This window comes from Aedes albopictus, chromosome 1 (genome assembly GCF_035046485.1).
Source record: "Aedes albopictus strain Foshan chromosome 1, AalbF5, whole genome shotgun sequence".
Taxonomy (NCBI): Eukaryota; Metazoa; Arthropoda; class Insecta; order Diptera; family Culicidae; genus Aedes; species Aedes albopictus.
The window spans coordinates 125,232,523-125,354,418 of record NC_085136.1 but is presented as its reverse complement, the minus strand read 5'-3'; the positions used below and the strand labels follow the sequence as shown (position 1 = coordinate 125,354,418).

The following is a 121,896-nucleotide window of genomic DNA, read 5'->3' as shown; positions in this document are numbered from 1 at the left end:
CCCGGACTCAACTGCACCCACAGGGCAGCGCACCTCACCCACACCGCACTCATTCATGCATCACTGTCCGAGCCGCACGGTCACCTGGGTTGAGTCTATCTGCATGACCTCGCCCAACCCGTAACGCAGAGTTTAAGTCCCTCTCTTGCATTACAAAGTACTCCCTCTTCCCAAAAATCAGTGCGTGGTATAAATGAGATCTTAAGGCTGAAGAAATCGTCACCAATACAACCGCCAACACTGAGCACTCAATGATGTCGGCCTTATCAACGACGACCCCCTCAGTCCCAAACCCAATTATCCCACACTACCCAAGTAACCACCCTGCTGAAGCCGTAAGCACCACACGCACAAAGCACACACACACCGACACGCACCACCCCACACAAACCACCAAGGCCGAACAAAAGCGGAAAGCGGTGCCACCACTGCTGAATCACGAGTTTTTCAGTATAATTCAGCAATCGTAGATCCATTCTTCGACCCTACTCAGCCCTAACGGTCCATAGCAATGCCTGTCAATATATGCGCCTCACACATGCAACCCCTACACCCTAACAGTATGGTCACTTGGGTATCCCTGGGTTTTGACATGATGGTCAGGGATCACAGCCATCAAAACGTTCCACACTTTATCAGGGCTTACGACCTGTAGACATGATGATTTCTCAATAGTTTCAAGCTCTTTCGGACCTTCCGCTATTGGAGACCATCATGGCTAGCGGTGTTGAATTTTACGCAGTCTATATATATATATATATATATATATTGTCGCGCTTATCTTAGATTCTCAGCAAGCTGCGTTCGAAACGCGCAACCTCAGATCGCGCCAGACCGCGCACGTATGATTTGTACACGGTGTGCACCTTGGCTAAAACTGTTTTGCAGCCGCCGGGTGGAGTTGTAAGCCGCCGTGTACAAACCAAACGGGCGCAATCTCATGGCGGCTGACTCAGATCAGCAGGATCTGAGTGATTAAGCTAGGATGCACAATAAATGCAGTCGCATATGTGGGACCGCGCATAACTTCCGAACTGAAGGACCGCTTTTGGTTGTCTTAGTTTTGTTCTGTTAGTTTCACCCAAGGAAGGTTTATGAGGCATAAAACATGGAAAAATTGAGAGTTTTTGAAAATCTATCTTCCATACATTTTGACCGGGAAATTGGTCTTGGCTAGAAACTTGAAACGTCAAAAAACGCAGTAGGCAAGACAAATATGGTCTTCTACAAAGTTGTTCCTAAAAATAAGGCCCTCTTTTCAATATATTGTGGATTTACCGGCTACTTGTATTCTACCGGTCGCTTTAGTATGGCCTCAAAAGTAGCCGTTTTGTATTGTGCATCCTAGCTTAATCACTCAGATCCTGCTGATCTGAGTCAGCCACCATAAGATTGCGCCCTTTTGATTTGTACACGGCGGCTGACAGCTCCACCCGGCGGCTGCAAAACAGTTTTAGCCAAGGTGCACACCGTGTACAAATCATACGTGCGCGGTCTGGCGCGATCTGAGGCTGCGCGTTTCGAACGCAACTTGCTGAGAATCTAAGATAAGCGCGACAATAAAAAGAGTAACTTAAAAATTATTTTAAACATTTTTATTGTATGCGCTGTTTCTCCTTGCCACTAGCTACTCAGCGACATTCATTTTTTGACAATCAAGTTGATTTTTATATGAAAACGGCTACTTTGTAACGGCTACCCAAGTAACCGGTAAAATACAAATAGCCGGTAAGTCCACAATACATGAAAATTAGGGTGGTCCATATTTTCAAAGAAATTAAGAACCAAACTTTTTTATTTGCAAGAATAACTATATACAATCTTCGGAATAGTTGTAGATCAATCAATTTTGAGCAAGTTTGCTGAAGACACTTTTTATGTAGCTTTAAAATTTACCGATCTAGAGGTATTTTTCTGAATAAGCTTAGGGTGGTTCAAGAAAAAACGGTTTGCTGGCGTTTTTTCAGTTTCGATTTTTCACCAAAGTCGCCCAAGAAACACTTGTAGAGCACTTAAAGACGCGTCGTCGTGCGCTGATATGGTCGTTATCGTTTTTGGTTCAAAAGTTACAGGCATTTTTCTTTAAAAAAAATCATAGTTTTTTAAAAAGGTGTTATGACGGGTTGGGACAAAAATATCTTTTGCCCGCATTCAAAAGAAGAAATGTTGTTGCCCTTTTCTGCTGTTTCGAGAATTGAACCAAGATTCATGTTGCTGACCATGATTAAAGCCAGACGCGCCAACACTGTGCTACGATCGCCATGGATGTTTATCGGGAAAAATATGCAACTTAAAGCATCGTATCATCGTATTCTCAACTCAGCGTACATCTCACGGAGTTGTGTTTCTAATAGTTATAAAAAGAGTGGATGATTTTGTTTTGTTGGACCAGTAATGTAAAAAGGGTCCATATAGCCGAGGCGGTAAACGCACGGGTATTCAGCATGACCATGCTGAGGGTGACGGGTTCGATTCCCGGTCGGCCCAGGATCTTTTCGTAAAGGAAATTTCCTTGACTTCCTTGGGCATAGAGTATCTTCGTGCCTGCCACACGATATACACATGCAAAATGGTCATTGGCAGAGGAAGCTCTCAGTTAATAACTGTGGAAGTGCTCATAGAACACTAAGCTGAGAAGCAGGCTTTGTCCCAGTGAGGATGTTACGCCAAGAAGAAGAAGAAGAAGAAGAAGAGAGAGAGAGAATGTAAAAAATTGGTTACAGTAGGTAGTTGACTAGACAACTAGAGATTGAACGGCCACATCTATTCAGTAAAGTCATAGTTCATAGCTATTAATTTTCAATCTTAACCGCAAGACCATCTGTGAAAAAATCTAGTTGCAATTCCTGAAAATTTATGGGTTTCTATACAAAAGTATATTTCTTCTTCCAAAATGGCCCTACACTCTTTCTGTGAACTGTAGGTTTCTTTTTGTTTACAATGCAACAAAAACGGCGCATCCTTTAGTGATGGTGTATATAGAGCAATAAATACTTGCATTACTGTTTGCTGTGAAGCATTTATCTAGATAATGCAATGAAGCATTAAGAAACGGCCCTTTGAGACTATAATGAATTGTCAAAACCCCCTAATGCTTCAATGCATTCAAAATGTAGGTTAAATGCTTTATCGCCTAGAACATAGGTTCCCAAACTTTCAGGAGCGCGACCCCCTTGAGCCAGCAGACGTACTCTTCGCGACCCCCTATAGAAATTTTCTCATTTGTTGTCCGTTACAGAAAAGATATTCGACTGTCCCTCGCGACCCCCTGGATGAAGGCCGGCGACCCCCATGGGGGTCGCGACCCACAGTTTGGGAAACCATGGCCTAGAAGATGTTGAATAAAGGTAATCTTGCATTAGCTATACTTATATACGGTTGAATTAGTGCAATGATATAATGCTTGTGGTTACTTGGGATGCCTTAAATCTACAACTGGATAAAATCTGGTGCAGTTCACTGGTTCTTTTTTTCTTTCTATTTTTCCACTCCTAGAAAAAAACGAAGACTACTTTATCAAGAAGACATGCGACTCTGTTGTTTTCCCATACTAACGGCATGCGACACCGACGGCACCGCCGCCTGTTGAGCTAAGGTGGTACCTTTGTATAAAAGTGTAAGAGTGTATTGGTGCGAGTATGAAGATTTACACACACTACCATAAATGCTTCCACCTTAATCCGTGATGGCGCTGCTAACAGTGACCCCCGATTTTGAGCAGTGCTGCAAGTCTTCTTGATAAAGTGGTCTTTGAAAAAAGCAGGAAAATTCAGAAAATTGAATTTCATCTCATGAGTAGACACCCTTAAGCTTAGATTTACATGACCTGGAATTTTCAGTGAAAGTGACTGGAAAGTCAAGGATTTTCAAAATTGCAGGGCTGTTACAAAAGTATTGATTTGAAAACCGCAAAATCCGCGCCAAGCCATTTGAAATCCGCGCCAGTACAAAACATATGGCTTTGATGACTCAAACTTATTAAAAGCCAAATTTTTTAAGAGAAAATCAATTGATCAATTAATAAGTTGATTTTTAATTACTAATCCATGACTTTGTATAAACACTTCTACTTCAATCAAAAGTTTAAACATGTTGCAAACAGGCTTGTGGTTTCAATTGCAATAATAAGTTTTGGATCAATAATTGCTCGATTGCTTATCAATCAGTGCTGCAGCAACTATTTTACGAAAAAAGACAGCAGTTTGATAAAACTTTTGAAATAATTTATAATCAACCTTATGGGTGAAATCCTGAAATCCCAAAAGATCATTTGAGAATTTCCAAAAACTTTTTGAGAAATTCATGGATTACTTTTTGCAGAAACAAATGGAGTAATACTAGTGAAATTTTTGATTGAATCACCACTAAGTTTTATTCCTTAGGGCGATATTTATAAAATGTTCTGAACAATAAGCAAGAGATACTTGAAAAAGTATAGATTCATTGGATCATTTATGATAAGAGTTTCTGGTCAAACCACACCCTTGGAAATTAGGATTGGAAGGATATTTCAGAAAAATGTTCTTATAAAGATTATAAAGATTTGTAAAGATTTCTAAGCTTCAACATTTTTTTCGAGTATTTTGCAAAAAAAATCAACCAAGAAACCCTTTAATAACTGTACCTCTCACATCGGGTGCTCCGATCGGAAAACATAGTTTTGGCAAAACAAATTGTTTCGCAAGTAGTAATAACTGATTCAGGAATTTCGCCAACCTCGTCATTCTGAAACTCATCCATAATAAATCAAGAAATTCTTGCAAGTTTAAAAAATCGCTAGAAATTTCTAATCCAGAGTTTTTAAAGTTGATTGATTGATTGATTGATTTGTCTTTATTAAAGAGACTTTCAGCCCTTTTTAAAGTCTTTTTCATGGAATTATCTAAGAATATAATCATGAAAAGCTCCTGGACGTCTCACCTGTATTTTTTGTCTGTATTAACGAGATTTTTAACCCTATGCTAGTTCATCTCGGGACCCACGTTTTTACTTCCCTTCCGAAGGAAGAACCCACATTTTAGTGAGTATGTCGGGAGTGGGATTCGATCCCAGGTCCTCGGCGTGATAGTCAAGTGTTTCAACCACCACACCAGGTCCGCTCCACTTACCTGTATCTTTTTTATTTTGATTTCTTACGACACGCACAGTCTACCAAACCAATGATTTTCTTTACAAGATTCTGTTAAATTTAACTACAATATTCAACAAAATGTTTCTCTAAAATTGCAAATCCCATAAAAAAGATTTCAGAATCATCAAGAAACAACTATATCAAAAATCTTGCCATTCTATCCAAAATTTTAGGGTTAAGGAGAAACTTCAGAGAACACAAACATGGCTGCCACAATGGCCGACTTGGTCCCCTACTCACGTTTTCAAGAGCACCAATCTTAAAAATTCGTAAACAAATACTCTCGATTTGGAAAAGCTGCCTCTTTTTGCAAGTGAGCAAAGCCAGGATTAACAAACACGGCTTGGTTTGATGCTTCGTTCGTCAGTTTTGTGCCTCTAAAGTTTGTATGCAGAATTGCAACGGGATTTCTTGATGTTTCACCTTAAGACAGAAATAACTTCCAATAATTTGACTAAGAAATTCAGAAGAGGATCTTCTCAGTTTAACAAATGGGTATAGTGCAGTGTAACTTTAGCACTCCAAGCTAGGGACTATTAACATTGATTTTAATTAAGCACAACATTCAATAACACTAATTTTAAAACGTTCTTTTTCTGGTTTCGTTGAGCTACATGTCTAAATGTTTGATGTAAGTGCATTTGAAAACCATTTCCACAAAATCCGCGCCGAATTTAGCAAAAACGCGCGAAACGCAAAAACCGCGAAAAACGCAAAATCCGCGCTATCTGTAACAGCCCTGAAATTGAGTCGACACCCTCAGTTTTTCATATTTTTCTTGAAAGTTGCTTATTTAGCCCAAAGGGGTCGTTAAGCACGTTGTATAAATAATTGGTTTTAAGTCAAAGCCATGGATTTTTGCCACTAAATGGATCCATTATTAAAAAAAAAATCTTGAATCTACCCAAATCTTTATGGGTAATTTTTTGTGTAAAATTTCTACCTTCGCGAACATGTTAGAATCCCGCCTTAATTCAAACCCGCTTACCCACACCTTTACAAACTTTTGATACTGTTCGAAGCTTGTCGGTTTTTTTGTCGTCGTCAGTCTGTTCGATTCGCTCATTTCGTTTTTGCATCGGTTCGGAACAGACGTGTGTTTTCCCGAGCTCGCGTTCTTTTTTCTTCGAGTGCCAGAAGAAAGTGCTTTAAAACATGGCCGCCCTCAAATTCCAATTGCTTTGCGAATATTCCTCGGAAGATGGAACCTAGCGTTCCGTCGGAAGGGAATATCTCGCAGAGGCAATATCACGTTTCGAAAACACTTTGTTTACCTGTACTATTTTTTGGGAAGGAGAGGAGGCGATGCTGGCGTACAAATAAGGTAAGTGCACCGGAAAAAAGTTGACGCTGCAATGGCGGAATCCAATGTACAGTACTAGTCGCTTTGTCAGGTATGAACTAGTGTGGGAGATTGAACGTTTTTTTAGCAGATATGTAAATGACAGAATTCATGAAAATTGAATTTCATAAACATTAAAATAGATCGATGTTTCCTTAACTATGTTTCTTGACGCAATGAGATACATTGTCAAACATTCATGCTTATTGTATGAATACGAAATGCAATATTATGTTAGAAATCACCGTATAACTTTCATATGAAATCCTAGAGTTGGATTTAATGAACTAAACTTCTATGAAAGTGCTGTTTTTCAATAAAATATACGATTTGTTCAAAGCAGGCTATCAATATCTTAGGCCATTGCCTAACTTCAGGCGTTATCCGAGGTTTAGAGGATTTTAATCCTAAAATAACTAAAAAAAGCACATAACTTGTAAGAATTTGGACAACATATTTGAAATCAGAGACCCCAAATTTATAAGTAACGATATTTTCAATACAAACGAACATTGATCACTGACTTGATCAATGTTAACCCAAATCAACAAAATCAAAAATTGGCTTCTTAAACGGTGTTGAGATTATTCCATATTCTAAATCTGCATGTTAAACTGAGCCAAAATTCAAATTTTCATGAATTTTGGTGCCCGAGAACCTATTTAAAAATCAATTTGAAGGCTCATAAAAATGTGCTCTTTCGTATAAAATGAAAAAATCAATACATTTTTCTAAATTTAAAAACCCAATTAGATGAAAAAGCCTATTTAAACATGTTAAAAAGTTACACAATACTTTTTCGAGTAGCTTAAGCATGCTCAGAGGGTCAGTACTTGTTTTTTTTTTTAATATTATAAAACATGTCAAGGTTGATTTAATGAGAGAACTATTTAAGAAAGATCGAAAATTTTGATCAATGTTACCCCGGATTACGGTACCCATTAAATTCCTGATAGATTATTTGGGTTTAAACCATGCGAAAATTTTACGATGTTTGTCTCGGCACATTTGTTTAAGCTGAGCACATGGAGAGCAATGTTGGATTTTCCAAAAATATTTTTTTAATTTGAAGTTATCTGATGAAATTCTTAAACAATATGAGATGCTGAAGTTTTTTTTGGATAAAAATGTTCTACATATAACTGACTCATTGCACCTATAAGAATGCGACTACCATCTGAGCACTTAAGTAGTAGCTAATCTATACTATTTGTTTGTTTTAATTTCAGATTTTACAACATGACGATCCAAATAGCAGTACGGATTTCGGATAAAGAAGCACCCAGAGGATACTAAAGCAACTTATTGGTTTTATTTGTCATTTAACACAATAGTCAGTTATTCATTAAACAACAAAAGTATGACTGCCAATAAACAAATATTTTAAGCAAAAAAATCATTCTGAATTTGTTTAAATCGGAAAGAATGTCTACTAGTAATAGCCTAAGTTTGGATTTCCTTCATTGTATTTCAATACATACACCTATGCGGGTTTCCTGCACCTCATCCTGGAACCACTTATCACCTATTAATCGGGCATTCGTTCATAACGAACACCTCTCATGCTTCTCGAACAGGCTCGAACTCTCGGAAAGACCTTGTGCTTGGCATACCTCTAAACCTAGCCGAATCTCATCCGACGCGTCGCCTCTTCACGAACCGAACTGTTGCTCGCTGCCGTCGATGGGGGCATAATCGTACGCGCCATGTCCGTCGAACTGCAGATAGTAGTCGTGATGCTTCCATAGCGACTTCCGGTGCGACACGGTGAACAGCGTGATGCCCACCTTGCGGCAGTACTCGTACATGCTTCCCTCGACGTCCACCGACACGGCCGATGTGCACTCGTCCAGGATGGCGAACTGCGGGCTGTGGTAGAACAGACGGGCCATGGCGATACGTTGCTTCTCGCCACCGGACAGCACATCGATCCAATCCTCAATCGCATCCAGGCCCTTTTCCCGAACCTGCAGGTACGACAACTGGACCAGTTCCAGATAGGCCTGCAGATCGGCGTCCGTCCGGCCACGTCGCTTCATCTCCTGGTGCGTGTGCGGATAGATGATCTGCAAAGAATGTGTGAATGATAATCAACCCTTTGGTGTTCCCCTCCTCCATTCAAAACTCACCTGATCCCTCAACGTTCCCAGCGTCATGTACGGTCTCTGTGGGATGTAGAACAGCTTTCCGGCCGGTGGTTTGGTCACCTTTCCACCCCACGTTGGCCACAGCTCCCCAAGAATGCGGAACAGACTGCTCTTGCCGCATCCGTTCGGTCCGCAAACCAGCACATTCATGCCGGATTTGACCTCGAAGTTCAGGTCCTTCACCAGCACGTCACCGTTCGGGGTGACCAGCGGAACATGCTCGAACCGGATGATGTTGTCCTGGAACTTCATCAAGCCCTTGCCCGGTCCAATCTCGGCGTCGGCCACACTCGAATTGCTGACCATCGTCCGCTCGTACCGTCCGGAGTTCAAATCCTTCAGCACCACCGTCAGCTCGGTCATCCGAGCGGTGAAGCCAGCCAGGCGGGACATTTCGCGTCCGGCCAGCACCAGACGGCCGATGGCTTCCGCCAGTTTGACCAACATCCGTCCGAATGTGTAGTATCTCTGAGGAAGAGAAATTCCTGTTAGTTTAACAACGTCACGTGATTTGATAAAAAAGGTATAAGTATAGGTTTAGAGAAAGATCCTCCAACTTTAAATAGTAGAGGACTTATTTTGTATTAGCATGTATTGCTAGTAATTTGTGATGGATTACATAACATTTTTTGGTGTAACTGTAAAAAGTGATCATCAATTAATAACACATACACTCCCGATCAAAAGTTTGCGGTCACCCCCTCAAAAACATGTCATTTTTTAGGCCCATATCTTCGCCAATTTGCGTCCGATTTCAAAATCCTAGGTCTCATTCAAAAGATAATAAGTCAAAGAAACTTTGAACATGAATTTTGTGAAAGTTTTTCAAAAATATTTGAATGTAAACTTAATCCAAAGTTGCCACATTTTCTAAAAAATGAATATCCACTTATCCGCGATCGGTAATGGCGGCGGCGGGCATAATCAACCGGTTCGGATTTTGACGTTTCTTGGGGGAAAGTCAAAACAGTTTCATTCTCCTCCTCGCCCCCGCACCCACCGTTTGGTGGTGCGCAACCGATTGCGATCCCCAAGAAACGTCAAAACTCGAATCGGTTATTTGCACTCGCCGCCGCCATTACCGCTCGCGGATAAGTGGATACATTTACGGCAGTGTCGCTGGAAATTGGGTCGACCAAATTTTAGGATGAGAGCGGCTATATAACCTATTTTCTTTCAACTCCTTTTTACCGAACTTGGCTAAACAATCTAGAGAAAAAGTTATTAAGTAACTTAACCCTTGATGCCATCGACCAAATGTTTGGGGTCAACCCTCAAAATAATGTATCGGCCAAAAGTTGGGGTCACTATAGCGATATATCGTAAAACATGGAAAAGTGATTTGTTGATATCTTTGTCATCTTTTATTCAATTTTAAATCTTCTTGACTTATTTGAAACGTAATGAATGGTACTTACTGTAAAGCCATTGAACCACACATATTTGTTAAAATTTACATACTAAAACTTAACGTAAAATTGCCTCAATTTTTTAAATGCGTTGAAATGTGTTTACTTTACATAACATTTTTATGCATACCCAGGTAACCACTAAGCACTGTTCTGAGCATTATATGGTGCATTATATGGTGCATTGGTGGAGCAGATGAGAAAGGCAACAGACTTGGACTTGATCAGGAACCCGGAGGACAACAGCTAGAATCTGGATGAAGTAGCAAAAAAGCAACTTCAATGGAAGCGAAGGAAGTTAGAAAAGAACAGGAGATAAACAAAATATTTTTTTTCTTTTTTCTTTGTCTCACTTTTGACAACTTTCGCTCCAGAGACTTGGTACGATATTTTAAAGTTGGCCGTATATCAGCCGAATAATTCGCCAAAAGTGGCTTTTGAGCAGCTCTATACGAGGATATAGAACCAATAAGCTCTGTTAGCCAGGTTCTACATTCGACTATAGAGCCGACTTAATGCCATTTTTACGGCTTGATGGTTACTTGAGTAGAGCCGACTTAATGCCATTTTTACGGCTTGATGGTTACTTGGGTTTGGGTTAACTTTACATACAAAGATTTTTTAAAAACTTTCATCTAAATCATGTTCAAAGCTACTTTGACTTATTATCTTTCGAATGAGACCTAGGATTTTGAAATCGGACGCAAATTGGTAGAGATATGGGTCTGAACAAATTACATGTTTTTGAGGGGGTGACTCAAACTTTTGATCGGGAGTGTATGTCTTGTTCCGCTAATATAACCAAGGTAACCATTAAGTACTGTCATAAGCGTTATATAGACCGAAGGCCAGCCTTCCAGTGACAACAAGCTCTGCAAGAGGTTTCCAAATGCTTACAGGCCCTGTCAATGGTAAGCCCTAATATAGACCGTTTATCAGTATCAGTGCTGCAATTTTTCGACAGGCCTTTATGATAGCGATATTTTGCTTTTTTCATTTTCTCCGTTTTGTTTTTCCTGTCAATGTTGCTTTCCGATCAGCAACAAGGGAGCGAAATGAAATAGGTACTCACACTCGCACGCAGCGTGCTGAAAGCGAGAGCTGACCGGGCTAAATTTCCATTCAATTTTATGTATTTGAGTGTTTTCACCCGTGGTATTGTATAGGGCACTCACTCTCACAAGCTACCGCTCGAGACGAATGGCCTGTCAGCATGAGTAGTGTGTGGATGATTGGGAATTGACCTTGTTGGGTTGCTCACGAATGGAGCTCTCGGACTCTGTCAGTTCTCACATCGAGGAACTGAAAACGACCGCCGCAGTCATTCATTTTCGGCTGAAAAACAGGCACTGACACTGATATTTTGCAGGACTGATCAGTATATAACGCAAACTTGTAGTGCTTGTTAACCCTGTGCTTTCAAGCCGAATAAGAGCAGGGCTGTCAGTGTTGTTGAACGGCTTGTTGTCAGGCAGTTTAGACAATCATGTCAATCAAAACTGATTACAATCAAAACAAAACTATGGGGCAATATTGTGAATGAAATTCAGCGGAAAGGTTAGAAAATAAAAGTTATTGGCAAGTAACACCGCATTTAATCGACCACGTACAGATGAAGCAATAAAACGATTTGTTCTAGCGTCACCCTATGAAAACTATGGGAAAATGCTCCTAATTTGGTCAAAACAGTTTAAACACTATCTTTTTTGTTTCAAATTTCTCATCAAAGTTGTCTAAGAACCATTTTTAGAGCTTTAAAAAACGCACATTTTCGTGTACTGAGAATGTTGCTACGTCATTCCGTTCAAAAGATATTGATGATTTTCTAGAAAAAAATAGGCACTTTTCAAGTATTCTTCACTTGAGTTACAAAAATAACTCCCCTCTAATTTTTTGATATGTTTCATAAAAACATTTCTTCTTTCGAATGCGGGCAAAAGATATTTTTTATGTTTGCCCCAACCCGTCATAACACCTTTTTAAAAAACAATGATTTTTTAAGAAAAAAGCCTGTAACTATTGAACCAAAAGAGATAACGACCATCTCAGCGCACGAAACGACGCGTCTCCAAATGCTCTGCAAGTGTTTCTTGGCCGGCTTTGATGAAAAATCGAAACTGAAAAAGTTAACGCCAGAAAACCGGTTTTTCTTGAACCACCCTAAGCTTATTCAGAAAAATACCTCTAGATCGGTCAATTTTAAAGCTACATAAAAAGTGGCTTCAGTAAACTTGCTCAAAATTGATAAATCTACAACTTTCCCGAAGAATGTATACAGTATTTTTTGCAAATAAAAAAGTTTGGTGATCAATTTCTTTGGAAATATCGACCACACTAATTTTCATGCACATTGGAAATAGCGCCTTATTTTTAGGAACAACTTTTTCAGAAATTTCTCTGAGAGCTCCCCTAGAGATACCGCCGGAAATTCCTCCTGGAATTCTTTCAAGGATTCCTCCAGCAATTCCCAAAGGAGAACCTCTAGGAACTCTTCCAGGAATTTCTTCAAGAACTCCTCCAAGAAATTCTCCTGGAATTACTCAAGAATTTTTTGAGGAATTCCTCTAGCAATTTCTCTAGAATTTGTTCCAGGAATTGCTCCTGGACATCCTTCAGAAATTATGTCAACGATTTCTCCAGGATTTCTTCAGACATTCTTCCAGGAAATTCCTGGAGGAATACCTTCAGGAAGTTTTCAGGATTCCTCCAGGGACTTCTTTACAAACTTCTTCTAGGATTTCCCCAGGGATTCTTTCAGGAAATCCTTCGAACATTTATTCAGGAGTTCCTCCAGAAATTCCTCTAGGATTTTCTTAAGGTTTTTTTTCAGAAATAGAACAATTATAGAATAGCTAGAATTCCTGCAGAGATTCCTCCAGAAATTTCTCCAAGAATTAACTCAGGAATTTCTTCAGGAATTCCCCAAGAAATTTCTTCAGGAGTTGCTCCTGGACATCCTTAATAAATTATGTCAGCAATTCCTCTAGGGATTCCTCCAGGTATTTCTCCAGCATTTTCTTCCGAGATTCCATCGAAGATTTCTCCATGGAATCTCTTCAGGAAATTGTTCGATGTCCAGAAGTTTCTCCAAGGATTCTTCCGGGAAATCCTCTAGGAATTTCTTCCAGGAAATTATCCACGAATACCTCCAGGGAATTCTCCAGGTATTCCACCAGGAATTCCTACAGAGATTCCTTCAGGGATTTCTTCAGAAATGTCAAGGATACCTTCAGGAATTCCTTCGAGAATTCCTCCAGATATTCATCCAGTAATTCTTTCAACAGCAATTTCCACAGGAATACCTCTAGAAAATCCTCCATTCATTCCTCCGGGATTTTATCCAGGAGTTTCCCCAGGAATTTCTCCAGCAATTGCTCCTGGCATCTTTCTTAAATTAAGCAAGCAATTCGTCCAGGAATTCTTTTTGGAAATCCTCTAGGAATTTCTTCAGAGATTCTTCCAGAATATTCTCCAAGAACACATTTAGGAATTTTTCAAGGATTCCTCCAGACATTTCTTCAGAAATTCCTCCAGGAATTGCTTCAGGGATTCCTCTAAAGATTTCTCCACGAATTTTCCAGCGATATTCCCAGATATTCCACCAGGGAATCCTCCATAAAGTTCTCCAAGGGTTCTTTCAGGAAATCCTCCTGGAATTCCTCAAGGTTTTTTTTTCCGGAAATTTCTTCAGCAATTCCTCCCAGAATTCCTTTGGAGATTTCTTCAGGAATTCCTCCCGGAATCCTCCCAGGGCTTGTTCCAAGAAGTCATTACTACAAATCTAGTACTACATCGAACGTGCCCCATTCCTGCTGGATTTAAACCAAGAATTCCTCCAGGAATTACGCCATGCATTTGCTCAAAAATTTCTACAGGCATTCCTCGAGGAGTCTGCACCTCACCTCACATAAAGTGATTTCTTCAGAAATTCCTCTCAGGTTCTCTTCAAAAGTTCATTCAGGAGTTCCTTCGGAAATTTCACAAATGCTTCAATCATCTTTTCCAGGATGTACCCAAGAACTTCTCCAGGATTACCTAATGACTTTTTGATTTTTTTTTTCATAAATTTCTGGAGGCATTCCTCCAGCGAATAGTATTGGAATATAATTTAAAAAGGACACATACAGGAACCAGGAAGTTCTACGTTAGCCCTCAAAAGAGTTCGTAATTTCCCAAAGATTTCAGCTATAATTTCTTATGAATGTTTTGTAGAATCCAACAAAAAAATTAGAGCAAAATAATGCTCGAGTAAATAAAAATCCTTAATCTTCCACCGGTGGTCACCGCTACCACCACCACGTTGATTTGTGTAGATTAGGCGAGCTTTTTTAACGTATTACCTATACACAATTGCCGAGCGAAACCCATGACGCGTTCATGGAGCTGATGGGAAGCATGACGCGAATCGACTTAAGAGGACATTGAGGACATCAACTGGAATCTGAATCGAGCAGCAAAAAAAATCGACAGAAACAAAAGAAGCCAGAAAAAGACAAAAGATAAACAAAAGTCAAATTATTTGTTTTTCTTTGTCCAACTTTTGACAGCTCTCTCTCAGAGACTCGGTACGGTGGGTTGGAGTTGGAGTAGGCCGTATATCAGTCGTATAATTCGCCAAAAGTAGCTTTTGAGCAGCTCTATTGGAGGATATAGAACCTATTAGCCCTATTGATCATACTCTATAGTGTACTATAGAGCTGACTTAATGCGGTTAGCAACGGATAAATGCGGATTTTTCCGGTTAGCAAAGGAAGTGCCATTTCCCCTGCCGCAACATTTTGTTAGAAATCAATAAAAACCGAAGAGATGTGTTACAAAATTATGTTTTATCCAGAGCTTGGTGTTGTAACTTGGTGTTGTAGAGGGCCCATATAGCCGAGGCGGTAAACGCACGGGTATTCAGCATGACCATGCTGAGGGTGACGGGTTCGATTCCCGTTCGGTCCAGGATCTTTTCGTAAAGGAAATTTCCTTGACTTCCTTGGGCATAGAGTATCTTCGTGCCTGCCACACGGATATACACATGCAAAATGGTCATTGGCAGAGGAAGCTCTCAGTTAATAACTGTGGAAGTGCTCATAGAACACTAAGCTGAGAAGCAGGCTTTGTCCCAGTGAGGACGTTACGCCAAGAAGAGAGATAGAGAGAGGTGTTGTAGCTAACTGGTTGTTAAGAAAAACTTCAGTCATATTAACACGCTAAGTACCGACAGGCAAAAAAACGTGGAACTGTTTTTTTGCACATCCATATCTCAGCAGTTAGTGAACCAAATTTCAATCTTTTTGCGTTAACGGAATCCTACACTATCCTAGAGAGGTGTAGTGAAAGCCGATTGGAATTTCATGCAGCTTCCGGTGAGAACCAGGCGAAAACATTAGTTCCACATTTTTAACTTCTTCCGGTTCCGTTTTGTTCCCGGATTGGTTGTGAGTACCATGTCTTTGTAGCGAGTTCTTTCGGAACCTCGACAAGATAGCACCATTCTGTCTTCGGCAAAGTTGTTCAGAACAACAACCACTTCCTGGTGATGGATTTCATAGTTCCGAATTTCACCACCACGTGGCGCTAGTGTACATAGTGACTTCCGGTACGACTTTGGTGGGATATAGCACGAGATTGAAGCCAGATAGGAAGATGCGATCTTCGGCAAAGTTGTTCAGGACTACGAGTACTTCCGGGTCATGAAGAGCATAGTTCAAAATTTCGATACCACGTGGCGCTAGTGTACATAGTGACTTCCGGTACGACTTTGGTGGGATATAGCACGAGATTGAAGCCAGATAGGAAGATGCGATCTTCGGCAAAGTTGTTCAGGACTACGAGTACTTCCGGGTCATGAAGAGCATAGTTCAAAATTTCACCACCACGTGGCGCTAGTGTACATAGTGACTTCCGGTACGACTTTGGTGGGATATAGCACGAGATTGAAGCCAGATAGGAAGATGCGATCTTCGGCAAAGTTGTTCAGGACTACGAGTACTTCCAGGTCATGAAGAGCATAGTTCAAAATTTTACCACCACGTGGCGCTAGTGTACATAGTGGCTTCCGGTACGACTTTGGAGGGATATAGCACGAGATTGAAGCCAGATAGGAAGATGCGATCTTCGGCAAAGTTGTTCAGGACTACGAGTACTTCCAGTTCATGAAGTGCATAGTTTAAAATTTCACCACTACGTGGCGCTAGTGTACATAGCTACTTCCGGTATGACTTTGGAGGGATATAGCACGAGATTGAAGTCAGATAGGAAGATGCGATCTTCGCAAAGTTGTTCAGGACTACGAGTACTTCCAGGTCACGAAGATCATAGTTTCAAATTCCACCACCACGGACGCTAGTGTACATAGTTACTTCCGGTACGACTTTGGTGGGATATACCACGAGATTGAAACCCGACAGGACAGTACGATCTGCGGCAAAGTTGTTCAGGACAACAAGTATTTCCAGTTCCAAACGTCACCACCACGTGGCGCTAGTCAAGGATGGGGACACTCACTTGCAAAGAGTTACGGCCCCCACTCTATTCGGCAAACTTTTAGACAAAACCACAAGGTAAAAGTCGTCCATGCATCGTTTTTTGATTGCACGCTTCTGAGCTGAGAAAATTGCAAATGCGTGTAACTCTTTGCAAGTGAGTGTTCCCATCCCTGGCGCTAGTATACATACTAATCTCCGATACGAATTTGATGAGGTTTTGCACGATCTTCAAGTCTGATATTAAGGCAAAATTGTTCAGGGCTACCAGCACTACCGGGTTTGAAATTTCACCACCACGTTTTGATAGTATACAAAAAAAAAACGATTTTTAAGAGCTATGTAAGAGAAATTTAGGCCAGATTGGGACTTCTTTGACTCACTCTAAGGAATGTTCTGACAATTTATCTAGCTATTTGTATGGGAATTCCTCAAGGAAATTCCGACAAGGAATTTCCTCAGGATTAGTCCTGGGATTTTTTTCAATGATGTATTCGAGAATTTTATTAGGGATTTTTGTTCCACAGATTTCTACTGGAATTTATTTATAATTTTATTCAAGCATTTCTCCGGTGATTTGCTGGAATAAACTCACCTATTCATTATGTCTCCAGGAATTCCTCCGGATATTTTTCAAAGCATTCCTCCAGGAATTCCTCAAAATATTGTTCAAGAAATTCCTCCTCCAAGGATTCCTGTGAATATTCATTCGTGGAATTCCCAAAGGAATTTATGCAGTCATTATTACTAAAATTCCTCACGGACACCCTTCAGGCATCCCTCCAGAGATTCCAGCTGAATTTCTTCCAGTAAAGGAATTGCTTCTGGAATTTTTTGAAATATTCATTCAGGAATTCTTCAAGAAATAGTTGAATAATTCATTCAAAGATTTTTTCAGGTATTCGAAAAATTCTTCAAAATTTCTCCAAGAATTCTTTGGGATTTTTTAGAGATTGCTTCGGAAATGCCTCCCAAGATTCCTACGAATATCTATTCTCCTGCGCAGTGTTGGTAAAAACTCAAATTCTCAAATCTCTTGGTTGACTTGTTTCACGTGCGCTTCTTGACTCGCCAAATTCACCGCCAAAAAAATCATGCATGAGTTGACTCATGATTTCACTCATTGCTTTATTTCTTGGTGTTCTTGATATTTACATCAAAGTTTTTACGATTGTATGATAGAACAAAAGCAAATCTAGCGTACAACAACATTGAATGCCGTTAAAATTGATTTGAATTCGTTTTACAAGCAAACGAGATTTCGACGCTTGACTCGTGAGAGCGAGATTTTGCATGAAATTCTCGCGAGTGAGAAAACGATTTAGAATCGCGTGCGAGTTTGCTCACGCAGGAGCGGTTCATGAGCAAGCTTTGAGTGTGAGTTTACCAACACTGCAACTGCGATTTCTTTGCCAAATTCTTCCAGGGATTCTATCGGGATTCCTCTAGTGATTTTTTGGAAATTCCTTCAGCGGTCCTTTCTGGATTATTTCCAAGATTTCTTTCGGGAAATCCTCAGGGTGATCCATTTGGGATCCTTGAGTATTGTTTTGCAAATCTTTCCAGGAATTCAGGAGATTTTCCAGTGATATCTTCAAAAATTCACCCAAGCATACCTTTATATTTTCTACAGGGAATTTTTAACAGGGATTCTGGAGTTCCTCTAGATGCCCGTTTGTATTTTCCTTCATGAACCCATCTTCTAACGCTTTCTTTCCCCACGGATTTCTTCAGAAATTCCTCCGGAGCTTGAAAACTTCAGCGATTTCATTTCAAATCACTCCGGAGCTTCTTTCGGCGATTCATTTACGATAAATTTTAAAGATTCTTTCAGAGATTCATTATGATACTCACGAATATAGGAAAGTTTTTAGTGATGCTTTCGGAATATGTTTTGCAGGGATTACTACGTATTTTTTTCCTAGAGATCGTTCGCGAAAGATTCCTTCATAAATTTATGCAATGATGAATTCGAAAATTCCTCTCCAGAGTGCCCGAGTCCGTGGCACAGTTGATCGCATGTCCCCCATTATTTGCCGATGGTCATGGGTTTGAAATATTATTCTGGATAATAAATATGAAGTTGGAGCCAGAAATTTATTTGAATATCTTTGCTAAAACTTGTGTGAATCATCAATATAAGAATATCTTTCTGAAGTTTACATTTTTCACGAAAACAAAAATCTGCCATGAGATCAAAGCTTTTGCAATAATTATACTAAAACCATAATTCTACTAGAACTGAATCTCTTAGAGAAACGCCATTGGCATTCGCGTAAAGTATTTCTGTAGATATTCTTAGGGAATACTCTCCTAGTGGTCCTGAAATGATCCTTGATCATTGATCCTTGAACGTGGGAGCTAGACTCATACCTTTCTATCTGGCTTCAATCTTGTGATACATCTCACTAAAGACGTATCGGAAGTCACTATGTACACCAGCATCACGTGGTGGTGGAATTCGGAACTAAGTTCTTCATGACCTCGAAGTACTCGTAGTCATGAATAACATTTCCGTAGATCACACCTTCCTATCTGACATCATTCTAATGATATAGCGACACGTGGTGGTGTTAGTCGGAACTATGCTCTTCATTACCTAGATCACAGTTCTGAACAACTTTGCTGAACATCGCACCTTTCTGTCTGGCTTCAATCTCGTGCAATATCCCACCAAAATCGTATCGGAAGTAATTATGTACACTAGCGCCACGTTGTGGTGAAATTCTAAACTATGCTCTTCATGACCTGGAAGTACTCGTAAGTCTGAACAACTTTGCCGAAGATCGCATTTTTCTATCTGGCTTCAATCTCGTGCTATATCCCACCAAATTCATACTGGAACTAGCTACGTACACTAGTGGCACGTGATGGTGAAATTCGGAAGTATTAGTCCTCAACAACTTTGTCGAAGATGGTACCTTCCTATCTGATTTATCTTGTGATATATCTCACCAAAGTCGTACCGGAAGTCACTATGTACACTAGCGCCACGTGGTAGTGAAATTCTGAACTATGCTGTTCATGACCTGGAAGTACTCGTAGTCCTTAACAACTTTGCCGAAGATCGCATCTTCCTATCTGGCTTCAATCTCGTGGTATATCCCACCAAGGGCGTACCGGAAGTCACTATGTACACTAGAGCCACGTGGTGGTGAAATTTTGAACTACGCTCTTCATGACCTAGAAGTAATCGTAATCCTGAACATTTTTGTCGAAGATTGTACCTTCCTATCTGGCTTCAATCTTGTGATATATCGCACTAGCACTAGCGCCACGTGGTGGTGAAATTTTGTATTATGCTCTTCATGACCTGGAAGTACTCGTAGTCCTGAACAACTTTGCCGAAGATTGCATCTTCCTTCCTTTCCTTTTCTTGGCGTAACGTCCTCACTGGGACAAAGTCTGCTTCTCAGCTTAGTGTTCTATGAGCACTTCCACAGTTATTAACTGAGCGCTTCCTCTGCCAATGACCATTTTGCATGTGTATATCGTGTGGCAGGCACGAAGATACTCTATGCCCAAGGAAGTCAAGGAAATTTCCTTTACGAAAAGATCCTGGACCGACCGGGAATCGAACCCGCCACCCTCAGCATGGTCATGCTGAATACCCGTGCATTTCCGCCTCGGCTATATGGACCCTAAGGAAGTACTCGTAGTACTGAACAACTTTGCCGAAGATTGCATCTTCCTATCTGGCTTCAATCTCGTGCTATATCCTTCCAAAGTCGTACCGGAAGTCACTATGTACACTAGCGACACGTGGTGGTGAAATTTCGAACTATGCTCTTCATGACCTAGAAGTACTCGTAGTCCTGAACAACTTTGCCGAAGATCGCATCTTCCTATCTGGCATCAATCTCGTGCTATACCCCTCCAAAGTCATACCGTAAGTAGCTACGTATACCAGCGCCACGTGGTGGTGAAACTCCAAACTATGCACTTCATGAAATGGAAGTACTCGTAGTCCTGAACAACTTTGCCGAAGATCGCATCTTCCTATCTGGCTTCAATCTCGTGCTATATCCCACCAAAGTCGTACCGGAAGTCACTATGTACTCTAGCGCCACGTAGTGGTGAAATTTTAAGCTATGCTCTTCATGACCTGGAAGTACTCGTAGCACTGAACAACTTTGCCGAAGATTGCATCTTCCTATCTGGCTTCAATCTCGTGCTATATCCCTCCAAAGTCATACCGGAAGTAGCTATGTACACTAGCGCCACGTGGTGGTGAAATTTTGAACTATGCTCTTCATGACCCGGAAGTACTCGTAGTCCTGAACAACTTTGCCGAAGATCGCATCTTCCTATCTGGCTTCAATCTCGTGCTATATCCCACCAAAGTCATACCGGAAGTCACTATGTACGCTAGCGCCACGTGGTGGGGAAATTCAGAACTATGAAACCCATCACCAGGAAGTGGTTGTTGTTCTGAACAACTTTGCCGAAGACAGAATGGTACTATCTTGTCGAGGTTCCGAAAGAACTCGCTACAAAGACATGGTACTCACAACCAATCCGAGAACAAAACGGAACCGGAAGAAGTTAAAAATGTGGAACTAATGTTTTCGCCTGGTTCTCACCGGAAGCTGCAGGAAATTCCAATCGGCTTTCACTACACCTCTCTATGATAGTGTAGGATTCCGTTAACGCAAAAAGATTGAAATTTGGTTCACTAACTGCTGAGATATGGATGTGCAAAAAAATTAGTTCCACGTTTTTTTGCCTGTCGGTACTTTACGTTACAAAAACCCTGTTGGTATAAGCAGTGTTAACAACCTTTCGAGATTTTCTCGATAGAAAAAAATAGGTGCGGCCCGCGGGCCGCACTCAGTTTTTTCAAAGTTCCTCAAATTAGGAAAACTTACAAAAAAAAAGTTACAAAACTTATTTCAGTTTAGTAAAAACTGGTTTTCGATAAGTACAAAGCAATTTTGTGGATGAAATGCATAAAGTGCTGAGCATCACTGGATTAAAGTTTGACAACAGTTCACAGCGAAAATAACTACTGTACAGCTGTAGATGTCAATGACTAAACTCCAGAACAATTTGAACGACTCTTAATGGCCTAACACCATAATGTAAATCAGTCTTCTAGTAGGTCCGGTAACCATAGTTGATTATGACATGCTACTCTATAAAATTACCCCTGAAGTTCTGCGGATGGTCTGCAATATCCCAAAAGAATTTTGGAATGATTCGTACAAATCAAAGGGAGCCGTAGATAATAGTTGGAATGGTGGTGTTACAGTTCACGGCGAAAAACATCAAAAACGCATGATGAAACGGCTGTAGATTCCAAGGACTGAATTTCAGGACAGTTTGGTCAACGCTGAATTTTGAAATGAATCGTACTACTCCAAGAAAATCGTAGATAATAATTGGATAATTGGATTATAGCAAATATAGCTACTGTTACAGCTGTAGACATCAAGCCCTAAACTCTAGCAAAGCTTGGAAGACATTGAAAGCATATAATAATATCTGTTAGTCATCAAGCAAGTCCAAGAACTTTGCCGAGAAAAGAGTTGTTTTTTATCGAATGGAAGATTTTTATAGTCATTTTTCATTTAAGAAAGAACTTTTAGACTTTCTGAAAGAAATTTTTGATATTAATATAGATTCATAGATTTAGGAAAAGTCCGTTAAAAAATCTTCGAAGGAATGTCAGAAGAATATTAAACGTGCCTAACTAAATAACTTCTGATACAGTATGGTCAAAATTTTCCATAGAAACAATAAGCTTTCTATTCCATAGGTTCCCAAACTTTCAGGAGCGCGACCCCCTTTAGCCTGCAGGCGTACTTTTCGCGACCCTCCATAGAAATTCTCTCATTTGTTGTCCGTTACAGAAAATATATTCGACTGTCTCTCGCGACCACCTGGATGAAGGCCGGCGACCCCGTTGGGGGGTCGCGACCCACAGTTTGGGAAACCATGTTCTATTCATTTTCTACTCACACTCAACCGCTCGCCAGCTTGATCGCCCGTCAGCAGCGGGTGGTTCTTCTCAAAGAACGGCAGCGATACGGCATAGAATCCAACCACGGTAGCAATATCTACAAAAATGAAAAAAAAAAGTAATATTCCAGGAACATCTAATTACAATTTTAGTTCTATTGTGGCTTACACTTCGCAACCATGTTGTCCACAATGCCCATTCCGACACGGAACTCGAGGAATTTGCGCATATGAGCCACCAGCTTGTTGAAACTAGCCAATATGGTTAGTTTCTCGCGGTTATTACCCCGGTAGAAGGCAATCTGCAGAAAAGAACAGAAAGTTTGTGTGTTGTGATAGACATTAATATCAGCACCAGATCAAGTCATACTCACTTCTTCCGAGTTTGTAATAAGCCTGCTGTTGACATATCGGAACTCTCCTTCCAGCTTCTGCTCCATAACCGTCAGTCGACCTGAAACATCAGAAAATAGAACTCAAACAACTGAACGGGAAATTAGTCTGTGAAAACCGGACGTACCGGTCGGTTTCCTCAAGTCGGTCAGGAACACCCCGGAGAAGAACAGATACAGCAGCAGGATGCCCGGCGTCGTACCGCCCAGATTGGTAGTCAGCCGGTACACGTATATCACAATGTCCAACAGGGGTTTGCAAATGTTGGAGTAGAGATCGGTAACGCTTTCGCAAAACTTGTCGATGTCGGTCGTCAGCAGCTGGTCGGCGTTGGCTATTCGATTGTCTAGGTTGGACATTTTGTAGTAGGTGAATCCCCTACAGAACAAAAATAATTTGAATTTACCCTCGCAAAAACGAGAAAGCAAAAAGTTATACTCACTTCAGGTACTCTGCGTATAAATATTGTGACATATTGGTCCTAAACCTAAGCTTCAGCTCACCAATACTCCATTTCAGTACGTTATTAACAACCGCAATCTGGAAAAGTACCGTTACATTTGAAATTCGAAATAATTCTTTCATATGATTATAGGTAATGTTGGAAACTTACAGCGGGAAGCGCCGCCAGATACTTGACTAACGCCGTGTGGAACTGGCTTTCGTTCATCGTGATGATGGTGCTCTCGATTGCCGTGGCGTTCTGGATCATCCAGATGTCGCTGATGGACCGAGCGATCAGCGAAGCTGCTATCACCAACAGGAGACCGTTTTCGGTACTCCATTTCTTCGGAATGATAATTTCTGCAAAGAGTTTTAGAGAAATATTCGGTTAATATACGTTGATTACATACTATCACATGCAACTAGATACAAAGATACGTATGTAGGAAGCTAATTTCCCAACTATAAACATAAAGGAGTATTTCATTGATATAATGGCGTTTAGCATATTAGCAATGATGTTTCTTATTTCTGTCTGAAGGATAAGCACTTAATCAGCATTTAATTGAACCAAAACCTGCATTTAAGGCTACATACACAATATGGTACGGTAAAGGCTGGATAATTCACGCAATACAGATCCCATTGAGATCACTAGCCTCTGCCCAGAAACTCCTATCCCTATCGTCTGTTCTCCAGGAGGAGCGGCTCACAACAGCATCTGATCCCCATGTTAGGGGCTGCTGATCAACGTCGGAATGCCAGCGAAAGACTCTAAGCTTAACTGTGCACTATGGTCCTCCGGCAAGTAGGGGGTTGGTGTCAGGCCCTACGAGCCAGCCGTAAAAACCCATTGTAACGGAAAATCAGCAACAGAATAATACGAACCGAGACCAACAGCAACGACCCCAGCGAACAAAAAGGACTTGCGATTGGAAACTCGGTACGTGGAACTGACGATCTCTCAACTTCATAGGGAGCACCCGCATACTCGCCGATCTAATGAAGGACCGCGGGTTCGGAATCGTAGCGCTGCAGGTGTGTTGGACAGGATCCATGGTGCGAACGTTTAGAGGTAATCATACCATCTATCAGAGCTGCGGCAACACATGTGAGCTGGCAACAGCTTTCATCGTGATGGGTGATATGCAGAGGCGCGTGATCGGTGGCTGATCGACGAAAGAATGTGCAGGGTTGAGGATCAAGGGCCGATTCTTCAACTTCAGCATAACAAACGTGCACAGACCACACTTCGGAAGCACTGACGATGACAAGGACGCATTTTACGCGCAGCTCGAACGCGAGTACGATCGCTGCCCAAGCCACGACGTCAAGATCATCATAGGAGATTTAAACGCTCATGTAGGCCAGGAGGAGGAATTCAGACCGACGATTGGTAAGTTCAGCGCCCACCAGCAGACGAGCGAAAACGGCCTACGACTCATTTATTTTGCCGCCTCCAAACTATGGCCATACGTAGCACCTTTTTCCAACACAGCTTTCCTTAGTGTTACACCTGGAGATCACCACAGCAAACGGAATCTCAAATTATCTCAAATTGACCACGTTCTGATTGACGGACGGCACATCTCCCAAGTAACAATTATACTTTTGTGGCAATCCTGAAGTAATTTCTAAGATAGAATCATAAAACTTAGCAATAAAGCTCTTTGTTCTGCAAATCCGAGATAAAATAGGTATAAAACATCCATAAGACTAATCTGGCCCACTCTTCAGGAGATCTTCAAAGCTGCTTTTGAAGACTGCTTTGAAACTAGTTGTATTTATGTACATGCGCTAATGATTGATTATAAGAACTTCATGAAACTTTAACAAGAATATCTTGAGGCATGTTGATCTTTTAGCTGTCTTTCTCAAAAGTGTCAACAGTGCATAATAAATGAAATCTTTTACCTAAGCATTAGGCAGATGCAAACAAGTTTTGTTTCATGGATGAAATATTAATTGAACTGAGAATTAATTTTCATCAAATTGAAATGGCTAAAACATTTAAATTGTCTGACAGATCATTGATGACAGGGAATCGAAATTGTCCGTGCCATACCCACTTTTTCGTTGATATGCCACAAACGAAAATTACAAAGCGCCTCAAAAATAATATCAATCATTACTATACGAAGACATAAATTTCCTTTAAAAACAAAAGCCTACGCCACTTTTTCAATTCTTTCTAAGCATGGCTGCCGTTCCAAGCGAACAAAACTCATGCAGCCGCCATCAATTGTTATTACCTTTAATCCAAACCCCCTCAAAACAATGATGGAACCAAGTCACCTTGCATGAACGCTGCAGCCTTTATTGAAGATTGTTTTTACTAGTTATGATCTTAAGGCAGATTTGTTCGTCTTAAATGAAACTTATTCGTTTTATACAAGAGTAACAGCGTTTGACAATTGTTTGTTTACGTTTTCGATGCTAGAAAGTTGTCTCTGTACATTTCGCGGTGTTTCACGTCAAGATGTGCCAATTCTATTTTGTTTCCCTGTATTTTTGCTTTTAATAATGAAGTGCAACCTACCAAATTACACTATTTGGCATGAGCTTGAGCAGAGTCACAGTAAGTACCCATTTCATTTTCGATTCGCATAGCTATGGCCTGTGTGAGAAACTGATTGAAAGCAGGACGACAGCAGCCAGCTACTCGCATTTTTGATTGGCCGTAAAATCGTTATTTCGTTGACATGATTACTTTTTAGCACAAGAATGGCTAAATTATCAGTGAGCAAACATGTTCATGTGTTTCTATTTGCATGAGAACGCGGTTTTCAACCAATTAGTTACATTCATTATTTGGATTGGTAAATAGTTCGTTGTCTTATCATTATTTCGCATAGTTCTTGTTCCAGAGTAATGGCTCTAGCTCAAGAATAGAAGGCTTCAAGAAGTTTTTAAAACAGGATTAGTCAGATGAAATGCACTTGAATAAACGAAGCATAAACTTTTAATAAAATATGTTGATGTTATGTGTTGAAAATAACTTCTAATACGCCTTAAAACTTATTATAAGATTTAATGCTCTAGTAAATTCAGTTGTTTTATGCGCGAATTTCAAAATTAACTTGAAGACAACTTAAAAACCGCAAACGAGCGAAGATTGTTTTCTCTTGATAAAAACAACTATAAATGTTCCATGAATTGGTCATGCTGTGATAAAGCTTCCATAAAAATAATCAAATCTAAAAGGAATTGAAATTGTTACTTGGGCTCCGACATTGTCGACGAGTCGACGTCAGGACCTATCGTGTCGCCAACATCAACTCCGACCACTATCAGGTGATGATAAAACTGCGTCCAAAACTCTCCGTCATCAATAATGTACGGTACCGGCGACCGCCACGGTACAATCTAGAGGACTGCTGGAGTACAGTGAAAGTAGCCATCAACGACGCAGCCGAGAGCAACATCGGGTACGTGGACCGGAATCGACGGAACGTTATCAAGCCGGCTTCATCGATGGCCGGTCGACAACGGACCAGATCTTCACCGTACGGCAAATTCTCCTAAAAGCCGTGAATACCAGGTCCCAACGCATCACCTGTTCATCGACTTCAAAGCGGCATACGACAGTATCGACCGCGCATAACTATGGAGAATCATGGACGAAAACGGCTTTCCTGGGAAGCTGACTATATACTGATTAAAGCAACGATGGACGATAAGCAAAACTGCGTAAGGGTTTCGGGTTCCAGTTCATTCGAATCTCGCCGGGGACTGCGACAAGGTGACGGACGCTCATGCCTACTCTTCAACATCGTTCTGGAAGGTGTGATGCGACGAGCCGGGGAACTACTTTCACAAAGTCCAATCAATTGGTGTGCTTTGCGGACGACATGGACATTATTGTCAGAACATTTGGAACAAATCTTTTCAACGTAGGTACTTAAGTAAGTTCTTGAATATTTACGATAGTTTACTTCCAATTGGTGAAACATATATTGCCTAGAGTGCGTGATAGGGTCAACATATCATTTCTATTGCTATTAATTCACGAATTATGGTCAAAATTGTCAAGGCGGATTGCATATTAGGCCAAGGTATGGTACACATACCCTATGAAGAAGAAAAATGATCAGATAAGGTTTTCGCTTGATATTTGGCAATTATTTATTGCACGAACGAAAACTTTGACAGGTCATTTTGACAGATAACTCTCGAGCTGGAAAAGGATAAAAATCATGGCCGTCACAGTCTTACTTATACAGAACTGTCAGAATGACCTGCAAATTGTCAAACGAGAATTGACCTGCAAATTGTGTAATGAAGAATTCAAGCTATAAATTGTCTCCATCCCGGGATTTGGGAAATCCCCAAATCAGTTAAATCTCGGGAGTTCCGGGATCAACACTCTATCATTTACGTTTTGCAAGCATGTTTTTAAAAATCTTTAGGGTAAAAGCTCTCTAAGTGGAGGTAGTGGCAATTTAGCACTTTTTCCACAAAAAGCTCGCAAATTACATTTTTAATAGATGCATTATACTTAATTAATAACATTAATTCAATTTAGAGTTCATGATTTGTCGAAAAACCTATTTTAAATATTAAACCAATCATTCGAAGATGCCAATTTCCCTACGATTTGGAAACAATCGCTTATGGTGTCCATTCACGAAAAGGGTGATAAAAGTGATGTTAAAAACTATCGAGGAATAACCAACCTTTTCGCGGCGTCCAAATTGTTTGAGATGATCATCAGCGGCGCTATCTTTTTTTTTTTTGCTTCTAAACCATAGGACTGCAGGACTGCTCGCTCAACAAACACCCTAACATGAAGGTTAGGGTAGTGAGGGGTTAAGGCCGGCTTCTACAACAGTAGTAAAAACCAGGACTACTCTCTTCTCGACCCACTAAAACACATTCCTATGGTCGCCAAACCCTTCGTCTCTCCGGAACCACCAAGAAGGCATTGCTTCAGAGAGCGACTAGTGCACATCGCATCCTCAAGGTTAGCTGCGTAGCCTGCAGCAACGAACATCGATGACTCGCTTTGGAGAGTCCATCACGGTAGAATGCTCCCGAGTGGTCCTCACCACTCCCTTTGTCCTCCACCTGCCTCGACCCTTGCCGGGGACCCCTTTCAAACCGCGGGCTCGGATCCAACCCAGTAGACCGACGCCACGACAGCACCCCTACTGGGACTTCCACTCCGCGGCCACTTAATCGCTGTAAGGGTCGGTCTCGACCGCAGGGCACCGGTATGACCTACGAAGCCGACTCCGAACCCCTGGACCACCTCTTGTACTGCATCTGAACTAGCCATTCTCCGAGTCCACGCGCCACCTCCTCTGTAGCTCCCAGACGATATGGGTGATAGCCGTTGAAACGGCGTTCCAGCCAAACTCATCCCTACACATCCTCTGGACCAAGTTGTCCGGAGTTGTGTCCTCCCCGCATGTGGCAAGCATGCGGTCACGCATTGTGCGAAGCCGCGGGCACACGAACAAAACCTGTTTCACTGTTTCCTCTAAACCATTGCACACTGGGTATTCGAGAGAATCCGCATGCCCGAAACGGTGTAGATACTGTCGGAAGCAACCATGACCTGAAAGGTTCTGTGTCAGGTGGAATGTAACTTCCCCATGGCGCCTATTAATCCAACTATCTACCCTCGGTATTAACCTATGGGTCCACCTTCCTTTGGTGGAACAGTCCCACGCGCGCTGCCATTTGACCATAGAGGCACAATACCAGTAAAGACGCAGAGAGCGTTGTGTGACATGGTACGGTACGCGCTTGCAACCCTCAGGCACATTAACCTGTAAGTACTTTCCAGCTTCCTTCGGCATTTAGTACTTAGCGCAGTGCCTCACGCCGGGCCGCCATACCTAAGTATGGACGTAGGAACACTAGCCAGGAGCTTGCGCTTACTGGCGTACACCGCAGAACTATTGGACATCATCCGGGACAGTGCCGCAATAGCTGTGGAGGCTCTTTTACAGGCATAATCGCCGTGGCTACCGAAGGTAAGCTTATCGTCGATCATTACGCCCAAGTGTTTGACGAAGCGCTTTGACAGGATACTGCACTCACCTACACTGATCTTCGCTTGCTGCTCTGACTTCCGGTTGTTAACAACCGCCACCTCAGTCTTGTGGTGAGCCAGCTCCAGTTTCCTGGACCGCATCCACGCCTCCACAACCTTGATCGAGTGATCGGTAGTCAACTTCACCTCCTCGATCGTTTCACCGTAGACTTCGAGCGTAATGTCGTCGGCAAATCCGACAATCTCCACTCTCACTGGTGGTGGCGCTATCTTGAACCAGGTTAAATGCTACATTTCTGCCGACCAGCTCTGTAACCATGAATCTGCTTGATTTTACCACGACTTGTTTTGAACAATTGGAGAAAGGTGCTCAAGTTGACGTCATCTACACTGATCTCAAGGCAGCGTTTAATTCAATTGATCATGATATTCTTCTGGCGAAACTTTCCAGGCTTGGTACTTCGAATCGGTTAACTAGTTGGTTTTCTTCCTACTTGAAAAGAAGAACGCATCGGGTCAAGCTCGATTCTAGTATCTCTTCATGCATCACGAGCTCATCAGGTGTTCCTCAAGGAAGCAATTTGGACCCTATGCTATTTCTTCTTTTCTTCAACGATGTGATGCTTATCCTGATACCCGGCTGTAGGCTTGCTTATGCCGACGACTTAAAATTGTACTTTGTAATACGCTCTATCGACGATTGCTTGCATTTACAATCGCTGTTAGACCGATTCGTCGTCTGGTGCCATCAAAATAAGCTGACTTTCAGTGTGCCTAAATGCATGCAGGATCACAAACTGTAAATTCAACATTTCTCATACTGTAGATGACTATTAGCAATTGACATTCACCCATTTCTCAGGCTGTCCGAGATAACAGTAAGATAACCATACCATGTACAGATTTGCCAGTTTGACAAATGGTAATCCGCCAAATTACAGTATGTGGAATAGGCGGTTAAGATTGGTTACCATAAAAAAATAGCTCATTTTCCCGAACAAATTTTTCGCAATACAGTAAAGGATATGGTCAATATATTATCCTGTTTTTCGGACAATTTACTGTATAGCAAATGGTTGGAAAACAGTTTCACAATAAATCTAGAAGAAAACCGTGAACTGCATGGGATATTATTGATTTATGATCTTTCATGGTATTTTAAGCTTATGATATATGGTTCTGATATATTTGAACCGTTTAAAAATAAAAAAGCGATTTGGTGTTTATGTTTATATTCACAAATTCAACGCCTTATGCTGGGCTTAGTAGTACGTATGACGATTAAAACTAGCTGTGGATCTTCCTCCGGTGGGGGCAAATTTCCAAACGCAAGGGAACTCAATTTCCGCCCGCAGCAGCGCAAATCCTTCGCTACTCCTTTTTGGGAGTCAGGCCGGATCAGGTTCCTCCAGCTGGCATCAGGTTCGCGAATTCTGTAAAACAATTTGCATCCATTAAGTTATAGCACAATAAAAAACAAAAGTCATGCAAAACTTACCCTTGTTTCATCCGAGGTTTCATCCAGACCGCTGCAAGCGCTTCGGACTGTTAACCGAGGCAAGCTTTTCGTTTGTTGTTGACTATCAGATCGCAGGCAGAAATTTTGTTTTATGTTTTTTTTTTTCAAATGCAAAATACAAAGTTCGATGGTGGTACAGATACTAATGAAAGCTACTATTTGACAAACTGTTGATTTCAAGTTGCATACAGTATAATGCACATTCGTAAGTGTGTTGCGCAAATAAAATCACAAACCGTATGAGAAAAGGTCACTCTATATTGCTACCATTTCTCCTGAGTTTCTATCACTATATAATCCGACAATTTCTGCACAGTATGACATATTGTTACAGCTTGGTATGGGTTACGTAGACCGTTCTTTATGATCGAATGCTTCAAATTTCGTAGTTTCATCAGAAAAGCACCTGTTCGTGGTACATTAACAGTAACATATAAAGGAGACACACTGTGTGGAGATTACCACAAACTGTATTTGTCTATGCGGGTGGTGAGGTCCTACTTCCGCAACAAAAGTCCGATCATGAATGACAACGACATCAATGGCGTCGTTCTACAAAGAACCGAAAACTTCAACGATTTGGGACTGCTGGACCATAAGCTGACCTTCAACCTACACCGAACGAATGTCATTGCAAAAGCAAATCGTCAACTGGGGTTCATCTCTAAGATCTCCCGCGAATTTACCGACCCGTATTGTCTAAAACCCTTTACTGTTCGTTCGTACGACCAATTTTGGAAGGCGCCTCGTTAGTGTGGACACCCCATCAATTGACGTGGAGTTTAAGGATGGAAAGTGTGCAACGCAGGTTCATCAGAACGGCGCTAAGGAACCTGCCGTGGCGAAACCCACTGAACTTGCCACCGTACGCAGATCGTTGCAGATTACTGGGAATGGATACGACGCTTGACTGCCGCCGTAAAATGCAACAAGCTGCCTTCGTTGCAAAACTTTTGAACGGAGACGTCGACAGCTGTAGGCTTCTGGAGTTTTTGAATATTCGGGTCGCTCCTAGGATGTTACGCGATAGTTATCTGCTACAACCTAGATTCCACCGAACTGCTTTCGGCTTTCACGAACCGATCGCTGCGATGATCCGTACTTTCTCATCCGTCGAACAACTTCACGAGTTTGGTGTATCATCTAACCGGTTAATATCGCAAATAAGAAGTAGGAATGCGTTAATCTAAGTTTTATTTCATGTAGGCAATAGCCCGATGAAAATATATAAATAATAATAATAATAATAAACAATTATTTTCCTTATTTTTTTTCTCCTTTGCACCTATAGTGGTGGTAGTGTTCCTATAGTGGTGCGTCCCATAAGAATTCAATGGGATGCGCCACTATAGGAACCAAAGTTAAAAATTATCACCATAATAGGAACCGTGTACCTATAGTTGGTGCAAGTGATTTATTAGCAAAAACTGAACTAAACGATGGTTTTTACATTTTTCCTAGCAAATTTAAATGAAAAACTACCGATTAACGTTTTCAGACTTTTTATTTTGTGGTATTATCAATTTTATCAAATTTTATTCAATTATTTTCCTACAAGGAGCTACTAATAGCACCACTATTGGTACGTTTACCCTAGTTAGCTTATAGGAGTCAGAATTCAAACTGTTGAGTCGTTGAGAGTCTGAACCAATCAAAAAATGTTATGGGCTTCTCTAAAATGAAATTGGTTTGTTGATTAATTTGTATTAGAGACGAACCAGCCAAGGGGAAAATCTCTATAATAAAGAAAAATCTATCAATCAATCAATTTGTATTACTTTATTGTGTTCAAACAGACTATGTGCATTTTGGTCGCTGATGCTGTAACATATTATCAAACCAATTTAACTATCTTGCTAGGTACCAATTATTTGCCATAGTTGGCTATAGTACCAATTATCCGCCATAGTTGATTTTCACCCTTTAACGATGTAAATCAACCAGAAAAATTCTGTGAACAACAGATCACGTTCACAAAAGATGGTTGCGCTCATTTAAACTCCACATGACCACATTTTGCTCAAATTATGGTAGAAAAAAAATAATTTTCCTTAAAATTTCGGCTTTTTTGCACCCTTTTGCATACAAATAGTGCGAAAAGAATCCGAAGTTAAAAAAATGTATCCATAACTGGTACAGGGTTCCTATCACACGCTATAAAAAATACTAAAAGTAGTTTTGGCTCCGTTTCTATATTTTTGCCTTTCTCGTACACTAAGTGTACTGGAAAGGCTATATGTTCACTCCAAAAATGACTTTTTGATAGAAGGCCCGGAGGGTCGAGTCACATATACCAATCAACTCAGCTCGACGAATTGAGGTGATGTCTGTGTGTGTGTGTATGTGTGTGTGTATGTATGTGTGTATGTGTACAAAAAAACTCACATCACTTTTTGGCAGTAAACATCAACCGATTTTAATGACCGACGGTTCATTCGACGCGGAATCTGGTCCCATTGTTTCCAATTGAAAATGGTTCGGATCGGTCCAGCCGTTCCGGAGTTATGGCCATTTAGGTGTTCCGGACCAGTACCCTTGGAAGGGGCCATACATAAAAATGTAACAAACATATACATGCGACACATCAAACTGCGGCATTTTCGATTACCTGATAAACAGTTAACAAGAAAACTGTCTCAGACCATATCTGAACCGGTAGTGTCCCGGAACCGGTTCCGGATGTCCCGCTGGAAGTGGCCAAATATAAAAGTGATCCAAAACTATGCATGCGACACATCAAATCGCGGCTTTTTCGATAACTTGATGAACAGTTAGCAAGAAAATAGTCTGAGACCACATCTGAACCGGTAGTGTTCCGGAACCGTTTCCGGATGTTCCGCTGGAAGTGGTAAAATATAAATGTGATTTAAACCCATGCATGCGACACATCAAACAACGGCATTTTCGATAACTTGATGAACAGTTAGCAAGAAAACAGTCTCAGACCATATCTGAACCGGTAGTGTTCCGGAACCGGTTCCTGGTGTCCCTCCGGAAGTGGCCAAATATAAAAGTGAACCAAATCTATGTATGCGACATATCGAAGCGTGGCTTTTTTTGATAATGAAAGGTTGGCATAAAAAAGACTCAGATCATATCTGAACCGGAAGTGTTTCGGAAAAAAAAGTGAACAAAACTTATGCATGCGACACATCAAATCACGTCTTTTCTGACAACTTGATGATCGCTTATCAAGGAAGTTGGCTAAGACTACATTAGGGACTGCCAGTAGTGCCGAAACTAGTTCCGGGTTTCCCTCCAAAAGCGGCTAAATATAAAATTGAACCAAACCCATGCATGCAACACAGCAAAGCGCGGCTTTTTTGATAGCCTAATAAATTAAGCAAACAAATAGGCTCAACCCAAACCCATGCATTGAGATATCGCGGCTTTTTAGGTAGCATGATGAACAGTTGCAAAAAAAATAGACGCCAGCCATATCAGTGTGTTACAGAACCGATTCCGGGTGTCCCGCCAGAAATGGTCAAATGTAAAAGAGAACCAATACCTGCGACATATCAATGACTTATTTAGTAACATGATAAACGGTTAGCCAGGAAATAATCACAGACCATATTTGAGAGAACTGGTAGTGTTCCAGGGGCTGCAAAACGGTGAGTCGATAAGGAGAGCATCCAACATAGCTCTGGTCCTCACAAGTTCCTACCTCATGCTTCCACGGGTCAAACGATGACAAAGACCGCCAGCTAAGAGTTGTGTGCTTAGCTGGTAGTGCAGCCTGGGCACTGTTGTCCTTCTGACTTCAGCTAGATTGAGGAGGTACGATCCGAGCGTCTGTTCACCAAGGAGGTGCGGCTCAAACAGCGTCTGTTCTGGCATCCAGCGGCTGAGTATGAAATGCTGTATTGCGTCAGCTATACCTAAGAAGGCAGCCCCTTCAACGCAATGTAGGCAGCGCGGCCCCGGTAAGGTAGCCTGCTGAAAACCTTCAAACACCCAGAAAAGCAATAGTAGAGTAAACGGATTGATTCAACGGCAACAGACCCGGCAACGAATAAAGGACAACGATTGGAAAGTCGGATCTTGGAACGTGAGAACTTTGAATGAACCCGCACGTGTTGGGCTCCTGGCTCGTGAACTGCGTAATGTCGGCGTTAATGTGGCCGCTATCCAGGAGATACGCTGGCCCAAAACTGGAGAACGCGAATTCCGAGCGGTGGATCCCATCGCCAACACTTCATTCAAGTACCACATCTACTACAGCGGCGGCGATAAGGCAGAACGTGGAGTTGGCTTTATAGTGATCGGGAAGCAGATGAAGCGAGTTATTCGGTGGAAGCCGATAAGCGACCGAATCTGTGTGTTGAGGATGAAGGGCAAGTTCTTCAACTACAGCCTGATCAGCATCTATGCGCCAACGAACGACAAACCCGATGACATGAAGGATGAGTTCTATGAGAGCCTTGATAAGGCCTACGGAGAGTGCCCAAAACAAGATGTCAAAATAGTCATCGGAGATGCAAATGCGCAGATCGGCAGAGAAAGTTTCTTTCGGCCTGTCATTGGAACGGAAAGCCTTCATTCTGTTACCAATGATAATGGTCTGCGCCTTGTGACATTCGCTGCTGCTAGAGGGATGGCAATCAGCAGTACCTACTTCGCACGTAAGAATATCCGAAAACACACCTGGCGACACCCGAGTGGTGACACTTGCTCCCAGATAGACCACGTGCTGGTCGACGGGCGACATTTCTCGGACGTCATAGATGTGAGGTCCTACAGAGTCCCGAACATCGACTCGGATCATTATCTTGTAGCCGCTAAAATTCGGGCGCGATTATCCAGCGTCACGAGTTCAAGAAACAACAGGACGATGCGTTTCAATATTCAGCGCTTGTCAGCCGAAGGGGTTGCTGCACAGTACCATCAGAAGCTAGACGAGAGGATAGGAGAGACCAACGGATCTGGAGATGTCAACAGCTTGTGGGGAAGTATCCACGAAGCAGTGACAACAACAGCGCAAGAGGTGATTGGTACCGCTCAGCGACGCCAACGTAATGGTTGGTTTGACGAGGACTGCCAACGAGCGACGAACGAAAAGAATGCCGCCAGAAGTCGAATGCTAGTGGCCGGTACCCGGCAGAACAGAGAGCGGTACAGGGTTGCAAGAGCAGAAGAGAAACGAATCCACCGCAGGAAAAAACGGCAACACGAAGAGAGTGTTATTGCTGAAGCGCAGGAAAGTATGGACAGGAACGATATGCGGAGATTTTATGCAACTGTCAATGGCGCGCGGCACAAGACTGCGCCAGTGCCCGCCATGTGCAATGACCGGGAAGGAAATTTGCTGACAGACAAAACAATGGTGGCAGCCAGGTGGAAGGAGCACTTCGAAGATTTGTTGAATGGTAGCAGCGAAGGAGCACCCAGGAACAGGATAAACATAATGGATGACAGTCAAGCAGTGGAACCACCAACACTGGATGAGGTTAAAAAGGCCCTTAAGGAGCTGAAAAACAGCAAGGCTGCTGGGAAGGACGAGATCCCGGTCGAACTTCTTAAGCACGGAAGCGAGCAGCTACATCAATCAATCCATCAGATTATTATAAAGATTTGGGAGGATGAAGAATTGCCCACTAGTTGGTTGGATGGCCTCATATGCCCAATCTACAAGAAAGGGCACAGACTGGAGTGTGCCAATTACAGAGGGATTACCCTTTTAAATTCGGCGTATAAGATACTGTCGCGTGTCCTGTTCAACAGACTGCGACCTCTTGAGGAGTCCTTCGTCGGCGAATACCAGGCTGGTTTTCGTGAGGGCCGATCAACGACGGATCAAATGTTTACCCTGCGGATGATCCTAGATAAATTTCGGGAATATAACTTGCAGACTCACCATCTGTTCATTGATTTTAAAGCAGCGTACGATTCAGTGAAAAGAAATGAGCTTTGGCAGATAATGTCAGAACATGGTTTTCCGGCGAAACTAATTAGGCTGATACGCGCAACGCTGGATGGATCAAAATCAAGTATTCGGATCGCGGACGAAGTGTCTACGTCGTTTGTGACCTTGGATGGATTGAAGCAGGGGGATGCTCTTTCAAATTTATTGTTCAACATTGCACTCGAAGGAGCGATTAGGAGGTCAGGCGTGCAGAGGAATGGCTCTATCATCACACGGTCGCACATGCTCCTCGGTTTTGCGGACGATATTGATCTCATCGGCATCGATCGTAGGGCAGTGGAGGAAGCTTATGCTCCTCTGAAGAGAGAGACAGCGAGGATAGGCTTGACGATTAACTCTACCAAGACGAAGTACATGATAGCGGGTAGAGACAGAAGCAGGCCTAGTGGTGTTAGTGCTGAGGTAGTGATTGATGGGGAAGTGTTTGAAGTTGTTGAAGAATTTGTTTATCTTGGAACACTTGTGACATGTGACAATGACGTTTCCCGTGAAGTGAAAAGGCGTATTGCAGCTGCGAATAGGGCCTTTTACGGATTGCGTAGCCAGCTTAGGTCCCGTAACTTGCAAACGCAAACAAAATTCGCTCTGTATAAGACGCTGATTCTTCCGGTTGCCCTCTACGGTCACGAAGCGTGGACGTTAAAGGAGGTAGACCGAAAAGCTTTTGGAGTTTTTGAGCGCAAAGTGCTGCGGACAATTCTCGGTGGGAAACAAGAAAATGGAGTGTGGCGCAGACGCATGAATCACGAGTTGTACCAAGTGTACGAAGATGCGAATATTGTGAAACGTATAAAATACGGCAGACTTCAGTGGGCTGGACACGTAGTGCGAATGTCGGATGAAAGAATAGCGAAAACAATATTCAGCAGAGAACCCGGTAGAGGTAGGCGGCTTCGTGGGCGGCCGCGAACTCGCTGGCTGCACGCGGTTGAAGAAGATCTACGATCCCTACACGTTCGGGGAAACTGGAGGAACATCGCCCAAGACCGACGAAGATGGTGCTCTACTATACGCTCGGCATTGGAGTAAAGTTACTTTGTAGCCAACAAGGTATCAAGGTAAGGTAGTGTTCCAGAACTGGTGATGAGACGAGTAACTCGCCGGAAGTGGTAAAACATAGAGGGAAACCAAACCAGAGCGGCGTTTTTGATAATCTGATGAACGGTCAACAGGAAAATAGTCTCAGGCCACATCTAGAACTAGTAATAGTATTTCGAAATTGGTTGCGGGTGTTCAATTGGAAGTGATCAAATAGAAGTGAACCAAAATCATGCATGCAACACATAAAATCGTGTTTTTTTTCAAAAATTTGCCAAACGGTTAGCAATAAAATAGTCTCAGATAACATTAATATTCGGATTTTTAGGTAACCCGATGAACAGTTGACAAGAACATAGTATCAGACCATATTTGAGATAACCGGTATTAGACCCGCTATTGATCAGACCCGATAATGATAATACATAAAATATAGCCTAAAGTGTGCTAAAAAAAAGTTTGTCGAAAATCACAAAGTGATCTGTGATTGTAAATGAAGTCAACCTTCTTCATGCATTAGCTGACGCTCACCCCGCTGCCGTAGTGAATAGAATGGGGTCACAATGATCCCAATCAAGATCCCAATGCATTTTGCAATATTTTTTAGCTCTGTTTTGCTGTTGAACATAACATCGGAATATGTACCAACAATAAGTTTTCCAAATCGATGTTGGCTTTGTTAAAATTGTTGCTTTTCTATATAAAGGACTCAGGAACGTTTTGGCTAACGTCGACGGAAAAATCATGAGTATTTATTCGACGAGAAAGGCACTATCACCACTAGGTGGATTAATCCGGGTTTTTCTGTAAAGAATGGAAACTAAGCTATCTTTTAACATACTGATGACATTGGTTGGTCTTCTCGTTATTTTTTGTAGAAATAGTTTACCTTATGTAGTGCCATAATTGGTACAGGGCCTACACCTGTTTTAGGTAGTTTTCATACACACAATCCGTAGTCAGTGGATTCCCAAGCTGACGTCGACTCTCGTTTCCATTTTCAATAACAACCATGCAGATCTCTCTCGGCAACGTCTGTTAGTAAGCTTGTTTTTTTTATTTCCCAAAAATGCTCTTGAACCAAACCACTAAGCCGACCTTAAACGGTGTATTTGGAAATTCGATTTGAAAGCAAAGTTCAATAAGAAGCCTGAATCGGTCCGCATACCGATTCAGCAGACATGCTGAAGGTTGATATTTACAATAAATCAGAAGTGTCTATTTCCATTTCACTTTTTGAAGCATCAATGATTCGCCACTCTATAGCTACAGGTTACAACAGCGCAGTCAGAACATGGCTCGCACCACTACCCAACAAACATTATTCATTCAATCAGGTTTAGGCATTGCAAACCGGTCGTCAGTCGACCGCGTCCAACAGGTGAGCAAGTTATAGCTGCACGGCTTTTGTCATGTCATCTCTCTTTTCGCGGTCTATGGTGGTGATGCACATGGTGGATACCCGGCAAAACATCAGGTTGCATAACAACAATACTAGTGCGGTGAGCGAGATGATGCCCTACATGTGACTGTGCGCAGTGTATCGAGTGCACTGACTGGAGATGGCCAAAGCGCCACTTCGTGTGTAAGGTTATCTAGGTACAGTACAAACGGGTTTTTAAACTGTCGCACTGAATCAAGGCCAGGTCCGGTTGGATGCATTTGTAGATACGTTTACTAGGGCAATACAGATTAGGAACACCCAACCAAGGTTATGGGTGAGTAAAGATTGTGGAGATTAGCAATGCTCTGATCTGTAAATATACTTTTTTGAATCACAAACGTGAATGCTCATCATACAGTGGTAGACATTCGTTTAGCCAAGCCCAAAAGGATCTCACTGGTTAAATTTCGTTATGATAATTTTAAGACATCATCGAAGATCTTGCGACATGTAAAAGAGGTCACTAAGGATATAGTGAAAGTGTTTCAAAAAATACCATATATTTTTTATTCTTTATCAATAGTTTCTCTATTGAAACAAGTAGTTAGCATAACATTTGGGTTGACATTATAAAGATACAATCATAAAAAAATTCTAATCTCATTTGCCTCAAATGTATCGAAAATCTATTGAGCTCTAGAGCAACTATGGGAAGCAGAAGATCAGCTAACAATGAATTAAGGACAAGGTATTTGAAGTACATAGCTCAAAATTTCTAGAGCACCGTTTTTTAGATCCGTTGAACGGATTTGAATAAAAATGCATCACGCTAATTGTTCAGTGGTTGTCAATAGCGTGATGCATTTTAATCCAAATCCGTTGAACGGTTCTAAAAAACGGTGCTCTAGAAATTTTGAGCAATGTACTCCAAATACTTTGTCCTTAAACGATTTCAAAATTTAAGTTTTGATGGAATTTTCCATAAGAACTTATCGTCACACCGTTATTAACACGTCATTTATAGCGTCGCGCATAATTAGCAATTATCTCACTACAAATATCATCGAACCCTTGCACAGAGCACGCTTCATCGCAAATACTCCTTCGTCATCAGGACGCAACTTAAACTAGCATGTGCTGACAAAAGCCAAGTATGTACTCCCAAGGTGTATAGATACTTGCTGCGAAATTTACGTCAATTACCTGTGCGCTAAGTTTTGTTTACCGATGGGGGAGAGCAGCAAAAAAAGAGGCACATGTGTGGATGAATTGGTGATCGTTTCCATATCGAATGGAGAATAAACAAACTAGGTATAGATAGGTAGATAGGTACATATCTACACAGGAACACCCAAAAGTTCCGGACAGACCAAGCAGTCAAGAACTTGCTTACGATGCGGTTCTGTGTTACCTACTGATCAGGAGAGGGATGATTGATCAGTTTTTTTTTTATGACACACATGTATGCGAGAAATACAATAGGACTGGATATTCTTAGCATGGGGTTGACGCAATTTTTAGTTCTTTTTCGCAAATGCGCGATGAGTTCGGTATTTACGGAAAGTCCAAACTCATTGAATAATATGTATATGAAGTGACTGCAGATTTCGTCTGGAAACCACAAACGACTTAGCCTTTTTTTGTATCTCATGGATTCACAAGGGGCGTTCATAAACCACGTAGATCGAATTTTGGCCATCTCCGAACAACAAGTTTATGAACAGCCAGAAGTGGTCCTATGGTATTTGACTGCACCCCAAATTGGACTGACACAATAGTGTGCACAGACCTTCAAAGTGTGATTGCAGCGCAGGACCACGTCGGATCGAGTTGAGGTCTTCGGTGCACTTATTCCTTGTAAATAGAGGAATAAGTGCACCGAAGACGTCGAGACGATCCGAGGCAAATGTGCACTTTTATCACACTTTTTAGGCGTATCAAAAAAAGTGTGATAGTCCAATTTGGGATGTAGTCTGCAATATACGCAATTTAATCAGAGCTCTGAGGAATTATTGTTCAATTGAACCTGAGATACAATCAAGTTTTCGTAACTACCTAAAATATATCTTAACCTTCATCCAGCCAACGTACATTTTCCACCTTCGGAAAAGCACAAAAATGATCATAACTTTTTTTGTTTTTTGATGGATGTTGATGAAATTTTGACAACTTCCCGAAAAACTCTTCTAGTTTATGATGCCGGGGACATGGGTGCCTGGTCCACATGGTTCCGGAATTATTCCGGATTGTCTTGGGGTACCAAAATTGGTCACATACTTTGCGCAACGTATATCTCAAGATCCCGATGAGGTAGAAGTATAATGTCTTCGGCGAATTTGTTCAGTAGGTTAAGAACTAACTGGCAACGGCGAATTTGGTTCGTGATTCGGCCGCTAGGCGGCGCCAGTGTCACAAATGTTCAAACCCTTATGTTTCAGAAACCTGATAAGATAGAATGATGCTGTCTTCGGCAAAATTCTTCCGCAAGCTCAGAACTATCTGATAGTAAAGTCTTTGGTTTGGGATTTATCCGCTAGGTGGCGCATTGTGTCTGAAAAATTCAAACACGTATATCTCGATACCCTAATGAGGTACAAGCATGCCGTTTTCAGCAAAGTTGTTCAGCAGGCTATGTACTATCTGGCAATGGCGTCTTTGGTTCGAGAATCGTCTGCTAGGTGGCGCCAGGGCCAAAATTCTTCAAACTTCTATATCTCAGAATCCTGATAAGATATGATGATGCCGTCTTCAACAAAGTTCTTCAGCAAGCTGAAAATTGTCTGATAGTTGAGTCTTTGATTTGTAATTTATTCGCTAGGTTATTCGCTACACCGTCTTTGGCCCCCTGTAGACAAATTTTGTCACCCCACAATATTGCTCCGTTTTTTCCTCCGGGACTGTCTCCGGGAATTTCTACAGGAACACTTCCGGGAATTTTTCCAGGAATTTCTCCGGAAATTTCTCTAGGAATTCCTCTGGAAATGTCTCCGGGAATTCTTCCGGAAAATTTTCCAGGATTTCCTCTAGGACCAACACCAGGAACTCCTGCGGAGATTCCTTCAGAAATTCCTTCGGTAATTTCCCCAGTAATTCTTCTGGGAATTTCTCCAGGAGTTCTCCAGGAATTCCTCCGGATTTCCTCTGAGAATTATCGCAGGAATACCTCCATGAGTTCCTCCGGGAAATGAATTGCTCCTGGATTTTCCTCATAAATTCTTTCAAGAATTTCTCCACACGCCGAAAAATCAGGCTTGTTTAAAACAATAAAACGCATGATTGATTTTCAAACTGAGAATTTACTTATTCCAAAGTTATATTTCTTTGTTCTTACTTAGAGTTTATCAATCAAAACAACCAAGTCCCATCATTCCATATAACGTTAAAATCTGCATTTGTTTCAACAAAATGGGGACCATAAACATGGCCCGGAAGCAGTCACACATATTCAAAATTCTTACCCCAACATCGCCACAACGAAAAAAGTGTACCTAAACCATCACTCCAACTTCCAAGTGCAGTTTTGGCCGTGGCGCAGGTACTCAAGACTGCATCAAAAAAAAAAGTTGGTCGGTTTCGATTTTTTGCCTTTTTTATTCGTTCTCGCTTCCATCCGCTTGTCGAGTGTCTAAAAATAGATTTCCGAGCTGCCGCAGGAGCTGACGTCACCAACACAATCACTTCCCGGCTTTGTTAGTGGCAAAAGTGCAGTCGTTTTAAACAATCTGTTATTTTATGTTGAAACTACCAAATCTCGGTTCGTTCTAACAAACTGTCAAACGTTTCGGCAAATGAAAATATTTGTATTATCAAACAATGGAACAGTTCAGTTTAAACTAGAAATCAGTTTGTCGCTATAACAAATTGCAAAATCGGTTGATTTGAACTAGAATTTAATTGTATTTACAAATTGTTTTTCTGCGTGCAGGCTGTAATATCTCCGGGTACATATGTCTCCGGGAATTCCTTCGGGAATTTCTTCAGGAAATCCGCCAGGAATTGCTTCGGAAATTTGTTCAAGAAATTGTCCGGGAAAACCTCCAGAAATTCCTCCGGGAATTCTCTCAGAAATTCCTCCGGGATTTTTTTTCAGGAAAACTTCCGGTTTTTTATTTAAAAAAAATCCACTGGGAATTTCTCCAGGAAGTCTTCCGTGACTTTTTTTTTCAAAAAATTCTCTGAGAATTTCTCCAGGAATTCCTCTAGGAATTTCTCCAGGAATTACTGTGGAAATTTCCCCTCTGTTTTCTCCAGGAATTCCACAAGGAATTTCTTCAGGAAATCCTTCTAATTTTTTTTCTGAAATTCCACTAGGAATTTCTTTATGACTCCCTCCAGGAATTTCTCTGAGAATTCTTCTAATACTCCCATCAGCAATTCCTCCGGTGATTTATTTCATTAATTTCTGCAGAACTTTTTTCACGGATTATTTCCAGGAATTCTTTCGGGTATTTCTCCAGGAATTCTTCCGGGGAATCCTCCAGGAATTCCCAAGGGGATTCCTCCACAGATTTTTCCAGGAAATATCTTCAGGGAATCCCCCAGGAAGGAGGATTCCCTGAAGAATTTTCCAGAGGAATTGCTGGAGAAATTACCAGAGGAATTCCTAGAGAAATTTCCTGAGAAATTCCTGGAGGCAGTGCTTGAAATCGAGTGAATATGAATGATACGATCGGTAATCAGCGCCAACCATCACTACGAACGAGCACGCAAAGGGAGCAAAGGGAGCAAAGAGAAACCGAACCAATCGCGACCACTATTCCTCATCGGTCGGTTGGCTGGTGAAGCATATTGACTGGTAACGATTATGTTTCACTTGCTGCTGTGAGGCTAAAGATGCGTAAATGGTTCAGTGGATTTATTTTTTGCTCAAAAATTCCTGAAAGAATTCCTGGAGGATTTTCTGGAAGATTTCCAGAAGAAATTCCCAAAACAATTCCTGGAGAAATTCCCAGAGACTTTCTCGGAGGAATTCCTGGAGAAATTCCCGGAAAAATTACAGGATAAATTCCCGGAGGTATTCGTAAAGGAAGTCTTAGAGAAATTCCAAGAGAAATTCTCGAGGGTTTTGTGGGAAAAAAATCACGGAAGACTTCCTGAAGAGATTCGTGGAGAAGTTCCCAGAGAATTTCCAAGGCTCAAATGGAAAATAACGTGCCTCTGGAGCCGGCCTTCTGATAGAACATCCCGGAGGAATGCCTGAAGAAATTCCCGGAGGAGTTCATGGAGGAATTCCCGGAGGCACTCATGGACAAATTCCAGGGGAAATTCTCAGTGAAATTTTCGGAGAAAATCTTGGGAAAAAAATCCGGAGGAATTCCTGGAAAAATTCCCAGAAGAATTCCTGCAGAAATGTCCGAAGGAATTTCTGATGGGAATCCTAGATGAAATCCTGGTGCAATTTCCGGAGGAATTCCTGGAGGATTTCCTAGAGGATTTCCAGAAGGAACTTCTGGAGGATGTCCTAGAAGAATTCCCGGAAGATTTCCTGAGGAAATTCCTGGAGGAAGTTCTTAAGGAATTCCCAGTGGAATTCTTGGATGAATTTCCGGTGGAATTCCCGGAGAAATTCCTGGAAAAAATCCCAGAAAAGTTCCTGTAGAAATTCCCGGAGACATTCTCAGAAGAAAAAATGAAGCAAAAGAAGCAATATTGTAGGGCGACAAAATTTGTCTGCGGGGGTCAAAGACGGTGTTAAAGTATTGCCTCTTGTACCACCGTACTCGACCGTCTACTATCCTGCCAAATGACTCTTAGCTTGCTGAACAACTACGCTGAAAATAGAATACTTCTTGTTCATTGGGGTGTTCATACAAATATTTTCTTAATACTAGACGGAACCTATCGAATAATATCAGAACCAAGGACACCAGATACGTCTTACTTCCACTTAACTTTCGGAACAATTTGCTGGACGTTTTCCGATTTTTGAGATAAAATTGATTGAATATTTTGATTGCTGGTCTCTCCTATCGTCGCCATTGCCGGATAGATCTCAACCTGCCGAACAATTTTACAGAAAACGCCATGCTTTTAGCTTATTATAGTAGTAGTAAAATACGTCTTTATTTCATTGTTTTGTCAGTGTTACATTGTTTCACATTCGAGGGATTTAGATTTACTTTTCAACTCTGAATCTATTTGTAAACAAATACATGGTACTTTTTTGCTTGGTTGCATATATGTTTGAGTATCGTCTTAGCGAAGTATTTAGTGTTTATAACCTTACCTTAACTAAATCTAAACTACCAACTAACTATTATTTACAAATATATACACTATCTACAGAAGTTTACACCTTAACTCTACTATTTACAAAATGTACAAAGAGTTGACCAAATCAAATTCCGAAATGTCGCATTTGTTCCTAAATTTATCTACATGTTTTCTAATGCGTTCTTCAATTGAATCAAGTCCAGCTTGTTCATGTACCTCTATCGTACTAGAGCGTAACGGTAAATTTAAAATCATTTTCAGAATTTTGTTCTGAACTATTTGTAACTTACGCTTATGAGTGTAAGCACACGATTCCCACACTGGAATAGCGTAGTCTATAACTGGAAGTATTATCTGTTTATATACTGCCAGCTTGTTTACTTTAGACAACTTGGATTTCCTATTGATGAGAGAATATAGGCATCTAACCAGCACAGAGCACTTGTTGATTGTTTTATCGACGTGAGAGCGAAAGAGGAGTTTCTCATCATACACAACTCCTAAGTAGATGACTTCATGCGACCATTCAATTCTTGAGCCATCCATGACCACCTTGCAGTCTTCAGGCGGTATTAGCCTTGGAGACTGCCTGTGCAAAAACATGATGGCTTGCGTTTTGGAAGCGTTTATTTTAATCTTCCATGTTTTTGCATAATCAGCAAAGACATCTAGGCTTCTCTGAAGTTTGTTTTTGAGTTCCTTAGGAACCCGGCCTTTGACTGTAATTGCAGTGTCATCTGCAAAAAGAAATAGACCGCTACCGTCAGGGAGTCGCGGAATATCAGATGTATAAAGGTTATACAATATTGGGCCTAATAGGCTTCCTTGCGGAACACCCGCAGGGATGGGGAACTCCTGTGAGTCCTTGCCGTTCATCGAAACCTTGAAACGTCTTTGACTGAGGTAGTCCTGAATGATTTTGACGAGATACGTCGGAATGTTCAAATTAACAAGCTTGTAAACCAAGCCGCCATGCCATACGTTATCAAATGCCTTCTCGACATCCAATAACGCCATGGCAGTCGACTTGGATACAGCTTTGTTAGCCCTAATATTGTTCGTCAGTCGCAGCAGTTGATGCGAAGTTGAATGGCCGCTACGAAAACCAAATTGTTCAGGCAACATTATGTTATTTTCATTGACAACGGCAAGGAGACGAGACAGAATAAGTTTTTCGAACAGCTTACTCAGCGAAGACAAGAGACTGATTGGCCTATAACTACTCGGAGACGTTGGGTCTTTACCTGGTTTGAGTATTGGGATGATTTTTGCAAGCTTCCATTTGGAAGGGAAGTAATGGAGCTCTAAACATTTATTGAATATATTGCTTAGCAAAATGTAGACTTTGTTGCTCATCTTTTTGAGTACCAGATTAAAGACTCCATCGTAGCCAGGAGCTTTCATATTCTTAAGACCCTTTACTGCTGAGCAGATCTGCTCGGGAGTAACTCTATCTTCATGGGGAACAACACAGGGGGTGGTTTCCAGGTGGACAATACACTCATCAACCCTATCTTCAAGAGGACTAACGATTGTTGAACCTAAGTTGTGCGACCTTACTAGATGTTCACCAATTGCTTCAGCTTTTTCGTCTGGAGTTATCAGCAGAGAATTTTGAACTTTGAGCGGAGGAACTGGTCTTGGTTTGTTTTTTAGAACCTTCGTCAGTTTCCAGAAAGGTCTAGAACGCTCGTCAAGATTTTGGAGAACACGTTCAAAGTTCTTGTTTCTGATTAACTCCATACGTTCCTTAATAAGCTTGTTCAGGGCAATGACCTGATACTTTTGTTCCATATTTCCGGTTCTCTGGAACTGCCGTCTACAGCTATTTCTAAGTGCAATGATATGTTTGGTGTGGGAATCGATGCTTACATACTCACCCCTAGCAGCAACCCGTCTCACACATCTTTCGTCTGCCTCATTGATAGCTTGCTGAAGGGTTTCCAAGGCAGTGTCGATGTCTTCGGTGGTAGAGATGACTGGATTCTCCTCAATAGAGCTATCCACTATACGTTGGAAGGCCATCCAGTTCACTCGTTGATAGTCTTTCCGTTGCCGCAGGGGAGAAACCGTAGCAGCTACGCCGAGCTCGCAAACCACCGGCTGGTGGTCGGAACTAAGATCGTTGACGGTGACTGGTTTTGGTATTGCTTGATTCGTCAGAAAGATGTCCAATGTCGATGGAGTTCCAGCTTGAGAGATGTACGTGGGATCCTCTGGATGTTCAATAGTGTAGTACCCCATTTGAAGATGGTCAAAGAGGAGACATCCGTTTCTGTTCCTCCGATGATTGCCCCAGAGCTCGTGACGCGCATTCAGGTCTCCTCCGACAATAATCTTGGCATTGGTCCTGGTGATTTTGGCGAGATCGTTTTTGAACTGTTGTGCTGTGCCATTATTGACCTGGCACTGTCTAGGGCAATAAACTACAATAACCCTCACAGCACCGGTCGATGTTGCTACCTCCACACCTAGAGATTCGATGACCGTTGTGTTTAGGTGCGGGATCACAGAGAAACTCACACCGTTTTTCACTACAATTGCAACTCCTCCCCCAGCTGAGCTGATTCGGTCCATACGTATAGTGCTGTAATCCTGTATCGAGAATGCATCCTTTGGTGTCAGGTGGGTCTCGGTGATAAGACCCACATCAATGTTGTAATCCTTCAGGAAAGTGCCAAATTCCAGCTTTTTCGCTCGGATGGAGCGAGCATTCCAGTTTAGAATTCTGATGGGCTTATGGTCCATATTTAACTACGATGTTGGCCAGAGCATTCAGCTGTTCAGCTTTCGTTCGGCAAGTGTAGCAAGCCGCGGTGATTTCCATAAAGATGCTCATGAGCTCGGCTGTAGAGAACAGCTGAGCGGAAGGAGCACCCTGGCCTTGATCCTGGCGTGGAGGATCGTTGACTACGCTTGCGTACGTTCGGAACCCAACAGGGGGGGACGTTTGTCGATAGTGTGTTTCGCCTTTTGAAGCTGGGGCTTGCTTGCTTCCTAGGGGAGGGAACGATTCCGGAGAATACTCTGGAAGCTTCGCCGGCTTCCTTCCTGGTTGGTTGGTGCTTGACGCCTTTTTACGGATCTGAAGAAATTCGGCTCGCTTTGGGCACGAGCGATCGGTGGCCTGATGCTGACCCTGACAGTTGGCACAACGGGGCTTGGCAGTAGCTTCCTGTTTACATTCGTCAGTGGGATGCGCTTCTCCACAAAGATTGCACCTGCTGTACAGGTGGCAATTACGTGACCCGTGGCCAAAATGGAGGCAGTTTTGGCAATGTGTCACGTCATTCTTTCGTTGGCGGTATCTGTCCCATTGCACTTCGATGCTGTCCACCGTTCGGATTTGTTGCAACTGCTTGAGAGTAGTTGAACCCTTTGGGAAATGGATCAAGAACAACGTGTCCTTGTGTTTTCCAGCACTTTCCGCACGACGCGTCATTTTGTAGACCGCCACCGGCTCCAGTCCGGTTTCGATTTTGAGCTGCTCCTTCAGTGAATCCGGGCAGACGTTTGGCAATCCGCTTAGGACCCCTTTGATTGGACGAGAGTCAACACGATCGTGCGTGTAGAATTCCGCATCAGTCTTCGACAGGAGAGACATCACTTTGTTGTAATCTGCTTCCGTGCTGCATGACACCTTCGTTCCGAACCGGGTAAACTTAAACACCGGCCGGATGTTCGCCTCGTAGATCATTTTCCTCAAGTCGCCGAAAGAGTGATTCACAACCACAATCGGAGGAAGCTTCAGCCTAGCGGGGGCTGGCGCTTGCGCGACTGCTGTTTTGGTCACTTTTGCTGGGGGCACCGCCGCAGCATCGTTCACTTCCGCGAGTTTCAACCTGACAGAGGTCGCCGCATGACCATCTGCTGTGTTCTCGTTCGCTAATAACGCGAAACGGTTGCCCGAGAGCACCGAGGCACCTTCCATTCCGTCTTCTGACTTCTTCCTTTTCTTCGTGTGCTTTGGAATCACCACTGTTTCAGTCGCCGGCTGCGACATACTTCCGAACTACCGAGAAAACACTATAAAACCACAGAGATAATCAAACACACTTCCGCACGCGTCGAAAATCAAACTCCGAATGATGACCAGCTTATTATAGTAACGAGATACCCGTGTTTATATATTATACACAAGGTGCCACCTAGCAAATAAATCACGAATCAAAGACTCAACTATCAGACATTTTTTAGCTTGTTGAAGAACTTTGTTAAAGACGGCATCATTCTATCTTATCAGGATTCTGAGATATAGAAGTTTGAAGTTTGATCTAACACCTCAAGAAGTTGAAATGCTGATAGCCAAAAGCTTTTGCTGTATGCTAATACAAGGCAGCTATGCATTCGTACTGCTTATGTAGGGCGGCAAGCAGTTCAAATGTTCCATGCGGTCTGGTGTACGGCTTATTCAAATGCTTAGCGGACCAGGGATGGTGAATATTCAGAAACTCTTATTATGTGAAATTGATTTTAGAAACCTGAATCTTCAGGACATTTTGTTGCTCTTTACTTGCTGTGCTAAAGAACTATAGGCTATATTTACGCTATAAGCGATATTACAGTGCCTTTTCAGGGCGCTGTTTGAACCTTTTGTGGTACGCTTATGCGTTTGTGACGATCTTAATCCCTTACCTTCCTTTTCCCTATCCAATCCTTTATTCCTTTCCCTCTCCCTGGGGTAAACGATGACTAGGTTTGTGTTCATGGCGATGGCACAATTTTTTCAAATGGAGGAGAACGTGCCTCTAGAGCCGACCTACTGATACCTGATACCTGAAGGTGCTAGCCCCATCAACGGGGTTGTCCCAGTGCTAGTTGGCAGGTGGTCGAGAGATGGCGACATTATTACAATGAGTACCTTAACCTTCATCCAGCCAACGTACATTTTCCACCTTCGGAAAAGCACAAAAATGGTCATAACTTTTTTGTTTTTCGATGGATTTTGATGAAATTTTCACAACTTCCCGAAAAACTCTTCAAGTTTATTATGCCGGGGACATGGGAACCTGATCCACATGGTTCCGGAGTTATTCCGGATTGTCTTGGGGTACCAAAATTGGCCACATACTTTGCGCAACGTATATCTCAAGATCCCGATGAGGTAGAAGTATAGTGTCTTCGGCGAATTTGTTCAGAAGATTAAGAACTAACTGGCAACATCGATTTTGGTTCGCGATTCGGCCGCTAGGCAGCGCCAGTGTCGAAAATGTTCAAACCCTCATATCTCAGAAACCTGATATGATAGAATTATGCTGTCTTCGGCAAAATTCTTCAGCAAGCTCAGAACTATCTGATAGTAAAGTCTTTGGTTTGGGATTTATCCGCTAGGTGGCGCATTGTGTCTGAAAAATTCAAACACGTTTATCTCGATACCCTAATGAGGTACAAGCATGCCGTTTTCAGCAAAGTTGTTCAGCAGGCTAAGAACTATCTGGCAATGGCGTCTTTGGTTTGAGAATCGTCCGCTAGGTGGCGCCAGGGTCAAAAATCTTCAAACTTCTATATCTCAGAATCCTGATAAGATAGAATGATGCTTCAACAAAGTTCTTCAGCAAGCTAACAACTGTCTGATAGTTGAGTCTTTGATTCGTGATTTATTCGCTAGGTTATACGCTATACCGTCTTTGACCCCCTGCAGACAAATTTTGTCAGCCCACAATATTGCTCCTTTCTTTCTTCCGGGAATGTCTCCGGAAGTTTTTCCAAGAATTTCTCTACGAATTCCTCTGGATATGTCTCCGGGAATTCTTCCGGAATTTTTTCCAGCATTTCCTCTAGGACCCACATCCGGAACTCCTGCGGAGATTCCTTCGGTAATTTCCCCAGGAATTCTTCTGGGAATTTTTTCAGGAGTTCTCCAGGAGTTCCTCCGGATTTCCTCAGAGAATTTTCCCAGGAATACCTCCATGAGTTCCTCTGGAAATTACTCCATGAATTGCTCTAGGATTTTCCTCAAGAATTCTTTCAAGAATTTCTCCGAGATTTTTTCTAGGAGTTCCTCCAGGAATAACTCCGGGAATTCCCTCGGGAATTTCTTCAGGAAATCCGCCAGGAATTGCTTCGGAAAATTCTTCAAGAAATTATTCGGGAAATCCTCCATATTTTTTTTCAGGTATTCCTCCGAGATTTCCTCCGGGAATTTTACCAGGAAAATTTCTGGCTTTCTTTAAAAAAAATCCACTGGGAATTTTTCTAGGAAGTCTTCCGTGACTTTTTTTTTGCAGAAAACCCTCTGAGAATTTCTCCAGGAATTCCTCTGGGAATTTCTCTAAGATTCCTCCGGAAATCTCTCTAGAAATTCTCCCTGGAATTTATAAAGAAATTCCACTAAGAATTTCTTCAGGAAATTCTTTCAATTTTTTTCCTGGAATTCCACTAGGATTTTTTTTTACGATTCCCTCCTGGAATTTCTAAGAGAATTCCTCTAAGACTCCCATCAGCAATTCCTCCAGTGATTCCTTCTGTAATTTCTCCTGGACTTTTTCCGGGATAATTTCCAGGAATTCTTTCGGGTATTTCTCCAGGAATTCTCCCGGGGATTCCTCCAGGAATTTCCTCAGGGGATTCCTCCAGAGATTCTTCCAGGGCTTTCCTTTAGGGAATCCCCCAGGATGGAGGATTCCCTGAAGAATTTTCCAGAGGAATTGCTGGAGAAATCACCGGAAGAATTCCTAGAGACATTTCCTGAGGAATTCCTGTTGGAAATCCTAGAGGATTCTCAGAGAGGAATACTTGGTGAAATTCCCAGAGTATTTCCTGAGCAAATTCCGAAGATTTCCTTTAAAATATCCCGGAGAAATTTCAGAAGAGCTCCCGGAGGAATTCCTGAAAGTTTTTCTGGAGGATTTCCAGAAGAAATTCCCAAAACAACTCGGAGGAATTCCTGGAGCAATTCCCGGAAGATAAATTCCCGGAGGTATTCGTAAAGGAAGTCCTACAGGAATTCCGGGAGAAATTCTCGAGGGTTTTAAGAGAAAAAAATCACGGAAGACTTCCTGAAGAGATTCCTGGAGAAATTACCAGAGGATTTTCTTGACAAAAAAACCAACAGTTTTTCTTGGAAAATTCTCGGATATATTCCTGGAGAAACTCCTGGAAAAATTCTCGAACAAAATCCTAGAGAAATTCTTGGAGGAATTCCTATAGAATATCTCGGAAGAATTTCTGAAGAAATTCCCGGAGGAGTTCATGGACGAATTCCTGGGGAAATTATCAGTGAAATTTGAAGAAAAAATCTTGGAAAAAAAGTCCGGAGGAATTTCTGGAAAAATTCCCAGGAGAAATTCCGTAGAAATTGCCGAAGGAATTCCTGAAGGAGTTCCTGATGGGAGTTCTAGATGAAATCCTGGGGAAATTTCCGGAGGAATCCCCGGAGGAATTCCTGGATGATTTCCTAGAGGATTTCCCGGAGGAACTTCTGGAGGAAATCCTAGAAGAATTCCCGGAAGATTTCCTGATGAAATTCCTGAAGGAAGTTCTTGAGGAATTCCCAGTGGAATGCTTGGATAAATTTCCGGTAGAATTCCCGGAGAAATTCCTAAAAAAAATCCCGAAAGAGTTCCTGTAGAAATTCCGGGAGACATACCCGAAAGAATAAACTGAGTAAAATACAATATGACAAATTGTAGGGCGACAAAATTTGTCTGCAGGGGGTCAATGACGGTGTTAAAGTATTGCCTCTTGTGCCACCGTACTCGACCATCTACTATCCTGCCAAATGGCTCTTGGCTTGCTGAACAACTATGCTGAAAATGGAATACTTCTTGTTCATTAGGGTTTTCATACAAATATTTTCTTGACACTAGACGGAACCTATCTAATAATATCGGAACCAAGGACACCATATATGTCTAACTTCCTTTTAACTTTCGGAAAAAATTGCTGGGCGTTTACCGATTTTTGAGATAAAATGGTTTGAATGTTTTGATTGCTGGTGTCACCTAGCGTCGCCATTGCCGGATAGATCTCAACCTGCCGAACAATTTTACAGAAAACGCCATGCTTTCAACTTATTACAGTAACGAGATACACGTGTATGAATATAATACACAAGCTGCCATCTAGCGAATAAATCACGAATCAAAGACTCAACTATCAGACAGTTTTTAACTTGCTGAAGAACTTTGTTGAAGACGACATCAATCTATCTTATCAGGATTCTGAGATATAGAAGTTTGAAGATTTTTGACCCTGGCGCCACCTAGCGGACGATTTTCGAACCAAAAACGCCATTGCCAGATAGTTCTTAGCCTGTTGAACAATTTTACTGAAAACGACATGCTTGTACCTCATTAGGGTATCGAGATAAAAGTGTTTGAATTTTTCAGACACAATGCGCCACCTAGCGGATAAATCCCAAACCAAAGACTTTACTATCAGATAGTTCTGAGCTTGCTGAAGAATTTTGCCGAAGACAGCATAATTCTATCATATCAGGTTTCTGAGATATGAGGGTTTGAACATTTTCGACACTGGCGCTGCCTAGCGGCCGAATCGCGAACCAAAATCGATGTTGCCAGTTAGTTCTTAATCTTCTGAACAAATTCGCCGAAGACACTATACTTCTACCTCATCGGGATCTTGAGATATAGGTTGCGCAAAGTATGTGGCCAATTTTGGTACCCCAAGACAATCCGGAATAACTCCGGAACCATGTGGACCAGGTTCTCATGTCCCCGGCATAATAAACTTGAAGAGTTTTTCGGGAAGTTGTGAAAATTTCATCAAAATCCATCGAAAAACAAAAAAGTTATGACCATTTTTGTGCTTTTCCGAAGGTGGGAAATGCACGTTGGCTGGATGAAGGTTAATGGCGACGTTGCAAGCACCGAAGGTGGCGTTATAACAGATCTAGAAGTACGTGCAGAGGATGAAGGACTTCCGGCCCTGACCTCCAGGAGATTGAGGAGGTAGTTGGCCGGTTGGAAAACAACGAAACCGCATGACTAACAAGCGAGCTTCTGAAACACGGTGGAGAATCACTGGTGCGAACACTACACTGGGTCATTATCAAGATTTGGGAAGAAGTAGTATTACCGGAAGAAAGGATGGAAGGTATCGTGTGTCCCACCTACAAAAAGGGGGACAAGTTGGATTGCCGTAACTTCCGCTCGATCACACTACTGAGCGCTGCCGATGACGTAGTTACTCAAATTTTATGCCGCTATCTATCACCGATTGCAAGCGAGTTCGTAGGGCAATATCGGGCTGGATTCATGGGCGAACGCACTACAACGAACGTACCAAATGTTCGTCATCCGCCACATGTTGCAGAACTGCCGCGAATGCAACGTGCCCACACATCACTTGTTCATCGGTTTTAAATCGACGTATGACACAATCGATCGAGACCAGTCATGGCAGATTATGCGCGTATACGGATTTCCGGATAAACTGACACGATTAATCAGAGCGACGACAGATCGAGTAATGTGCGTTGTTCGAGTATCAGGGACACACACTCTTGAATTCTTTCGAATCTCGCACAGGAATACGGTAAGGTGATGACCTTTCGTATTCGTGCTCATTGTTCAACATCGAATTAGAAGGTGTAATAAGGAGAGCGGAGACAAACACGAGTGGTACAATTTACACGAAATCTATTCAGCTACTTCCTACTTGGGTTCACCGATGATGTTGATATTATAGCTCGTAAATTTGAGACGATGGCGGATACTTACATCCGACTAAAGATTGAAGCCAGGCGAATCGGATTAGTCAATGTGACGAAGACAAAGTACATGATGACAGAGGGCTCTAGGCAGGATTGATCGCGCCCGCTACCTCGAATCTCTATTGACGGTGATGAAATCGAGGTGGTTGAGAAATTCGTGGACTTGGGCTCATTGGTGACCGCCGACAGCGACACCACCAGAGAACGTATTTTGGCATCAAATCGTGCTAACTTGGGACTTCGCAGTAAAACGCTGATTACATCGGTAGTCCTCTATGAGCACTAAACAAGGACTATACGTGCAGAGGACCAACGCGCCCTTGAAGTTTTCGAAGGGAAGGTGCTGCGTACCATCTACGGCTCGCGTAGTGCAGATGGAAGGCGGGTTTTGGAGAAGGCGAATGAACCACGAGCTGCATCAGCTGCTGAGAGAACCAACCATCGTCCACAACGCGAAAATTGGGAGGCTACGGTGGGCGGGTCACGTCATCAGGATGTCGGATAGCAACCCGATTACAGAGTGCGGAACTGGAGACACACAGTCATGGATCGAGTCGAATGGAGAAGACTCTCACGTACAGCAGAGGACTGTCAGGCCTTAGTCTGACCGGTAATGTAAGGTAAGTAAATAATAGTAAGCAAGGAAAAAATGTGAATGTTTACTTATTGTTCACATCAGGTACATTTGCACTTGATACATAAAACAATCCCTTACACACTAATGACACGAAAAAGAAAAATGCATTGACTCAACATTGATTTACATTGGTTTGACAACCCAGCATTCAAATTCGCTTTGATTGTATGTTAATTCCCAAGCAGTAGGAAAGTCCACCTGGTTCATCAGTCGAAGAATTTATTCGGAAAGGTTAGCAATGCATTGAAATGATAACTAACCTACTCCAATCGGGCGATATTTTATTGTATCATAAAACCAGACTTTGCACGACTGGCCGGCTGCTGATCAACACCTATATAGGTACGGACGGAATGATAACGACTTTTATTCCAATACATACAGGACGACGCTGATAGCGTATTGGCTGAGGCCAGCGTTCCACATGGTAACAGCGTGATATCATTTGGAATAATCTATAGCCACTTTTAGCTTCGTCATATTCGTCTATGTATGTATGTTCATTCAAAAAAGTACTTAAGTCACTAAAAATTGGATACGCTAGTTCAATAGCCTCCAGCTGCAAATAAGTTTTCTAATGATCCTTGATAATCATATTTTTACCAAACGATTAACCATTAGATGACAGATGAGATGCGTACAATGTACCGTTTAACCCTGTTGGTTTGACCACTTTTAAACTGGAGTATATTGTGCCAAACAATATATTTATTTGTTATTAGACAATATGCAACACAAACTGATATTCACGCCGAATATTTGTAAATAAAAATAATATTTAGTTAATGCAAATGAGAATCAATCACCAATATGTTACTTTAGTGAATGGATTCTAAATTTGTCATAAAACAGGAAATCATTTCAATTTGCGGAACTTTATTGAATCATTTATCAAGCTACGCGCAGTTACCGTCAACAAATCAACACTAAACTACTTATTTTCTTGGTTGACTGGAAGTTATAGCTCGGCTCGGTGTGTTATGAATTACCGCACGCTCAACATGAGCTATGCACTTTCTATCATTGTTTAGCCGACGTTTGTGCGATATATAAAACGTCATCGGTGCTTCCTGGTAAGGTCAACCCAACCGATTGAGCAGCAATCGAAGTTTGCTACGATCATCGGACTGGCTCAACAAGATCAAGAGGTGCTATATAGACACATCAAATTACGATTTGTAAACATTTATAAGTGCGGACCAGAAAACACTTCGACCCGACGTATACGTCGGCCTATAGGACTTCGGTCTGCCTGCGAACTGTGCGCTTATCATCATCATGAATAATGAAAATAATGATGCATTTCTGCGGACTTTTTGCGTTGGTGTTCAGCTCATAATTAAATACATCTGAATGAGCCTCTGCACGAATCTGGCGTACTGCTCACTCCCACAGAAAATTTGAAAACAGTTCGCACAGTAAAAGTCAAATGTGACTTTTACTGTGCGCGGTGTTTTCAAATTTTCTGTGGGAGTGAGCAGGACAGGGCAAATTCGTACAGAGGCTCATTCACCACTAACGAGCAATTTAGATAGAACACACAGCTTCAGAGAATACCGCATTACCCCGCTAATTCGACAAAGATTGTTGTCGAATTACCGGGGAAAACTTTCAATTCGACAAACAGGTCACAATAAGCACCTTGATCATTAAAATTAGGCAGCTCAATTGTTGTTTTTGGTTTTATTTTCGGATTTGTAACTGAACACAAGTCCAACTGTAGTATGAATGTAGAACTTGTTCTTTGTACCAGTGTTGGGAATACTCACTTGTAAGAGTGATACTCACTTGCTTCTATCTCAGTCCAGAAGCATGCTATCAAGAAATAATGTTAGAAGGGCTTTTAGATTGCAGTTGAGTCTAAAAGTTTGTCGAATAAAGTAAAGGCCGCAAACCCATACCAAAGATGTAAGAGAGCTGTGAGTAGGAGGTGAGTAAAATTCGTGTAATTTATACTCACCTTGCGCTCACAGCTCTCTCACGGTTTTGGTATGCGTCTGCGACCTTTACTTTATTCGGCAAACTTTTAGATTAAACTACAATCTAAAAGCCCTTCAATTCAATCATTTTTTGAGAGCATGCTTCTGGACTGAGATAGAAGCAAGTGAGTATAACTTTTCACTAGTGAGTATTCTCAACACTGCTTTGTACGATTGTTGGCTGTCGAAGTTCATTGCGGTTGATCGGTTGTCGGATAGCATCAACTCTGAACTTCCGGAACAGCATAGCACAATAGGCCTAATCAAAAGACCTTTAGAATCAGCTGATTTTGGGGCCTTTGACAGTTCTACTATGGAAATGACAGTTCAGCGTTTGCGCCTTCGTTCGGCAGTTGTAAACAGTGGTATACACGGATCTGTCAACAGAAAAGGCCTATATCGAATTATTACAGTGGAAATTGCTGTAACATTGCAACATTTGAACACTTTTGGATTGCACAAATTTCGAATAAGCGAGGTGCGAATTAAAAAGTGTCGAATTAGCGGGGTAGAACGATATTTGTATTAAGACCTTGTCAACACCGCTGTTACATAGGTAATTGCAACAGCAAATGTAGACATAATCAACGATTAGTGTAATAACATGGTTTTTCAGTAGTGCAGACCACCACACCGGAAGCTGCTAACTAGAAATCGACTGACCACACGTGCCTGTGATACACAATGCTGCGCTATCGGATTAGGGGGATTAGGGGCATAATGGACACCCGGGGCGAAATAGACACCCCTGTTTTTGCCGAAACCGTTGACTTTTATGTAAATTTTTTAATGCATGAGTGTAAAGGAACAAGTCATTGTTCTATTTTTCAAAAGTACCATTTATATTCCTTTAAAATAACCAAAATATCATAGAAATTGAGGTATGTTTTTTATATGGTGGATTTCTTATAATATTGAAGCAGTAGCAAATAAGGTATTACGAGTGACTGAGTGTGTCCACCATACAAACAAGTGAATTGTTAGCTTATCTACATGTATACGTAGATTTAGCAATGGATGAAGTATTATATTTTTGATCAGAACACACTGAAAATAGCAATGTCAATTTTGTAGTCTATTCGGGGCAAAATGAACACTGGCAATTACGAATGGATGTACGCACATTGCATACTGTTAGGCGTTTTAGAGAGTTTGAAAAAAATCAATCCGATTATTTTAGCCTAAAAATGAATTAATCAACTTTGAAGTTATGTAAACTCGTCTAAGATGGAGAATTATATCTGTGGTATTGAACTCCGTAGGCAAATTACTTAACTGGTCGATATTCTCAAAGATACAGCATAAATTATGCCCCTAATCCCCCTATGTGTCAATAAAAGTATTTCGAACCCAACACAGATTAAGTTATTCTAGAAATAATAAACTATTTATAGGCTAGTTTCAAGAGCGCTTTCATACTTACTTAGCAATTCGCGGAGTTGCTTGAAAAATATGGAATTAACGTGTGCCTTCGTTGTGCGTTTTTCCTTCTTATCACTGATGAAATACTGAATTTCATCTTCGGGTCGCTGTTTTCTGAAAAGACAAAAAAAGGTTGTAAGTTGTAACTATCCCCGAGAAGAAAATATCGGACAAAATTTCCCGTTTCTATTCAACCATCACGAGCACGATGATACTGATAGAAACGATCATATTCTAGTGAATGTTTTAGCAGTTTTAGTATTTGCAAAACAGGTGGTATGAGACTCCGTTGCCAAACTCGGTTTTTACAGCAGTCGTCATATTTTTCCAACTCTGTAAGCCTAGTTGGATAAATGTACGAGTCGTGCTGTAAAATCTCCATTTTGACACTCTTTACATAAATAACTATCATACGCTGACACTGTTTCTATCATTTGAAAATTAAAGGAAATTCTTTCATAGACTTACAACAAATCATCACAAACTGTGACCAATGACCATACGCAAAACAGGTAGCCATTTCTTGTCTTTTTAAAAGCAAGAACTCTCACCTAGCCATACTGTCATCAGTCGGGAAATAATTCCAATTCATTTCTGACTGGTTCAATCGAACCATTTCATTAGAATGCACCCGCGTGCCCTTTCAAACGTTGGCCAGCATTTGCATAGACAGCAATAACAATAATAATAGTAGCAGCTCAGTGCGTGGCCACCGTGTGGTATAATTCCGGAATATCGGTACCTGCTTACATTCGATCGTGCTGTTTTACGAGTTCGTTGTGTTGCGTTACTGCTGGTCATCCACGTCATAGGCTGGCTGCTTTCTTGAATTTAGAACTATTTAGTGCGACCATTCGGACGCCGAATGTTGATCAATTGAACGGGATAAGAACTACAATTTGGTTCAATTCTTCAATCATATTTGACGATACCAGGGTTAATTCAAAGATGTGATTCAGTGCCCTTTGCAGGTCCATTTTTCTATACTGCATCGCACATTGTCGATCAACCTAATAGGTAAAACCTATATGTTGTATGTAAAAGTACCCAGGTAACCAATGAGCACTTAAATAAGTCGTATTTCAGCTTCAAAACTACATTATACAGGGTGTTAGGTTCATGAGTGCAAACTTTTTAAAGGGTGATAGAGGACCATAAATGGTGACAAAAACTGTTCTATGCATATGGTAAAATCTCAACCGTTACGTAGTTATTGAACTTCCCATGTTTTTGACTCTTATTGCCTTAACTGGCTATAGCTTGAAAATGGTCAAACTTATCGCAGTTTTTGATCCTTATTCGAAAGATTATTGAGTTTTATATCGAATGACATCTTTGAATCGATTGGTTCAGTTGAATAACTCTAAATTGAGCTTGAATAAGGGTGAAAGTAACATGATCGAAGTCTCTTCATCGACTCTTTTTTCTTCAAATTTATGTGACAAGATGTAAGTATGATTGAACTTTTTGGTCATAAATCGCTAGGTTGCGATGCAATCTAGCGTCTAAGTGTAAAAAAGTTCGATGGAATTTGCATCTTGTCACTTTAATTTGCAGAAGAGAGAGTCGATGAAGAGAACTCTCTCATGTTACTTTCGCCCTTATTTAAACTCAATCTAGAACTAAGTTTTCTAGAGCATAATATTGTACGTGCAGTTGAAACTCGGAATTTTCGACTAGCGAAGTTGGATTTTTCTTCAAATCCGTGCGTCGGACCTAACTTCGGAAGTAGTGCACTGTATAGCGGACCAGGTTTGCTATACAGCGCACCACTTCCGAAGTTAGGTCCGACGCACGGATTTGGAGAATAATTCAACTTCGCTAGTCGAAAACTCCGATTTTCAACTAAATTGAGAATAGCTAAAAAGAGTGTGAGAGGGCCCATATAGCCGAGGCGGTAAACGCACGACCATGCTGAGGGTGACGGGTTCGATTCCCGGTCGGTCCAGGATCTTTTCGTAAAGAAACTTGACTTCCTTGGGCATAGAGTATCTTCGTGCCTGCCACATGATATACGCATGCAAAATGGTCATTGGCAGAGGAAGCTCTCAGTTAATAACTGTGGAAGTGCTCATAGAACACTAAGCTGAGAAGCAGGCTTTGTCCCAGTGAGGACGTTACGCCAAGAAGAGGAGAGGAGGAGTGTGTTTTAAATTGTTTTGTCAATTATCTTTGAAACATGCGTAATAAATTAAAATTCTTTCTTTGGCAAAGTTATGATCCCTGTTACACTCTACAATTCGTTTTTTGACACCAAACTTCTAGCTCTTATCGTTTTCTTGCAATTTTGATTTAAATGTGCGGCACAGTGCGCTAAAAAGTGCTTACCATGACAGTTGCAAGAAAACGATGAGAGATAGAAGTTTGATGTCGAAGAACGAATTGTAGAGTGGAACAGGGGCCACTACTTTGCCCAAGAAAGAATTTTAAGTTATTACGCATTTTTCAAAGATAATTGACAAAAACAAATAAAAACACACTACTTTTGAGCTATTTGCTCTAGAAAACTTAGTTATTCAACTAAACCAACCGATTCAAAGATGCCATTTGATAGAAAATTCAATAATATTTCGAATAAGGGTCAAAAACCGTGATAAGTTTGACCATTTTCAAGTTAAGTCAGTTAAGGCGATTAGAGTAAAAAACAAAGTTCAATAACTACGTAACGGTTGAGATTTGACTATATGCGTAGAACATTTTTTTCACTATTTATGGTCCTCTATCACCCTTTAAATGTTTGCACTCAGGAACCTAACACCCTGTATTATGTTTAGAGTTCAAAACCGAATTAGCGACAATTTTTCTTTTTCTTACACTCACGGAGACAAATTTCGTTCGTTTGGAACAAAAAAAATACTCATGTTTATTCGGTAAACTGATAATAGTAGTTTACGCAACAAGGTGCAGAATAAAGATTTTTACAGCACGAGTCTTGAGCTTGATTGACCGCCCGCAGTTGCAACTCCAGTATCGCCAGACCAACTACACTCACACAAGGAACCAATGAGATAGCTGCTTGGGACTAACAGGCATCTTCAGTGTATGAGCGTTGGTGGTCTTGTATTTTTAGGCGATAATGGCGACTGCTGCGTCAGGTTGCAGGTCAATGGGGAAGGGGAGGGAAGTGATGATTGCAATCGCTTGCCCACATCAGGCCGTTGAGTCCTCTGCGCCTGCACAAGGTCATGCGGATGTTGGTGTGTTGGTGGGAAATGTTTATTTTTGGCACATGGATCATGCATTGGTGCAGGCGTGCCAGGCGTAAAGCGATAGAATGTGTGAAGATTACTATGAAGCGGCACAGTCCGCTTGGTTGCATAACTTGTAGGCGTTATATGATAGATTTACACTGTGCTGTAATGAAAGTTGGAAGGAAGGGAAACGGCTTTTTTTTTTCAATCCGTTTCTGGTTCTAGCGATCGCTACGAACATACGAATATACATGAGATGTATATGTAGGAGAGAGAGAGAGTGAGAGAGAAAGTAGATAGAAAGATTCAAAGTAGGAGGAAAGGGACGAGCCAGGGATTGAACCCAGGACCTTCTGCATATGAATCAGAAGCGGTAGCCACTAGACCACCAAGCTCGTAGTCGTACATTTATCCAACGAGGCTTGCCGAGTTGGATAATTACGACGAGTGCTGGAAAAATCGAGTTCTGCACTGAGTTGCGTACAACGTTTTTTTGAAATTCCATAAATTACCGCTTAAGGATAGTTTTTAACAAATTTTTTCATCAAACTGTACACTGATGTTCATAGCCATGTTTAAGAAAGTCTGATCAGAACAGGTTATACTGTGCATTTGTCACATTTTTTCAGAGCTGCGTCCAGAAATGCCCAAGAAGTTGATCAAAACTGAAAACAGTGCTGTAATGGTTCATTACGCAACGCAAATCAGTGCTGTAATGAACCATTACAGCACTGCTAATTTGGTGTGGGAAAGTAGGCCTTTTCCTGTCAGATTTGCGTGAGGTAAAACAGCCTATTACGATGAGAAATTGCAAAAAATATTTAAAACTAAAATAATAATTTTTAAAACTAACTCAATTACATATTGATTTCTACAATACCCATTGAAGAGCTCCCGTTCCGCCGCCGAGAACATAAACAAAACTCCCAACTTCCAGCTGCAGTACGAAACAAGATTTCCTCATGCAAAAAAAGCCAAGTTTCACCAAAAGTTTCCACGATCCCATTGATTTCGGGAGCGTATGCTATCTACATGATGTTGGTATTGGAAGTGACACGCGGGAAGTGGGTTTTCATAGAGAAGGAAATGACTTTGTAAATATAATCGGAAAACAAATAGTTCCGTAGGGCCGAACTGCCACAAAAAAAAACAAAAAAAATTACATGTGTTTCTAACATAACCTGTCAGAAGATGCACGTTTGTTTAAAAAATTGATTGAATTTGCTTCAAATGTGACGTTCGATTTGCCCCAAACAGTTTTATTTTTTGTTGCCAGAACAAATTGACAATTTATTTGAGTTTACCCGAAATATTTTTGATTTTACCATGCTTTTTTCTGCGTGCTGCTTTTGCCTTGCGTTAAACACAATGTCGGAAGTGGCCAGGAGTATAATACAGCGCACCACTTTCGACATTGTGTTTAACGCAAGGCAAAAGCAGTGGATGTTAAACAAAAATTGTCGCTAATTCGGTTTTGAACTGAAAACATAATATCTGCTTGCTGTCGTGTCATAGCAGTTCGACTGCTAAATTACCCTCACGGAGACAAATTTCGATCGTTTGAAACAAAAATATTCATGTTTATTCGGTAAACTGATAAAATATTTAAAACTAAAATATTAATTTTTAAAACTAACTTAATTACATATTAATTTCTACAATACCCATTAAAGAGCCCCCCGTTCCGCCGTCGAGAACATAAACAAAACTCTCAAGTTCCAGCTGCAGCACCAAACAAGATTTCCTCATGCAAAAAAAAGTCAAGTTTCACCAAAAGTTTCCACGAAATCCCATTGATTTCGGGAGCGTATGTTATCTACATGATGTTGGCACATTCAACGCGGGAAGTGGGTTTTCCTAGAGAAGGAAATGATTTTGTAAATTTAATTGGAAAACAAATAATTTCCGTAGGGCCGATTTGCCACAAAAAAAAAACAATTTTTTTTACGTTTGTTTCTAACATAACCTGTCAGAAGATGCATGTTTGTTTCAAAAATGCATTGAATTTGCTTCAAATGTGACGTTCGATTTGCTCCAAACAGTTTTATTTTTGTTGCCAGAACAAATTGACAATTTATTTGAGTTTACCTGAAATATTTTTGATTTTACCATGCTTTTTTCTGCGTGTATCAGCTACACTTAGCCCATTGTATCGGCTTCTGAAGAAGGATGTGAACTATGAATGGACTTCCGACTACGAAGCTGCGTTCCACAATATCAAGCTGAAGATTTGCTCGAACAACGTGTTGATCCCATACAATCCTGATTGGCCGGTAGTATTAGTTACAGATGCTTCTGGCAAAGGCATTGGTGCTGCGCTGTTTCAAGTGTGTCCAGATGGAAGACCAGTGACTTTTATTTCAAGAGTACTGAAAAACCACGAGAAGGAATACTCTCCGCTGGATATTGAAGGTTTGGCTGCGTATTACGCTGTTCGGAGGTTAAGCGGTTATCTACTTGGACGAAATTTTACAATTTGGATCGATCATCAATCGTTAGTATCGCTTTTTGGACGAAAAGGCATTCCGAATATGGTGTTCGGCAAGCTGCAGCGGTTCCTGGCCAATTATGTTTACGAGAACAAATACATCAAAGGAGTCAGCAACAAGGTGGCCGATTTTTTATCAAGATCTCCGGTATTGTGCTGTGAAGACGACGATATTAACGATGAAAAAGCGATGTACCTGCAGTTCATAGAATTCAGAAGCATAGAAGCAGTTAATTGTTGAAACTCGACGAGATCCTGCCCTGAGGCGTGTTGTGAACTATGTCAAGACTGGATGGCCAACCAATGTACACGACCCAGAGTTGAAGAAGTTCTTCGTCCGCAGAACAGAGCTAATCGTGGAAGAGAAAGTACTGATGTGGGGTTACCGTATCGTGGCACCTGCGAAACTTCGGACGTTCCTGCTTCAAGAATTGCACTCAACGCATATGAGAATCGTCAAGATGAAGTCGTTGGCGAGGAATTATTTCTGGTGGCCTAGCATCGACAAGGATATTGAAGATTTGGGTAAGCGATGTGAACAATGTATCCAGTTCCGGCCTGAATCGGGGAATGTTCCGATTTCTCCATGGAAGCTATGTTCCCGGCCATTCGAGCGATTTCACATAGATCATCTGTTTTTGAAGAATAAGAACTTCCTGATCATAACGGATAGCTACTCCAAATGGGTGTAGGTTTATTTGGTGAGTTCGTTGACGACTAAAGAGACCATTGAAAAGCTGGAGGATTGTTTTGGACGATTCGGAAATTGCGATGTTCTTGTGTCGGATAATGGAAGATCGTTTACTGCGGCCGAATTTCAAGAATTTTGCAAGGAGAAAGGAATACGGCATCTGACTTCAGCACATCTCATTTCAGATCATAAATTTGCCACTGTCAAGGTAAGCACTTTTTTGCGCACTATGGCACATTTAAACTGAAATTGCAAGAAAACGATAAGAGCTAGAAGTTTGGTGTCAAAGAACGAATTGTAAAGTGGAACAGGAGCCACAATTTTGCCTAAGAAAGAATTTTAATTTATTACACATGTTTCAAAAATAATTGACAAAAACAAATTAAAACACACTATTTTGAGCTGCTATAGAAAACTTAGTTATTCAACTAAACCAATCGATTCAAAGATGCTGTAACCGCGGCGGAGTTTGGGAGACCGACGGAGTGTTTGGGATCGTTCTTTCACTTCACTAAGTACCGACACGACACGTTTACTGGGGACGGACTACTGCGGAACGAAGTTTATTGCGACGAACAAAAATATACAGATGTGTTCTGTTCTGCAGTTTATTCTTAACTGATTCGATTCTGGTTTGCATATAGCATTATATGGAAATTCAGTAGAAAGAGAATCTAAAAGGCCTATCCGAACGTAGATCAAAATCGGATTTCTTTCACTAGCCGAAGGCTAGTGATAAGGAAGACTGATATCTGGCTATTATGACCTTGACATTGGAATAACAGAGATCGATAGTGCTATCACTTAAATTTAGTACAGAGAGTATCAGAGAAATATTGAAATTGGGAGATAAATTTCTACTTAGCTCTAGGGTGGCTCCACCATATGCCGGCCCCTGTTGAAAGGTCGTACCTTTCAACCGACTTTCCTGATGCGGATGCTGAGAGAGGGCTGCTCGTTGACCTCAATCGTCTTCGGGGTTTCTCGTCGCAACTCGGGAGACTCGCCGGTCTGTTTTGGTTCCGCTGCTTCTACACACCGCAGGTCAGCGACCTCGATGTTGGTAAACACCTCGCACGTCGTCTGGGTCAACGACCATCGGTGGTGGTGGTATTGTTCGCTTCGGACGATAACTTGTTGGCTGGTGTGACGTCATCGGGAGTTCTTTCGTTGCGGCGTACTCGAGGGTCGATTGGGTTGTTTCGTGGTTTATCTCGCAGTCATCGGGTTGGGCGTACTCAATGGTTACCCATCGGAGCAGCCATCGAAGCCGCAGCACATGCCGGAGTACAAACATTCCATTATTTTTTTTTGAAAATTCGTTAAATTACAATACTTACAGGGTACGGAGGCCCTAAGGCCTCCGATCGTTGCGCAGCATTAGTGTACTGCGATCGGTGATTCTTCAGGGTCGGTCCCAGCTGTGCCAGCTGGTTCGGCTGTGGGCTGACGAATGGGAAGCACGCAGATCATGGCGATTCCACGCCGATATTCTCCATCAGCTGTCAGGACGTCTACGACCCGGATGTTGCCATCGTCCCCACGAAAAATGTTGGATATCCTTCCGTACTTCCACTTCAGGGGCGGAAGGTCATCCTCTTTCAGGAGAACCATCGTCCCTTCAGCGACGTTGTCCCGCACGCGAGTCCACCTAGTGCGCGGGTGGAGGCCAGAGAGGTAGTCGGTTGACCACCGCTTCCAGATTCGCCGGAGGAGCTCTTCGTTCTCTTGGTAGCGATCTAGTCGAGTTCGGGGTACCTCAGAGAGGTCGGGTTCGGGGAAGCAGGTAAGCGGACGGTGAACAAGGAAGTGGCCTGGTGTTAACACCTCCAAGTCGTTCGGATCGGTTGAGAGTGGCGTCAAAGGCCACGAATTTAGGCACGCTTCGATGCGGGCCAGCAGAGTTACGAAATCGTCCTGAGAGAGGACGGAGTTCCCGACGGTCCGACGAAAGTGCTGTTTGAAGGACTTCACAGCCGCCTCCCACAACCCGCCAAAGTTTGGGCTGCGTGGCGGAATGAACTTGAAGATGATGCCTTCATCTGCGCAGCGGTCGACTATTTCACCTTGGTGTTGCTGAGAGCGAAACTGCTTGGCCAGTTCCTTCAACTCCCGTGCTGCTCCTTTGAAGTTTGTGGCATTGTCGCACTCTATGAGGCTCGGCTTTCCTCTTCGAGCAATAAACCGATGCAACGCTGCTATGAACGCCGCAGTGGAGAGGTCGTAGACTAGCTCTACATGAACAGCCTTGGTTACAAGGCACACGAAGATGGCTACGAAACACTTTATGGGAGGTGCCTTCCTGGTTTTACGGTACTGGAACGGTCCACAGAGGTCTACCCCGGTATTGATGAAGGGCAATGTCGGAGTAACTCTCTCTGGCGGCAAATCTCCCATGAGCTGCTCGAGATTGCGAGGGCGGCATCGAAAGCAACTTACGCAGGAGTGGACTACACTTCTGGCTAGATCTCGCAGACGAAGTGGCCAAAACTTCTCCCGGACGCATGACGCAAGTAGCTGAGGTCCGGCGTGTAGATTCTTGAGGTGGTAGTACGATACGATAGACGTTGTTAGAGGATGTCGTGCGGGCAGAATGATGGGATGCTTTCGGCATTCGGAGATGGCCGCATTCCTGAGTCTGCCACGAAGTCGGAGGATGCCGTCGACGAGAATTGGGGCGAGAGTACGTATATCAGAGTTTGTATCAACCTGACCGTGTTTGGCTACAGCTGCGAGGTCCTTGGCAAAGGTTTCGTGTTGCGCTAGTCGAACTAGGTTTTCGGTGGCTTCCGCGAGCTCCGACGTCTGGAGGAACCCAGTCCGCCGATTAGAGCGATTGCAAGGCTTGCTGTTATGGTAGAAGCGTCGAAGAAGGGCAACGATACGAACGAGCGCTGGAAATGACGATCGGATGGAGAAGATTTCGTTTGGAGGGTGTACCTGCACCGCAAGCGATACTGCTCTTTCTTCTAGGAGTTCAGGCGGTATGTCGACGGAGGGTTGCGGAGTTAATGGCGGCCAGAACCTTGATGGTTGGCTTAACCATGGCGGGCCATTCCACCACGATGAAGTTTCTTGCAGCTGTGCAGGATACATGCCACGGGAAATTATATCCGCAGGATTTTCGATGCCAGGAACATGCGCCCAAATGCCGCTGGTGGTGAGATGCTGCACTTCAGACACTCGATTCGCAATGAAAGTTTTCCATCGCGAAGGTGTCGAACGCAGCCAGTGCAAGGTGATCATCGAGTCTGTCCAAAATATCGATTTGGCGTTCAGCGCTGTACTGCCTTGGACCTTGTGATAGAGGTGACTTAGCAGAAGTGCCGACGAGAGTTCCAATCTAGGCAAACAGATGCGCTTCTGCTTCTTCGAGTCGTCGAGGGGTGCCACCTTGGATTTGGCGGCTAGCAGGCGAACGGCGATCGATCCGTCAGTCGAAACGGTTCTCAAATAGAGGCAGGCTCCGTATGCCTTCTCAGAGGCGTCGCAGAACCCGTGCACTTCAATTGATACGAGAACAGAGGCAGGCGCCGCCCATCTTGGAATGCTGATTGTAGCTAATCCTTCGAGACTGTTACGAAACTCCAACCAATGCTGTTGCTCGGATTCGCCTAACGGGTCGTCCCAGTTCTTGGAGGAGCGCCAGAGTGTTTGAACGAAGAGTTTGGCAAGTACTACGACCGGCCCGATCAATCCAAGAGGGTCGTAGAGTCGCGCCGTGTCCGATAGAACGATTCGTCGAGATATTGGTCCATCCTGAGACCACATGGGAACGGAATAACGGAATTCGTCATCCATTGGCTGCCATTGCAACCCTAGCGTCTTGATCGGAGCAGAAGGAGAATCCAGCGAAAGTGTGGTTCGTTCATCGCGAAGTTCTGACGGTATTTTTGATAGAATCGCTGGCGAATTCGACGTCCATTTCCGCAAGCTCATACCGGCAGAATTCAGCAACTGCAGAAGCTGCTGACAGGTTTCTTCACCTTCGTCCTCGTCGTCAACACCGGTCAGCATGTCGTCCATGTAGAAATCCTTGGCTAGGATCAACGAGGCGAGAGGAAATTCATCGGAACCATCCTTGGACAATTGCTGAAGGCACTTCGTTGCCAAATAGGGGGCGGATGCGGTGCCATACGTCACTGTTGTGAGTTCGAAGGTGCGTAGAGGTTGCGAGGGTGAATCACGCCACAGGATTCGCTGCCAAGGGTAGTCCGCAGGGTTTATACGGATCTGGCGGAACATTTTTTCGAGGTCCGCAATAATGACAAATCGGTGCATCCGATAGCGCAAAATGATTGCCAGCAGGTCGTCTTGGATGACTGGGCCAATCATCAGCGCTTGGTTCAAGGAGATTCCGCTATCTGTGGGGCAGAAAGCATCGAATACTACCCGCAATTTCGTGGTGGTACTGTCAGCCTTTTCAACGCCGTGGTGCGGTAGATAGTACGACGTACAGTTCGCCAAAGCTGCTTCGTCGCACACTTCCCGCATGTGGTTTAGCAGGTGGTATTCATCGATGAAGGCTGAGTACGAGGTCATCAACTTGGGATTGGCTAGCAGTCGACGTTCGAGAGCTAGGAATCTTCGAGCAGCAATCTCTTTCGAGTTTCCTAACTGGTTGAGAACCAGTGGGCGCTTGGGAAGAGTGACTACAAAGCGACCCGATTGGTCGCGAAAGACAGTGGCGGCGAAGTGCTCTTCACACTTGGATTCCTCCACCGAATGAGTGCTGTTGGTCCAGCAGGATTCGATTTCCCAAAACCGAGAAAGCTGTTCGTTGAGAGATTCTGCACTGGTGACATGAGCGAGCTTCGGAGTACCTTCGGATGCTTGGTTAGAACCGACCTTCCCGGATGCTACCCAACCAAAGACGGTGTTCTGCAGGATCGGCCTTTCAGGTCCCAGTTTGATGAAACCTTCAAGCAGCAGATCGTAGTACATCTCCATTCCTATCAGGAGATCGATGGGTCCGGGTTCATGGAACTGAGGGTCAGCTAAGGTGAGGTTCGATGGGATGTTCCATGGCGAAGTGTCGATGCATCTGACCGGCAGCTCTCTGGTAATCTTCTTCAATACGTGACACCGAGCATCAGCGACGAAATCCGAGCAGCGAGAACCCATTCGAACGAGAACAGCGTGGTATGAAACGACGATAGAATTACCCACACCTCCGATTTCTTGGCGATCGGAGTGGCGAGGTAACTGGAGTTTCTGGACGAGATTTTCAGTAACCAGGCTGAGTTGAGAAGCGGAGTCCAAGAGCGCTCGGGCCCAATGATGGTGTCCGTGATTGTCGAAGATCTTGATGACAGCAGTCTGCAGCAACACAGTGGCAGGAACAGTACGGGAACTTCCGACGAGGGTGGTGGAGACGAGAGTAGAGGCGTTGGCTGATTGCGATTGTGCTTCCGCTGACAGCGGAGTTCGAGAGTGTGAGGGTTGGTTCGATGGGCATGGTTGATTGCCCGAGGGTGGCGACGACGATTGCGAACTGACAGCAGAAGTGGGTGGTTTTGTCGGGGTGGACGAACGATCTTGCGATTGTTGGTGGAGCATAGTGTGGTGCTTCTGGCCACATACTCTGCATGCACTGGAAGAGCAATTTCTAAGTAGGTGGGAGGAGGAGAAACAGTTGATGCAGAGGTTTTTCTTCTTGACCTGCTCGAAACGTTGCACAGTGGGAAAAAAACAATGCAAACCTACACTAAATTCTGTATCTCACGAACGCATCCAGTTTTTCTAATGAACAAAACGGTTTTAGGCGTAAAATTGTCTGGAGAATCGAATGAAAGTGGTTAAACAGACCGCACGGATCGTTATCCTGCTCATTTTGCCCTAATTCCCCAGTTGTTATTTTCTTTTATATGAAACTAGCTCTATAAAACTTATGAAACATGAATGCGGTTTGCCTTGAAGGACTTTTCTAAAGGATTAAGATGTAGAGAATCGATTGGAAGTGATTGCAGTGACCGCATGTATGTATTTATGCCTATTTTACCCTTATTCCCCACACATATTGTGTTTTGTATGAAGTTAGCTGTATAACTCACAAGAAACATATGAGTGGTATGTTAGGAAGCATTTATTTGGAGGATTATGATACAAGGAATCGATTAGAAGTGTTGGCAGTAGCCACGCGAATGTGGTTATGCTCATTTTACCCTAACTCCCCACATATATTGAGTTTTGTATGAAATTAGCTCTATAACTCACAAGAAACCTATGAGTGGTATGCCAAGAAGCGTTTATTTGGAGGATTATGATGCAAGGAATCGATTAGAAGTGATTGTAGTGACCACGCGAAAGCAATTATGCTCTTTTTGCCCTCATTCCCCACATATATTGAGTTTTGTATGAAATTAGCTATATAACTCACAAGAAACTTATGAGTGGTTTCAACGAATGTTAGTATGCTTATTTTACCCTATTTTCCTACATATATTGAGTTTTGTATGAAAATAGACATGTAACTCGCAAGAAACTTGAGCTGGTATACTATACGGAGTTTCTTAAATGGATTATGATACAAGTAATCGATTTGAAGAGATTGCAGTGACCGCGTGAATGTTATTATGCTTGTTTGACCCTAATTCCCCACATATGTTGAATTTTGTATGAAATTAGCTCCACAACTCACAAAGAAATTATGAGTGGTATGCTAAGAAAAGTTTCTTTGATGGATTGTGATATAAAGAATCCATTAAAAATGATTGCAGTTTCGTGTGAGTTGTAAAGCTTATACCAAACGAAACTCAATATGTGTAGCGAAGTAGGGTAGAAGAACCATAATAACATTCATGCGGTCACTGCATTAACTTCTAATCGATTCCTTGTTGCATAATCAACTGAAGATCTTTTTCACCATACCGGCCATACGTTTCTTGTGAGTTATATAGCTAATTTCATACAAAACTCAACATATGTGGGAATTAGGAAAAAATGAGCATATTATGTAGCCAAACTACATTCACGCGGACACTGCCATCACTTCTTATCGATTCCTTGTATCATTATAACTAAAGAAACTCTTTATAACATACCCCATTAAGTTTCTTGTGAGTTATATATCTAATTTCATACAAAACTCAAAATATGTGAGGAATTAGGGTAAAATGGGCATAACCACATTCGCACGGTCACTGCAATCATTTCCAATCGATTCCTTGTAGAAACCCTTTATAACATACCGCCTTCAGTTTCTTGTGAGTTAACTTTAATTTCATACAAAACTCAAATATGTGAGGGGAATGAGAGTAAAATGAGCATAATTACATTCGCGCGATCACTGCCATCACTTCTAATCGATTCCTTGTATCATAATCCTCCAAATACATGTTTCCTAACATACCACTCATATGTTTCTTATGAGTTATAGAGCTAATTTCATACAAAACTCTACATGTGTGGGGAATTAGAGTAAAATGAGCATAACTACATCCATGCGAACACTGCCATCACTTCTAATCGATTCCTTGTATTATGTAATCTACTAAAGAAACCCTTTATAACATACCCCATAAAGTTTTCTATGAGTTATATAGCTAACTTCATACAAAACTCAATATATGTGAGGAATTAGGGTAAAATGAGCATAATTACATTCGCGCGGTCACTGCAACCACTTCTTATCGATTTCTAGTACCATAAACCTCCAAATAGACGCTTCTTGACATACCACTCATAAGTTTCTTGTGAGTTATAGAGCTAATTTCATACAAAACTCAATTTATGTGGGGAATTAGGGTAAAATGAGCATAACCACATTCGCGTGGTCACTGAAATCACTTCCAATCGATTCCTTGTATCATAACCCACTAAAGAAACCCTTCATAGCGTACGACCCTTAAGTTCCTTGTGAGTTATATAGCTAATTTCATACAAAACTCAATATATGTGGGGAATGAGGGCAAAAAGAGCATAATTGCTTTCGCGCGGTCACTGCAATCACTTCTAATCGATTCCTTGCATCATAATCCTCCAAATAAACGCTTCTTCGCATACCACTCATAAGTTTCTTGTGAGTTATAGAGCTAATTTCATACAAAACTCAATATATGTGGGGAATTAGGGTAAAATGAGCATAACCACATTCGCGTGGCTACTGCCAACACTTCTAATCGATTCCTTGTATCATAATCCTCCAAATAAATGCTTCCTAACATACCACTCATATGTTTCTTGTGAGTTATACAGCTAACTTCATACAAAGCACAATATGTGTGGGGAATAAGGGTAAAATAGGCATAAATACATACATGCGGTCACTGCAATCACTTCCAATCGATTCTCTACATCTTAATCCTTTAGAAAAGTCCTTCAAGGCAAACCGCATTCATGTTTCATAAGTTTTATAGAGCTAGTTTCATATAAAAGTAAATAAAAACTGGGGAATTAGGGCAAAATGAGCAGGATAACGATCCGTGCGGTCTGTTTAACCACTTTCATTCGATTCTCCAGACAATTTTACGCCTAAAACTGTTTTGTTCATTAGAAAAACTGGATGCGTTCGTGAGATACAGAATTTAGTGTAGGTTTGCACTGTTTTTTTCCCACTGTGCGTTGGACGACTGACAACTTCTGGAACACCTCGCACTTGAAGGGAGAGTGGGACGGTTTCGAACAGAACGGGCACGCACCAGCTGACGGACTAACTGTAGTAACGGTGTGGACTGTATTTATTTTGGATTTGTGTGACCGGGACGATTCCGGTTTAGCGGGTTCGAACGAGCGAGACTTCGACGGTGGCAGCGATTGCAGCACCGTAAGATGAGTGCGAAGAAACTGGATTAGATCTTCGTATTTGGGAACCTCTGTTGATCGGTGGTGAGCTTCCCACTGCTTAAGTGTGGACGGATCCAGTCGGCTACAGACCATGTGTGCCAACAACACACTCCATCCTTTTGTTGGAATGCCCATCTTGTCAATCATGCACAGGTTTCGCTCGAAATCATCAACCAGGTGCATAAGAGACTCGTAGCACTCTCTCTTCATAGGCTCGATCGCGAATAGGGAATCAATGTAGGTTTTCACGACTAATTTCTTGTTGTCGAATCGCCTTTCCAACAAGGCCCAAGCGACAGAATAATTGGCAGCAGTGTGCTCGACGGATTCGATAACCCTTTTGGCGTCTTTGGAAAGGGAAGCGACAAGGTACGATAACTTGTCGATAGGCGATAGCTGGGGATTCGAGTCTATGAGAGATTTGAAAGTATCTCGGAACGTGATCCATTCCGAAACGCACCCAGAGTATGTTGGGAGTTTAACTTCTGGGAGCTTGATACGAGAGAAGGCGTTATCGGGAACATTTACACTGTCTCTAGAGGTAGAAGGGACAATTGCTTGCGTTCCTGCGGAAAATTTGCGAAGTTCTCTAGTGAGAAAACTGTGGACCCGTACAAAATCGTTTTCGAACCCCTGTCGAATGACGCGATTGGCTTCTTCCGTAACTCTCATGCCTTCTTCATCCGTTTCGAGCCTATCGCTTTCATCGCCGTACAGCTCACTTTTTAATCGATTGGCCTGAAAGTCACTGTACAAAGCCTCCGCTCGTTGCTTCCATCCTTCGAGCTGTCCTCTATCGCGCTCAGCCGTAAAATTCTCCACAAAATGTTTCAAATTGGTCATGGTGTCCAAGTAGAACCGCTCTTGGCGGGAAAGTGTCCTCAAGCTCGGCGACATTTTCCACACCTGGACGATCGAACTTAATCGCTCAACTCCTCACCTATGCTCAAAACGAAACCACCGACCAATTTGAAAGCCAGAGCACCTAGCTACCAACCAAAACGCTCATCCGGGATGGAAGCAACGAAGCAATAGCCACTATCAGTTTTCTCGCAAATAAAATACCAATTCGTCAAACAAAGAACCCTTCTACTCACAGTAGCGTGCCGATCTGACGTCGTTGACCGACGTCCTATTGTCCGGTGCAGCACAATGCAGACCCAAGCCAAGCCGGCGTGGTTTGCTCGCACAATGGGGACCACGCTGGAAGCACGTTGGATTGCAGCACCTCGGGAATCGCAGCTTATCCTCGAACGACACTAACGAGATCGATGTTAATTAACGATCGATCTTACGCGCACTGTAATTATGCTGCTCTAGGGCAGGCAATCTTCGCAATTTCACTTGTAGAAATAGTCACTGTTCGTCACTGTACGACGTCACGTGACGTGCCGCGAATGTTCACTCCTCGATAGAACACCGAACCGCGAATCGATTTGTCCGAATCGATTACCGTTTTCGCGGGTCACTAAACGGTTGATCCGGCTCGACCAGGACCAAAAATGTAACCGCGGCGGAGTTTGGGAGACCGACGGAGTGTTTGGGATCGTTCTTTCACTTCACTAAGTACCGACACGACACGTTTACTGGGGACGGACTACTGCGGAACGAAGTTTATTGCGACGAACAAAAATATACAGATGTGTTCTGTTCTGCAGTTTATTCTTAACTGATTCGATTCTGGTTTGCATATAGCATTATATGGAAATTCAGTAGAAAGAGAATCTAAAAGGCCTATCCGAACGTAGATCAAAATCGGATTTCTTTAAGGAAGACTGATATCTGGCTATTATGACCTTGACATTGGAATAACAGAGATCGATAGTGCTATCACTTAAATTTAGTACAGAGAGTATCAGAGAAATATTGAAATTGGGAGATAAATTTCTACTTAGCTCTAGGGTGGCTCCACCAGATGCCATTTGATAGAAAATTCAATAATCTTTCGAATAAGGGTAAAAAAACTGCGATAAGTTTGACCATTTTCAAGTGATAGCCAGTTAAGGCAATAATAATCAAAACCATGGGAAGTTCAATAACTAAGTTCTGTGACTAGTTATTCTAATACACCATCTTTATGTGCCATCAAGATCCTGAGATATATGGAATACAAAATTTGTTAGCTCTCTTGCGGCGCCTAGAGGTGGAACATTGAATCAAAACAGCACATTACCAGTAAGTCCTTTACCAGCTTAACAACTGTGCCAAACACACCAACTCTCTAAGTAATCAGGGTGCTGAGATAAGGTATGGAAATTTCGCTAGTGTTATGTTTTTTTGTCTGTGATTTCTGTCATAGACAAACAGACAAAACACTGAATAAATTTTCATACCATATATGTCACGATCCTGATTATGGTGTCTTCGGCAAAATTGTTTAGTTGGTTAAGAACTTCCCAACTAACATTTTCAGCGCTATAAGCTTCAGTCATTTGCTTTCTGTTGTGTAACAATAGGAGGCAATCAGTGAAGTACTAGATTGAAAGTAGTGAGCTGGTTTTTGTATGGTGAAATGTTCAATTCTGCATTTCTGCAATGAAATGGTGCAAACAGCGTGGGTTATATGATTTATATTATATATACTGCCGTGAATCGCAAGTCAGTCCCATCTGCATTTTGGTCAAAAATGAGTTAATGGCCGTTTTCGAGCTTTCTTCGGATGATCTTTCAGCTGCGTGCAAAAAAATATATAGTTTGTTCAGTAAAATTGAAAAACAACACCAAGTCAGATTGTCCCATAATGAAATGTAATCGCAAGTCAGTCCCATTACGAACTTGTTCTCCCTCCAGTACAAAACTTAACACTATTTTAGCCAGTTTTATATTTTTCACTGTTACGTTTTCACGTTTGAAACAATATGTGAAAGTTTCATGATGATCGCAGAAGTTTTCAATCCATGGCGATTTTTGAGAGTTTCACATAGAAATCGAATTTGAAAACTTTAGAGACCATTTTCTCAATGCCTACTTTTTACATATGGGACTGACTTGCGATTCACGGCAGTATATGGTTTCGAGGAATCATAATACCCACGCTTTTTGCGCCATTTCATTGCAGAAACGGAGAATTGACCTTCTCACCATACTAAAATTCAGCTCATTACTACAAATCTAGTACTTCACCGATCTGACCTATTCCCCATTTCTATAATGAAATGGATCAAGCAGCGTGGGTATTATGATTTGTTGCCTAATTTGATGCTGTTTGAGTCTAAGTTTGGGAAACTGTGTTGTTGTATTATTTATTTCTTGCGACTTCAACAACACAGTTACTTAAACTTTTGCTCAGGCATTGTTTTATGAATTGCTTCCTGGAATAAAGTTTAGTGTGAATTATATATAAATGAATTTCACTATTTTTACTCCATTTGTATCTTTACAAAGTAAATTTCTCGAATTTCTCAAAAATTATTATTATTATTTATCTTTATTAAAGAGATTTTCAGCCGGCGGCTGGTTCATCTCTGTATTTCTCAAAAAAAGCTCAATCATCATAGAGCTTTACGGAGCCATGTGTTCAACTCCTGAATAGACGACAGGTTAATAGGAAAGCATCTTCATATCCAAATTACTGTCAATATTTTCTTAAATCTTGCGTTGGAGATATTTTCAATTATTTATTTAATCGATTCTCAAGGCTCAGCTATCATAGCGCATAACGGAGCCGATGTCTGTTATATCATAGACTTAATAGTTATACCATCTGTTTTAATGTATGTACAGTGTTGTAGGTCTGAGTTAGAACAAATAAACAGAAAGTTTTGCCATTCAGCGAATACTGAACAGATTTGGGATATTATTTTACAGTTTACTCACACACATGACGCGGATTCTACTAAAATTTACTAAGCGGTAAAAAGTTTTTTACGAGATAACTAGCTTGCAAGTTCTTCAAGGAGAGCTTGAGATTAGCTTAACGTCTTCAGTGTGCAATTTCGGGAATCCAAAACTTAATTCAGTTGTTAACCGGCCACGTTCTTGGTCATTGGAAGTGTTTGCGCAACTTCCCTCTGGATCAAAGAAACACATACTGAGAACCAAGGATCGGTATATTCGCCTCAATCTATTCATAGACGAATTTCGCGCCAACCCTTCTATGAGGCTGGCAGCACCCTCTCAGAATCGAACGAAACTTTGTGGGCATAAACAATAGGTCTTTCTAAGCAACTTTGCATATTTTGTTTTTCGAAATTTTTCAAGAGTAACATTTGAAGAGGGCCAAATTTTTTTCATAGATTTTTTTTTCAAATCGATGTAACTCAAAAATGACAAGACCTACAAAAAAGTGTTGTATGGCGGACTATCGTGAAATTCCATGAAGTTTTTTAGAAAAATATCTAAAAAATACAAAATTAATTCCTACACTGAAAAATAAAGGTTTTAAAAATTTAAATCGATATTGCAAAAAACCCTATGTTTTTAAATCGATGATTTTTTTTTCTGGAGAAAGGTATATCAATTACCTACATTTTCTCCAAACAATGTTGCTGTGACATATTTAAGGAAAAAAAGTTTTTCTAACAAAAACTTTTTTCATGTCCACATTGAATGAATATTTTTCATCGTGTTTCGTGCCAACATGGCCATAGGTTCAGTAGCCTCTCATCAATCAATGAAACTTTATGGATGTTTAAAAAATTGTTGAAGAACCAATTTTGCATAATCTAACATTTATCTAGACTACCATTTGAAAAGGGCGTATTAGGGTGGCCCACACTTATATGAAAAACATAAAATTTGAAAAATGACAAGTCTTACCTCCTGTATCGACTGTTTTGGACTCCCAGGAGCTACGTTCAGCATTTGAGCGAAAACGAGTTAGTCTAAGGGGTGATACACAAATTATGTCACGCAAAATACGTCCTTTTTCAACCTCTCTCCCCTCCCCTCTATGTCACGCTTTTTATATGGGACCTCACCACTGTTTGTATGGGTCGTCACGTTCTGCAAAACCTCACCCCCTCCCCTTGTAAAGCGTGGCGTAATTTGTGCATGGCCCCATATGGGGTGCTCAACGAGCTTGAAGTTTGTATGGGAAAACTTGGCCAAATGTATGCAGAAATCTTAAGCTTTTGATTTTTGCCGCTAGGTGGCGCTGTAAGCGTTCAATTAATAAACACATATTGGTATTATTGTAGGCGACTATATGCCAAACAACTTTGTTGAAGACCCGTAAGTGATCCGTCAGTGAGGCGAAGCATCGGGATTTCATTATTGATATTCCTTTACACGTATTGGAAAAACGACAATAATGTTTCACCTCACTTTACCTAGAGCATAAATTTTTAACAGGCTTCGGATCACTTTGCGGTCTTCGATAAAGTTGTTTGGCATATCGTCACCTACAAGAATAGCTAAGGTTTTTAATTATTTTTGTATTAATTGAACACTTGCAGCGCCACCTAGCGGCAAAAATCAAAAGCTTAAGATTTCTGCATACATTTGGCCAAGTTTTCCCATACAAACTTCATGCTCGTTGAGCGCCCCATTAGGGGCCATGCACAAATTACGTCACGCTTTAGGAGGGGAGGGGAGTTTTGCAGAACGTGACGACCCATACAAACAATCGTGAGGTCCCATACACAAAGCGTGACATAGAGGAGAGGGGGGTTGAAGAAAGTCGAATTTTTCGTGACATAATTTGTGTATCACCCCTTAGACTAAATCGATTTCGCTCAAATGTTGAACGTAGCTTCAGGGAATCCTAAACAACTGATGCAGGAGGTAAGGCTTGGCATTTTTTGAATTTTATGTTTTTCATATAAGTGTGGGTCACTCCAATACGCCCTTTTCAAATGTAGTCTAGATAAATATTAGATTATGCAAAGTTGCTTCTTAAACAATTTTTTGAACTTCCATACAGTTTCATTGGTTGATGAGAGGCTGCTGAACCTATATATGGTCATATGTTGGCACGAAACACAATGAAAAATATTCACTCAATGTAGACATGAAAAAAGTTTTTGTTAGAAAAACTTTTTTCCCTCAAATATGTCACAGCAACATTGTTTGGAGAAAATGTAGGTAATTGAAATACCTTTCTCCAAAAAAAAATCATCGATTTAAAAACATAGGGTTTTTTGTAATATCGATTTAAATTTTTAAAACCTTTATTTTTCAGTGTAGGAATTAATTTTGTATTTTTTGGATATTTTTCTAAAAAACTTCATGGAATTTCACGATAGTCCGCCATACAACACTTTTTTGTAGGTCTTGTCATTTTTAAGTTACATCGATTTGAAAAAAAATCTATGAAAAAAAATTAAGCCCTCTTCAAATGTTACTCTTGAAAAATTTCGAAAAACAAAATATGCAAAGTTGCTTAGAAAGACCTATTGTTTATGCCCACAAAGTTTTGTTCGATTCTGAGAGGGTGCTGCCAACCGTTGGTCGAGTTGGCGCGAAATTCGTCCATATTCACTCCTCTTTGCTTAAGCGAATCGAGAAAGATACAGCAAACGGATTGTCGTGATCAAACACGCAACCCCATCACCAGTGGAAGCGATGCGCAAGTTGCTTGACATGAATATTCGTTGCCGTTCGTCTCAGAATGAATGAATGGCGAATGATAAAGAATGTTGGTGAGCGATCGATGCGGCTATACAGCAAAATTACTGGAAGAAACCCAGAAACAATTTCTGGAGGAATTCCAATTCCAAATCCTTTTTCAGTAGAAATTCTAATTGTTCAAGTAATGTTTGCTGTGATTCTTTCTTGTACCTCTAAAGCATTTTTCCTCCAGAAATTCATCTTGAGACTTTTCCAGTTCTTGCTGCTAGTTTTCCAAAAATTGCTCCAGGAATGTCTCTTGAAATTACTCTAGATTTTTTTCTTATGACTCCTCAAGCGGTTTCTGTAAACCATATAGGGTGGGGCGGGGCAAGATGGGTCGCGGGGCAAGATGGGTCAGTGCCATTTTCGGGCGCATTACTCATGTTTTGATTATGTTAATAATTTTGTTAGATGACCAGCATGAATATACAAAAGTTTGGGGCATTGATTGAAAAATTATTCACTCTCATTGGAAATAAAAAATAAAATGGTTTGTTGCCATTTTTCTTATGCGATACATTCCATATATTCTCCATATAAACGGCCGCGGGGCAAGATGGGTCACCTTCAATTTTGAACGTATTTTTGGAGCATTCAAAAGTTATTTATTTTTTATTACAAGACTATCTCATAAATGACTTCAATCAAGCGGAATGAACGCTCAAAATTATAACATAAAATTATGATATTTTTTTAGTAAAAACATCGATTTTCAAGTCGCCTCAGGACCACTCAAATCGTAAAGTTCTTTATATTCCGAATAAATTTATAAAATGTTTACTAGTAGCTCTTGTTTACTCAGTATGGATATGGAGCATATTTAAATGCGGAACAAATCTTATATTTTTACGTTTTTCGTTGAGAAAATGTTATTTACTTAAAAAGTGACCCATCTTGCCCCGCACTTTTTTCACGGCACAAAATCGATCACTTTTTAAAACTGCTTGTTTAACATCATATTTTGTATTTAATGAACTTTTTATCGACTTTTAGCATAGCTAACTAGTGTATTAAAGAGTAGCGGACGAATGCAAACCAATCCGATTTGTATTTACGAAGTTATGGTGATCCATCCTTATGCGACCCATCTTGCCCCGCCCCACCCTACTTATATTTTTGTTCATCCTGAGTATGTGATGCAAATATAATTATATCATTGATTACAAATAGTGCCGATGTATTCTTCATCTCTGATTGTTGATGAAGGCCCGTCATGTCAAAGTGTGTTAAATAATCACATGTCACATGTCAAAGTGTGTTAAATAATCTTAGTTAGGGTAAATGCACTAGTCTTTGCCCCCCCCCCCCCATATAACATTCTTAGTTTTTGTGATTAATTAGGTAGATTGTTGTTTGCTTTTTAACGTATCTGAGAGAGCAAATAAAAATCAATCTTGTGTACTAATGATATTCCAATAACTTAATCTATCGAATTAACGATTGTGAAATAGTCATGGCAATGATGTATGTTTTTTTTTTCAACGCAATGCAAACAGTAGCGATAATCAGAACCTGGGAAGACATACTTATACAAACTTATCACTTTTTAGCTATTTTTATAGGTAGTGAAAATTAGAGCACAAAATTTTAAGTTTCCAATTTTCGCCCCTGGCGAAATCCCTTGTCCCGTTCTATTTGTATTGCGTGTTTCAGTTTTCGCCCCTTCCTTTCTCGTACTGAAATCGGGTGTGGAGATAACGGATGAGGTGAAGTTGATCTTTGTAAGGTAGGGGAAAGTGGGGCAAAATGTACCATTTATACAAACGAGGTCATTCTAATCTATTTCAAGAATGTCTTCTGTGTTTTTTGGCCACTGAATTCGAAGGTCGATTCGACACCCAATTTTAAACGCAATTTTCAACTATCCTCGTCAAATTGAGTCTCTTTACTATACAAACTACTTCGTTTTTGATGCGACGTCTTTGTCATCGTTGCAAAAAAGGAAGAGAGCGAAAATGAAATGCGAGCGAGCCAGCCAGAAAAGCACGAGCCAATCTGTCACTTTTGACACATTTGGCTGTGAAGTCGGGTGTGAAGGCAAAAACGTTCCAAACCGTCGTGTTCTATAAGAGAATACCTGCACAATCTATTTTGGAGGATAGTTGTATAATACTATTTTGTATTAAAGACGTTAATTTTTGGTTCGCGTGACGCAAATTTACCGAATCAAATAAATAATTGAGGAGTCTAGAAGTAAGTGACCTTTTTGTCCAATATAAAAAATCAAAAAGTATAACTTTTCTAGACTTGTTTAAAACTATTAACTATAACCATTAACAACAGCTATGAAAGATTACAGACGCTTGTGGTAGTTACTAGGTCAATGTCAATCGCTTGAATTCCATATAGAAATGAAAAAATTGAATTCCATGTACAGATTAGAAAATCTTTTTGACGTAATTTATTTATAATAATATTTTTGGCGTTTGATTTAAATAAGTCGTAAGTTTGCTGTGATTCTTACGCAGATTGGACTGATTTAAATCGAACGCCAGATTTGTTAGGCACACTCATTTTAGATTCACAAAATCTCTGCATTTTTTAACTTTCGCCAAGATCCACACAGCCAAGCACTAAGTAAAAAAGAATATTACCAATCCCTCAACAACTTTGACAGTTTGTTACTCAGATTCAGCAATTGTTTTTTTTTCTGAGAATCAGCTAACAAACGTCACGTTTTACTATTATTTCAGTACAGTCAGCAGCTGTGCGAGAAGAGCCGAATTCGCAATTATTGTTATATCTAGTGTATGATTTCAAAATAAGTAGTGCTAATAGATATTTTTTCACGACGTAATTTATGGATGTTCCCCTTAAGTTTATGTAATGCAAAAAAATCCATTTCAAAATCATCTCTTCCATTCTATTTCTTTGCATGGGACGTCAACAGACCCCACTTCACCCCACAAAGCGTGACGTAATTTGTGTACTTACCCCATTAATACGTATTTTTCAGTTGGCCATGTTTTCTACTTTACAATCTATCTATTAATCTATGTATGTATTGTTTCATTCTGTTCTGGAAGCTAATAATATGCATACAGGAAAATCATTTTTTCTTGATTTTCCAGACGGGAGCTTGCTTTGGATAACTCAAAAACGCAGAAGACAGTACTAAGCTTGCCGGGATAATTCTTATTCAATAAAAAATTAAGGATATCCATGATGAAATTGAGAAAAACTGATGGGCAACTGTAGGGGGCGAAAATTAAAACGGAGGTGGGGCGAATATTTAATTTGGGGGGGAGGGGGTGTTGGTCGAAAAATAAATCACAAATCAATATTGAAAATTGTTATTTTAATGTAACTAAGATTATTTAACACACTTTGACATGTGACCAGTGATTATTAAACACACTTTGACATGACGGGCCTTCATCAACAATCAGAGATGAAGAATACATCGGCATTATTTGTAATCAATGATATAATTATATTTGCATCACATACTCAGGATGAACAAAAATATAAGTATAATGGTTTACAGAAACCGCCTGAGGAGTAAATAGAGAGTTAAAAGAAAAAAATCTAGAGGAATTTCAAGAGACATACCTGGAGCAATTTTTGGAAAACTAGCAGCAAGAACTGGAAAAGTCTCAGGATGAATTTCTGAAGGAAAAATGCTTTAGAGGTACAAGAAAGAATCACAGCAAACATTATTTGAACAATTAGAATATCTACTGAAAAAGGATATGGAATTGGAATTCCTCCAGAAATTGTTTCTGGGGTTCTTCCAGTAATTTTGCTGTATAGCCGCATCGATCGCTCACCAACATTCTTTATCATTCGCCATTCATTCATTCTGCGACGAATGGCAACGAATATTCATGTCAAGCAACTTGCGCATCGCTTCCACTGGTGATGAGGTTGCGTGTTTGATCACGACAACCCGTTTGCTGTATCTTTCTCGATTCGCTTAAGCAAATAGGAGTGAATATGAATAGATTGAGGCGAATATACCGATCCTTGGTTCTCAGTATGTGTTTCTTTGATCTAGAGAGAACTTGCGCCAACACTTCCGATGACCAAGAACGTGGCCGGTCTGGTTAACAACTGAATTAAATTTTGGATTCCCGAAATTGCACACCGAAGACGTTAAGCTAATCTCATGCTCCGTATTTTTAATGCTTGTACAATTTCGATTGGTGATTTGATGTTGCATGAAGAAGAAGAAGAAGAAGAAGAACGATGGTGTTTTGAAAAAATCCTATCCCTACAAGACAGGGTAAGATTTTAAAATGCATCTATTAAATCTAAAACAAAATCTAATTAAAAACGGTTTGATGTACGGTGTCAGACTTTGGACGGGCTACATATTGAACATATAAATTGAAATTTAACATTTTTTCTTGATGAGGTACTTAATTTGTAGTCCGTTCAAAGTCTAACACCGTACATCAAATCGTTTTTAATTAGATTTTGTTTTAGATTTTATAGAGGCATTTTAAAAAGTTCCCCTGTGTTATAGGGATAGGATTTTTTCAAAACACCATCGTTCTTCTTCTTTTTCTTCATGCAACATCAAATCACCAATTGTTCTGGTCAACCACGTCATCAACTACAAATAATTCGGTCATCTATGCGCATGTTCAGTAAGTTGGCGGAATATCTGCAGGCTAAAGGCAGCTTATGATAGATTTTGAGGAACTTTGATCGTATGCTGACAAAAGAAAGAAAGAGCACAATTTGTATGAAAAGGCTTTCTAAGTGAAGAAATACTTAGTATTTTGTAAACCTTAGCCATAGACAAGCCTTAGCTATTGCTGTTTATGTTAGGTAGAAGTGGCTAATATTCGTCTGCGTCAGGGGTTCAAGCGGTTCTGTCTATTTAGTTTATATTATACCGAGATATTTGACCAGGTATGCTGCTAAACATCGCACTGGAATGTGTTGTGCACCGAGCCAGGCCAGGTACGGGTTTCAGTGAATGCAATCAATAGGGTATTGGTTCCCTTATTAAGCATGTGGCTCCCATTTTCATCCTACGAAAAACAAAGGAATGAAGTACTGTTTGTTTTGTTTCTTATTTTTGTATTTTTTGTTAGAAGTGAGCACGCAAGAAAACAAAAAGAACGGAATCAATCGGTGTCGTAATCGTTTGTTTTCGAATAGGATGAAATTGGGAGCGTGAGATTACTGATGGAACACAAACCCTATGTAATATGTTTATAGGGGTTTACTAAGAAACAAGATTGTCACATTATTGTTCTATCTAAAATAAATGAATTATGAAGTACTTAACTGTTAATCAGAATGATTCAAAGAAATAAAAAAAAAATCAAATTCTAATGAAAACCTTTATTTCGGGTCAAAACACTTTCTACCGAACTTCGGTGTGCGATACTTTGTCAGGGTCCGATAAGACTCATAAATTGATTAATAGATTCAAATCAAATTCATCGATAAAGGCGTTGTTATCATTTTGAACTTGCTATTCATCGTCCAGCTATAAAAAATTACGCAACAAACCGCTCGTAACGCACTCGTGCAGGCAACAGAGTAAATAAACTTCCAACATGTACATATGTGAAAATGATTCAGAAGAACTTACCGTGCCTTGTGGACCTGCTTGCCATAGAGAATGATCCAGGTAGCAGCCGTGCAACCCGCAATCGCTATCGCCAGGTTCCGATTGCCTCCTGCAATCTTACTCAAACTGGGTGCCATTTCCCGTCGTCTTCAGCTATCTTGTTGCTTGCGGAACGTGGTCTAACTTATGATTCACTCCCCTTCCACTCCAGCAGACTTAGAACGCACTCGATACCTACTAGCTCGCGATAGATACACGTTGCAGTATGTACCTATGCTATTGCGCGATCACCTTTCTTGTACTTGCTTTCTTCTTTGCTTCACACTTGATTCTTCGGTAAGAAAATGTAGATAATAAGGTGAAATTAATTTCAATTCGCTTCTGGAGCCAGAGATACACTTGCCTATCTCTAACTTCCTGCTTTTCACTACAATACCATCACCAGACCCGAAGAGGGAAGTGACACAGCACTTGTTGTACAATCCGCCCGTAACACACCAAATCCGAGTCAACTCTTGTGGGTTTTCTTTTTCCCCCAAGCGAACTGCTCCTTCCAACCTCTTTGGGGAATCGATTAGCCACAATATTCGCCTCTATCAATCAGCTCGCAGTCAACCCGAACGAACGGAAAACCATCGAGGGGACTTGAACTTTGGAGCCACACTCTTGCAAATCTGACACTCTTCTTCCACGCGCGCACCGTGTCCAACAGAGCAGGAGGACTTGAGGCGTACCGATACGAACTGGCGGTGGTCGCCAAACTACAACGTAATCACTGCACTTCCAGAAAAGGACCTCCGAAAACTGCGGTGGTACCACCGTGGACGAATAAAATTACTGCCACTAGATCCGGGGAAGGGAGCAACTCAGCGATGAACATTCAGTCACCACCACAACACGACGACTACCCGGAACGCGAACCGTACAAGACGAATGGCCTGTCTCAACTGGACGACCGCAGCTAATCGATACGCCAAAGTACCTGCTTGTGCCACCTTGAGTAGTACGGACCGACCACACGTCATGCACAGCAGAACAGAAAAAGTGGTTTTGACGCGACCTGCCACTGGACTGAGTTGGTCAGTCAAAAGAGGAACGACGACGCGCGGAGACGGAGACCATCAGTCAGGCGGATTTTTGTTGTGTCAAAGTCAAAAAACCAACCACCCACTTGTCAAAATTTAAAGGCTCTTTCACACTGACAAAGTAGTACTAGATTGAAGGGCTGCTCGACTCGCAAATACCCAGTACGAAACTGCTCGAAATAATCGAGCCCGTCAAGCGGGATGAAATGATGCAGTGTTTGATCCACACACTAATGTCGTTTTCGTTTTTGCGGTGGTGCTGAACCGGTGTAGCACTTTTTCTGCACCGCTCAAGATAGTGCAGCACTCAAAAATTCGAGAGTGTAGCCAAATATACCATATTAACAATATAGGTCACTTCGTGTTTTCACATACAACGACATGGAGACGCCGTTTACGAATGATTACAGCACCACTTGTTGTCAGAAAAAGTCAATAATTGAATTTTGATCAATTTTAGTTTACCGTGCAAGGTGACATTTCTCGAAAAAAAGATGTTAGGGGTGTCGAAGTTTTTTGTTCCCAAATAATCGATTAATAAATAATCGATTTACAATATAGGTACACAAACAAAATAATATTTCATTAGATGACATCTACGAATATAAATAGTCTACTTATCTGTAAAATACTCAATATCTGTAGAAGAATTTGAATGCTCCCTCATTGTAATGTCACCGAAATCGTTTAACTTCTAAATTTTAAATTTTCACCCTCAAAATTTGTTGAACTTGGCCTCGTAGTGGACACGGTTATACAGTCCGGATTCGCTGGTTAGGTCACGACTGCGCCCCGATTAGCGATTAGCTCCGATCAGACAGATCTCATCAGTCATCATCATTCATCGTTATTATAATTCTAGTACAAGGGGGCTGTTACTACTTTACTCCAACAAAATTAGCTTATATTTTGCCCTGGTGGTTGCTATTTTCCTTTGACAATGGCTTTTAATGTCATCTTTCTTAATGTCCACGCTGACATACATACATCGGATTGGATAGCTTACAAAAAATCCGGAAGATCACCAACCAACGCTCGCGTTTAGTATCATACAGGTGTATCTACAATGATCGATTTCTCTTCATCGATTTTCCCTTCGGATTATTCCGGGAAATACGACCAATATTCGGATGATCTCTGGGCGTGTTTCAGTAAAGGACTACTAGAACTAGCATCTAAAACAACAAAAACAGCCGAAAATGATTTGCTGGTCAATTTATTAACCAAAGAGAAAGTCGGTGAAAAGAAATCGATCATTGTAGATACGCCCGTATGATACAAAGCGCGAGAAGGGCACGTCAAATTTCTTGTGGCAGAGTGCAAGACATTGCATCCATTCCGTGCTTACAAAAAATAAGCTCCGGGACCGGACCTGAGAATGAAAATATTTAAATTCGATTAATTTCGTTGTTCTTCCGAAGTGAACTGTGAGTTTATTCGAATACTGATAGTTTTATTCCGGACTAATCGGTTTCCTTGCGGTTAGCGACGGTTAGGAACGGATAAATGCGGATTTTCCAATTAGAAAAAGGATATGTCATTCCCCTTGATCTCTCCTAGAGTTTTTTTTTTCAGAGATTCATTCAGGAGTTCTTTTTGAAATTCATCCAAGAGTGCCTTCAGAGATTGATTTAAAGTTTTTTTTCTGAAATTTCTCCAGAGGTTCTTCGAGGGACCCCCAGGAGTTCCTACTGAAATTACTACAGCAATTTCTTCTGATGTTCCTTCAAGAATTAATTCTAAAAATCCTCAAGAATTCTCTTCATGGATTCGTTAAGAAGTTCCTTACAGGATTTCCTTATAGGAGTTTCTTGGAGTCTTTCTTGGATTCCTGCAGAAGCTCCTTCAACGATTCCCTCAGGAGTTTTTTTTTACGAATACCTCCCGGAGTTCCTTCTTGAATTCCTCCAAAGTTGTTTCAGTGATTTATCCAAGAGTTCCTTCAAAAATTCCTCCTTCTGGGAATTTCAACCGGGATTTATACCAGTATTCCTCCAAAAATTCCTTCTGGAATTCACTCCGTCCTTTAAGGATTTCCACAAGGTCTTCTGGGATGGAGTGACTCTGTAAATCTCCAACGCGATTTTATATGAACAATTTAATTAATATTTTTCGAGGGATCTTTCCAGGATTCCTTCAGAAGTCTTCTCTTTGAAGTATCAAAAATCCTCCAAGAATTATTTTTGTGATTCCTTCCGAGATTTCTATAAATTTGGAATGTCTTCAGAAGTACTTTATCGGGGATTCCCAGAAGGAATAAGTGAATACTAGAGTTGTAGTAATGAGTTGGTTTTTTGTATGGTGAGATGCTAAACTCTCCGTTACTGCATTGAAACGGTGATGCTGCCTCAGCAAAACTTTGGGGAACTATGTTATTGAAGTTGCAATAAATGAGAATACAACAACACAGTTACCCAAAGTTTTGCTCAAACAACATCAAATCAGTCTAGCAGTCATAAAACCCTTGCTTTTTTATTACCATTATTGCAGTTACCATTTTATTGCCGTAACGGAGAATTTACTTTCTCATTATACAAAAATTCAGCTTATTACTACAAATCTAGTACTTCACTGATTGTGTTTTATTCATGGAGATATGTAATCCCAGAAGGAACTTTTGAAAAAAAACCAGAACGAATATCTGGAGGATTTTTTTCAAAACTGCTGGAGAAATTTGATAAGAAAAAATGTTGGAGGATGGAGGAGGAACGCTGGAACGCTCTCCCTAAGCAATCCCGAAAGGAGCTCCTAAAATAATTCCAGAATTATTTCTAGGAGGAATCCTTTTGTAGGAATCTTGGAGAAAAACAATCCAGGGTGCAATTCTTAAAGGGATCCCACAAGAAAATTCTTGTGTAATTTCCGGAGAAAATACCGTTCATAACTCGCTAACGGAAAGCTCGTTTAGGGTCTTCTGTGTTTTAGTCTGTTATGTACGTTTATCAGTTTAACCCTTTATAAGGCCGAGAAAACCAGGCACGGAATTAACTCGTTCTACATTGGAATATAAAGCACATGTGGTGTAATGATCAAATACGATTTTATTTTCAAAAAAATCGATGGTCGATTTTGTATGAAAAAAAATGGTCTAAATTTCAACTTTTTGTCAACAAAGTTTAAAATGTTGTTATTTTGTGATGCGTTTATCAACCATGCTGATTTTTTGATAAGTTATTGCCCCAATATTCATGAGTTACATGTGTGGATTTGAAGTCGATTGGTCAATCATTTTGGACGATAAGGAAATTTTAGTACATGCCACGATATGGCAATTTTAGTACATGCCCATTTATAATAGTACATTTTTTTCAAATGGCTGAGTTCCTAAAAGTAATGAAGCAATCAAGTTGAAATGTTGTCCACAAGTATAAGGAATATGGGCCTTTTATTCCCCATCATTTGATTTTCAATTTGCTGACCACAACAGAAGTTCGAGCTTAAAAACCTTTATGCACCCAAAAATGGAAGTTTTTGGGCAGACATTTTGTTCTAAAAAAGCCCATTCATACTTGTTATGGCTCAAAAAAAAATCATGAGTGTTCACAAAGGCCTAATGTGTCCATCAGTTAAAACAGAAGTTGTAAATTTTTTCTAAACGAACAGAAAAAAATATGTGTATAAGGTGGCAATATAGTTGCCACTGCCTTAAAAAGGGTTAAAGTTATTTCGCATGTCGCGAGTCGCGACTTCGATTTGGTGCTGCAACGATAATATACGCCAAACATTGTAGAGAGAATTAAATTTGTTCTAATTTGAGTATAGTTGAAAAAAATCGATTAATCTTAATCGATTATTTCAGAAGAAATGGGCATCCCCATCATGCAATGACAGTTCGACAGAATAAACGTCATTCGGTTAGCGCATGCATTTAGTGTGTAGTAGTACCTCTTCTGACGCTTGGTGGCGCCACATTCACTAAAAAGGTGCCGCCAAAAAATCGTAAGAGTGACCTATATTGTTAATATAGTATATTTGAAGCATAGCTACGTTGAATACAACATGCTACCCCTGATAAAAAATATCATAAAAATACGAAAAATTTTATTGTTACAACACCGTTTTTTCGAAAATCATTCACAATTAAACGTATTGTAATTTGCACACTACACTCACCATCTCCCCTATTGTCCTATACCATTCGGCGAATGGTAAATGGCACTTTTACAATAAAAATAAAATTTTGTGAAAATTTTCATACACTTTTTCGCGAAAAACAATAGAATGTATTGTGTTTTTATGGGACATTTTTAGGGCAATTTTCAAAAGAAAACAATATATCTTAATGTTTTTTCATTGTTCTTACAATACAAATACAATTAATTGAATGGCGTCAAATTAATCGTTGTTACAATAAAAATACAATAATATTTATTGTTAGTTGTAAGCAGTTTTCGCTTTTGAAAATCCATAGAATTTATATTTCCCGCTAACATTTATTCCAGCATTTACGAGCACTAACGGCCGCCAGAATGATATGCACATTTTATGATAAGAGTCAAACACTCTGATGTCTGTCTGGAATGTGTTGCTTGGCAGCTGTTGATAAGATCTATCATCAATCTTTTCAAATAACTGCCAAATATCACAAGTCAGACCTCAGGTCGTATGATCCATACCATAAATCGTCCACAATTCATGTGGCCATTAGTATATGTAAATGCTGAAGAAAAATGTTACCGAGAAATATGAATTCTTCGATTTTTGAAAGGCGAAATCTGTTTACATAAAAACAAATATTATTGCATATTTATTTTAACATCGGATCAATTTGTTGAACGGAGTAAACAGGAGCGCAGCGGAACAACGTTACGAAATCGCAAAATTACCAGGGAAACTCGGAAATATCGCGGAGAGAAATTACGAACGTGCCGAACACATAATATATTGTTATTGAGCTAAAAATAAACTCTGTTGACAAACATCTTGTTCTTATAATACATAAAAAAACGTCAAAATACACTGGTGTTGCCAGATCCACTGAAAGGGGTTCGGTTCATGGGTTCGGTCATCTGGTCGAAAGTAGGGGTGACCGTTGCTTTCTGCCAACACAATTGACCCCATTTATCAAATTGTATTTGTATTGTTATCGATGGTAGTTTACTATTTACTAGATTCTTTTAATTTATTGGAAAACATTAGAAAAATCATTGTTCATCTTTTTCTTGTCGTAACGTCCTCACTTGGCTAAAACCTGCTTTTCAGCTAGTTTTCTATAAGTACTTCCTCAGTTATTCATTGAGAGCTTCCTCTGCCAACACGGCTTGACGTCTGTCAGTCGTTGAAGTTTTAGCGAATAACATTCGATAACCGAAACATCTACTGTACTCAAATTTAAAACGAAAACTATAAAAAAATATGTCAAGTGATTTTGTATTTGATTATACAAACATGATCCAAGCAACAATAATATTTATTGTTATTTATTTGTTACGAATTGTCTATAAGTGTAATTGAGAAATGAACTCTTTTTTAATAAAAAGTCCATGAGAACTTTGCAGGCACTTTTGCAACTATATAAAAACAACTTAAATTAATTTTTACTGATAGTAACTTTAAATTATTATAGAACTATTGAAAAACAATCGAATCAATTGGTCACTAATAAAGCTAATGTTCACTTATTGTACGAACTATATGGGTTTGATTTCTATTGTAAAAAGTAACAATATATCTACTATGTGTTTTATTGTGAACAATAAAACCAGTCATATGTTAATAATATTTACCATGTAATGAATGGTAATTTTTTATCCGGGACGCAACGGTTGATTTATTCAAAACAAGCATATAACACTTAAAGCTTAGTTTCCTGCTCCCAAGTAGAGCGCTCAAGTAAAATTCCTCCTTTTTCCGTAAGTAATTTTGACATTTGTTCAACTGACAGCATTTTAACGAAACGATGCTGTAAGAAGGATGTGAAAGAAAAGGACACCAGGTTGTTTACGATTTGGACTTGAAGAAATTTCGTTCGTTTCCTCAGGAAATGTTATTGAAATTGAAATGTACTTTTTCGCGCGCGTGTGGGGAAAATGATTTAATTTATAACTTTTGGGTGGGCTTCTGGGGAAAATCCAGACTACGGATTCGCTCTACGGTGGGAGGAATTCTGCTGGGTCTGTGACGGTTACTTCATGGAGTTCTTGTAGAAATACTTGGACAAAGCTCCACAGGGAATTGAATGAAGATACACGAAGGATTCTTTGTGATGAATCTTCTGGCATTCCGTACGAAGGTTTTTATTTGAGATTTCACACAAAAATCTCTTGAAATTCTTCCAGGTGCTCCACCAGGAGTTCGCCGGGAATTGTCTTAAAATGTCTCTGAGATTTTCATTTCCCTCCATGAGGGATTTCTGTAGTATTTTTTTTTCGGGGTTCACTCAGATATTTATTCAGGGATTCCCGCAGAAATTCCATCCGGGATCATTCCAAGAGTTCCTTCTAGGACTTCTACAGGAATGCATTCTAAGATTTCTCCAATAATTCCTCCAAAGATTCCTCCAGGAATTCCTCCGGAGATTCCTACTCCTCCGGACATTTCTCCAGAAATTCCCCCTGAGATTTCTCCAATAATTCCTCCAAGGATTCCTGCAGAAATTCCTCTGGAGATTCCTGCAGGAACTCCTCCGGAGATTTTTTTGGAAATTCCTCGGGAAGAACCTTCCGGAGATTGCTCCAAAAGATCCTCCTAAAAATCCCCCGGAGATTTCTTCGAAGATTCCTCCAGAAATTCCTCCCGGAATTCCTGCGAGGATTCCTCCAGAAATTTCTCCGATGATTCCTCCACGAATTCCTCCGAGGATTCCTCCAGGAATTCCTCCGAAAATTCCTCCCGGATTATCTCCACCAATTTTTTCAGGAATTCCTCTGAGGATTCCTTCAGGAATTTCTTTGGGGATTCCCCCGGATTATCTTTGCTGATTTTTCCAGGAACTCTTCCAAAGTTTCCTCCAGGTACTCCTCCGAAGATTCCTCCAGGAATTCCTCCGGATATACCGGAGATCCCTCATTCAACTCTTCCGGAGGTTCCTCCAGTAATACCTCCTTGAAATTACTCCAATAATTCCTCTAAAGATTTCTCGAGAAATTCCTCCCAGAATTCCTCCAGAAATTCCTACCGGAGTCCCTCCAGAAATTCCTCCCGGAATTCCTCCGGAGATTTCTCCAGGAATTCCACCGGAGATTCCTCCGGAGATTCCTCCAGGAATTCCCCCAAAGATTCCTGCAGTAATTTCTGGATGAATCTCGAGAGAAATTCCTGGAGGAATCTCCGGAGAAATTCCAAGAGGAATCTCCGGTGGAATTCCTGGAGAAATCTTTGGAGGAGTACCTGGGGGAAACTCCCTGGAGGAATTTCCCGAAGAAGTCATGGTGGAATTATTGGTGAACTTCTGGTGGAATTACCGAGGTAATTTTAGATGAGTTCCTGGGAAACTCCTGGGGGAATTTCCTGGAAACTCATTGGGGAATTCCAGGGGATTTTCTGCAAGAATTCTCGGGGAACTCTTGCAGAAATTCTCGAAAATCCCCTTGATGAATTCCCGAAGAACTCCTGGAAGAATTTCTGGGGAACTCATGGATATACTCCTTAAGGAATTAACGGGGAGCTTCTGGAGGCATAGGTACCCGGGAACTCTCGGAAGTTTTATCGGGGATTTCCTAGAGGATTCACCTGAAAATTTCTGGATGATTTCCTGGGAAATCCTTTGGAGGAATTTTCCGAACACTCCTTGAGGAATTCTCGAATTCTGGAGAAATTCCCGGAGAACTCCTGGAGGAACTCCCGGGGAACTCCCTGGAGGAATGCCCGGGGAACTTCTGGAGGAATTCCTGATAATCTCCTGGAGGAAGAACTGAAGGAGAACTTCTGGATGAATTTCCCGTGAACTTCTGAGGGACATTCTGGAGGAACTATCGAGGATCTCCTGATAGAACTCGTTTAGGAATTTTCGAGAACTAGCCAGCTTGTTCCTGGAATTAAGAGCTATTTTCATGAGGAACCTTAAAACACCATCTTTCCAAAACTCCCAGAACCTCGAATTTTTTTTTTTTTAATCATTAGCTTCTCTTGGACCCACAACTTCTTTGAAGAACTTGAAGAACTTCGCCGAATTATTAGTTTTTTTTTAATAGTATTTCCCGCTTCCTGCAGAATCTCGGACAATACCCGGACTCCTATAAAATCATAACTTTCTTTTATGAGAATGGAATTCTTGGAATTTCCTCCCGTGTTAACTTCTTTATATCTCATGGATTGACCAGGTAGTTCGTTCTTAAAATCTTTGGATTTTTACTGCACTAATTTTCTCTCTATAACCCCATTATCGTCCCCAAGATCATCCCACAATTACCACCGATAGAGCGAGACAGAGCAAGAGCAATGCTGTAGATTCTCACATAAGAGGATAGCTACTGGCGGATATGAGGCACTGTATACCACAAGCCATAAACGGAAAAACCCAACAACAACAAACAAGATTCTCACATAGTTACTTTCTTCCAGGAAACTTATTCACCAAACTGAAGTTGTTTTGAAATTAACCGCAGGAAATTCCCGCTCATTGCGTTTTGCCGCAGTGGCAGATTTGCGGAATTTTTTTTTTTTGAGTACATACCACAATGCTTCCGCATTCCGTTGCACTTCAAACAGATGTTTTATCTTGAGTTCTTCCCTTGCCAAATCTTTAACCCTCTGTACTTTAGGCCTAAGGCCCCTGTGTACTAACAGCTTAATGCACACTGATGTTTTTGGTGCGAAAGAAGAAACAAAAAGAAAGAGAAAATGTCACTTTTACTCACGGAATAATACATCGACATATTATTCCGTACGGAAAATTAACAACATGACTGACAGCATCGCATGACAGTGCGAATCTGTTGGCAAATCTTTTTGGCTGCGAATTACTTATCAACTGCGAACGCTGAAGTAATTTTGATTGCAAAAGTTTTACGTGACCATTACTTGTCCTATCTTTTTACACAGTACTTACCAGGTGGAAACTAGCCATAAGCTGTTAGTACACAGGGTCAAATATTTGTCCGAAATAAAAACAATGCTCAAACATCTTGTTTGACTCGATCGAATTTTCATTAGTGTCTAACTGATGTTGTTTCCTGACTTCTTTCCTAGTAAAATATTTGACGCTACAGGGTACTGCAAGCACCTGATCTAACCTCACTTTGCCTGACAGTTCAGCAAGCTTGTTTACAAGGTGTTAGAATTTTTAACGAGCGGCGAATATTAAATTTACGTTTTCCATTCCGAAACCATTATGGTACGGAAATATCAATTATATTCAACTCTACTACAGCAGACATTCGCTCGGTGCAAACGGTTTAACTGCAATGCTTTTTAACTGCAAGTTCGCTAAGTGCAGCAATTTTGCAGTTATCGCACCGCTATCTGTCAAAAACAAAACGTCGACAGAGTTGCGATGTTCTTCGGATGCACTACAGCTGCATTTCGATGTTTTCGAGTGCATTCTGGCTGCGTCCAACAGCAATTGACAACTGTTTGACGGCTGTCAGTCGTAGCAGTTAGCGAATTTCATTCGGTAACTGAAACGTAAACATGTTGCACTTATCGAACGTCTACTGTAGTACAAAACCAATCGTCTAATTACCGTTTCACCAAATATACTATATTAACAATATAGGTCACTCTTACGATTTTTTGGCGATACCTTTTTAGTGAATGTGGCGCCACCAAGCGTCAGAAGAGGTACTACTACACACTAAATGCATGCGCTAACCGAATGACGTTTATTCTGTCGAACTGTCATTGCATGATGGGGATGCCCATTTCTTCTGAAATAATCGATTTTTTTCAACTATACTCAAATTAGAACAAATTTAATTCTCTCTTCTTAAACAATATTTGGCGTATATTATCGTTGCAGCACCAAATCGAAGTCGCGACTCGCGACATGCGAAATAACTTTAACCCTTTTTAAGGCAGTGGCAACTATATTGCCACCTTATACACATATTTTTTTCTGTTCGTTTAGAAAAATTTTACAACTTCTGTTTTAACTGATGGACATATTAGGCCTTTGTGAACACTCATGATTTTTTTTTTGAGCCATAACAAGTATGAATGGGCTTTTTTAGAACAAAATGTCTGCCCAAAAACTTCCATTTTTGGGTGCATAAAGGTTTTTAAGCTCGAACTTCTGTTGTGGTCAGCAAATTGAAAATCAAATGATGGGGAATAAAAGGCCCATGTTCCTTATACTTGTGGACAACATTTCAACTTGATTGCTTCATTACTTTTAGGAACTCAGCCATTTGAAAAAATGTACTATTATGAATGGGCATGTACTAAAATTGCCATATCGTGGCATGTACTAAAATTTCCTTATCGTCCAAAATGATTGACCAATCGACTTCAAATCCACACATGTAACTCATGAATATTGGGGCAATAACTTATCATAAAATCAGCATGATTGATAAACGCATCACAAAATAACAACATTTTAAACTTTGTTGACAAAAAGTTGAAATTTAGACCAATTTTTTTCATACAAAATCGACCATCGATTTTTTTGAAAATAAAATCGTATTTGATCATTACACCACATGTGCTTTATATTCCAATGTAGAACGAGTTGATTCCGTGCCTGGTTTTCTCGGCCTTATAAAGGGTTAAACTGATAAACGTACATAACAGACTAAAACACAGAAGACCCTAAACGAGCTTTCCGTTAGCGAGTTATGAACGGTATTTTCTCCGGAAATTACACAAGAATTTTCTTGTGGGATCCCTTTAAGAATTGCACCCTGGATTGTTTTTCTCCAAGATTCCTACAAAAGCTCTTGGGGGATTCCTCCTAGAAATAATTCTGGAATTATTTTAGGAGCTCCTTTCGGGATTGCTTAAAGAGAGCGTTCCAGCGTTCCTCCTCCATCCTCCAACATTTTTTCTTATCAAATTTCTCCAGCAGTTTTGAAAAAAATCCTCCAGATATTCGTTCTGGTTTTTTTTTTCAAAAGTTCCTTCTGGGATTACATATCTCCATGAATAAAACACAACAAGTGAAGTACTAGATTTGTAGTAATAAGCTGAATTTTTGTATAATGAGAATGTAAATTCTCCGTTACTGCAATAAAATGGTAACTGCAATAATGGCAATAAAAAAGCAAGGGTTTTATGACTGCTAGACTGATTTGATGTTGTTTGAGCAAAACTTTGGGTAACTGTGTTGTTGTATTCTCATTTATTGCAACTTCAATAACATAGTTCCCCAAAGTTTTGCTGAGGCAGCATCACCGTTTCAATGCCGTAACGGAGAGTTTAGCATCTCACCATACAAAAAACCAACTCATTACTACAAATCTAGTATTCACTTATTCCTTCTGGGAATCCCCGATAAAGTACTTCTGAAAACATTCCAAATTTATAGAAATCTCGGAAGGAATCACAAAAATAATTCTTGGAGGATTTTTGATACTTCAAAGAGAAGACTTCTGAAGGAATCCTGGAAAGATCCCTCGAAAAATATTAATTAAATTGTTCATATAAAATCGCGTTGGAGATTTACAGAGTCACTCCATCCCAGAAGACCTTGTGGAAATCCTTAAAGGACGGAGTGAATTCCAGAAGGAACTTTTGGAGGAATACTGGTATAAATCCCGGTTGAAATTCCCAGAAGGAGGAATTTTTGAAGGAACTCTTGGATAAATCACTGAAACAACTTTGGAGGAATTCAAGAAGGAACTCCGGGAGGTATTCGTAAAAAAAAACTCCTGAGGGAATCGTTGAAGGAGCTTCTGCAGGAATCCAAGAAAGACTCCAAGAAACTCCTATAAGGAAATCCTGTAAGGAACTTCTTAACGAATCCAAGAAGAGAATTCTTGAGGATTTTTAGAATTAATTCTTGAAGGAACATCAGAAGAAATTGCTGTAGTAATTTCAGTAGGAACTCCTGGGGGTCCCTCGAAGAACCTCTGGAGAAATTTCAGAAAAAAAAACTTTAAATCAATCTCTGAAGGCACTCTTGGATGAATTTCAAAAAGAACTCCTGAATGAATCTCTGAAAAAAAAAACTCTAGGAGAGATCAAGGGGAATGACATATCCTTTTTCTAATTGGAAAATCCGCATTTATCCGTTCCTAACCGTCGCTAACCGCTGCTAACTGAGCCGCAGGCGCAAGGAAACCGATTAGTCCGGAATAAAACTATCAGTATTCGAATAAACTCACAGTTCACTTCGGAAGAACAACGAAATTAATCGAATTTAAATATTTTCATTCTCAGGTCCGGTCCCGGAGCTTATTTTTTGTAAGCACGGAATGGATGCAATGTCTTGCACTCTGCCACAAGAAATTTGACGTGCCCTTCTCGCGCTTTGTATCATACGGGCGTATCTACAATGATCGATTTCTTTTCACCGACTTTCTCTTTGGTTAATAAATTGACCAGCAAATCATTTTCGGCTGTTTTTTTTTTTTTGTTTTAGATGCTAGTTCTAGTAGTCCTTTACTGAAACACGCCCAGAGATCATCCGAATATTGGTCGTATTTCCCGGAATAATCCGAAGGGAAAATCGATGAAGAGAAATCGATCATTGTAGATACATCTGTATGATACTAAACGCGAGAGTTGGTTGGTGATCTTCCGGATTTTTTGTAAGCTATCCAATCCGATGTATGTATGTCAGCGTGGACATTAAGAAAGATGACATTAAAAGCCATTGTCAAAGGAAAATAGCAACCACCAGGGCAAAATATAAGCTAATTTTGTTGGAGTAAAGTAGTAACAGCCCCCTTGTACTAGAATTATAATAACGATGAATGATGATGACTGATGAGATCTGTCTGATCGGAGCTAATCGCTAATCGGGGCGCAGTCGTGACCTAACCAGCGAATCCGGACTGTATAACCGTGTCCACTACGAGGCCAAGTTCAACAAATTTTGAGGGTGAAAATTTAAAATTTCGAAGTTAAACGATTTCGGTGACATTACAATGAGGGAGCATTCAAATTCTTCTACAGATATTGAGTATTTTACAGATAAGTAGACTATTTATATTCGTAGATGTCATCTAATGTAATATTATTTTGTTTGTGTACCTATATTGTAAATCGATTATTTATTAATCGATTATTTGGGAACAAAAAACTTCGACACCCCTAACATCTTTTTTTCGAGAAATGTCACCTTGCACGGTAAACTAAAATTGATCAAAATTCAATTATTGACTTTTTCTGACAACAGGTGGTGCTGTAATCATTCGTAAACGGCGTCTCCATGTCGTTGTATGTGAAAACACGAAGTGACCTATATTGTTAATATAGTATATTTGATTTCACTGAAATTATATCGAAAAACAGTTTTGCCGGATCTCCGCCAGAGACTAATGTCGTTTTCGATTATTCCTACACGGAGAGACGAAACTACCCAAAAGTGAGTTCTTTCCACTCAACTTCGGGGTTGCGTGCGTCAAGCCGCTTTTGAGTTGATGGAATCGATGATTTTGTTGGGTTGTTCCCGCTTGCTTCCATGTGAAAGAAATACCTAATTTTAAGTTTTTTTCACCCAACCGAAATTTTGACTAGGTTGTATTAACTCAAATTTGAGTACTGTGCTAGAAACTCAGTGTTGGCTTGACACACTGAACTGCAAAAGTTGGGCTGTTTCTCTCTTCACTCTCTGACAACATTAGAAAGAGCGCATGAAAAGGGAGACAAAAAAGAACTCAAAATTGAGTTTAAAAGTACCTAATTTTGAGTTTTTCAGTTTCTCCGTGTAGAGCAAACCTATCCCAGTACGGAGGGTTAGCCTAATACCATGTTCAGACTACGCTCTATATCACGTAATATAACGACATGATATACTATATTACGAAACGCGTTCACACTACTCTGAGATAATATAGCATGACGTTTATGTTGACGGGCAAAGCAATAACAATAACATTGTGATAATTTGTTGTTTTGGTCAGAGAATTCTCTGGTTTTGGTGACAAGTTTCGTGAAAAAATGGATCAGGAAATGGATTCCGAAAATAGTATGGGAAAATTTATGGTGCTTATCAACCAAATAAGCAAACGACAGGAAATGTCTTCGGATATGATCCGTTTGCTCTCTGCGAAGATGCTGCGATATCGGCGAAAGCGGCAGCAACATCTCAGCAACATTATCAAACTGCGGAAAAAGGCTGTTGTTTTGAATTCCAGGATTCGCAGTAACAAGAGGAAAATATGGAAAAAGGTAAGTGATGCTTGAATATGCCGGATGTGACACCCATCCGGAATCGTTTTTTTATGATTATGACATATTCATCCGTAGGAGAATCTCCTTCCCACAGCGCAACTACAAAATTTTTGTCATAATGACACAGGCAATCTCTTCAATCTGCACAATTAAACAGCAAGAAGTCATACCAAACACTTTCAAATTGCTTGATCTTGACAGTAACCGAGGTTTTTTAACTTGGAATTTCGTTTAAATGAAATAGTTGTACTATTTTTTGAAGTCTGGATTACCCCGTCTCCCCTTCCGGGTGATGCAAATGTTTGAGATTTTACAAATCAGATTTTTTAATTGCTTTAGCTGGCCAGAGCCCAAAACTCTTAACAAAATAAGGGGCGATTTCTTCACCCTGGCTTAAGCGTTAAACCAGGTTTAACTATATGGGTAAGCCTGGTTTACCGGTTAAGCCGTGGTGAAGAAATCGGCCCTAAGTGTCAGTTGGCTACAGGATAGTACTCAATATTGTTGATGACCATTTAATTTCCATTACACCATCCGAATCCGTAGAAATGCCAGCTGATGAAACTTCAAATGGAGCGCTGTTTTTTTCCTAATTAACTCTTTGGTTACCACAGTTCTTGTACAACATAGCCACTGATAGGCCCACCGGAAGATCCGAAATATATTGGATAGCTATTTCATTAGTCAGCTAGGGTTTGGGACCATTTAGACAGGGGGATCTATTTTGGGCGCTTGCTAATATAACTTAGTCAATTTGAATCAATTTACTTGATTTTTGGGACACGCTGAGATACGTAGAGTGTACAAAGTGCCCAAAATAGACCCCCCTGCCCAAATGGTCCCAGACCATAGCAGACTAAAGAAATTTCTAGCTAATAATGTTTCGGTTCTTCCGGTGGGCGATCCAGAACGCCTGATCTGGTTAGCTAACTGCTACAACGAAATTAATTGCCGAAACTCCGGAAAAATACTGAACTTCAGCATAACGTAGCTGATAATCAGCAATTAGTTTTAAGTTTTAGCTAAAGCTCACTTAAATTCAGCATAGCATAATTGAGGTGAGTACTTTATTGATAAAAAAGTTTTTTTGTTTTTTTTTCACAGAATCGAACCGGTCGTTTTTTTGAGGATGATGCGCAAAACAACGGAGAGACATTTTTTAAAGAAAATTTTCGAATGAACCGTGAGTGCTTTGACGTACTTTGCAGTAAAATACAGGGTCTGGCGAAGCAGGATACGTTAATGCGGGCGAGCATTCCAGTCAACAAAAGAGTTGCAATTGCAGTATACGCTTTAGGCTCATCGGCAGAGTACCGCACCGTGGCCAATTTATTTGGCGTGGGAAAGTCGACCGTATGTGAACTCGTTGAGGAGTTCTGCAGCGAGGTTTGGCGAGTCATGCGCCATGACTATATGGATACATTCCCACTGACAAAAGAGAAAGTTGAGGAGAGCGTGAAAGGCTTTGAAAGCATTGGCTTCCCCCAATGTTTTGGAGCAATAGGTAAGAGCTCGGGTAAAAGGAATCTTGCAGCAAACATATGATCAATTTAAATCGAACTACTAAATTTCCTAAATTTCTCCACATTTTAATACTGCCTTTACATTACTACTAAAACAGACCTTATTTCTTAAATTCCCATATTTGCCCCCAGGAAGGAACCCCAGGATGAATTCCTGAGTAAATTTCTGGAGAAAATAAAAAAAAAATCCCTGGACAATTTCTAGAGCTAATCCCTGGACGAATTCATCCATTTCTGAAGAAAATTTCCGGGACATTTTAATATACCCTTAAGGTATTCCAGTAGAAATTCCTGAAGGAATCCCAAGAATATTTCCTGAGCGAACTCTTGCTGGAATTCCGCAATGAATACCAGGAATTCCTTAACAAAAATCTCAAAAGAATGCCAAAAACGAAATTCCTGAAATATTCTAAGTAGGAATTCCCGCAGGAATCCCGAAAAGAACTCCGGAAGTAATTCGGGAAAAATTCCAAGAGATGATCCAGAACAAATGTTTGAACAAGTTCATGTATGAATCCCTTGATTCCCAGGAAGAATTCATAAAGAAATCCTAAGAGCAATTTCTGAAGAAATCCCAAGATGAATTACTTAAAGAACGCCAGCAGGAATTCATGAAAGAATCTTGGCAGTATTTCCTGGAAGAATCCGTAGAGAAGTTCCCAAATGATTTCGAAGAAAAATCGTAAAGAAACTCAAGAAATAATTCTAAAAAATCCCAAGACAAAGTTCTGAATAAACCTCAGCAGGAATCCCTTGAAAGAATCTTAGTAGAAATTCCTGAAAGAATCACCCTTAAAGGTAGAACACTCTTAAAGGAATTTGAGTAGGATTTCTTAAGGAATTCTCCAAAGGATTCCTCCAGAAATTTTTTTGAGCATTCCTCCAGGAATTTATTTAGGTATTACTTAAACGATTATTCCAAGAATTACTGCAGAAATTCCTCAAAGGATTTCCCGAGGAATTCCTATAAGGTTTTCTCTAGTCTTTCAGAATATTTTTTCAAGGATTCATTAAAAACAACCCTCCAAAAATTCTACCAGGAATAGCTCCAAAGATTACTGCAGAAATTTCTTGAGAATTCTTTTAGAAATTTCTTCAAAGATTCTTCCAAGGATTCTTTTAAGATTTTTTTAAGTAATTACTTTAAGCATTCCTTCAGGAATTCTTCAAGAACTCAAGGATTCTTCCAAGAATTTCCTCAACCCTTTGAAGTCAGACTGTTTTGCCTGCGCTGTCGCAACATCGGTGGCCTCGAGCACGTTTTTTATGCACGGTTATATCTTGATATCTTCGGCTCCAAAGGGTTAAAGGGTTTCATAAGGAATTCCTCCATGGATTCTAAACAAAAGATCCTCCAGGAACCCCTCCAAAGACTCTTACAGGGAGTTTTAGAAGGATTCATTCAACAAATACTCCAAGAATTCTTCCAAGGATTTTTCAGGAATTCCATCAAGAATGATTCCATGAATTTTTTTAGGAATTCGTTTAAGGAAACACTTCAGGAATACAAACATGGCTGCCACAATGGCCGACTTGGCCCCCTACTCACGTTTTCAAGAACACCAATCTTGAAAATTCGTAAACAAATGCTCTTAATTTGGAAAAGCTGCCTCTTTTTGCAAGTGAGCAAAACCAGGATAAACAAGTGCGTCTTGGTTCGATAATTTGTTCGTCAGATGTGTGCCTCTAAAGTTTGTATGCAAACTGCAATGGGATTTCTGGATGTTTCACCTTAAGGATTCTTCGAGGATTCCATTTTTTTTTCAATGATCTGTTCAATTTCTCCAAGGATTCAGCAAAAGCACTAAAGATTACTCCAGGGATTCCAGGGATGAATTTCTTCAAGGTTTTCTCAACGATTTTCTTTTAGGATGCCTCAAGGATTTCGTCCAATATTTTTTCTAAGGATTCCTGCACGGATTCTTCCAAGAATTTATTCAGGAATTCCTGCAAGTGCATTCCATCACAAATTTCTCCAGGAATTTCTCCAAAAATCCTGCAAGGATTCCTGCACAATCTTCACCGTGGATTCCTCCAGTAATTCCTCAGCGGAATTTTCCTGAAAATCCTTCGATTATTTTTCCAAAAATTATTTCAAGAATGCCTCCACCAATCTCTAAGGATTCCTCCAGGAATTCCTCCATTGATTTCGTAAGGAATTTTTCCAAGGATTCCTCCACGAATTTTACTCAGGAAGTCTCAAGAAATTCCTTCAAGAATTTTACCAAGAATTCCTCCATGATTTCTTCCAAGAATTCTCCAAGGAATTTCTGAAAGCATTCCTTCAAGGATTTCTGCAGAAATTTCTCTACGCTTCAGGAATTTCTCGACGGAATTCTTCAGAAAATCTTTCTAGGATATTTTCAGCAATTCTTCTAAGAAATTCCTTCAATTTTTCAGCAATTCTTCTGAGAAATTCTTTGGATAAATTCTTGGAGCAAGCCGTGGGAGAATTCCGGGAGGAATTCCTGAAGAAATCTCCAGAGGAAATCTGGGAGGAATTGCTGAAGAAATTTCTGAAAATATCGCTTGAGAAATTCCAGGAAGATTTCCTGAAGGAATTTCTGGAGGATTCCCTGGTGGAATCTCTGGGAATATCCCTGGAAAAATTCCTGGAGGAATCCCTGAAACAATTACTGGAGGAATTTCTGGAGGAATCCCTGAAAAATTGCTGAATGTATTCCTGGAGAATTTTCTGGAAGAATCTCTGAAGAAATCCTTAAAGGATTTCCAGGAGGAATTTCTGGACGAATTGCTGGCATAACTTGTGAAGGATGTCAGGAGCAATTCCTGGAGGAATTCCGGAAGAAATTCGTGAGATATTTCCTGGAGGTATTTATGGAGAAGTTCCTGTGGAAATTGCTGTTAAAAAATTACTGGATGAATATCTAGAGGAATCTCCAGTGGAATTCTGAGAGATTTTTTTTTCTATTTCTGTTATTTTTCTAATTCTTAAAAAAAACCCTAGAGAAATGCTTGGAAGAATTTCCAGCAGAATTGCTGGTGGAATTCCTGGAGAAATTCTCGAAGAAATTCCTGGAGGAATCTCTGGAGGAATTCCTGGTGGAATACCTTGAGGAATCCCTGAAAAAATCCTGAAGAATTTCTAAAGAAATCCCCGGAGGATTTACTGGAAGAATGCTTGAAGAAACTTCTGGAGGATTTTCTACAGGAACCTTCGAACAACTTTCTAAAAGATTCCATGTAGAAATCTCTGATAGAATCTCGGGAGAAATTCTTGGAGGAATCCCTAAAAGGAATTGCTGACATAATTTCTAAAGGATGTCCAGGAGCAACTCCTGAAGAAATTCCTGGAGAAACTACTGGGGGAATTCCTGAAAAAACTCTTGGGGTAATTCCTGGAGGAATTTCTAAAGGAATTCTGGGAGATTTCTGTTTCTATTTTATCATTTTTATATTTCTAAAACCATGAGAAAATCCCGTAGAAATTTCTAGCGGAGTTTCTGGAGGAGATAAATGCTCGAAGGAGTTTGTAAAGAAGTCCCTGGAGGAATCCCTGAAAAATTCCTGAAGGTATTCTTCCAGGAATTTCCTGGAAGATTTTCTGAAGAAATCCAGAGACGATTTCCAGTAAGAATCATTAACGGAACTTCTGAAGGATTTCCTGAAGGAATCTCCGGAGGATTTCCTAAAGGAATCCCTGGGAAAATCCTTGAGGAATCTCAGAAAAAAGTCCCCAGAAGATTTTTTGGAAAAAAAAATCCTGGAGAAATTGTTGACATAATTTCTGAAGGATGTCCAGGAGCAATTTTTGGAACAAATCCTAGGGAAATTGCTGTAGGAATTCCTGAAAAAAACCTTGGGATAATTCCTGGAGAATTTTCTGAAGGAGTTCTTAAAGAAACTCCTGGATAAAATCCTGAAGGACTGCCTGGAGGAATTACTAGAGGTTCTCTTTTGTGAATAGCTAGAGGAATCCTTGAAGGAACTCCAGGAGGAATCTCTGGAGGTAGTTCTTCAACAATTTCTGGATGAATTTCTGGGGGAATCTGGGAGAAATTTCTGAAAAAATCTCCTGGGAATTCCCCGGAGGGGTTTCTAGAGAAATCTCTGGAGGAAGTCCTAGAGAAATCCTCGAACGAATTTCTGAAGAAATCCCTGAAAAAGTTCCTGGAGGAGTTTTTAGCGGAATTCCTGGAGGAATCCCTGTGGCCATTCCTGAAGAAAAATTGGAAGAATTCTTGGCGGAATTCCTGGAAAAACTACAGAAGGCAGTGGCGTCGCGTAACCTCATTTTTTACCTGTGGGCCGCCCTAAAACTTGCAATTGCATGGAATTTATAATCAAAATAGAAATCGAAATGAGTGAAGCAGCTATTTTAACCATTTTATAATTATTACAAGCAAATTTGTTCAAAAAATTCAAGAATTTATACTTGGTGCACAGGTAGATTTGAGGTTAGGAAATCGCCACTGCCAGAAGGTATTCAAAGAGAAAATCCTGTAAGAATTTCTAAAGCAATCCCTGAAGAAATTGCAGACATAATTTGTGATGAAATTCCTAGATTAATTCCTTGAGGAATCCCTGGAAAAATTCCTGTAGATTTTTTTTGCAAGAATTCAAGGAGGAATCCTTGGGAAATTTCATGGAAGAATGCCTAGAAGAATTCCTGGTGGAATTCTTGGAGGATCCCCTGAAGTAATTCCTGGAGAAATCTTTGGAGGAATTCCTATAGGAGTTTCTGGAAAAAATCCTTGGAGGAATCTCTTGAAGAATTCCTGGTTAAATTTCTGCAGGAAATCTTGGAAGAATCCCGGAAGCAGTTCCTGAAATGGAGGAATCTCTGGATGAATGCCTGGAGGAGGTCCTGAAGGAATGCATTGAGAAAACTCTGGAGGATTTCTTGGAGGAATCTCTGAATAAAATCTTGTAGGAATTCTTGGAGGAATCCATGGAAGATATTCTAGAGGAATGCCTGTAAGAATTTCTAAAGGAATCTCCAGAGGAATTCTTCAGAAATTTCTTGAGGAATTCCTTCATTTCTAAAGCTCCTTGAGAAATTCCATAAGACATTCCTTCGAGAGTTCTTCTACGATTTCCTTTAGAAGATTCTTCGGGAATTCTTGAGGAATTTCTTTGAAATAGATTTGGAATATTCCTTGAGGAACTCCTTCTGAGTTTTGAAAACTTGAGAAAATATTTCGGAAATTCCTGAAGAAATGCTTTTTGTGATTTTTTATTTCCTAGAGGAACTCATTCGGAAATTCTTTGAAGAATTCCTTTAAAAATGCCTTGATAAGGAAAATTCGGAAATTGTTAAAGGAGTTCGTTTAGAAATTTTTTTGATATGTCTGAAATGTCTTATGGAATACCTTCGGAAATTTCGTGAGAAGTTGTTTGATAAGTTCGTTGAGGATTTTTTTCGGTTTTTTTTATAAATCTTTACGAAATTTCTCAAGGAATCCCAGCGAGAGATCTTTGAAGTTTCTTCAGAAATTCCTCAAGAAATTCCTTCAAAAATGTATTGCGGAACTCCTACGAAAACTTGAGAAACTTCTTCAAACATTCCTTCAGAAACAAGTTTCGGGATTATGTGAGAAAATCCTAAGAAAATTTTTTGAGGACAAACGTCAAAAATTTTTGGAGGAATTCATTCGGAAATTTTTGGAGGTATTTCAAGGCAAACCTATAAGAAATTTCTTTGGAAATTCCAGGAGGGATTTCTTTGGAAATTCGTAGAGGAATTCCTTCGGAAATTCAGGAGAAAATCCTTTGAAAATTCCAGGTGAAATTCCTTTGAAAATCCCTGGAGGAATTCAACCGGAAATTACTGCAGGAATTCCCTCAGAAATTGCAGGAGGAATTCCTTCGGAAATTGCTGGAAGATTTCCTTCGGAAATTCCTGAATGAATTGCTTCGGAAATTTATGAAGGAATTCCTTCGGAAATTCCAGGAGGAATTCCTTCGAAAATTGCAGAAGAAATTTCTTTGAAAATTCCGTGAGGATCTCCTTAGGAAATTCCTGGAGGAATTTCTCAGGAAATTGCTGGAGGAATTCCTTTGAAAATTCGTGGAGGAATTTCTTCAGAAATTCGTGAATGAATTCTTTCGGAAAATTTCTTCAGCAATTCCTTCGGAAATTCATGGAGGAACTCATTCGGAAAATGCTTTAGGATTTCCTTCGCAAAATTCCTGGAGGAATTCCTCAGGAAATTCCTCGAGGAATTTCTTTGGAAATTTATGGAGGGATTCCGTCGGAAAATTTCTCAAGGAATTCCTTTGGAAATTCATGTAGGAATTCCTTCGGAAAATTCTTTAGAAATTCCTTCGCAAAATTCCTGGAGGAATTCATTCGGAAATTCATGGAGGAATTCCTTCGGAAATTCCAGGTGGACATCCTTTAAAAATTCCAAGAGGAATTCCTTTGAAAATTCCTAGAAGAATTTCTTCGGAAATTCTTGGAGGAATTCCTCCGGAAATTCCTCGAGGTATTTCTTCGGAAATTCGCAGAGGAATTCCGTAGGAAAATTTCTGGAGGAATTCCTTCGGAAATTCATGGAGGCATTCCTTCGGAAAATCATTTAGAACTTCTTTGGCGAAATTCCTGGAGGAATTTGTTCGGCAATTCATGGAGGAATTCCTTCGGAAATTCCAGGAGGAAATCCTTTGAAAATTCCAAGAAGAATTCCCTTGAAAATTCCTGGAAGAATTCCTTCGGAAATTCTTGGAGGAATTCCTCCGTAAATTCCTAGAGTAATTCCTCCAGAAACTTGTGGATGAATTTTTCCGAAATTTCCTGGAGGAATTTCTCCGGAAGTTTCTGGAGGATTTCCCTCGGAAATTCCTGGAGGAATGGCCACGGAAATTCCTGGAGGAATTCTCTCGGAAATACATGGAGGAATTCATTCGGAAAAATCCTGAAGGAATTCATTCGCAAAATTCCTGGTGGAATTACATCGGAAATTCATGGAGAAATTCCTTTGGAAATTTCCAAAGGAATTTCTCCAGGAATTCCTCCTGGAATTTCTGGAGGAATTCTTCCTGGAATTTCTGAAGGAATTCTTCCTGGAATTTCAAACAAAAAGATCCTTCAGAGATTCCGGAGGGATTTCTCCAGGAATTTCCGAAGAAAATCCCCTAAGAATTTCCGAAAGAATTCCTGCAGGAATTCCTCCATGAATCTTCAAACGAATTCGTCCTGAAATTTCCGAAGGAATTCCTCCCGAAATTTCCGAAAGAATTCCTCCAGGATTTTTTTAAGGAATTCCTAACGGAATTTGTAAAGGAATTCCTCCATGAATTTTTGAGGGAATTCCTCTTGGAATTTCCAAAAATAAAATCCAAAAAAGAAATCCGAATCAAAAGGAATTTCCGCTAGGAACTTCGGAAGAAATTCCTGCAAGAATTTAAAAAAAAAATCCAAAAAGTATTTCCGAAAAAATTCCTCCACGACTTTCCGAAGGAATTCCTCCAGGACTTTCCGAAGGAATTCCTCCAGGAATTTTCAATGACATTCGTCCAGCAATTTCCGAAGGAATTCCTCCAGGAATCATAAAAAGCATTGCTCTAAAAAGTTTAGAATGATTTTTTTCCAGGAATGTCCTAAGGAATTCATCCAAGAGGATTTTCTCAGGACTTTCTCTATAAATTTCTGAAAGAATTCCTCCAGAAATTTCCGGAGGTATTCATCCAAGATTTTTCGAAGGAACTCCCCAAGGAATTTCCGAAGGAATTCCTCCAGAAATTTCCGAAGGAATTCCTTCAGGAATTTCCGAACGAATTCCTTCAGGAATTTCCGAACGAATTCCTTCAGGAATTTCCGAAGGAATCCCTTCAGGAATTTCCGAAGGAATTCCTTCAGGAATTTCCGAAGGAATTCCTTCAGGAATTTCCGAAGGAATTCCTTCAGGAATTTCCGAAGGAATTCCTTCAGGAATTTCTGAAGGAATTCTTCCAGGAATTTGCGAAGGGATTCCTCCAAGAACTTTGGAAGGAATTCCTTCTAGAATTTTTTAAGGAATTCCTCCAGGATTTTTTGAAGGAATTGCTTGAGGAATTTCCGAAGCCATTCCTCCCGGAATTTCCAATGAAATTCGTCCAGCAATTTCCGAAGGAATTCCTCCCGAAATTTCTGAAAGAATTCCTCCAGGAATTTATTGAACTGGCATCACTGTTCTGACACCGTTACGTGAATTCAGTCAGGCAGCGAGCGTTACCTTTTGTTTTGTATAACGTTATTAATAAAGTTACTACGCAATTTCTGAATCGGTCGTGTCGTGTTTTTTATTCCGCCGAATTCCGATATATTCCGGGTTGATTAATACTCTGCGAACCGTCCGCCCACAGGTTATGGGCCCAGAGTAATCGTCGCGTAGGAAATTCCGGTCGAAGTGTCGTTTTTTCGGGAAAATCGAACGGAAAAAGTTTCGTCGTTGATCGCCGGTGTGTGCTAGCAGCCGAAAAACAAAATGGCTGAACAGGCACGATTTCCATTTCCAAAATTGAATAACCACAATTTCCAAACGTGGAAATTCAAGATGGAGATGATGCTCGTCCGAGACGAGTTATGGTACGTCATCGATGAGGCTGAGCAGGTTCCAACAGCGGCGGCAGCTTTAGCCCAGTGGAACAAAGACGACCGGAAGGCTCGCGCTACAATTTGTTTGTGCCTTGAGGACGCCCAATTGAGTTTGGTACGGGCTGCGAATACAGCCAAAGATGTGTGGACTGCACTCAAAAAGTACCACGATAAAACATCCGACGTGTACCTACTCAAGAAGTTGACGAAGCTCGAATTGACCGACGACGGCGATATGGAAGATCACCTGCAAACGTTCAGCGACCTGGTGCAAAGGATTGCAGACGTGGGGGATGAATTACCAGCGAAATTGCAAGTAGCGATGTTGCTATGCTCTCTCCCTGACTCCTACGACCCGCTGACGACTGCGTTGGAGCAACGGCCTAGTGACGAACTGACGTTGGATTTGGTAAAATCCAAATTATTGGCTGAAGCGGAGAAGCGGAAGGAACGGTCCGGAGCTGCTGCTTCGAGCGGCGGTAAAGCGCTGAAAGTTGGTCATCGTCGTTTCCGCGGTGGAGGTGGTGGTGATGTCAGCAACAAGGACTCGCGGGTTTGTTTCTATTGCAAACAACCTGGCCACCTAAAACGAAATTGCCGTCAGTTTTTGAAGGAGTGCAACAAGGTGGAAAACTCGACCCAATCGAAAAAGGAGGATAAATCCAAGGCCAAGGCAAGTCAAGCTCAAAGCGTATCGGATGGACCATTGGCGTGGATGGTCGGCTATGGCGAGCCGGCGGATTGGTACGTAGACAGCGGTGCAACTCGACACATGACGGGAAACAGGAGATTCTTCTCGAAGCTAGAGGAGGCAAAGTTTGCCAGCGTTATCTTAGCGGACGGTGAAAAGTCAGAAGTTCGTGGCGTTGGTGAAGGTAGGTTCCATGTGATCGATGGCAACGGAGAAGCGGTCGAAGTCATGCTGCACGACGTCCTTTTCGTTCCCGGATTGACGAGCGGACTGATCTCCGTTAGTGCGCTTAGCAAGAAAGGTTTTGGTGTTGTTTTCAACGGCAGTGGATGTGAGATTCGTCGACCGAATGGTGAGGTTGTAGCAGTTGCGGGTTGCCATGGCAATATGTATCGATTGCATACACCTGAGAAGGCGATGGCAAGTATTCAGCCGTCACATACACCAAATTGTTTGCACACGTGGCACAGACGGTTGGGGCACCGCGACCCCGAGGTTGTGCGGTCTATTGCCAAGGACGGACTAGCGGATGGAATGAAGGTGATCGACTGTAATGTGCGTGCGGTATGCCAATGCTGTATCAAAGGGAAGATGGCACGGAAGCCGTTTCCGAAACAGTGCGACAGAGGATCCAAGGCGATATTGGATGTGGTTCACATGGATTTATCCGGACCGATGACAAGTACTCCCAGCGGAAACAGGTATTTTCTGTCGATAGTCGACGATTATTCTCGAATGTCCTTCACGTACCTACTGCGGAAAAAGTCGGACGCGGCGGTCAAGATCCGGGATTTTGTAGCTTTCTGTAAGACGCAGGTCGGCAAAACTCCACGTGTACTGCAATCAGACGGCGGCGGAGAGTTCGTCGGTAACGAGTTGCAGCGGTTCCTGAGAAGCGAAGGGATTGTATGTCAGTTTTCGGCCCCGTACTCGCCACAACAAAACGGCGTGGCCGAAAGGAGAAATCGCTATCTCAAAGAAATGACAATGTGTCTTTTGCTGGAGGGAGGCCTGGACGAAAAATACTGGGGTGAGGCGGTGCTCACGTCGACCTACGTGCAAAACCGCCTACCGTCGCGTTCTATTGGAATGAGCCCCTTCGAGCGTTGGTATGGGAGAAAGCCATCTTTCAAACATTTCCGGATTTTCGGTAGTGATGCGTGGGTGCAAATACCAGCGGAGCGCAGGAAGAAGATGACACCGAAGGCGCGGCTTTTGACTTTTGTTGGTTATTCCAATCAACATAAAGCCTATCGGTTTCTCGATAAAACTACCGGCCGCATTACGATAAGTCGCGATGCGAAATTTCTTGAGGATACGGAGATGGACCGGAAGATTGGATGCGATGAACGGATTGGACAACGGGAAGAACAAGAAACAATTGTCGAGCTGCCAGCACTGCCAAAGTCCGACGAGGTTTCGATCGCCGAAGAAGAAGAGGATTTTATTGGCTACGAGAGTGCTGAAGAACTGTTCGTTGGACAAGACCAGGAAGAAGTTGTGTTCGATGAAGTAGATCGTGGAGATCCAAACGGCGAAGATGGACGAGTTTTGCCTCGACGAGCGAACAGAGGTGTGTTGCCCCCTAGGATGAACGACTACGTTGTAGGTAGAGCAGCTGTCGCATTGGATGAGCCGACGACATACGAAGAGGCCGTTGGTTCCGAGGAAAAGGAGAAATGGATTAAAGCAATGAGTGAGGAGTACCAGTCGCTAATCGATAATGACACCTGGGAGCTTGTGGATCCGCCTACCGATCGGAACATCATTGGCAGCAGGTGGGTGTTTAAGCGCAAGCTGAATGCAGATGGCAAAGTGGACCGCTTCAAGGCGCGACTTGTCGCGCAAGGCTTTGCCCAGCGAGTTGGTGTTGATTTCGACGATAGCTTTGCCCCTGTTGCAATGCATTCAACTTTCCGTTTGCTGCTGACTGTTGCAGGGTACCGCAAAATGCAAGTAAAACACCTGGATGTGAAATCAGCATACCTATATGGTACACTGGAGGAGGAAGTATTTATGCGTCAGCCGCCGGGGTTCGCCGTACCACACAAGGAGCAGCAAGTGTGCCGCCTGCGGAAATCTATTTACGGACTGAAACAGGCTGCTAGAACGTGGCACAGAACGATAACGGATATACTTCTGAAGATGGGATTTCTACAGTGCAAGGCAGACTCGTGTCTTTACCGCAAAAAGTGTGCAGGAGGAGAGTGGATGTACATTCTTTTGTACGTTGACGACTTTTTGGTAGTCTGCAAACAAGAAAGTCACATCAAGGAGGTGGAGATGGAACTTCAAAAGAAGCTGAAGATCACGAAGCTTGGAGACGTGTCCTGTTTCCTTGGTATACGCGTCGATAAGGATCAGGAAGGATTCTACAATCTCAGCCAAGCTGTTTTCATCAAGAAGGTTGCAGGGAGCTTCGGACTGAACGATGCAAAAGGATCAAAATTCCCAATGGATACTGGATATTTCAAGATCAGGCTGGACAGCAAACCGTTACCGAACAACGCTGAATATCAACGATTGATTGGAAGCCTTTTGTACATAGCGACTCACAGCCGGCCTGATATCGCTGCATGCGTGGGTATTTTAAGTCGTAAAGTCAGTTCGCCTACTTTGGTCGATTGGACAGAAGCAAGAAGAGTTGTGCGTTATTTGCTGCAAACCATTGACTACGGCTTAAGACTTGGGGCACCTGGAGCGGAGTTCAAGCTGGTTGGTTACTGCGATTCGGACTGGGCCGGTGACAGCACCGACCGCAAATCGTGCAGCGGATATCTGTATCGCATAGGAGGAGCTACAGTAAGCTGGATAAGTCGCAAGCAGAGCTGCGTTGCAACTTCCACAATGGAAGCAGAATACGTTGCTTTATCGGGTGCGGCACAGGAAGCGGTGTGGCTCCGCGGATTGCTCGATGAGTTGGACGAGAAGCAGGTGCAAGCTACTACAGTTTACGAAGATAACCGCAGTTGTTTGGATTTCGTTGCATTAGATCATCAAAAGAAACGGTCCAAACATATTGACATTCGGTATCACTATACGAGAGACGTTTGTGCTACCGGAGTGATTGATCTACAATACTGTACTTCAGAGGACATGATAGCGGACATTCTCACCAAACCGCTTGGAGCTGAACGAGTGAGGAAGTTCGCTGCTATGATGGGCCTGGTTCCCATTCCAGGCCGAGATGGTTGAATTCCCGAGGAGGAGTATTGAACTGGCATCACTGTTCTGACACCGTTACGTGAATTCAGTCAGGCAGCGAGCGTTACCTTTTGTTTTGTATAACGTTATTAATAAAGTTACTACGCAATTTCTGAATCGGTCGTGTCGTGTTTTTTATTCCGCCGAATTCCGATATATTCCGGGTTGATTAATACTCTGCGAACCGTCCGCCCACAGAATTTCCGAAAATATTCCTCCTGGAATTTTCGAAGGAATTCCTGCAAGAATTTCCAAAAAAAATTCAAAAAGTATTTCCGAAAAAAATTCTTCACGACTTTCCGAAGGAATTCCTCCAGGACTTTCCGAAGGAATTCCTCCAGGAATTTTCAATGACATTCGTCCAGCAATTTCCGAAGGAATTCCTCCAGGAATTTCCAAAAGCATTCCTCCAGGAAGTTTGGAATTATTTTGTCTAGGAATTTCGTAAGGAATTCACCTAAGGATTTCCTCACGACTTTCTCTATGGATTTCTGAAAGAATTCCTCCAGGAATCTCCGAAGGTATTCCTCCAAGAATTTCCGAAGGAATTCCTGCATACATTAAAAAAAACGAGGATGCAGGAGAATTTTATTTGTACTAGTCAAAAAAAGCTCTGATCATCTAAGTTTTCTCCAAAAAATCCTCCAGTGATTCCTTAACGAATTCCTTGAAGAATTCTTCCAATGATTTTCCAGGATTTTACAAGGATTCCTTCTTGTATTCCTCAGCATATTCGTCCGGAAATTTCTACAAGGATTCCTCCAGGAATGCCTCCTCAAGTTTCTTCCAAGAAACTTCAGAAGAAATTCTCAAGGCTCATATTATTCTACGCATTATTTTTACAGATGGATGCCACATAGAAGTTAGCCCCCACAGCGATGAAGCAATCGACTACCATAATTACAAGGGGTGGTATTCTACAGTGTTATTTGCCAGCGTTGACTACAGGTATATAGATTGTTTTATATTATTATGATGTCCTTTAAAAATAATTCAATATTTCTAATTTTTTAGATATCGATTCCAGTATATCAGCGTTGGAAGCCCTGGACGATGTAACGATTCAAAAATATTCGAGAGTTCAAAGCTGAAACGAGAGCTTCAAGACCCTTGTCTAAAACAGTACTCGAAAATCCTTAATGGAGTTGAGGTGCCACTCTTGTTGATTGGCGATTCTGCTTTTCGTTTATCAGACACAGTTATGAAACCGTACTTATTCCGTGCGCATTCCAATGAATTGGAACGAACTTTCAATTATTTTTTGTCGAAAGCGAGAAGAGTTGTTGAGAACGCCTTTGGGCACTTGAAGGCACGTTTCCGAAGAATCGGCAAGGGCTTGGACAACAGAATTGATAAAGTGCCACTTATTGTGAAGTGCTGTTGCGTTCTACACAACTTTTTGAATGTGAACAATGATAAAATCAACCAGCATTGGCTTCAAGAATTGCGCGATTATGAAAGTACGCGAAAACAAGCACCTGAAGAAGTCGTTACGATTACAGATTCAAACCCCACTGCGCAGAAGATTCGAGATGCAATTGCAACGTATTTAGGTACTTTTTTTTATTTCGGCTGTACTTCATTAGGACTGTAAATTTTATCGCTTTAATTATCCTTTCTCTTTTCTCAATGCATGTTAAGTAGGGTCTGGGACCATTTGGCCATTTTGGGAACTTGTCGCTATATCTCAGGGTCTGTTTCAATTGGAGAATTAAAATTAATTTTTACTTAAATTTGACATTTCGATAATTATTTCCATACAAGAACTGTCAAGTTTAAGTGTCGAACTGTCAAATTTAAGTAAAAATCAATTTTAATTCGCCAATTGGAACAGACCCTCAGTCAATTTCGAACCAATTGAGGTTTGAGACACGATCAGATACGCACAGTATCTAGCCATGTTTGAAAATTCAAGTCAATCGGTTTGAAATTGACTGAGTTATAGCAGCAAGTGTCCAAAATAGGTGCTCCTGCCCAAATGTATCTATCCCCTGTGGATCTGAATTAGTCAATATAGCGCATTTAGTTCGCCACTGGACTATCGCACTAGTTTTTACATGTGCGAAAACGCGAATAAAAGTGCGCGATTGCATCAAATCAACTCGGTCTCTTAAAGCACTTATTCAGCATAGATTGAAGAAATAGTGCACCGAAGACATCAACTTGATTTGATGCAATCGCGCACTTTTATTTACGTTTTCGCACTTATGAAGACTGAGTGCGCAGTTCAGTGGTGAACTAAATGCGGTATATTTGGAAAACTAAACTCAATACACTTTCTGTGATAACACAAACACAAAATCGATGAAAAGAGAACGATCAAGCCAGTTAGCCCCTTGTGAATGTCTAATGTCTACTTGGCAAGAGAATATTCTAGTTACGCCCATATGATACTAAACACTGAATGTCATACAATTGTGATATTATTATCTTTATTTCAGCTACAGCTACACACTCTGAAACCACGCATGACGAATTCGTGATTGAATCTACCGACGATTTTTCTTAAGAGGTTTGCTTCAATAAGGCTTAATCGTGTGCGACTTTGTGCGTCATTGCCATGACGGCGTAATAGATATTTAAAACAATGCATTGTATAGCTATAATTTGTTGAATTGAAAGGAAAATTGTAGTCCAATAAAAGAGAAAATGATAGTTTTGAATTTTTTGTTTCATTTGTCTTTTGATTTTCAACTAAAGTTTTGTGAGTAAATGACTGCTATTATATTTCACAAAAAAACACCGAAGAAATTAGTAATCAGTCCAGCTTATTTATTCAAAAACTTGACGAGCGCTTCATTCAGCTCCTTGGAGCTCTCCGCCATACCTCTTAGTATATCGTTTCTCTCTTGTTCTATTTCCAACAACTTTTCGTCGACCTCCCGCATGTGCTGGAGTTCTATTTCAATGCGAGCATTGGTACGCTTAAATTCCTCCATCAGCTCTGCCTGCGGCTTCATCAGCTTCCTCATTTTTGGAGGGGGACGCTCAGGAGGTGATGGTGAGGCGATGGGTGAATCTGCACTTTCTGAGGCCGCAAACGTCGCTTGAGTGCACGGTTCCTCAAGAAATTCTTCGTCGAGATCTGGAATATGTAGATCTGTTTTAGAAGTCTGCACCACTAGACTAATCCACTTATCCGCGATCGGTAATGGCGGCGGCGGGCATAATCAACCGGTTCGGATTTTGACGTTTCTTGGGGGAAAGTCAAAACAGTTTCATTCTCCTCCTCGCCCCCGCACCCACCGTTTGGTGGTGCGCAACCGATTGCGATCCCCAAGAAACGTCAAAACTCGAATCGGTTATTTGCACTCGCCGCCGCCATTACCGCTCGCGGATAAGTGGATAGAATGAATCAATTAATTAATACTTACGTTCTTCTTCAATACTGTCTTCCACAACAGCTGACACGTTATGGATTCGGAAGCTTCCCAATATTTGGTTTACTCGATTGTACAGTTGCCACTCAGAAGGCGATCCTCCTGAAGGACCTACGATTGCTTTTTCTTTTCTGTTAATGGAAATTAACGATATGCATATACTAAACAAAGAAAATGAATACAAAAAATTACTTGAAACGTGCAGTTAGGTTATTTATCCTAACTTTGATTTCTTCCGCTGAAACTGCATAACCGTGTTCTTCGAAACTTGTACGCATCTCTTCATATACATGGCTGTTCTTCCGCGTACCACGTAGATCGCCAATCTTCTCTTCCCACAGCTCCAGCAGCAAATCAAATTGAGCGGTCGACCACACACTGCGTTTTTTAGTTTGCTTGCGCTTCGACGTACTGGGTTCTTGGTCCTCCATAATGTGATTCAGAACGCTTCTACAAAGAAAAATGATAACGGTGTTCACAGTAAGTACCTAATGGTTTCTGCTTTAAACGAACATACGTGTCTCATTACATGAACACAAGGGTGTAGCCAGTTTTTCGGTCAAAGAGGGTGACATATGTATACCGACATCCCTGGAGGAACTCCTTCAAGAATGTCTGGATGAATATATTGAAGAATTCCAGGAAGAATCACCAGAGGAATCCCAAGAATCTGAAGGAATGCCTGGAGAAAGGGAACGTCCATAAATTATGTCACGCTTTTAGAAAGGAGGGGGGGTTTCAGTCAAGTGTGACAACCCATTCAAAAATTTCAGAGGTCTCATACAAAACGTGTGACAGGGGGAGGGGGGAGGGGTTTGTAAATGAGCAATTGGCTTCTTTATCTGGAGAAATTCCCAAGAAACTCCTGGAGAAATTACCGAGGAAATCCTGAAAAAAAAACTCGAGAAACTCCCGGAGAACTCCTGGAGGAATTCTCGGGGAACTCCTGGAGGTATTGCCGAGGAACTTCTGTAGTAATTCTGCTTCTTCTTTTAGCTTCTGGCGAAACTCCAAAGAGACACTTATGTATAAATTCCCGAGACTCTTGGGGAACTCCTGGAGAAATTTCTAGTCAATTGCAGGAGGAATTCCTGAGGAACTCCTGCAGGAATTCATGAGAAATTTCGAAAGAACTCCTGGAGGAATTCCCAAAGAACTAGAGAAACTCGCGGGGAGTTCTAGTAGAAATTTCCGGGGAATCTAGGTAATTCCTGAACAATTTTTTCGAAAAATTCCTGGTATATATCCAGGAATAACTAGGAAAAACCAAGGGAAAAACACCCGGGTAATTTCTGGTGGAAGTTCATGGAACTTATGGACGTTTTGCTGGGAAATTCCAGAAAAAATTTCCGTAGAACTCGTTGAAGTATTGTCGTGGAGCTGTTGGAGAAAGAACCGATGGAAGGCTAGAAGAGCTCAGTGAGAAACCCTGTGAGAATTCACGTGGAACTGCTGGAAAAATGCACGTGAAATTACTAGAGGAATTCACGAGAAACTCCAGGATGAATTCCCAGGAAGCACCTAGTACAATTCCCATGAACATGCTGGTTGAATTTACGGGAAATTTCTTCAGAAATATTTTTGAAAATTCTGGATGTATTGTCAGAGAAAAATTGGAACTTGGTAACTTCTGCAGGAATTTTCACGGAACTATTTTCGGGTAAAGCCTAGTACTCAGATGGCAAGAAATGAGGTCAAGGAAAAAAGTGTATTTTTACCAAAGTATTGTGTATTCAGTTCAAGGTTGGATTATCCCGACTGTTTGTGAAACTGTTCAGAACAGTCGTCGAATATCGAGGGGATTCTCGATGTATTCAACAGAAACCAATTAATCAGCAACTTTGTTCAAGTACATCATTATTTCAAACGTATAGGTCTTCAGAATAACAAACATGGGCAATTATCCTGGAAATAATATAAATTGCATTTATGAAACCTCACTTTAAAACATTTAAAACGTTTATTGCGAAAAAAATATTTCCATAAGTTTGTTGAGTGATAAACATTGCATCTGAACACCCCCCGACTTCCGCGCCAAAAAGCTGGCGGCTTGGCTGCCGGCAACAGCTGATCAGGACGACCGGTTAGCTGTCCTTGTTCCACCACTTGAATGTTTTTGAAAACGCGTTTGCGCGCGAAATCTTTCTCGCTCATTTCTGCTGTCAAATCCGTCACCGACTGTTTCACCGACCGTTTGAAACGCCGACTGTTTCGAACGGTCGTGAACAGTTTGGAACTGGACGGTCAATAATTTTGACAGACGATCTTGAGAGAGAAAAAAGAAAAAAAAATCGACGAAACTCTTTGTTTACCAATCTGACTGACTGGGGCAATCGGCAAGAACAAGCGAACTCCCCTACCAGGAGCAGGCATGAATCTACTGATCTGGACCGCAGCGAACTGGAAGATTGACCAGCAATCCGAGGCGCTCCAGCTCTATTTGACCGGTGATAATCTGAGCGGGCCAACTGGCTGTTTGCTGCAACCGGACACGAAAAGTTTTTGGAAACATCTAGCTGCTGGAAAATGGTATGATTTCGATTTTGAAAAGGAAATGCTTCGGGTATTCGGAAAATCCACCGGCGCTTCCTCCAGGGAATCCTCAGGAGTTCCTCCAGCAATTCCGTTGAGGATTTCTCCAGAAATTTCTTCGGTGATTCCTCCAGCAATTTGTGCAGAAATAACTCCAGGATTTCCTCCGGAGATTCAACTTTAAAGTCCTTCTAGAATTCCTCCAGAAATTCTTCCGGGAATTCCTCTTAGGATTCCTTCGGAAATCTATCTGGAGATTCCATCAGAAATTCTAACAGGAATTCCTTCGGGGATTCCTCCAGAAATTCCTTCGGGGATTCCTCCAGGAATTCTTTTGGGGATTCCTTCAGAAATTCCTTCGGGGATTCCTCCCGGAATTCTTTTGGGGATTCCT

The 121,896-nt window shown here is 41.1% G+C and overlaps 2 protein-coding genes and 1 long non-coding RNA gene across 3 annotated transcripts; 1 reads left to right on the top strand and 2 right to left on the bottom strand.

The window, feature by feature from the left end:
* Positions 1-6,203: 6,203 nt before the first annotated feature.
* On the top strand, positions 6,204-7,869 carry LOC109422948 (uncharacterized). The gene is made up of 2 exons (XR_003894610.2): positions 6,204-6,455; positions 7,703-7,869. It is a non-coding gene; the product is annotated as an uncharacterized LOC109422948 (long non-coding RNA).
* On the bottom strand, positions 7,764-87,412 carry LOC109403521 (ATP-binding cassette sub-family D member 3). Its single transcript, XM_062845344.1, has 10 exons — positions 86,353-87,412; positions 59,097-59,209; positions 23,470-23,660; positions 23,299-23,396; positions 22,984-23,234; positions 22,838-22,917; positions 22,633-22,765; positions 22,464-22,561; positions 8,603-9,088; positions 7,764-8,539 (listed from the first exon to the last, which is right to left on the bottom strand). The coding sequence occupies exons 1-10, from the start codon at positions 86,466-86,468 to the stop codon at positions 8,126-8,128; spliced, it is 1,980 nt and encodes a 659-aa protein (XP_062701328.1). The 5' UTR covers positions 86,469-87,412; the 3' UTR covers positions 7,764-8,125.
* Positions 87,413-117,990: 30,578 nt separating this feature from the next.
* LOC109406627 (myb/SANT-like DNA-binding domain-containing protein 1) lies at positions 117,991-119,412 on the bottom strand. The gene is made up of 3 exons (XM_062846780.1): positions 119,163-119,412; positions 118,965-119,101; positions 117,991-118,675 (listed from the first exon to the last, which is right to left on the bottom strand). The coding sequence occupies exons 1-3, from the start codon at positions 119,399-119,401 to the stop codon at positions 118,359-118,361; spliced, it is 693 nt and encodes a 230-aa protein (XP_062702764.1). The 5' UTR covers positions 119,402-119,412; the 3' UTR covers positions 117,991-118,358.
* Between the last annotated feature and the right edge of the window lie 2,484 nt (positions 119,413-121,896).

Excerpts from the sequence above, each read along its gene's own strand:
- LOC109403521 (XM_062845344.1), bottom strand. The coding sequence starts at position 86,468 with ATGGCACCCAGTTTGAGTAAGATTGCAGGAGGCAATCGGAACCTGGCG. Across the intron at positions 23,235-23,298 it reads TTATACGCAGAGTACCTGAA|GGGATTCACCTACTACAAAA; the intron begins GTGAGTATAACT and ends TTTGTTCTGTAG. Across the intron at positions 8,540-8,602 it reads TGGGAACGTTGAGGGATCAG|ATCATCTATCCGCACACGCA; the intron begins GTGAGTTTTGAA and ends CATTCTTTGCAG.
- LOC109406627 (XM_062846780.1), bottom strand. The coding sequence starts at position 119,401 with ATGGAGGACCAAGAACCCAGTACGTCGAAGCGCAAGCAAACTAAAAAA. Across the intron at positions 119,102-119,162 it reads AACCTAACTGCACGTTTCAA|AAAAGAAAAAGCAATCGTAG; the intron begins GTAATTTTTTGT and ends TTCCATTAACAG. Across the intron at positions 118,676-118,964 it reads AGACAGTATTGAAGAAGAAC|ATCTCGACGAAGAATTTCTT; the intron begins GTAAGTATTAAT and ends TACATATTCCAG.